The following is a 144179-nucleotide window of genomic DNA, read 5'->3' as shown; positions in this document are numbered from 1 at the left end:
TTTGATGATGTAGATATTTCTAATGATGCAATGCTAGATAAGTTAGTTAACCATGAAGGGGATGACCATTTGACCCAACAAATACTTGAACTACTTTTCAGTGGGTTTGTGACCGTATCTTATTGTAAAGGGTTAGGAAATTACCCTGTGACCTGTAGAGGGCGGAGTGCTAAGACAAGCCAGCACTCTTTGCTTGGCCCTCTCACAGGTGAGTTGACCAAACTTGAACCACTGATATGTTTAGTCAATATTAATATTGTTATGCTAGAGATTTGTTATGTACATATGTGTATTGTGTCAGAACGATTTCAGTAGTTATTTTGATGTATCATGTGGGTTGATATGATTATATTGGAAATGAGGATTTAATGTTAAACTGTGTGATGCTTAGCGCTTTGATTTGTTATATGCATTTACATTGTAGTACATGGCTATGTACACTAATAAGTTGAACGCGCGGTACCAAAATTGGGTGTAGTGCGTGCGCGCTAATGTTGTGCCTGGTCCCAGGGCCAGGACCAGGACCAGGGTACGCTCTAATTGATGTGATGAGTATAAGTCTTGGTTTAGGAATGAGGTCAGTAAGAACGGTAGGGAGCATAGAGAAGAAGTGCTTATAATAGAAGTTGAGTGTTTAAAAGTATTGCATGTTGTTTGTATTTTGGTTGCTAAGCTAGGGGATATTATTTATGGCACTTCAAACAGTGATGATCGAACTTTGTCTGACTATGTAGCCATTTGAGGGTTTCTAGCGCCCTCTATCATTGTAAACCTTATTTCTTATTTTGCAGATTGCTATAAAAGAATATTGTTACATGTTCAATTGAGATGGAATAATAGGAGTAAGAGCAATGTTTGGGGTTAGACCAGGAGATTATTGGAGTTTGTTTGGAAGTAAGAAAAGTATGGAAGATAAATATATGAATGTGTTGCTCTATATGAGGTTTATATTGACTGTTACTTCTAGTTGTTTAAGTATTTGGGTCAGGTATTTACCTGTGTTAATGTTGAGAGTTTCAGCTACATTGTACTGTGGCAATTGGTTTTTAAAGGGCAAATTTACTCGTTTAATATTTGATAACATGACATGTTTTGGGGAATGCATGATCTCCATGATTATCGGTATTAGTGATATGTAATGTCTCTGTTACTGGTTACTACTAATAAAGACTCTTTGCTTGGCCCTCTCACAGGATCTGTCTGTCATTGATTTCGAGTTCTCGACCACCTCACAACATAGACTACTACATGATCATCTACAAGATAAGTACAAAGACAAATTAGACAGGGAAGTAGAAAGCGTGCCAAAAACAAATGTATCTGTAGAAAGGAACTTTGGAATGCTCGACCAAGCAATATAATGCAAACCCAAACTGTTTGGAGAGCATTATCATGTATTCAAAGAACTAACAAGCAGTAACTCTACACTTTAACCGAAGATAAAATAAAACAATTCATGGAAGCAGCAAGAAAACAAAAACATGTTTAAAAACAGAAATATGCAATGAGTAATAAGAAAATATGGGAGGGTAAAGAAAAGCAGTTAGGGACAAAAGGGAGAAAAAATAACAGGAGGAGGAAAAGGACAACGTAAGGAAAGAAACAGCACACAATGAGGTTAAAGATATGTGCTGGGGATATAGACTAAGGCTAATGATTTCACGGTGTGACTTGCAAATCAAACACCAAGACAAAAACTAGAAATTTTAAAACTTCAATTAAAAGCTTGAAAACTTGTGTTTGGTGGAAAAAATGAAAACTGTATTTTTAATTTTTCGGAGAAAGGCAGAGTTAAAACATGGGTAGAACTCAATGATCAACTTCTAACGCTCATTACATAAAGTCAAGAACATGCAAGATTAGTGGAAGATGAAGATCGGGCTAGAAAGCGTCCAAAAATAAGAAGACCAGTGCAGTATGATGATCAGGTTGGGAAGATGCTTGAACACTTGATAAAGAAGGACAATGACATTGTATAGCGCGTTTGTTAGTTCTAAAACCAATCAGGGATTGAATCTGGTTTATCTTACTGATATCAACAATGTCTATATCTTTAGCCAGGAAGATGCGCCAGCTACTAGGCGAGCATTCGTTTGAAGTTGAGTTTTTAGTTGAGTCTCTACCTATACTGTGTATGATCCATATATTAAGATTGCTCTCTATTCACACACAGCTGAAAACCGCTCAACCAGAATTGAATCTGTTGAAAATATACCAACAGGACCCTGTAAATACATATACCGGGATAGGTCGGTGTGTCAAAGAATTAGTAGAGAGAAAGGAGAGGAAGTTGAATGCTGTCAAATTCAACGTTCAGGAAAGTGACAGCTAGTACCGATGTAGAAATCAAAACGAAAGAAGATGTTGAGCTTGTTCATGCTATAGGCTTGCTCAAGTCGAGGCCCCCTCACTCACTATCACAGACTGTAGATGTCTTGGCAAATATAGACGCGAGACAGCGGCTGCAAAGCCTAGGCCGAATAGGATCAGTACAGAGACTGTGGGGCAAAGAAATGCCATTCTCCATTTGTTTCTGCCTCTGGCTCCTATTTGAATGTACGTTTTTATCAATAAACCATATCAAATCAAATCAAATCAAATCAAAAAGGAATGTATATACAGGCAGCCCAAAATCAGGACAAAAAAAGAGAGATGGAAAAGAGAGGAAGGTCTAGAGAAAATTGCAGGTTCATGTTCAGGTTTCTCCAAACATGGATAGCAGAGAGGACTTTTCATGAATTAATGTTACCTTTACGTACTTGTGATATAGTGTGTGTATACAAATGCTGATTCATTGTTAAATAAGAGACATAAAATAGAAATCTTGTTTTTTTGTCATTGCACCATCATCACATTATTGGTTTAACGAAAGTAAAACCCCAAAATGCACGTTTTAATGTTGACCCAGCAGAAGTGAAGCTGGAAGGATTTGATGTTTTTCATAATCTCCATGATGTTAGACGTGGAATCTGTTTGTATATTCGAAAAGACTTCAAAGCATACATGTAGGCATGTTATGCAAGTTTTTCTGAACTTGGATTCAAGGAGGCAGTTTTTGCTTGTGTAGAGTTACAGGATGGTGGTAACCCATTAGTTGGTCTTGTTTATAAGAGCCCTAATGCAAGCGAGCAGATTAATGGTAAATAACGTTTGTTGTTTCAAGAAATTGGTCAGAGTAGATGTCCGGAAGTTTTGATATTTGGCGATCTTAATTACCCAGAAATTAATTGGGAATGGAAACTTGTTTGACAAGTGAGGACCATCCTGCTCATAAGTTCTTAGATTGTACTTAAAGATGCCTTTTCAATTCAGCACCAGGTTCAATCCTACACGACATCGTATCAGCCCAACGGTCAAATGTTTTTAGATCTTGTTTTCACAATGAGTGAGAGTGGTATCCAATTAAAGTAAAGTAAAGTACCGAATGGTATGATTGAATCTCTTTGGTAACTCCACCTTATTCGCCACCAATGGACATGTCGATCAAGGCCAAAGTCAAACACTCTCAAAAAGTATCACAGGAGCAGATAACAATTTGTCTTACAATGATACCCACCATAGAAATTAGGGGCATGTACACTAAAATATTGTGGCGAAGTAGGGGGGGGGGGGGGTAATCAAACAAAGAGGAAATAATACTTTGCAACAAAAATCAAGTAAACATTTTACCACATCCATTCTACATTGAAGAGATAAGAATGAGACGAAGACAGCCAGAAGAATCCTTGCAGGAACTTGGTCAAGCTGTTTGTGACATGTCTTGCCTGGCATATATCCAGTACTGAAGTAAGAGAACGCCTAGCTAAGAGACATTTTTCAGACGCCATAGATGATGCTGACATCAGGGCTTAAATCTGTTTTGCACATCCAGGTACTCTTAAAGATGCAATTCAAGCTGGCTTGATGTTCGAATGATGGCTGAACGAGCTTGTGAAGGCTCACGTCCCCCTTGTCATGTCGGCGCTGTAGAGAGCAGCAGTAATGCTGTACCTATGGACAATGAAACAAGGAAGAAGATTAATGAGACGAAAGCTAGTCCAGCTGGCACAGCTCATGGGAATGATGCGACATATGAATACGACTTGAAGGGAGAGGTCTAAGGATGTGACTTGCTACAACTGTCATGAGACGGGACATTACAGTCGAGAATGGCCCAACCCAGCTCAGGGAAACGGACAAAGGCCATCTTGATGGACCAAGAGACGGTCAGGAAATCGAATTCCAAGGGCTAACTCATTTGAATCAAGTTAATTTAATACGATCAAAACCGTCCAAACCCTGCGCATGTGCAATTAGTTAACTCTAGAACATAACCAACCCTGAAGAAGTGACCGAGGATTACAGGATCTACCTCTCCTCGTGGCACGATGACGATGATGATGATGATGAGTCTTCATCTAACACGCCACTACTTTGATGCAAGGCGAGGAATGTATGATCCAGTTAATATTGGACAACATCATATCTTTTGATTGATACATGAGCAAAGATCACCATTCTCTCTGATTCTCTGTATAATCAAATAGAAAGGACCAACCAACTCTCTCCCACCAACATTAGACTTAAACAAGCCGTCACTACCTACATGGATATGAAGCGCTGGTTAGGACCATGAAGCCTTGTCCAAGTGGCTAGATGGTTAGAGGTGATTAGTCAATATCGACTTACCTTAGAGCACAGGGCAGGTCGAGTTCATTCCAACGCAGATGAATCGTCTCGACGTCTGTGTTCGCAGTGTGGTAGACTGAACGACCTCTGCAATGATAAGCAGTAGATTAAGTAGATTAAGATGAATTAACTTAGTTGTTATGAAGTTTCAACACTATGGTTTATTTGTATATATATCTTCTGAATAATTCTTAACATAAAATTTGTGCAGTGGAGTTGAGCTTTCTCTATCAGTTGATATCTTGATAGAACCACATAAGAGAGAAAAGGAATGAAGGCACTAATTATGCAGAGCAACTCAGGGATCGGATTAACAATGTTCATGACAAGGATAGAAACAAACTCAAACTACCTTGGGCTAAGCAGACCAAAACGTATGATCGAAATGCAGTATTAAACAAATATAGTGTAGAAGATTGGGTCTAGTTGTCTGGAATACACAGAAAGAAAGAAATCTGCCCTTAGTTAGTGTACAAATGGGAAGGGCCGTACTTGATTACTCACCGACTATCTGATGTTGTCTACTAGCTGTGTTCAAAAGTCTGAGAAGTCGCGACGATCCCCAAGGTAGTTCACAATGATAGGTTGAAGAGGTATATAATGGAAAAGCACCGAGAAACTGGCTGCAAACTAGACGATTAAACCAGGCACGAACTAGGCGTACACCCCACAGATACCTGGAATGATGACGTTAGTTCTTAATATCTGTTTTCAAACGATGTTTCTCTTTATATAAATTTACAGAACGATGCATCTGAGCTAGTTCTGCCGATCCGGCTTTACCACCATGTCCAGTTTACACATCCATCTCGAAAATACACATCAACTAGGTGCCACTCACCTACAAGTGCGAATACTGTGTTTACGAGAGTGTTTCAGTAGGAGCATTAAATCAACATTATACAAGGAAGGAGAGGAGGTCAGCATTGGAAACCCGTTCATGCCTCCTTGGAGAAGCCAGCACCTCTCATGTGGATAGATCGAAGAGAGAAGAATTAGCATCTGTGCAAGTTTTACTATCCGGCTTTACTACCATGTCGAGTCTACACATTCATCTGGAAAACACTCATTAGGTGCTACTCACCTACAAATGTGACGTCTTTCCATTGGAGCAATGAAAAGACATTACACCAGGAAGGAGACGAGGGCGGCATCAGAAACCAGATCATGCTCCATGACGATAGTTTTAAACTCAAGTATGTCCTCTTTTGGAGACTTAGACAATATTGGTGTGGACAAAGATGTCCAAAGTCTAGTGGCATCCCTAAAGCGCAAGGTACATCTCTGATTCCCACCATGCCTACTCCATTGGGTTCCACTCCAATAACCCCACCAAGACAAGTTGTCCTACAAGAAGAAGAAGAAGAAGAGGTATTGATTAAAATATCCAAACCAAAATCATGGGCGGGAACACTTACAGTAAGATCTATCATTTTAATGACAGAGACCTTTTTCCACGTTCACTGTCAAAAAGAGAAGCCAAATCACAACTCATTTTGATTACGAGGAATAAATTTATAACAATGATATGTGATGTGCATATGTTTGTTATAAGTCAGAAATTGTACAAGTCAATTTACCGGTATGTCTTATTTAATTTGGGTTGGATTTCCGGGACAGCAAAACTTAGAATGGCAGGTGCACGTAGCAAGTTAGCCAAAATGTCTTTTCCCAATTCTGATCTAGTACTATTTTTGGGGGTGGGCCTTTTTTTCTCACATAAGAGTAAAAAGAGTTGATGTAACTATTTCAAATAGAATTTACTCTGTACATCATTCGACTTGAAAATAAAGGAAAGGAAAAGCATGCGCTTTGCAACACCACCCCATGGGCACAGCCCAAGCTATTTCATTTTCTCTTCTTCCAATCCAATGTTTCTGATCTAAATATTGATTTCACTTTCACAAACTTAAGCAGTTTTACTCTTTATTACAGTGCTATGTAAATCAGGCAACATATCTTTGCAATACAAGAAATGATCGTAAAATGATTGCGATGGTGCTTTCGCAATGAATAAACTTTTTCTTTTCACTTTCCCCTTGTTTAGGCCAAATAACAAATATAACGCGTTTCTCGTCCAGACTTTTTTTAAAAGGAGGCAAGGCATTACTACTTACTATTTTTTGCTATTTTTCCCCCAAGTTGGCTGCCATGCTAATTATAGCTGGCCAAGCCTTTTTTCACAGATATTGTGCTATGTGAGTATACTGATGCAATGTATGACAAAACAAATGAGTTGTATGACTTTAGAAGCTATTTAAACAAAATGTATATCACAGGCTTTTTTTTTTTTTTTGCTTTTTTTCTTCTGAATAGTAAATAGTAAAGAAAAAGGAGGCGGGCGGGGGCAAGAAACACTTTATTTTTGTCATTTAGCCTTAGCCCACTGTTCTCCTTTTTTACTACTTGTTTCTCATTTATTGTGTGCTCACAGATTACTGGGGTGGTACTCCATCAATTGCCCTGCTAGAGGCTCTTCGCCACCGTATCGACAACTCTGACAACATTTATAAAGATTGCTCCCAAACTGTTTTCAATGCACTGCATCTAAAACTTCCCAATTGTCCAGTCACCCTCCTCAAGACATTGAGAAAACATGTCATCAAAGCCAAAAACACTAGTAACATCTTGAGTCTGATGCAAGAATTCCCTGGTCTTCGGCCATCTGCTCCTACAAAAACAGAAAAGAATGTTAACTTGATGGTTGAATTCAATTCGCCTTGTTTGTTTTCATTTTTTAATTGTTTCATTGCATGATTTTGCGGCAGATTATTAAAGGGCCCATGACATCGAAATACAAGTGTATTCCTGTTGGTGTGCAGTCCTGCATACATCTCCTATTTTGATATGTAAACTTCTGAATTTATTTCATAGATTTTTAAATATTTTTTTAAATATTTGTTTTTCAAACTGTAAGCTCCACCCCAAAAACCTCCAGAGCTAACTTAAGAAAGTGGTATGTATCTTTGCTGAAGTCGCCACCTGTTACAATACGTAATACAATAGCAACATACAAGTTGCTATGTCAGACATGCTGTAGCATCACCAGGAAGACAAAGGCAATGATGATGTATTGTACATCTGTATGGAAGCATGCAATTATGAACATGTGCTAAGCTGGGGAAATTACATACCATCGTCTATAAGCCAGTTTACGGTTGCAGTCTGAGCATGAGCAGATAAAGGTCATTTGTACCAAAAAGGTAAAACCCACAGAGATGAATACTGGATATGCGCTCATGAAAGTTATGTAACATTATTCATGTATGCATCAACGGTACATTCTAAGATACGCAGGTGGAAGTATTCTTTTCAAGAGGGCAAACAAAAGGTATTCATGAAGCACATCTAGGACTTTGGCAGTTATTATTCTAAGATGCTCAAAGTGGAACTTCTCAATGTGTAAAAGATCTGTGGATATTTGGGGTCATTTGTACCATGTGCTATCTGTAAACTCCCTTATTCTAGAATATTAGTTTAGTCTGACATGTCTGACATAGCAACTTATATGTTGCTATTGTTTGTGGTATTGTAACAGGTGGTCAACTTTGGCAAAGTTACATGCCACTTTCTCAAGTTACACTATGAACATGAAAGACAAAGAAAGCGGACAAAATATACAGTTCTGTAGTATCTTGAACAACTGCACAATTAGCATTCCATACTTTCTGGTTGTCATTGGTTACTCGTACAAGAACAATGTATAGTGTATGGTAATATGACCTGTACAGAAGTTGAACAGAGAATACACACACGTTATCAACCATGTAATTGAAGGCTGTTGTGTCGTCCTTTCGGCTGTCTAAATAAGGACCAAAACATTACATTTGGCGACGAAGATGTGTGATTTCGTCATGAACCTGAACTTTCATGGACACAGTCCCTCGAGTCACTGCGTAAGTTACTTTGAGAACATTTCAACATGAATTTACCCCAGTTTGAGCGTTTTGAGTGCCATGATGATCTCGCGACCGTGGGTGTGAGATGGGGAAAATACGTGAAACGGCTAGAGAACTTTTTCACTGCATTTGCTGTAACAGACGATGCCCAGAAGCGAGCGTTGCTCCTGCACTATTCCGGTCCTGATGTGCAGGAAATCTTTGAAACACTTCCAGACACAGCCACATCTTACTCTGCTGCCATTAAAGCGCTAGAGAAACATTTTGTTCCGTCTGTTAATGTGGAATATGAACGTTATCTGTTTCGTCAGTGTAAACAATTGAACAATGAAACTGTTGCTCAGTATCATCTCCGTTTGCAGAAGTTAGCTTCATCATGTCAATTCTCGGACAAAACTGCGGAAATCAAATCCCAAATCGTGTTTGGGTGTACATCGCAAAATTTGAGGAGGTACGCACTTCGTGAAACTGTTACGCTCGAAAAACTTCTTCATACTGCCCGCACGCTCGAGCAATCTGATCAGTATGCAGCCGAGATGGAGAGTGCTACATCTCGAGAATCAACTGTCGCTGCTACGCGTCATGACAAGCACTCAAATCCGAACTCTGTCCAACGCCAATTTCGCACTCGTGGAAAACAGCAAGCGACCAGACAGAAAGTCACATGCAGGAATTGTGGTGGTCGGTTCCCACATCCCGCAGATAAACCCTGTCCGGCAAAAGGGGTTACGTGCCATTCTTGTGGAAAATTGAATCATTTCCAGAAGTACTGTTTATCTAGACCATTAAAGTCCAATTCTATCGCAATTCATACTGAACATACAGCAGCATGTCAATGCAGCTGTACTAGCTCTCCGCAGCCTGAGCTTCAGCGTGATCACCAACCTGCTCAGCATAGTAAGGAAGAGCAAGCTGGAACAAAGGACTATGTTTTCAATGTTAATTCTTCTTCAGCCAACGGACCGTTTGTTCAGATTGAGGTCAACGGGATCTCAATTTCAGCTTTAATCGATTCTGGTTCCTCAGTAACGATTGTGAGTCAGAACACGTATCGTTCGATTACACCAAGGCCTCATCTTGACGCGCCCTCCGTTCCTGTGTATGCGTATGGAAGCACAGTCCCGCTTGATGTTGTTGGAACATTCACCGCATCTGTCTCGTATAAATCGAAAACAGTGGAAACAAAGATATTTGTTGTCACGCACAGTGGTGATACACTGCTGGGTTGTAGCACTGCCACTGCACTTGGTCTCCTTCATATCACGTACAATCTTCAGCTAGAGCAGTCGTATAAGGATCGTTTCCTTGGTATTGGCAAACTGAAAGATCACCAATGCCATATTCATGTTGATGGATCCGTTCCTCCTGTAGCAGTTCCCTACCGAAGGATTCCCTTCCACATGAGAAAGCGAGTGGAGCAGGAACTTGACAGATTGCAGGAACTTGATATCATAGAACCGGTACATGATACACCTACTCCGTGGGTTTCTCCGATCACTGTTGTCCCGAAGCGTAACAGTGATAACATCCGCATTTGTGTTGACATGCGTCACGTCAACAAAGCTGTGAAGCGCGAACGTCACATCACGCCAACCGTTGATGATCTTGTGTCTGCTTTGAATGGTGCCACAACATTTAGCACTTTGGATCTCAACTCGGGCTACCACCAGCTAGAGCTTGATGAAGAGTCTCGTCCGTACACAGTGTTTTCAACTCATGTCGGACTTTTTCGGTACAAACGACTCAACTTCGGGCTCGCATCTGCATCTGAGATCTTTCAGCACACCATTCAAGCTGTTCTTCAAGACCTACCGGGTGTCTTGAATATAAGTGATGATATTCTTGTGTTCGCGAACAACAAAGCGGACCATGACATTCGCCTCAAAGCTGTACTCGAACGCCTTCGTGAGGTGAACCTGACCTTGAACAAGGACAAATGTGTCTTTGCTGCTGACCGTGTCACATATTTTGGTCACGTTTTCTCATCCAACGGCATTAGCGCTGATCCGGGAAAGATCGAAGCCATCCGAGCGGTACCTGAACCTCGCACCGTGTCCGAAGTCCGCAGTTTCTTAGGCATGGTTAATTACTGTGCCAGGTTCATCCCTGGTCTGGCCTCGATTTCAGCACCTCTTCGCCATCTCACTAAGTCGGATAGTGAATGGGAATGGGGTCTTGCCCAAGCCGACGCCTTCGCTCAGATCAAGCAAAGAGTTTCGCAACAATGCACCATGGCATACTTCAATACGGCCAGCACCACTGAACTTATCGTTGATGCCAGTCCTCATGGTCTGGGAGCACTTCTTGTTCAGCATAACAAGGAGAACACGGTTCCTGTCGCGTTGGCAAGCAGAGCCCTCACAGACGTTGAATCTCGATATTCGCAAACAGAGCGTGAAGCCCTAGCCATCACATGGGCTATTGTCCATTTTCATGTGTATTTGTATGGTGGATCGTTTGTAGTCACAACTGACCATAAGCCGCTAGTATCGCTCTTCAACAACTGTCATGCTAAGCCACCGCTCCGTCTTGAAAGATGGATCCTGAAGCTGCAAGCGTATGACTACACCGTCCAGTATCGTCCTGGTCAGCATAACCCCGCTGACTACCTCTCGCGACATCCTCAGTTATCGGTGATGAGCGTATCCGATGATCAATCCATGGCGGAAGCTCATGTTAGTTTTGTGGCATATCATGCAGTTCCGAAGTCAGTATCAATGTCCGAAATCGCTGAAGCCACAAAACAGGACCCAGTCCTACAGCACGTCATTCGCACCATCAAGAACAACAACTGGCATGACCTTCTTGCGACCTCTACTGAAAACCAATCAGAACTCCAGAGCTTGTTCATTATTCGAGAGGAATTGACAGTGGATGACAATTCTCTTCTCCTCCGCGGACATCGCATAGTAGTCCCGCAGTCTCTTCGTAAACGCATCATTGATATTGCACATGAGGGACATCAAGGCATCACAAAGACAAAGAGTCTTATCCGTGAAAAAGTGTGGTTTCCCTCTATTGACAAGATGACAGAGAAAATTGTTCGTGATTGTATCACATGCCAGTCTAACACAATCGAGCATGTCAAAGAGCCTCTGCGCATGTCCCCTCTGCCCCAAAAAGCGTGGTCAGAACTTAGCATTGATTTCGCTGATCTCCCGTCAGGTGACCACCTGCTTGTTGTTATGGATGACTATTCTCGTTTCCCCGAGGTTGAAATTGTCTCATCTACTTCAGCTCAGCAAGTCATCCCCAAGCTAGACCGAATTTTCTCAAGTTTCGGCGTTCCTGATATCGTCCGTACGGATAATGGGCCTCCTTTCAACAGTCGTGAATTCGCTGACTTTGCCGACTACCTGGGTTTCAAGCACAGAAGGGTAACCCCCAGGTGGCCCCAAGCGAACGGTGAAGTTGAAAGATTTATGAGAACACTGAAGAAAGCCTATCGCTCTGCCATCGCTCAAAACAAATCGTGGAAGCAAGAGCTCTACAGATTTCTTCGCAATTACCGCGCCACGCCGCATACCACGACTGGTGTCCCCCCTGCCACACTCCTGTTTGGCAGACCTGTCCGTACTCGCCTCCCTGAGCCTATAGTTCCCGTCTCCGACATTCAAGAACGAAATTCGGATAATCAACTCCGCTCTCGCGATCGTGGCAAGAAAGCGAAAATGAAAGCGTACGCGGATAGTCACGGTACAACACGCGAGAAGGATATCGATGTAGGAGACACAGTTCTTGTCCGCCGTGATGGTATAGTGTGCAAACATCAGTCCCCGTACCTTTCCACACCATACAAAGTAGTTAGGAAGAAAGGTTCACGAATCACTGTACGTCATGGTAATCACTACATCACGCGAAACGCATCACGTTTCAAGCGTTACACTGGTCCTATTCCCTGTGACCAATCTGCTAACAATGATCAAACTGAAATTGACCTTAGTGATGATAATGCACAAGGACAACAACTTGTTGTGCAACCGCGACGTAATCCTAGACGCAATCGACGACAACCAGCACGGTTGCGCGATTATGTTTAGTTCACAGTCTATTCATTACTCATAAACTAGTCAAAGACAAAGAAAACTGGAGAAATGCACAATATGACTAAATGATGAGACATTGACTCTTAATCTTGCATTTCTTAAAAAAAAAAAAAACTTTTGATGGCAAAATTTTTATTCAGGTTACTGTATGCATTTATGTGTATTTAAACAAATTATTGTTCTAACCTGTCACAATGGAAGTTTGCATAATGTTCATGTGAGTTTGCATTTCTGATCAAGATTAGATCTCAAGGGTGGATTTCATATTATCTTTTTATTCTTTGCTGTTAGTTTAATTATTGCATGTAACTTGATTAATGGCTCAGAGTGTCGTAACTATTGGTTTGAAATTATTTTCCGTGTATAACAGATTTGCATTTACTCAGTATGCTTTGTAAACACTTATAGCTTAATTGTTAAAAAAAAAAAAAAAACAATCAAACAAACAAACACAAACTAGAGCCTCCAGAAATCTGGTTCAGTTTTATAAATATTGCTCTTCAATATTAAGGAGTTGGAAGTAATTTATAAGGTTTTATAAAGAGCGAATTCCAATTGAATCAGTTTAATTTTTTACGTTCATGCAAAGAAAATATTTTGTACACTTGGCTATTTTTCAAAAGGGAAAGAAGAAAGGAAAATGTAAAAAGGTGTTATTTGTTGCCATTATATTGTGTTTATGAATGAATATCAGTTTTGCACAGTTTGAAGGTTTGTACATGTGTATTTGCTGTTTGCTATGTTTTATAATCTATGATATTTGATATTTGGGTTCATATTGTTCGATGCTATTGCCTCATGCCTACAATGTATGACAGAACAGTCAATTGCATTTTTTATGCTTTATTATACTGAAACAGACTTGAGTGCTAAGAACAAGATTTTTATGCTAGCAAACAGTTATTGACCTCTGCAGGTCATAGGTAATTTTGATCTGTTGATATGAAAATATATCACTACATAATCAGCTTATTTCAACCATGAATACTTCCTAAAAGCCTAATTTACAACTTTTAGAGTTCACATTTTATTAGATGGTATATTGCTATATGCATAAGCTCTGCATGATCTCACAAAGTGAATTATTTCTTGTTTGAAGTGTATATATGTAATACTGGCTATCCGTAGCAAGTTTTGTCTTATGCAAGTTAGTTATTTAACCATTACATGTGTACATGAGTTCTATACATGGCTTTGTGCAAATTAGCTGAGTTTGGTTAATGTTCAAGTTTGGTTTTATACTCTAAATGAGTTACAACTTGTTTTGATGTTTTTTCCAAAGTTTGTTCTTACATGGTCTAAAACACATTGATGAATGATTGTTACAGTTTGATGATGTCAAACAAGCCATAGAAATAACAACAGCTACACTGTGATTGACTTATCTCATTATAGAAAGGTTTTAATCCAGGTAGGGAGGATTGTAGTATCTTGAACAACTGCACAATTAGCATTCCATACTTTCTGGTTGTCATTGGTTACTCGTACAAGAACAATGTATAGTGTATGGTAATATGACCTGTACAGAAGTTGAACAGAGAATACACACACGTTATCAACCATGTAATTGAAGGCTGTTGTGTCGTCCTTTCGGCTGTCTAAATAAGGACCAAAACATTACAAGTTCCTCATTCTACCCTCAACAATTGCTATGGTAGATAAAGGAACATCCCTTCACTGCTATTATGTAAAAATCTGTGGAACAGGTGTCACATGCATATTCACCTGTTCTACACATTTTTACATAATAGCAGTGAAGGATGTTCCTCTGTCTACCATAGCAATTGTTGAGGGTAGAATGAGGAACTGTATATTTTGTCCGTTATGTTCATAGTGTTAGCTCACTGATGACTGACAGACGTCACAAGGGGAATGAGATCTGGAGGTTTTGGGGGCTGGAGCTTAGCAAGTTTGAAAAACAAATATTTCAAAAAATATTTTCCACATGATGAGATAAGAATTAAGAATTACTTAATTTGAAGTTTAAAAAATAGTGTGACCTGCCTAGTTATAGTATTTGCATTGCATCAAAATATAATATGAATTATATTTGGCACGACTTACATAATTAGGCCTAAAAAAAAGATGTTGTATTGCCCTTTAGGACTGCTAGAACCTGGGTCGGTCGATCAGATTATTTTTTTCTCCCTCAAAACAGCGACCGTCGCCAAAAAAAACCCAAAAAAAACAGGAATGTTGCACAAATTTCGCTGGTTTTTGACTGTTTTAACGGTATGTACACGTACACAAGGCTGGGGTCAACTTGTTTATGCTAGCAGGATTTTGAACTTATGGCAACAGACGAGTGAGAACTTGGAAATAATTTGATGATTTTATGCATTATATCCCATTTAAACAAACAAAATACATATTTTTTTTTATAAAAAACCTTTTTTTCAATATTTTATTAAAAAGCTGATCGAGATTTAAAGATTTTTGGGTCGGTCACAAAGGGTAAGGCAACATCTTCATTTGTCACCACAATGTATTGTAAGGCCAAATTTAAAAAAAAAGAAATGTTTCTTGTCCCCGCCTGCCTCCTTTTTTTTTTACCATTTCCTTTTCTTCAGATGAAAAAAAAGACACAAAAAAAAGGGCTGTGATATAATTAGTAAAGTCCACATTTTGATTAAATAGCTTCTAAAGTGATACAAATCATTTGTTTAGTCATACATTGCATCAGTAAACTCACATAGCACAATAACTGTGAATAAATAGGCTTGGCCAGCAATAATTAGCATGGCAGCCATCTTAGAAAACAATAGGCCTAGCAAAAAATTGCAAAATGGTATTTGTTGGTTGGTACTATTTTTACATCTTCTGTAGATAGCGTGATTGAACGAGTCTGAGAATTTAGAGAACGAATTAAATCACTGTCTGGTTTTTATTTCAGACACTTAATTTATCCAGACTTTAGATTACTTGCAACCCTATGGGAAGAATGTGATAAGGGACGTAAAAGAAATTGCCGTATAAGATACGAGTTCGAATATTGAGCATGTTTGACATCATGCACGCGTATCCCAATTGCCACAGTTTGCAGTAGGCCCTGTGCATGCAGTGTGTCGTGCAGATCGTTACTCCGTCAGACTTCGGCCCAGAGAATTTGAGCTGTAACTTTACAAGTTTGGTATGAATCCTAGAATTAAATAATGCTTACAGAGTATTGATAAAGAATAATTTAGATCTTATTCTTATGATGATGATAACTCACCTTATTGAGGAAATAGGGTCTACTAACTTTGTAGTGATGAACAGTGGAGATGAGCCGGGATGCTCGTTCCTCGTGGCATGGAATCATGGATCGAGAACGTGGATAGCTAGGGATCAAGATATATGATTCGAGAGCGCGATTTCCAATACTATGCATGCTATGCGATATGCACGTGCAGCTGGAGCTGGAGCTAGATCCTAGATCCCAGGGTTCAGGTCAAAGGTACCTGCATTGAGTGCGTTGTATCAAATTTTAAAAGAGGTATGTGCCTTATCCAATCAGAGGGCTGCGTATAGTCTCACATCCCTGGAAAAATTCACTCAGACCAAGTAAAAAATTAAAAAAAAGGTAACGAATTTCGCGTCCGGACTTCTTCAAAATAGGAGGCAGCATTTTACTATTTTTATTTTGTTTTTTGCTTTCTTTTCCCCAATTAAGATGACCGCCATGCTAAAAAGGGCTGGCAAAGGTATAGACCTATGTATCCAAAGAAATTGTGCTATTTGAGCAGGCAAATAGCCACGGGGGGCACGGGGGCACCTTTCTCTCCCCCCCCCCCCCCCCCCAAAAAAAAATCCAAGATCGGTTGAACTTTTTTATACCCCTTTTTTAGACCTCGATCGATAACATTTATGTGCCCCCCCCCCCCCAAAAAAAAAAAAACACAACAAACTCTGGCTACGGGCCTGTATTGCAATCAGTATGGCTATGACAAAACAAATGATTTGTATCATGTTGCTATGAAGCAAGCTTCAAAATTCAGAAAAAGTGAAAATGTTCATGTGTTCAACTTGAATCTAATTGCTTGTACATCACATCTTTCTTTTCTTTTCTTTTTTCTTTCTTGATAGTAAATAGTAAACAAAATGGAGGCGGCGGTCAAAAAGGAGGCGGACGGGCGGGGAAGAGAAACTCGTAAGTTTTGTTAGGCCATTAAAAAAAAAATGTTTAGTGTCCCCGCCCGCTTCCTTTTTTGGGGCCGCCTCCTTTTTTTTTTTTTTCTTTTTTATAGAAAAAAAAACATGAAAAATTATGTTAAAATGGATCTATTTCTGATTTTAAAAAAGGGCCTCCTCCTTAAAAAAAAAAAACGGACGCTAAACATGGTTGTTTGTTGTTTGGCCTTATATACTTGGCCTAACTTTCGATTGTTGTGTGATCCAACAGTTCTGGAATTTATCTCAGTCTCTATACAACTGGATGTTGTAAAGAGAGGAGAATCTAGCACTTCTAGATGGTGGCAGCCGTACCACCAGTGAGAATGTTCACTTGATTTAGGTGGCAAAGTGAAACTCCGATCACACCTTTCTCTTACTGAAATTTACTTCCTCCTATATCCTCTTTTTTCCCTCTTCGTTTGATCATGGACCTACTTAGAAGGTCCATTATGGTTTGATTAACCACCTTCCCCCTACTACCGCCACAATATGTTTTAAGGTTCATAAGATTCATATATAATTGAAATTCGTCGTATATTGCATGGTGTTTAGTAACTGAGATACACATAATAACATAAATAGTGCCTCATACAAAATTTCAATAAAATTATTTTTCGGTTGACAGAATAACACATAACACAATCAAACAAAGATATAATCGGGCAAACAATAAAGGAAATGAATTTTTCTGCATAATCATGCATTACTTGTGTAAAATAATCTCTGATATGTCTTCACAAAGGTTTATAGGAATACCCATCCCCTGTGCAATTTAGATTTATTGCACTGGTGCACCAAGTTCATAAATTAACTCATAATTCTTAGAGTAAGTGGGTTGTAAATAAGTGATAAAAAGTAGACATAAAACACTTTTCTGTATTAAAAGACTGGTGTAAAGATCGACATAATTATGAGCCAAAGTGCTGAAGTTGACTTTTTGAAGGGCAATGTCTACTTTCATTTTGCTGGATCCTGTGACCGTCCTTATCATGAATGATGTTCTTTACTCGTTTGCCCTGTGCACTCATGTCAAATTCAACCTTGCTCATAAATAGAACTATGAATTTTCCACTTGTATATTTTGTTTCATTTTTCAAATCATCATCAGAATATAACAACATTTTCCACAAATTTCATCACATTTTTCCAAGATAAGAAAAGTATTTCATGAATATATGGCACCTCCTCATTTAATGAAAACCACGAAAACTGATAAATGTGTATAGCCCATTCACTCATTTGGAAAATTGGTCCTAGTCATCACGTAATCACAAACTGAACCAGTCAAGCAGGATTGGAAATTTGGGGGTCTGCGGTTTGACTATTTTGAATGGTATCATAAAGCGCGCCGCGCCCTCCAATCGGTAATTATTATTGCCCATTCAACCAACTCGGAGTCAGCTAGCTCTTTATTTACCCACTTGCCCTCCTCTGCACGCACCGGTATTGTGAAACTGCGCTTGTGTGGATTTAACTGCAATCGCGCCGACATCATGAGGTGGTTTATTTATCTAGTTACACTTTTGCTGGTGATATTTCACCTCGTTTCTTCACAAGAATGTCCAAGTGGAACACCAGATGGATGTCGATGTCAAAATCGTGTTTTTAATTGCTCGGGACTGGGTCTAAACAACATGCCTACAAGTCTCTCTTCGCTATCAAACTTCGATGTCATGTAAGTATGGTTGGGCGTAATAGGGCCAGGGAGCGCGAGCCTCGCCGCGGCGTCGCGGAGCTCCCTGGAGTTAGGTTGGGCGATGGTATTCATATAGACGGGTGCTAGACCGAAAGCTTCATACTAAAATTCTTATGCTCTTGTTCCGTTACCATGGTTGGTAATAGTGGTCACACCCACTTCCATCTTTAAGGCAACCAATCACATTCTGATAGCTAACGGACCTAACTACCATTAGTAATATGAAAACTTCATTTAAGATTGTGTCCAAAGTCAAAAGGGGTGTTGCCAATACTAGTGGTATATACTGTGATAATTGATTGCCATATACGATAGATACAGTATAGGATTTTCCTCTCAAAATATGCTTCTGTAAGATGACATAAATTATTTGGGATGGCATAAATTACTTATCCAACACATTATCGAATCATTTCTTTCCTGTGCTGTGTGTTGCATGACAACATAATATGTTTTATCAAGAAAAAACTGGACAGCTTTCAATTCTTTATGCCTACATTTATCGAAGTACATTGTGCGGATTAGTGAGGGGAGGCAGGTTTTCAAAATCTATATTATAAGATATTTAAATTGTAACTTTGTTTCCATTGATTTATGCAAGCTAACTAATTAGTTTTTAATAATATATTAATGTATCAATGTTATTTTTTTATATCTTATTGTAAGCTTTATGTAATAATTTGTTTTATATTGCTATGTATTTCATGTGCTTTTATTGTGAACTGAATGTAATTCATCTCTCGGGCTGCTATTTTGAGTATTTTTAATAAACCATTCAATGATGATTAACATTAGTATAAGGTTACGCAATGCAACTTGTGTGTGATTGCAGATGTGTCGTAAGTGGAAAATGTTTGTTTAGCTTCATTGTTACTTTACTTACTTCTCTGGTTGTAAGTACATTTGCACTGATGTGTTTATAAAATGGATGTTAATTGAGCATACCTTTCACGTCAGGTCAAAATTGTTTTGGGTTTTTTCTGTCTGAAGCTAATCCTAATATCCCATTGTCTGTGGCTGATCACTGGACAGAGACTTGGGTGTGGCTATAATGATGTAATTGAGGGGAATTCCCTTCACATGGAAGTATGTTAATTGTCTCTGTCATTGTGTCAGAAGAAGTAAGTTATTGGTCATCTTGGAACTTTGTCAAAGAGTTGTATTCTATTAAACTCTTTGGATAAGAGGAAAATCAGTATACGCTCTGGTCAAAGAAAATTATTATAGATATTGACTGGTAGGGTGTGTAATATAGTAATAATAATAATATTCTGCTTTTACATGTATATATCGCTTAATACATCAATGATATATCTAAGTGCTTTACAGATATATTATTACCCCGGTCATCGGATTCAGGCTTATACCTGCATACAACATAAGCAAATTCTCCACTCCCTGGGGAGCATTCCAGCCTGGCGTCATTTTTGATATAACATTCTTTGGACTGCTGCAGGGAGATACATGTACATGTATATTTTCCTAAGGGGTTGTAAATATATAATTCCCTTGCGGTCCAAAAATATATATTACACCCATCCAGTTAATATAAAGATAGCCTTAATTGTTCACAAAAACAATTGAGGGAAATTGAAATCTCATGCCATTTTTTCTTTTTTTCAAGTCTAGACTAGGCTGTCCTCCTGTGTGGAAAGCACGAAGGCCAAGGATAAAACAATGTAAACAATATAAATATAAAGATAATATACAAGAGCTTTGATGTGTGCTACTGGAGCTGAAATTTAAAGATATCAAAAATGCATTACAGAAAATATGTTTTTAACAAATTGAAACGCATCGTTGGAATGACTTAATTACTTTCATGTAAGAAGTGAAATGGTGAGAGATGCAGACAAATAGAGAAATAGACTGTAAGATAAATAAAGGAAATAAAAGAAAGATTATAGAGGGGATGTAGCAAGTGGGAGAGAATGTAGAGAAATGGAGAGAGAGATGTAGCAAAGAGATGGAGGGCTGGATGACATATACAAATGAAAGAACAAGAATAAACTAGTGAATAAAGGTTCTATTTACGAATCAAAGTGGAATTCAAAAAGTGCTCGAGTCTGTTGGGGGGGGGGGGGGCAGACCTATTTAGTCATTCTAAATCTTGCCAGAAATGACTATAAATGAACTTGAGGAAACAGCCAACAACAATGACACAAGCAACTAACAAGAACAACACCATTGTGTGTAAGATCATCGGGAAGTATCATATTTGAACAATTTCCTTAACGAGTCTGGACCGGATCATGGATGTACTAACGACACCATGATTGATAGGATTATAACCCCAAATGCTCTAAGTCAGTTGCACGGTTAACCTCTTTCAACCCTTGTGAAATACGATGGAATAAGTTTTATTTAAATGCAAACATAATTTTCTGTGAAACATATATAGAGTTTTAAAATGTTGTGTTATTTTTTGTAGCTTTAAATGAAGATGTTGGTCTTGGAAATGCTACTCTTCCATCCATCCCTGTGCATTGCATTCTTTAAGAAAAATCACACACAAAATTAATGACACACAAAAGAAAAAGAAAAAAAATCAATCAAATTTTTAGGTACAGTAGGATCACCAAATTTAATCTCAGGTGCATCTCATGATTACGGAGGTAATATGAACGATAGTTATGCGTACTGCACATCTATCCATTTTACACATCTGGCGGGAAGTTTTTTCATAAACCGGGAGATTGCGGGAGAGCAGGAGGAAGGGCGTGGTGGCGGGAGTCTCCGGCTATGAGCTGGTGGGACGGCGGAGAATAAACGTGTTAGTGTGAGACTCCCTCCAAATGCGGGAGGGTTGACAGCCCTGCAAACATTAGCTGATGATTTTATTCAACATTGTCAGCCAGCTGAAAAAATCTTGAAAATCTCTATTTGATTACAAATAAACCAATCTCTCCAAAGTTTGCAGTTTCCTTTTTAACCACTCTCAAAATGGAGGTGCCATCTTGATTGAAATAGTGATGGCAGAGTAATCCATTGACATACATAGGATGGATGTACACGTATGGTGATGGTAATGACTGGGTATTGTGCTATTATCAGGGCCATTGGTGCAAACTGCAGCAATCTTGTTTACTCCAGCTCTTGAAACGATTTCTTTGAGCACTCCTATGTACATATGTACCATATGACTTTGTCACTCTTTTCAATAATGGGCAGAACTTTGGCTGACCAAGCAACTTCTTTTGCAAATTTGCATGCTTAACAAAAGAAACTTCTCAGCTGTTCCAAACAGCTGAACCAAATATCTTGTCACAGTGATGAAAGAATATCCATTCAACTGAATGCAATACCAAAATAGTCTATTCTATAAAGGAAACCATTGTTGTGGTTGTATTTCACAGGTGAGTGCCCTACATGTACATTGTAACTAGAAATAAAGGTTAGGGGGTATTTCACAAGCCACACACTGTACGTTCTACTCTGACATCACTATTTTAATAAAAATGGCAACTCCCATGGGAGAATGGCTAGCAAGGAAACTATGGAGATAACCTTTGTTCTTGATAAATAATATCAACAAAAAAGTTATCTCCATAGTTTTTTTTAGTTTCCTTGCTAGCCATTCTCCCTCTCCCAGGGAATAGTGATGTCAGAGTAGTACAGTAAATAATCAAATATAAAATATTTCACGCTTGAAAAAGATTATCAGCTAATTTTTGTTGGATTTCATTCTCCTTTAATTGGATAAGTAGAATATGGACCAATATTTCTAAATCTCTTGAATTCAGTAACAAGAAGAAACTTGGTGATATTTAGGAGGCATATGTAGTTGACACTATCTCTTTCTTCTTTGCAGTGATCTCTCCAACAATGATCTTGTCAACGTACCATTAGGAGCATTTCAGAACTTACCTGTGCAGAGAATGTAAGTAGCCTCTACCTTGAAGACCACTCTTCCACATAGCTCAAAATAACAACTTTTGATTAAAGGTACTACTTATAATGCTTTATATGCAGTGACAAGAAACTTAAAGGGTAATAATAAGCATCTAGTGAGTTGTTTTTCTTTGAAATGGTGTATATTAAGCATGGCAAACTTTTGTTGTTTTTACCAGTTGCCTCAGAGTCTATGACATACACTCTCAAAAAAAAATCAAAAGTAGAAAAGAGGACAATTGCTCACTCCTTTAACTTGGTAAAAATTAACATTTTGGGCTATGAATCTGTCTAAGTTTGTTTTAAACAAAAAAAGTTTCTTCATGTTTATAAGAATAAGTGTATAAGTCTATTAGAAAAGACATCACTTTGTCCTGGTGCCAATTTCAACACCCAACAACAATAGGACACTTTTTTGTCACTGCTGCAACTCCCTGCAAGTCAATAAATTCACAAAATATCGGATATATATTCGCATATATACAGGATATAAAAATGGCATGGAAGTGCCAAATCACATGAACTATTTAATGATCTTTTTGTTGTTTTATGCACTTAATATGTTTTATTGGTTGGATACATGCAATATATTGCTAAATAAATGAGAAAATCTAGAAATTGCCACTTTGAAGAAAAACACCTTTATACAAAGTTCTCTTATAAAATGCATTAGATTCATGATTTTATTAAGAAGTTGTATAATTTGTTTCTATCATAGAATTTTGAAGAACAATGCAATTACAGAGATTCGTCCAGGAGGCTTTGATAATCTCAATCTATTGACGTCTATGTGAGTATAGCAGTCACTTCTATCTCAAGTTTGCTATGAATGCATTATTTATGATCTGGAAAAATGTGATAATCATGATATAATGAACAATCCGGAAGACTTGCATAAAATATGATCCAGGAAATGTTACAAAATATCTATAGTGAATCCCTGGGTCAATCATTGTTCAATAGTGGGGTATTTCATCCCTGTTTAGTTTTGCCAAACCATTTTTTTCTGTCCTATATGAACAAGTGAACATATTTTCACCGCAATTATTTCTCGAGGAGTTCGACTGATTTTAAACATGAACATATTTCACATCATTTAAAAAAAATAAAGGAATGCTGATACCAATTATCATAATCTTATGCTTAGAAACATGCGGGGCAAGGGTTAATGATCAATCAAATAAACCACTGAAATATCAGCCCACTTTCGAATTGAAATGCCCGTCATGTAATAGAATGGACAGTGTTTGTTCCTGATTGAAACGCTGCACATACGCTGGTGCATGCAGCTGAATGTACAATCACATCTTTCTTACAAGCCACAGTGAAGCTACAACCGATTCCATTATTTTAGTTTTTTCATCAAAATAAAACCACTTCCAAAATTTATTGTGAGCCAACAGATCAAGTAGGATAAACACTGGTGAAGTAAGAGAAATAAGTGAAGAGGAGACAATGAAACAGGCACCAAAAAAATGTGTGCATTGTTATGGGACTTCGTCTGCTTACCTGTAAATGCTAATTTGGTCCCTGCGTCACGTCACAAATCTCAGCAGTGTTTGGAGCTAGCTCTTCAAGTGTGAATACTTTTGTACTGATGCAAACATCATGTTATGACAGTCGTACAAAGAAGAACTTCAGAAATGTGCATTTAATTATAATTACAAGATATGAATGACAATTTGTAGATATTGTGAGTTAAAAAAAGTTTTTATCACCATATCAAGCCTTTTGTTTTCTATATGAAGTTTGTCAATTTGGAAAAGAAATGCTAATTAATGCGCTATATTTTTTCTCCCATAGAAACCTAGAGATGAACGGTCTATCCATTCTAGAACAAACTGGTTTCAACTTGTTGACTAGTCTCACTGAACTGTAAGTACACTCCTCATGAATATTCATGATCATAGTCAGATATTATTCCATGAAATGTAAATTAAGAAATGAAATATTGGGGATGTCATAACTTTATATAATCTGCATGTACAGGTAATCATCATACAATCTTCACTAAAACCGGTTCTTGGTTGATAGATAAACCAGTAGAATGTAATCATTATCTTGAATACAGGTTCTTGGTTGATAGATAAACTGGTAGAATGTAATCATTATCTTGAATACAGGTTCTTGGTTGATAGATAAACTGGTAGAATGTAATCATCTTCTTGAATACAGGTCCTTGGTTGATAGATAAACCAGTAGAATGTAATCATTATCTTGAATACAGGTTCTTGGTTGATAGATAAACCAGTAGAATGTAATCATCTTCTTGAATACAGGTTCTCGGTTGATAGATAAACCAGTAAAATGTAATCATCTTCTTGAATACAGGCCCTTGGTTGATAAACCAGTAGAATGTAATCATCATCTTGAATACAGGTCCTTGGTTGATAAACCAGTAGAATGTAATCATCTTCTTGAATACAGGTCCTTGGTTGATAGATAAACCAGTAGAATATAATCATCTTCTTGAATACAGGCCCTTGGTTGATAGATAAACCAGTAGAATGTAATAATCTTCTTGAATACTATACAGGCCCTTGGTTGATAAACCAGTAGAATGTAATCATCTTCTTGAATAAAGGTCAGTGGTCGATAGATACACCATAGTAGCATAAATGGGTACCCAGTAGGATGCGACCGTCATTATTGGTCAAACAGTTTTTGGCGTCAAGTAACGCCTGGCTGGAATGCTCCCCAGGGAGTGGAGATTGTGCACACAGTGTATACAGGCAAGTATTGAATTCAAAGACCAGGGTAGTCTGTAAAGTGCTTAGAGACATTGTAGATGTATTAAGTGCTATTTAAAAGTGGAATATTTTTATTATTATACTAATCATTTCTTTGAATGCAGGTTGTTGGCTGGTAATCCAGTTGATTGTAGTAATGATGCAAATGCTTGGCTGAAAAGTTGGATGGTAACTGCCGATAGCTCTGTCCTCACTGGTGACTGTTCATCTACTGGAACCATCAGTGATGCACTGGGTGAGTATACACTCCATAACTCTATAGAATGATGCTTTCAGTTGAAAAAAAAAGATATTAGATAAACAGACGAGTTATATACCGGTAGCCTCATTAGCTTGAAGAAAATGGCATCCAAAGCAATGCACTTTTTCAATGTTATCATCTTCAAAATCATTAAATCAACAAAATTACTCAACCATACATGTATTATAGCATTACCCCTGGAATACATTTAAATACATTTTGACTCTTCTGAAACAAGATTGTTTTGATTGGAGAGATAAGCTTGTTAGAACAGTATTCCAGATTTGGAACAGTTTATAGGACCGTTATAACTGAATTGTGTGAAATTCACTTTCATATAATGTAGAAAATAATTGCATGAAGAACAAAGTTAAAATATCTGAATTGTTTCTTTATACAGATAGTGTAGCAGAGCCAAGTGCAGCTGTGTTTTCCTTTGAAAAAGCTGAATACAGTGCGTTAGAGAGCGCTGGTGTTGCCACAGTCACAGTCAGCAGAAGAGGCATAGTGGGTACCAGAGTAGATTTTGGTAAGAAGTTACTATACTACAATCTGAGAGATATATCACATCTCACATTTCATCTGTACCTCAGGGTCAATACCACATCCAGAGCATTAATAACGTTGACCATGTCTTTCAACTGCAAACAAAATCACTTAATTTAAGTTCCTTTCAATGCCACGTTGGGTATTTTTACCATGCACTCCATTCCTTTGAGTTGACCATGTCAATAGAATAATTTAATACAAATACATGTAACGGTATAAATATGACATTTTGGTTTCATAACTTGAAGATTTTTTTAATAATCGCTGAATTTATTATTCATATATGTGATCAGACTCAGTTTGTATTACTAAAGGGAGATAGCAATTTTTACATGCCCAGAGCAAAAATTTGTGGATACTACGCAGCAACCCATTGTCCGAAGTTTATGAAATTGATGTCAAAAGATGCACTAGACGCCAGTCTGCCCAGTCATTATAGCACAGGGCGAGACAATTGCAGTGAAGTCATTGCACAAGAACTACAGGGGGTGGAATCCTTTAGAGTTAACATGATACAACTTGTGAGATAATTGTATAATTTTAAAATGTTAAGATGTACTGCCAATGACATTACAGGCATCATGGATTTTGATATTTTTTTTAATTTTAATAGACGTTCCACATGAATGTTTTAATAACAATTAATGACTATCTTGTTTCAGGTGTTATGGTCTCTGATGGAGTGGCTGTAGTCAACTATGATTTCGTCGCACCCGTGGATCCTAGACATACCATGCTAACAGGCCAAACGAGGATGGACCTTGATATCTTACTCATAGATGATGCTGAGATGGAGATTGATGAAAGTTTCATGGTCACCATCGCTATAGAAGCACGAGGGGAAGCTAACATGGGTACCATAGGAACTTACGGTACCACTATTGTCATCATTCTGGATAGTGAGTATTAATGGCAGAGATTTTGTGTGGAAAATCCTTCTTTTTTTTTAAAGCCCGTCTGCACTACACTCTTATTTCCACGGAGTCAAATTTCACTCTGAATGGCGTCAGCTGGGAGTCAACTCTATTCCTAGTTAAAGTGACACGGAAAAGGAGTCATCTTGACTCTGAATTGAGTCAATTCTCAGCTGATGCCACACAATCCGAGTCAAATTGATTCGGAATCCGTGTCACTTTAACTAGGAATAGAGTTGACTCCCAGCTGACGCCATTTAGAGTGAAATTTGACTCCGTGGAAATAAGAGTGTAGTTTGGCCAGGGGGGATTAGACCTCCCTGCAAGGTCACTGACAGGTGGTTATCTTATCAAATAAGCTCTCAATTAACATAAGAAAAAGGGGATCATGGGGGACCAACAGGCACCAATAAGGCATTGTTTGCTATATAGAGGGCGCAAGTAGCTATAAGTAATACAGTGGGGCTTTAAAGATTGCCAGTCTGTTTGGGTCTTTTTTTGGTGTGTGTGTGCATAGAGGTTGGCGTCTCTGTAATGGTATAACTATAAATGTATGGTGTTTGTACCACTCCTATCTGCATACAGGCTAGGGATACTACCGTAGGAATGTACCACTACTATCATCATAGAGGATAACAAATATTAATGGTAAACATTAAATGTCAAGGACTAATGACAGTATGTTTCAAGTCAAGAGTCAATGTATTTATGATTATTCTTTTTACATTGTGCAATTGTGAACAATCGCCACTTCAGGTATCAACTTATAATTTTTGACAGCCGGTCATACCAGCAGTCCCCTGCAGGGAGAGTCACCCAAACTCCAGTCAAAATGGGTTAGGTGCTGCTCAGATGATGACATTTAACACTTTGAAATTTAAAAATAAAAATAACAAAGCAATTGAGTAGCATAGCTTCACCAAGAAGATCCTTGTAACTCTTATTCTTTGTTCATCAGATGATAGTCCAGTTCAGACCACATCATCACCCGTAGCAACGACCTCTAACCCAGAGTCATCTACCCAGGCTAAAGGTGAACCTACTGACCCAGGGATGATGATGACTACAGATGATTTGAATCAATCACCACAACCAAATACCAAGTCTGTCAGTAAGTAATCATTCGTGCTCTATTCCATATTATTTATCTTCTTAAAGCATTATTAATATTATTATTTGGCATCTGATTCTTCTTTTTAGGTGGGCTGTCATCATCAAGACATCATCTCTCGACTTTGTCAGAATTGTCTTTCTTTTATTTATTATTATTCTTTATTTGTGATCCCGCACCACAGCACCACCAAATAGTTGCATGGTGTGGTTTTAGTAATAGAGCTCAATAAAGGTGTATATGGTCAAGTTGATTGAATTGTAGTTTCAACATTTCCTGAAAGAACATACTTTCTTTAATCTAATTGTGAAAAATTTGAAGCACCAAACAATCTAGAAGTAAGATTTTGATAGTGTTTTGGAGGCCTGTGTTTGACTTTGAATACGTTGTACTACAGTGATGTAGTTGTAATTTTTTGAAACCCTGGCTACTTGTTTCATTTTAATCCCTCACAACTTTAAAACAGAGTGAGCTCTTACATTGATAACTATTAACTAGAGAAAATAAAAAACAGGATATGTATAACTGGCATGCCAACTTTTAGGAGAATCTAATGATCCCTTCACATGAATTTCTATAGATATTTAATCTCTCTTTTTGATTACCTTACACAATACTTTGGAGAGTTAGATTGCTACAGACTACAGGCTTTAAAACTTTCAAGAATGCATGCTAAGACAGTTAAAAAGCTAAATTAGTGTGCATTTGTCTACCATGTCATGATAAATGAAAATTTGAGTGAAAAATTGCACATAATCAGGAGTCAAGACAATGTTAAAAGGAGCATCTCGGCAGTGTATGTGTATGTGTGTTCGGTATGTGTAGATCTAAAAAAATGAATTATGTGCAATCTCATTTTCACTCTCTCTCCACCCTCTCTCCACCCTCTCTCTCTCTCTCTCTCTCTCTCTCTCTTTCTCTCCCTCTCCTTCTCTCTCTCTCTCTTTCCTTTTGTCTTTGTTTCTGTAAATCCAGATGTAGCAGCCATTGTAATACCCATCGTACTGATCATGGTGATAATAGCAGTCATAGCTGGGTATATCTGGTATCGACGTACGCGGACTATCAACAAAGAAACGACTGCAGGGGTACGTTATGCCGCTGTACAGAACAGAGGCAAAGTATATGCTGATGTTACCGCTAAAGCATGATGTAGCATGGCAAGTTGGCAACTACTGCTGGGGGACGTTATGCAGGGCTGTGCACAGGGATGAGATTCCTCTGCAAATTTTGAGATTTCAAGACGGGGGGAGGGGGGGGGGGGGTAATAAGAACAGAAATTAAGGGGATTTTAGGTGTAAATCCATGAAGTGTATCAGTATGAAATTTATAATTTGTAGGGTTTTAATTTTTTTTTTCTTGCGAAGAAAGTTGATGGGGTTAATTGACGGCCCCCTTTTACCCCCGGACCCCCATTTAATCATCCTTCTTTCAGGGAATTTCTGTCTCATCCGCATGTACAGAACAGAGGCTAAGTACATAGCGATGTCACAGCTTAAGCATGATGTACAGAGCATGACCAAGCATGCAAACTGCCTGCATTCAAAGCTGGCCAGATTCTTCACTTGTAATGATGCATTTAACAGAGGGACTTTTGGTTTAAAAAAAACATTCATATACTAGCTATATAATGTATTGGTACACTTTTCATTGTCATTATGCATTCAGTGAATGACGCCTGGCTGGAATGCTCCCCAGTGAGTGGAGAATGTGCATACATTGTGTGCGGGTAAGCCTGAATCCGATGACCGGGGTAATAATATGATTGCAGGGCCTTCAGGGAGAACAGTATGAATACTGATGAGGCTAGCCTTGGTAAACAAGACATATTATTATTATTATTATTATTATTATTATTATTATTATTATTATCATCTGTTCTAGTATCCATATTTTATATATTTTGGTGTAAAGACAAAAGCGTTGTTCATAGCTGTGTGTTTGATTGATTCAATACAAAGCAAACAGTATACTGGCATTTATGGATAAACCCACCTCATCCAAAATCTCTATTACAAGAGACATTAAAGGTAATACAAAGTTTTGGTATGAGGTCATGAATTTGGATCAAATTAACATATTGGAAGCATATGCGTTCCTACAATATTCATTGATCATTGTCCCGGTTGAAATCGAGTCTAAAGTTATGAAATTATAAATAATAAACTCTATATGTTGTATAGCTCCCTCTCAAGGTCAAGATATTAATTTAGCTATGAAACAATGTTTCTTGACTAAAATCGACCGATTAGCTATTCCCGTTTGGAAATTATATATCACAACTACATATTCTGAGATTTTCATGGTCGCAGCTACCATTGTACGGCTGTAGGCGCTATTTGAAATTTATCAAAATTTACAGGGAGCACCGGTAAATTTTTATATTCAATATTTCTCGAAAACAGAAGTGTTTTAGGGGTTAATTCTTATAGTGCTTATAATACATCCAAAGGGGCATCCAAATATATCAAAATTGTAAAGAATCACTATCCACCCAATTTTCAAATTTCCCAAAACTTTGTATTACCTTTAACTATTAAGATACACAAAGTTGCAAAAAGTGGATTTCATAGCAAAACAGTTTAGTTGCTTGCTTGTAATTCATGTACTGAAATCTTTAATTGGAAGAAAAAAAACATATATTGACATGTTTCTTTATAAATTATGATTCTTGTGATTATTTGTTGAGGTGCTAATTACTTGTACTGTCTGGAATTTTGACATTTATAATGGAGTAGAATGTAGATTGGTCACAGGTTTAAAACAAAAGAGGAATTGAATTCATGTTTATATTGGCCATGTAGTTCAATAAAGTTGAAAATTGTATTATAACAGAGGAGGAGGTAAATCAAAACTCCATGACTTTCACTGAAAGACTCTAAAATTTACAGTTAGATTTACCTGCAAATGTATCTATGATACTTTGTTCTTCATGTGTTTGGATAGCCTAGCTTTGATACGAGAGAAATATGATTTGAGAAATACAGCAAACAGATGATAGAAGCATGGTATGATACTTTCGTCTACTATGAATGTTTTGGGTTCTGCATGTTATTACAAGGCTTTGATGGTATGATGTAAGATTTTAAATTGTTTTACTATTTCAAAGAATGCATGCAACGTAAAGTTGAATGTGTAAATCTTATCTTTGCTAGGAGCAGAGTCCCTAGATTATTTGCAGTAATATTTCCCATAGACTGCATGTGTGTGTGACAAACATTTGCCAAAGGGGTCTGAAAGCTGATCGAAGCAGGAAAAAAAAGTTAATGCTCTTAAATTAGCATCAGTATTCATCGATCAATTTGTTGAAGATATAAAGTACTAATCAGTATTCCTGTATCACTTTGTTAGAGGTATGAGACAGATAGTCCTTAACTTTAAAGACAGTGGGACAAATTTCCATTAACAAGATGATGGTGAATCTAGTATGTACATGAGCTGTAGGAAAGAGAGTAAGAACCCTATCAATAGTTTGTCCAAGCACCCAAGTAAATGTGGCAATTAATTGATTTATATTTCACATCAACAATACACTTTATAGTGAATTTACCATGACGTAAGTACATCCACTTACTGGCTGGGTATCAGATGTGAATAATGTATGTTTGATATGTGCAGACATCATCTCACAAAGCCTTCGCCATTGGCTCTTATCGTGTATCGTGACAAAAATTTAATTCGTTACATCCGAGGCTGCACTACCTTGATAAGTATTCTATCACTTGTCATGTGACCTGATTTAGACCAATCACATTAATTCTTAGAATGTGGGATATAGCAAGTAGTTTTTAGTTTCATCTACTAGTATCATTTTGTTGAAAGATATTAGAAACATATATTTATCTATCATATTTTTTTAAAAAAGAAGTTATCATTAGTATAGTATAGAATTAGTATAGAGTATTTCATCTATCTCTTTGTTAAAGGGAAATCTAACCTAGGTAGTTAATTACTCTGAAAGCGCTAGCAAATCAGAGAGGCATATTGGAGAAAGTTTGAAGGAAATTGGATAATAAATGAGAAAGTTATGAATATTGGCTGAATTGATAGTGTAACAGTGACAAATTACTGGACAACTTTCCCATTTGTTCCGACACACAAAATAACTAATCTCATATTTCAAACAGTCATAACTTTCAAATTATGGGTCTGACCTATTTGAAACTTGGTATTAGAATGAATCACCACAATGGGACCAGGATCTGTTATAGGACAGGAAACTACAAATCAATTATTACAAGAGTTTGATCACCCTTTGAAAGGTATAAGGGATTTATTCTGTATTCATCTATCATTAATTTCAAGTACTAATCAAATTTTTTGATTTATGGTGTCTCTAGTGTTAGCTCTTGATAGTAGCAAAAACAAATTGGAATGTGAGAATCAAACATTTTAGCTATATTTTATTTACATTTCTATTACCAGGATAGCATCCTTCTTTAGCAGCTAATGAATAGGCCCTCCCATTCAATATGGTCTATAGCAACTCCACTTGAAATTCTACTTTAATCACGCTATGTTTCATTGTGACTGGGTCATGGAAAGTAATTTGAATGGTTGATTTGATCTGTGAAGTGAGAAAAAGAAATGCTGCCCCCAGTGTTCTTTGATCCATCCATTATACCTATTGTCGAGCCAGGTCTTGAGAATGTTGTTTCATCCATGTCTGTCGGAATGTATTCTGGAACCAACACCTTGCAGTTTTAAAAAGAAATATATAATATTATGTATTAAATGCTGCATCTTTCATTACATTAAAGACCATGTAGGTAGTGAAAAGTGAAATATATAGATGAATTATATATTAATGGAAAGGTTATGAGCCATAGATTACAATAATATCAATGTTTTTTAAAGTTCTGTCAGAGGGTTATCACCTCTCTGAAAACTCGAAATCAAAAGTTTTGAAAGTTGTAAGTCGTTGACCTATTAACTAGCTATAACATCATCTTCTATGGAGTCCGCATATTAACAATGAGTTTGCATTGATTAAGCTTGACTCATCGCCTCAGCTATATGAACGAGTTGATAGGGTGTTATGACGTCACTGGTAACTGCAGCAAATCTGACCCCTGTTGACCCGTAATTTGGAGGGTGCGGAAAATTAGGTTTTTGTTTGCTTGTGTGCAATACTGGTTCCTATATCTAGCTTTCCTTTGATGTAAAGTTATATTTTCATCTGATAAGGTCTTTTAATCAAAATATTAAGAATGGAATCTGTTAGTATACATGTCATCAGAAAACAAGACATGCCACTCATAGAAAGAGGTTTTTGTTTTATTTATAACTTGATTCTAGTGAAAACAGATGCACAATGAATTTAAATATATTCAGAGTGCTTCACTGTATCTTCAAGTTGTGATGTGATATGTTGATATATAATTCATATATAAGTGTTGTAATAATCATTGAAATAGTTTACTCAAACTCAATATTACATATGTGTGTTTTGGATAGTAATATTATATATGCTACATGTACTTTCATTTTTTTAATAATCTTTCTATGCAATTTTGGGTGAATATGTGTGTTTTTTATACTTGGAAATTTATAATATTTTTACATGGACAAAGTTGTACATCTGTATTACATATTTTACCAAAAATAAATCCTTAAAAGTCAAATGCATGCTTGCTTGTTTTTATTTGATTCGTATGCCTCCATCTACCAAGGTGTTGCTGTCTGTCTATCCATACCTCCCTCCAGACGCGTACGCAGGGGGTGTTTTGACCCCCCCCCCCCCCCCTCCCATGGGCGAAATATCGGTTGGCGCGATTTTTCAGGTTTATTTATTTTTTATTTTCCTCAAAATTTCCTCAAAACAACGTCGAATAATCAATCCATATAAGTTTTTGTTTGAGAAGTATGTCACTCTACATATATTTGTTATACCTCTACCACGAAAGGTGGGGCTGGAGGCATTATGTTTTAAGATTGTCCGTCCGCTTCCCGCATTTAACCATTTTGTTACCGCGATAACTAAAAAAAACATTAAGCGGATTTTAACCAAACTTGAATCAGGTATGTATGAGCATGCAAGGATGAACTGAAAGAAAATTCAGAAAACGTTAAAAACTCCTAGAAATTATCCCATATTTTGAGGAAGAAGAAGAATCAGAATTCAGAAGGCGAACGAAAACAAGGCATTGTCGGAGGACATCAATGCAAATAATTCGAGTCACGGTCTTAACTGACTTTAGTCTTGTCCTATATAATTCACGCATGCCATATGCATGTTTCTTTGTTTTTGCCTTGAGGCATGGAATGGCGCAAGAATTCTGAGCATGTTCATTATCAAATTTAGTAAAAAATTTTCACTAAATTGAAGTATGATAAATATCAAACTTACTTGTTACATCGGGTCATTCACGTTGGGTACAGTTGTCTGGTTACATAAACTTTTTATCGTGAAAACATATACCCCCATATTCACGAAAGGTTGGGTGCTTCAAGTTTTTGAGTTGCTCGATATTTTTGGGGAAAAGGCCCCATATTTACGGAAGGTCGGGTAAATTGAAGGCTAATAATCCATTTTTTCAGATTGTCTTTGAGCTGCATTAATGTAGAGTAGGAAGAAGAACAAATAAGTAAATTCCTCTCCAATTTCATTTGGAAAATTCAAACAACAACAACAACAACAAATTGCACAATTTACGTTGAATCACAGTTATAGTTGTTTTTGTTTGTCAAAGGAAATTATCTCTGTTTTCTTTTCCCACAGATCTACTCAGTACTCTAACAAAACTCGAAAAGGTAACAAATAACAAAAACATATTTTCGTTATAAAGAGTTATCATTCTTTGTTTTATAATTATTTTGTCATTTAGTTTTTCTACCTTTTCTCTTCATTCCACTTTTTTGCCTCTCCGTTTTCTTTGTTTTCGTTTCGATAACTTTTGGAATTTTGTCTCGCCGTATTATTTTGGAATTATTTCATTGAATAAAAAAAAAATCCCAATAATAGTAAAAAAAACAGTTTATAAATTCATTAAAAATCAAAAGTAACAGCCTTTACAAATGTTGTGGGAGACACTGCAAGTTAGTTTTTTCCGTCCATCGGTCCGTCTGCTTTAACCACATTAAAAAAAAAAATTATAAAAAATATTTAAAAAAAAAAAAAAAAAAAAAAAAAAAAAAAAAAAAAAAAAAAAAAAAAATCAATTTTATTACACAACTTGTAAGGAGTAAGAATGGGTCATAAGTCCATGAGACTTGGACTCGTGGGTCACTGACCTAATAGGGGGAGGGGCGCATGCATTTTAAACAAAAAACTAAACAAAAAATGGGGGGGGGGGTGGTCAAATCGCTCACCTATCACACGGCCCGTGTACGTAATGGGTTATTGGTCAAAATAATAGACATCAAGTTGCCTTTTGCCTTTAATAAATGATATATTTTACTGAGCTGGATTAGGTCGTGAGTCGTGACACACATATACAATCATGCCAAAAGTCATATTTGGTTCAATGAATATCATAATTATTTGGGATAAGATTAGTCGAGTATGGATGCTCTACCTTTTGGCATGAAGATTTAATGTAAGTACAATAGATCCCTTTCTCTACGGCCACACCTTATACTACCAGCTTCCCGCCCCCTCTCGCTCACTCTTTTATCTGTCGCGAAATACTCATCTCAATATCAAGTTGTACGTACATAACCTAACAAATAGTTATTTGCTTAATTTTGTATTTTGTTTTTGGTGTTTCTGTATTTTCTTCAGACATCTATCCATCGATTGAGGTACTCCTGTATACCGGAGAATGCGACATCATGATCAACACCGATGCCGACACAAAAGAAGAGCTTCATAATCTTTACAAACCATCATATTGGATTCATGTTCATCTCTCTCTCTCTCTCTCTCTCTCTCTCTCTCTCTCTCTCTCTCTCTCTCTCTCTCTCCTTCTTTCATTCTCTTTTCCTCTCTCTACCTCTCTCTCTCTCTCTCTCTTGACAGCAATTGCTAGAGTATAGGGACTTGTCAATACCATGTTTAAAACAAATGATTGAATGTAAGACAATAATTATACGAAGATGTCATTCATCTTTTGTTTTGCGACATTCTTTTTGCATTGATGAATACTGGTTTAATATCGGACTGCTTAGAAACTAAATACAAGATTTTGGATAAGCAACATGGAGTATTCGAGTTCTACCCGAGGGTCTTGGTAAATGAGCATTTAATTTAATGCTTTTTATTAAAGGGTTATAGAGCGCATCGACATCGAATACGGAAACTTTGTCCGTGAGAATTTCATAAAAATAAGTTGATTGTTGAGAATCAAAAGAGGTTCAGAATGCAAACAAAATATTTGACAGTCCTTTGATACGATTGATAAAATGACTTTGAATGAAAGAGCCGTTTTCCCCCTCAAATTATGAACTATAGTTCACGTGATGAAAACAGTGTCTATAATAATATTGAAGCAATTTTAAAACAACGTACCTTGCATAATAATTTAGAAATGGATAAAGAAATCAAAGAACGAATCGAGTTTACAGTGCTGCACTGTATACACAAAGAAAAGGGGGAAATGTGAAATAAAGTGCACTGATGAAGATGAGGAAGAATGATTTGCCTAAATCATTTCATCGTCACCTCTTTTGTTGGTTAATGTGAAATCCTTTTTCCATAATTGTAAATAAGCACATTGTATATATATATATATATATATATATTTGAGCTCCATGTGTGGTGGATATGTGCGCCATAACAGTATTCGATTTTGTTTTGGTTCTTATCACCGAGGTGAAGTGGGGTTTAACCTTAAAGACTGGGCTTCAAAGGCTGTGAAAGACAAAGGATGTGGATCTTTTATGATTAAGAAATACTAAACTTTTGTTGCTTATTGAATTAAAAAAGCTTCTTTTTTATCAATCATTTTAAACAATCAGGTTTGTTATATAATTTAGTTTCTATTTCGATTCATGTAGACTTAAACAAGTATGTTACTTGAGTATATTATTTTGTAAATGATGCATTTTGATTTTTTATAAATAAATCGAAATCGATTATGCTCGACGGTTTAAAAAAAAAATACTGTGTGTCCTTATTTTAATGCCACTGACAACAGGCCTCCACTATAGACATCGAAAGACATGGCAGGTGGTTGTATTCTGTTTGTACTTATTTCTAGCGTTAAAAAAAAGTGTTTTCAGACTTATGTCTGAGCTGATAGCCCACAAAATTTGACGGAGGGGGCGACATTTCAGGGTTTTTCCTGAGTGCCTTGATCTTGCACTGTGGAAGAGAGGGGGCGAAACATTCTGAAAGTTTGACGCTTTGTTCCCATGAAGTCTATGTTAGAGGTACACATTGTTTTTTATGCCTCCGCCACCGAAGGTGGTGCCGGAGGCATCATGTTTTCGGGTTGTCCGTCCGTACGTCCGTACGTCCGTACGTCCGTCCGTCCGTACGTCCGTCCGTCCGTACGTCCGTCCGTCCGTCCCGTTTGACCGTTATCACAATATCTCAAGAACCATTTAAGATTTAAACTTAAGACTCGGGAATAGTATTTATCACCATAGGAAGACGATCTGATTAGATTTTGGAGTACGTAGGTCAAAGGTCACAGGTCACAGAGGTCAACTTATGAAATTCCTTGTATTGAGTTTGTTAGCGCGATATCTCAAGAACCATTTGAGATTTAAACTTAAAACTTAAGGATAGTATGTATCACCATAGGAAGACGATCTGATTAGATTTTGGAGCACGTATGTCAAAGGTCAAGGGTCACAGAGGTCAACTTATGAAATTCCATACATTGAGATTGTTATCATGATATCTCAAGAACCACTGGAGATTTAAACTTCAAACTTAGTGATAGTGTGTATCACTATAGGAAAACAATCTGATTACATTTTGGAGCACGTAGGTCAAAGGTCAAAGGTCACAGGGCTCATTATGTATGCAAAAACAGCTTGTGATCGCGTTATCTGAACAACCGATTGATGGATTCCTGCCAAACTTTGGTCATGTATGTATCTTGCAGAGCTGATGAACTGATTAGATTTTGGGGTCACGAGGTCAAAGGTCAAAGGTCACAGGGCTCATTATGTATGCAAAAACAGCTTGTGATCGCGTTATCTGAAGAACAGATTGATGGATTCCTGCCAAACTTTGGTCATGTATGTATCTTGCAAAGCCAATGAACTGATTAGATTTTGGGGTCACGAGGTCAAAGGTCACAGCGCACATTATGTATGCAAAAACAGCTCGTGATCGCGTTATCTGAACAACCGATTGATGGATTCCTGCCAAACTTTGGTCATGTATGTTACTTGCAGAGCTGATGAACTGATTAGATTTTGGGGTCATGAGGTAAAGGTCAAGGTCATGCGGCTCATTATGTATGCAAAAATAGCTTGTGATCGTATTATCATTAGAACAGATTGATGGATTCCTGCCAAACTTAGATCATTTATGTATCTTGCAGAGCCAATGAATGGTTCATAAGATCAAAGGTCATGGGCTCATTATGTATGCAAAAATAGCTTGTGGACGCATTCTCATTAGAACTGACAGATGGATTACTATTTAACTCAGGAAATCTTGCAGAGCCAATGAACTGAGTAGATTTTAGGGTCATGAGGTCAAAGATCAAAGGGTCATATATGTTTATGAGAAATTGCTTGTAATCACGATATTCTGAGAACATGTTAATGGATTACAATTGAACTTGAATTTGAAAAATTTCTTCCGTTTCGGTTTGTAAAATTGCTCTATGACGGAGGCATCATTTTCGACTGCGCGCAGTCGAATTCCATCTAGTTTTAAATTAACACCGGCTCAGTTGTACACTGTTAGATGACAATCTTCGGTTCAGCTTTTTAAAAAGGCATTATTTTTGTCACTTAATCTGTCTATTTTGGCAAAATAATATAACCTTGATATGAATAAGAAAAATCGGCTCAAATGGGGAAAATTGTCAAGTACAAATAATATAATGGGTTCATTTAATTTGGAATAGGGTGCGAGTTATGAAATGAAATCATTAATTGAAATCCTCGGGAAGAAAGAAAGAGAAAGGGAGAAAGAAGGAGGAGAAGATCGAGAGAGAGAGAGAGAGGAGCAAACGAGATACTGAGAAGGAAAACATGAGAAAGGAAGAGAAAGGGGAGGAGGAGGAGGAGGAGGAGGGAGAGAAAGAGAGAGGGGGAGATAAAGAAGGAGAAAATGAGAAAGGAGAAGGTACAGAGAGAGAAAGGGAGAAATAAAGAAGAAGAAAATGAGAAAGGTGAAGGGAGAGAAAGAGAGGGAGAGAGAGAGGATGAATAAAAGGGCCGGCCTATACGTCCGGTTACATTTATTTCTTCTTTTCTTTAAATCTTTAAAGAAAGAAAAAATCAAACATTACAGAATCGAAACAAAATACAACTATTTACAGAATTATAAAGCAACATTGTAAATAAATGAGATAGAGTGGATGTGTATACTTTAAACACCAAGATAAATTCTCTACTACTTTTGAAAATGTAAAGGAAGATTTTTGTTCTTCTTCCTAGTTAGGAAAAATTCTAAATCCTCTTTGATTTTCAACTGAGCCTGTAAAGTTGTAAAATGTTTACATTAGGAAATATACCTGGGAATTTGAACATAAACATTGTGTTTATATGTAAATTAAACATTTATCATTATTTGTATGCCAAACGTTTCCTGATAAATCGAGATCGAGAGCAGGGGCGGATCCAGCCGAGGGCGGAAGCCCAAGGGCGGGGGGGGGGGGGGGTGAGCATTAATAATGAGCCCCCCGTGGCCCCACCCCTTGGATCCGCCACTGATCGAGAGTTTGCATTTTGCATTCTTTCCTATAATAATAATCTTAATGTTATCAATCCGAATAGGTTTATGTATGGGACATTCACAGAAATGGCATTGTTTTAGCGAACATGCAGATCTGTCCGTCTTTCATCGCTTGTTATGAATGACGCATTGTGAGCTAGATTAGTTATTTCCACCGTATTATTTAGGTCAGCCAGTCAGCTTGACATCGGTGCGATGATTGTTCAGGACAGAACACATTGCAACCCCTTAACAAACGTATAAACTAATTTCCTTTGTAATCGTAGATGGCAAGTTCTTTTGCACCCCCCCCCCCCTAACCTTGCGCTCTCGCTTGAAATCGAAACAACTCCTTGAACTCCTTTTACTATACAACGCACGCAGAGTACAGTACAGCTAGCTAGCATCTGTTGATCTCGTGTGCAAGTCAACGTGTTTGTGCAGTCTACAAGGCTAGGCCTGTCATTTAGCTGGACTATAAATGATTTACTGGACCTGATATCAAAGTTAACTGTGGAATAGAGGTAAGTGAGAGTTTCCCCATGTACCGGGGTAGACATTGCTTGGATGTTATTGTTTAGACAAGGCTTGAAAAGAAAGGCATTGTTGTCGACCGTCTTGGGTGTGTAAAATTAGATCTACGCGCTACGTGTACTGCATGCAAGCCGGGGGGTTTCCCGTTACCAGGATGCCCTCGCTTGAGTAGAGATCGAGATGTACCTAGCTACATGTAGCTAACTGTAAAGGGCGCCTTTTGTTTTGGTCGAATTGCAGATTGTGGTGGTTATTTTACCTGACGGCTAAGAAAGAATAAAAGCAACCAGACGGCCGACAGCTTTAGGTCCTCTCCGAGGGACCTGGTAATAAGGATTATATTACCAAAGGACACTAGCGCATCGACTTGGTTTCGAACCCGGGTCACCGGATTATGAGACCACTGCTCTACCGACTGAGCTATTGCGCCTGCACAGATCTGCAAAATGTCTGAATTATTGACATACCATAGTATAGATGAGTTCACAATTATGCAGTTTTAAAAGGGAAAACAAACTAGAAAAGTTTGTGTTACCTGGTATTATGATCTTGTTGTTCATTTAGAATCGTAATTAATGTCAAATATTATTTACCTTTATCTCAGTGTTCTAGTGCAGTTCATTGACAAATCAGTGTCCAGTATTAAAGAGAAGGTTAAGTTCTGGGAAGAGGTGACAAATAATTTGAGGACGTTATCATTTTTATTATTCAAGTGTGGAAAATGGAAACATCAGATAAAACATGTTCCTTGAAAACTGAGCATGGCTCTTCAAATGCCTTCATATTCTAAATATGGCATGTAACAGTATAAAAATTGGGACAGACTTTTATGCCACATGTTAGTGTAGTCCCATCTTTTTGTGTACAGTCAGTGCTTAACTTTACCAAGACTGGGCCAAATTTCTTATCATTTTGATGATTCCAGAACCTTGCAGTACACACCAAGTTTTATATGCTAAATGATCAACCTTTTCTGATCTATTCCACATTGTTTCTTTCACAATGCAATCGCATGACCAGAATTCAACTTTCATTTTTGCTTATACAAAATTTGAATGGTTCCATTGTGTTGACTTTTGACGAAGCTTGCTAAATGCTGCAGATTCACAGCTTCAGAGTTCAGAGCTTCAGAGGACTTCATTCATGGGTATTCATTCATACTGTGTACATATATCAAGTTTTGTCAGTCTTAGCATTCATTCATTAAAGATCTTTTTGAAACTATTCAAAGGAATTACTTCAACAATGAAAGTAAGTTACATTCTGGGAAAGAAATGCAAAATAATAAAATCAGATAAAGATCAATTTAGAACTGTATTTTTATGGCTTATATTTATAATCTCTATAAATGTTTAAAAAAACATACTTAAAATGATAAATAGAAAGAAAAGGACATTCAAAAGTTGATTTAAATAGGAGAACACACTAAGACAATAAAGAGAAGAGCCACCCTTTAATCAAAGAGCATTCTTTAATTGGAAAGAGCCATGGAGACGGAGTGATAATAAATATTTAAAAACCGGTAGATTTAAACTAAGTGCAATATAGTGTGCAATACATCAGATATCATACATTGATGGAAACACCAGGTTTAGATGCTTTTGCTCCTTTGTCATTGTAAATTTTGATGTAAGTTTCAAAAGTGTAATAACATATTAACATTAAGAAGATTTATGACTTTATTAAAGTTAACACAATTTTTAACTTCACTTTGCCATTGTAAATTTTAATTGAAGTTTCAAAAGTGTAATGACATTTACATTTTATAAGATTTATGACTTTATTAAAGTTAACCAAATTTTCAATTTCTCTTTGCCATTGTATATTTTTATTCTAGTTTCAAACTTTAAATCTCATTTTACATAAGATTTATGACTTTATTAAAGTTAACCAAATTTAAAAGTTCACTTTGCCATTGTAAATTTTAATTGAAGTTTCAAAAGTGTAATAACATTTACATTTTATAACATATATGTGATTTTATTAAAGTTAACCAAAATTTTAACTTCTCTTTGCCATTGTAAATTTTTATTTTAGTTTCAAACTTTGAATAACATTTTACATAAGATTTATGACTTTATTAAAGTTAATCAAATTGTAAACTTCACTTTGCCATTGTAAATTTTTATTGAAGTTTCAAAAGTGTAATGACATTTACATTTTATAAGATTTGTGACTTTATTCAAGTAAACCAAATTTTTAACTTCTCTTTGCCATTGTAAATTTGTATTGAAGTTTCAAAAGTGTAATGACATATTTACATTTAGATTTATGACTTTATCAAAGTTAACCAAACCTTAAACATCTCTTTAAAGAAGCATTTCTCGATACTTATTTAGAGTGTAAAATGTACATGTACGTGTACTGTTGGTTTATATTTTACGAGTATACTTCTAACAGTGTACGTGTAGCTCGTTAGTTTCACATGGTAATGTAGGAAGTGAGATAGCTAAACTGAAGAAGAAAAAACATCATGACTCAAGCCACCCACATCAGGATAACTTGTCAACATCTGTTTGAAATGGTGGAATTACTAGGTTTCCATGGCAACCGCCTTTACAAATAAACCCAACCAAGATGAGTGAGCTTGTGTCTAGGGATGTAAGGTTCAGAAGTTAGGCAAGATAGGAAGATAGACAGAACGATCTAAAGGAAAGATAGACAGAACGATGTAGAGGAAAGGTAGAATGGCAGAGGATGAAAATGATTTATGAGAATTAGACAGGAAAATAAAGAGATGGCCAAAGAGAATGAAATAGGGGGAAATAAAATAGAGCTTGAAATACATAGAGAGTAGGTGAGAGAGAGAGAGAGAGAGAGAGAGAGAGAGAGAGAGAGAGAGAGAGAAAGAAATATACATGATGTAAAAGTACATATTTTTGTTGTTATAATGAAAACTTTGAAGATCATCTAATGTAGGTGAATCAGTAACTTTGTCATGAGTTTGTTATCTTTAATAACCAAGTGGTGAACTGAATATCAGTTTCTTGTAAATAAAAGAGAACTTAACAGTTTAACATTTAATATGCCACACAAATAATCTTCCTGTTCCACACTGTATTCATCATCCCATTGTAGATATACCAAAGCTTTCAAGATTATTTAACTGTTTCCAGATTAATATAAACCGGTGTTAAAAGGATTATAGCTAATTAAGACTGGAAATGGGTAGTTTTGCAAAGCCATTGTGTTGCATATCAATCCTTCTGTCAATTGGTGCCTGCTGGTATTGTTTTGTGCAAAATTGCACATTTGGCAAATAAGCAACTGTGCAGAGAGACGAATAAAGCAAAGTAGTGTTAAATATGAAGAGTGATGAAATGATGTCAGATTATTATGACCAAGATGTAAATTTGTCTACAGATGAATTAAATTGAATTGAATTGATTTATTGTCCATAAAAAATGGAAATTTGTTGTTCACTGGTACAGGTGTGTTAGAAAAAATTGAGATTGCGAGTTACAAATCATTCATTTGAATTTTTATACCTATGGTATTAATCAATTGTCTAATTTTCCTCAAAGATTTTTGATCTGCTCAAAGCCCCTCTAAAGTGTTGGGAGCCCCAAAAATTTGATGGCAAAATGTCACTTGAATTGTATCATAATGTGAAAGAGGGTGTCATCTACATACAACAGAAATCCTAAATTATGTATTCTTTTATCAATTTTTGTCTTCAAACACATCTCGGGGGCAGGGGGGGGGGGAATCTTTGCAGAAGTGTGTCTTAAATGACATCCTCTTTCACATTATGATACAATTTAAGTGAAATTTTGCCATCAAATTTTTGGCTAATTTGGGACTCCCAACACTTTAGAGGGGTTTTAAGGTCTGATTCTCAATTGATATTGGAAGGAAGTTGTTCTCACACCGGCATTGGCCTCATATGGCAGTCCAAATATATTGTAATTTATGCTCTGTGTCCTGATTACATTTTCACCCCTTCCCCTCTTTTTCTATATGTTAAAGATTGTGATGAGAGACTCAGTGTAGTAACACAAAAAGAGAGAGGGGAGGAGGGGGGGGGGGGGAGAGAGAGAGAGAGAGAGAGAGAGAGAGAGAGAGAGAGAGCAAGAGAGAGAAAGAGAGAGAACAAGAAAATGTGAGAGAGGGAAAGCGGGTGGCTAGAACAAGTACAAAATATAGTAAAGATGTAGCCTACAATGTGATGTTTCTTGTACAACATCTGTAAATTAATTCATACATTTTTCTTTACAAGGGAAGTGAATATTCGTCTGATCGCCGTGATAGGACACACTGCGGCTACTGTGTGGCTTGGGAGTTGCCAATCGAGGGAGGTACCAGGTGATGAAAGGAGCAAGAAGGAAGCAAGCTGGAGTTTCAAGTATTTGTCTCGGTTTCTGTCAGAGGTAAGAGGCCCAAGTACATCCTAGAAATGTTTATATAAGAGTGATCAAAACTGGAATTTGTGTTGTTTATTACAGTATCGATGGATGATATTTTATCGTTATAATTTCCTACACTACCCAAATTCTTAAAGGGCAATCCAACCCATTGTAAATTGGTTCATTTGTATGGAAGCAGAAGAAAACAAAAACAAAACAGAATGACAACAGTTTGAAATACATAGAAGCAAAAATATGAAATCTGTGATTTTTTGACATATGAGATCACATAGGCTAGATGCGAATCTCAAATCAGAAGTTGGGTCAGGGGATTGCAACGTACAATGAAGTCACAGAGAACTCTCCCTTTTGTTGTGTACAAAAATATCATTAATTTCTAGTTTTTTCTATAGTATAGTGCCTTTCCCCACTACTCAAAATATATCATGGATAGCATATAGGTCCTCTAAAGAGAAAAGATCAAGAAAAGAATATATTCAATCATACAAACACTGTAAATATATATTGCAAAAGTGGATACCATCCATAGAGTGAAGTGATGCCCTGTATATTTCACAATCTCCAACACTTTTATATCTAAGCTTACCAAACTGGGTAAAAAAAATCTTTAGTTCGAAAGGGAAACTATATAGATACAGATTATACTATTTTCTATTTTTAACCAAAACAATTGCTTGCAAACTTCATGTACTTGGCTCTAGCATAAGAATTGAGCAGTTCAACATACTTTTTGACATTCTTAAAGACCTGTTTACCTTTTTTATTTAATGCATACTTTTTGAAAAAAAGTTTGTCTTGACAATTAAGGAGCTTGCCAGAGGCTTGCTTGAAATAGCAATAACTGTATGCAAAGTGGAGACGATCTGATTATATTTTGGGGAAAGTAGGTCAAAGGTGATAGAGGTAAATTAACATGAAATTTCAGTATTTTAGTCCCATTATCGCAATGTCTCAAGAACTATATGAACCATGAACTTCAAACTTAAAGGTATAGACCAGTTTGGGTCATGCGATTGCATTGTGAAAGAAACATTATGGAATCGATCAGAAAAGGTTGATAATCTAGCATATAAGTATTGGTGTGTACTGCAAGGTTCTGGAATCATCAAAATGATAAGAAATTTGGCCCAGTCTTGGTAAAGTTACAAGCACTGTACACAGAAAGATATGGGAATACGCCATATCTATCCAGCCCGGATAGATATAATAATTTACCAAATATATCAATTAGTAGGTGGTTTCCCAGCAAAATTTGTATCATCACGTACTAGTCAAAACATATTCTTTCACATGATTGGTAATAAGAGCTTCCATTTCATTTTTTGAGAGAGGGGCATTTACAAAACTGGTCTATACCTTAAAAAGGAAGATATACATTATAACATTGTGATCATGCACGCAAAGGTTTGCTGCTTTGCTGCTTTGGCTTTGTGATTTCCTTATTGAGCTAAACTCTTCATTCTTGATCTAAAATTAGCATTCTTAATGCCTATTCTTCTTCAAAGATTATTTTGCCCTACCTGCACCTCAGATATACATGTATCATTGGCCACATGTTCTTTTTTAAACACCCTCAACTTCAAGTTTACCTGTCAAGTTCAGCAAAACTTGAGAGGGATTTTTGAGATATTAAAGAATTAGGACAAAACAAAGGGACAGCTGCTTACTCAGCATATCATCAAGTTGCCAGGTTGTTTTGGATCAGTTACAAACTAAGGTGTTAGTCTCTATTTTCTCCTTTATGTCTTGTTAAAACAAAACATAGATGAACATACACATTATGTTTAATGAATTAAATTCAATTCAATCAGGTTTTCTCAAAGTGCACTAATGTTTTTTCTGTGTTTTTTTAATATCAAGTTGGACCTGCCCATTGGAATTTTTTAAAACACTGGCATCCCAACCCAGACCAATTACTCTAGAGCTTCTATATTTCTGATCACATTTCTGAAATGTATTTATAGCATGGATTCATGCCAAAAGTTGTATTAGGCCTCTTTAGAAACAGTGAATTTATGAGCCCCAAAGCCTTCCAACAATATCCCTGCATTTAGCTGACGGAGAGGAAATAAAAGTATGGATCTCTGTTAAGCTCATACTTCCTGCTTTCAATATTACAAAATGAGTCCAAACTATGATTAATGGTTCGCTAGAGCATTTAATGTGAAAACTATTCAGCCCTAAGTACAGAAGTGGATCGCTATTAAAGTATGAATCATATGAGGAGTGATTGGAAACTCCCCTTACAAACAGAAATGTCACATAGATCTGAACATATACACTGTAAGTGATCCACCAGTCAAATATAACTCATGATTATAGTTAAAGTTAATTAATTAAAGTTAAAGGGAAATCCAACTTGGGTAGCAAACAAATCTAAAACAAAGCAGAACAATTTGAAAGGCAGACTGGTGAAAGTTTGAACAAAATGTGACAAAAAATTAGAAAGTTATGTATTTTTTAAAGTAATATCACTATATTTATGGGAACTTCAAATATATAGGCTGAATCAGTCACTCTGATGTAGTGCCGGACAACTTTCCAATTTGTTACAACATACAAAATGGTAGAAATATAATTTTGTCTCAACATGTTTGACTTGGAATGGTCTTTTCTTTTTTAGAGGACCTTTGATAATTTACTCTCCATGATATATTTCAAGTAGTGCCTCAAGGGTGAAGGAACGTGAGAGAAAAACAGAAACAGGTGATATTTTTTTAAAATATGAATGGGAGAGTTATTCCTCGCTATGTCACAATCCACTCACAAAATTGCCATTTTGAGATTCACATATCTGTAGTGATCTCATATTTCAAACATTCATATTTAACTGTGTTATCATTGGTCTGATTATTTCAATTTCTTTTGGCCACTCTATTCCTCTCATTTTTCTGCTTTCATTCAAATAAACTAATTACCACGGTTAGATTGCCCTTTAACAGTGACCTGTGCATGATAGTACAGGTTTGCATGATAAATGACCATTAAGTGAACCTTTAGAGAGATTTTCTGGTTTCAAGATGCTCCAAGCAAACCGTTCTCAGTTTGATTATTTGAAGCAGTGCAACAGTCATCTTATTGATAAACAACAATTGTCATTGGTTGTAGAATCTCTGAGGAGATTCCCTGTAAGGTTGATAAGTGATTTGAGAAAGTACATGATGCCTTGTATATTTCACACCCTCCAGCTTTTGGATAGCTGTGAGCTTACCAAACTGGGGGAAAATCTTCTGTTTGGAATAGAAACTAGATCTACATTGTTCCATTTTCTATTTTTAACCAACTCAAGGGCTTGTAAAGTATTTGGTCTTGGCTCTAGCATAATAATTGCATGTTGGAGACGCAGCTGCTTTCACATTTGTCTTGTTTGAGATATGGAACTGTGCCTGAAATTCGGTCATGCACAAATTATGGTTACATGACCATATAGTTCATACATCGTAGTAGCAATACTACCTCTGGTATCATAATGCCAAGGTTTTGAACCAGTGAAACTATGGTGTGTCTGGTTAAACTGAAGAGACTGGACTGCAAATGCAACTGAGTGATAAATATAGGGCATCCCTTTAAATAGGTGATTTGAGAAAGGAAATGTTTGATGTCATCTGTAGTCTATGATTAGTGTTCCAATTGCTTGAATCCAAGGCTGAGTCATGGCTGTAGAGGGGGGTGTGCCAACAATCATGGTCAAGGGCTCATGCAGGGCTCACATCGAGTACAGGAGACTCATCAAGTGAAGAGACATTCATATCATCTATTGATTGGGATTAATTCAAACTTAAAGAGCAGGTTTTCATTCAGGATTTATTTGATCATGCCTCAGTTCTCCTCCAGTTTATATGTGAAGGTTTGGCACAGTGACGCACAAGTGATGGTTCTACATTCGCCTTCTTATCCTATTATCTCAGGTATGTCTTCATTTCTTACTGCATTTAGGGAAAAAAAAATATCAAAAAATTTCAGGGGCTACTTTTCAAGCTTGCTTGCATAAGAGTAACACTCTTCAATTTGTTTTGCATTGAACTCTATGCAAATTTTGGGGGTTTTTTTTAGTGACTTTCGGGGGCTCTTTTGGGCATTTAATTGTGTTCTTTTTTCCCTGCTGCATTATTCATGTACATGTATGTGATCGATTGATTGTGACTGATATCAATCACCTGCTAGTATGTACATCAGAGATAGGTAACTGCAAACTTGCGATTGATTAGAAGACTTTTTATTGATTTGGATCAATGGCGACACATTATAAGATGGTACCGCTGAGCTCTCTTATAGTTTCAGAGTTGTTTAGGAGCTTGGCAGAGCTAAATCGGTCAGTGCTCGTGCGTATTCATGTCTCTGTAGGGAAGTGCAATGCTGTTTTTATTGCAATTTGTGCTATTCCAGAACAGATTTCTTTTCCTTCCTCTCTGTATACTTACATGTAGGGAACATTGAGATTGAAAATGATGTTGGTCGAACTAGAAGCATGATGCTTATATGCAAATTCATATTTATTCAAAATATGAAATGGTGATTATTGGAATTATTGGAAGTTTAAATTATCATTATATGTTTGTAATGTTCATATATATCTATTTAAAGTTTTATTTAATCAGGGTTGCCTCTTCAGTTAATAAATTGCTATTCCTGAGAACCCTACACAATAACAAAAATACAAACAAACAATATTGAGGTTAATACAGAAAACTTTCATCAGTTGGGTATAATCATATAATCACATAATGTATTTTTTAAAGCTTCTACCAACCTTAAATTTTGTGGGCAAGCTTTTGTCCACTCCTGTGACTTTCTCAAGCCAAGTGATCAGTCACACGTTTTACCAGTATTTGAGGTTATTTGATAATAACGAATTACTTTCTTGCAATTTCTTTTCCAATCTTGAAGAACAATTAACAGACTATAAGATAAAAAGGGAAATTAATAAACACTTAAGCCCCAATATTTGTCAATAAATAGGTTTAAGGGGTCCCAGAGTGTAAAACTTTCAAAATGTGTTGAGCTGCTCTGGTTATAGTAACAATGTCAATTTCAATGTTTGTTTTTTATATAAATAATCTTGTTATTTACATGCTAAACAAGAGGAATATATATATTCATAAATTTAAAAAAACGGTTAGATTTATTAACACATTTACCGGAAACTACATGTATGTAAATGCAATGTACAGAGTTGGTCTTATTAAATTACTCAATCGTCTATCATTCAGTAACACCTTCTAAGCCCCTAATGATCCACTGATCACAGTAAGTGAGAACTAGACACAACAGGAAAGGGATTATAAAGTGAGATATAGTCATGAGTAGGAACAAAAAATACATGATTACAGAGTTTTACTGTGCTAAAATGAATATTTATAAATGCAAATATGGCACAAAATTGTAATAATGCTGTGCAAGTTCATTGCTACTTTCAAGTGTATACATGTTGTTGGTCTTCATGCAAGTCATACCTTTTTGACAATTTATTGGGACTTACACACCCTCACCCTCAAATCATGATTCTGAATATGATTACCAGTACCCGGTAGTTAAAGGGGAATTCTTAATGCTCTTTCTAGACGTTGCAATCGATGAAGAGAGGAATGATGTCTCAAACCCATTTTCATTTAGCAATCAGTGAATTTTTTAAACATGTATTTCATTAACCAAATCATAAATTTCTTATTAGTTGTCTGATTTTCCATAAAGTCTTTTATTTGTTTCTCTGATTTTTCTGGTTCTCTTTGAAAAGCAAGTATCTCTAACCAGAGGTAGCATATAAACATAATCACTCGGCTAAGTTCTTTTAAAGGGAAATCCAATCATGATGGCAAACTTTTCTAACAGAAAACCAGAGAATGAGAAACACACAGTGGTCATACATGGATTATAAAAAAGTTATAACTTTTAAAAAATTGTAATCATTATAGGTATGGGGATTTAAAATTGGCTGAATTGGTAATGTAGTGGTGGACAACTTTCCCGTTTGTTCCAACACACAAAATGACTAAAAGAGGACCTGCAATAATATACCATCCATGATGAATGTTGACTAGCGCTACAAGAATAAATTAAATTTATGATATTGTTGTACCCAACAAACGGGAGAGTCATCCGTTTGTTATCAATCCACTGACTAAATTGCCAATTTGAGATTCGCATAGATATATAGTGAACACCTATTTCAAACATTTAAAACTTTATTGGTCAGATTTATTAAAAACTTTCTCCATTCTGATTCTGTGATTTTGTTGCTTTCATACAAATAATCTTATTACGAAGGTTGGATTGCGTTTTCATACATGTAGCTCCATCTTTAGAGCTCGAGTTTAATATAGACTGTCAACATTAGTAATACCTGATGATAGTTGTAGGATATTACAGATGAAGGTCATCTTCATGACTAAAATCCCCCCTGCTGTCCCAAATGAACCAATCTTCTATGAATAGAACTCAATCTTAAATATATAATGTAAAGGGAGAATGAATACCTAGATCTATTTACAAGCTCAATCATAGCCCTTTATATCCCATTCATATTAGGGGTTGAAGAGTGCTAGATTCTGACTTAGTCTGGACCGGAAAGGATCAAACATTATCACTTCAATTCACGCTCGGCAGACTTCTCAACCTGTCTCAGTATGGTGGACTCACAATGAACAGCGCCCCCACTGGCAAGCCTCAACAGGCCAAATTTTCAACTTGTGGGTTGACATCTTTCACCAGTGCAGCGCACCAAAACGCTAGCCACCGATCAAAAGGACCAAAGTGGTCTGATATCAGCACACATATTTTATTTTATTTGGTTACATGTATGTCAAAACCACCCATCAATTGATTGCGACTGAAAATTAGCATGATTTGGATAAATATCATATTTTTGTTGGCCCAAAAGTGACCAATATTATCATATTGCTGTTGGTGGGCATCAATTCAACCACTTTTTCTAGCATCAGGATACATTTTTACACAGATTAGGCCCATCAAATCTACTTTGCTGATAACAAAGATTTGAAAGAGTGGCCAAGATGTCCAAAATGTCAAGACAAAATTTTACCCCAGATAAGCTATTCAAACCTTCCCCACCAAAAAACAGATTCAATCCCCTTATCACCTAGGGTATATTAACAGTGTCACAGCTGATATCTATGTCAAATTTTTCCCATAATGCATCACTTGAGATAGACCTAAAGGCCAAGTCCACTCCAAAAATAACTTACTTTCAATAGAAGCAGAAAAATCAAAAAAGTTTGAGCAAAATTGGATATCTAATAAGAAAGTTATGAATTTTGAAAAAGTGTGTAAAACTATGGAACAAGGAAAATCACAAGACAAATTGGAAATTCACTCTGATTTTTCTACTTTTATTAAAAGTAAATTATTTTTGGAGTGGACTTGTACTTAACACTGGTGTCGCTAGATCGGGCTGTGGATCGAGAATCCGCTGTATTGAGAGGCCGTTGAGTGCGGACGAAGTCAGGGGCAGTTCAGTAGATTCTCTATATTTTAATGGAATCTGCAGATTTGATGCAGATGTATTTTGGGGAGGCTAAATCAAGGCTAACAGATCCATGTGTATTAATGTGGAACACAAGTATACCAATATGCATTCCAACTGCAATTTCTATATATATATATATCTGAAAGGGAATACAATTTTCTGACATTTAAATTGGATGAAACAAAAAATAAAAATAAATATATTTATAAATCAGAGAAACAGGGTAGTGAAAATATGAACAAAAGTGAAAAATAGTTTTTAAAATCATGTTATATGAATATCTTGAAGTAATTTGATCAATACAGAGTGTATATAATTGGGAACAACTCACTCAAACACGGTGGATATCAATTTGTCATACACTAAAATGTAATGGATTTCCTGTTTCCTACTAAGCCCTGTTACCCTAGGGCTGTAATAAAATATATTATGGATGTTATGTTGTTAAAGGTCTTCCCTAAAAGTTTTCAAAATGATATGTTAGTCATTTTGGGTGTTGAGTGATTGGGAGACTTGACTGACAGCACATCACGGTGATATTACTGATTTGACCATTTTGAAATTCCCATATGAAAAGTGATTACATCTTTAAACAAATTTGTTTATGTATCCATCCTGAGTCATACTTTGTTTTAAATTGAAACTTTAGTCATATTGTTTGTTGGAACAGATTGGAAACTTTCACTAGCATGCTTCTATGATTTTTCTGCTTTCTTCTTGAGTTGTTTGCTATCGAGGTTGGATTTCCCTTTCATGATTAAGTTGTTATACCTTAGTGAGATCATATGAATAGCGCCATCTCATGCTCATAGATGCTCAAACTTTACATGAGCTCCATATCTGTAATCAATATTAAATTGTTTGTCATATAGTAGACTTTTATATAAATGGAAAATGAGAAAGTGAAAAATTGCTGGAAATGACATTGACTGAAGAACACATAGCACATGTCAAATCTATGTGTGGTTTGGTTTCTTACAAATTTGTTTTCATCGAATCAAACCAATGAGTGATTACTTACAACCCAGCTTTAGTCTGTTTATCCGCCTTCACAGTATTTACTGATTGCACCTTTAGAAATAATTAAATTGGCATTGCTAGATGCTGGGTAGTGCTTTGATGAGACTTTTGTTGGATGATAGAACTTTTCAAGTCTATACAGGAGGGGATGAGGGTGGGGTTTTAGTCATAGGGGAATTACTTCATCTCACCTTCTCTTTTTTTTTTGTCAGAGATATTTTGGAATTATTGGTCCCCTCCCCATCTTTATGTTGAAGCTTAATACCTTTTTTTGCTTGTCAGACATTTTTATGTAAATCAATAACTCTGTAATTTTGTTGTTGGGGGGGGGGGGCTCCATTCCACCAGAGCCCCCCCCCCCCCCTCTCCTCGCCCCACTCTGGACAGGCCCCTATACATGATGAGTTCTGATATGAATATATCTACTTGAAATGTTAGTTGCTAGGCAAGTACAGTATGAACAGTGCTCTCAGTGTGAAGCTAATGATAGTATGAACAGTGCTCACAGTGTGAAGCTAATGATAGTATGAACAGTGCTCCCAGTGTGAAGCCAATGATATCAGCTGTGTTTCAGAGAATTATTTGTTTGTGGTTACAAGAAGTGATGTGCTGGGACTAACACATGTCTTGTACATCACAATATCTGTCATGTATCAGCATGCCTGCTATTCATTCATATCAAATGATAGAAAAATGATCTGGAGCAGGAAAAAAGAATATGAAGTACAATGTATGTCTGGTTTGTGCATGGTCTATAAGTGCATTAATTATCATGAAGAGTTGTCTCCTACTAAAGTCCGCGGACTTCTGATTTTCATGAATGCTAAAAGGAGACATCCCAGGTATCTGTTTTGTTAAGATGGACTTCATTGAAATTTCTTTGAAGTTACTTTTATTCTACATAAGAATAAAAAAAAAAGTGAGAGTTATCTGGGAGGACAGATTTATTCTACTTTAAAATTCTCTCACACTATTTTGGCGGTCTTTTTTAGCAGTTGGGTGTGGGAGCAATGTGGTATAATGGTGAAGTTTCTTTACTCTTGCTATGAAAGCAGAACAATAATATAAACAGAATTGTGAAAGCTTGTATTTAAATAAATCGGATCAATAATAAGGAAGTTCTAAATGAATGTTTGACTTTGAATGTTTAGTATTACACTGTCAAATCAGAGTCTTTTGTTGCAGACTATGTTTATGAGAGTTCAAAATGGCCGACTGTACTCTACAACACCCTCTCTCACTTCGGTTTCTAGCTTCCCTTTTCTCACTCTAACTGTGAAAGAAAGTCCAACGAGGTGATTCATGGTAGAGGTATTGTTTGAATATGAAACCTGACCCAGAGCAACTTCACTTTCCTTTAACTCCCTCAGGTTTTTCATAGGTCTTTGTGCTCATTCACACCACTTTCAATATTTTTGTTTTGGGGCATTTAACAAAATATAAGAATGGATTAGCTTGAACTAATACAAAAAGTTGAGAGAGAAAGTGACCTTCAGTGAATTCCAAGAAAGTGTGAATAATTAACAGACGGGTTTGAAGAGAACTGGGAAATATGAGGTTCAATTCAAGAAAGGAAAGATGATTTTATTGCTGGAAATATGCAAAACGAAGGATTTAGATATGACAACCATTTTATATATAACTAACCAACTGGGCCTGTGAAAATCATAGGCCTACACAGTATGATAACTTTATATTCTTGATTTGGTGTTATATGACCAGGTGAAGCGGGGCATGTTTTGTTTACTCCTATACTATCCTCCCTCCATTGATTGAGTCTGAAAGTAAAGGCCAAGAAAATATCCATTCTTAACAAATGTTTAAATATCAATTCAGGCCTTTTTTTTCTCAACCCCACCTCCAAGACCACATGGGCTCATTCGTTAAAGGGCAATCAAACCTTTGTAATGAGCTCATTTGTATGAAAGCAGAAAAAATAAAAGAAACGGAATGGAGAAAGTTTGAAATAAATTAGACCAATAACAAGAAAGTTATTAATAGTTGAAATATGAGATCACTAAATCTGAATAGAATGTGATATATGCAGGGAAAAACTCTCCTGGTTGTCATATGAAAAATATCACTAAATTCTATTTTTTCTAAAGGGCTTTCTCCCTAGGGCCATTACTCAAAACATATTCTGGATAGCATATTATTACAAGTAATCTAAAAACAAAAGGCCCTCCTGAGTCATACTTTTTGAATCGCTAACATTTTAGTATCTTGGAACAAATGGGAAAGTAGTCCAGCACTTTGAGCATCGTTTCAGATGAAAACTCAATAGAGAATCAGGGTCCCGTTGTGGTCTGAATGAGCGACATATCTAACAAAAATTGTATGGCTTCGCGGAGCATATCGAGAAGTGAGGTAGGCGGAGAGAAAGACCGGCAGATAGAGAGACAGAGAGAGAGAGATAAGAGAGATAGAGGGAGGGAAAGTAAAGGGACAAAGAGGGAGAGAGAGAGAGAGAGAGAGAGAGAGAGGGAGGGAGGGTGTATAGGATGGGATGGAGGGAGAGGGTAAAGAATGGTAACTCACTTTGGTTGTTCGACAAGTGAAGTGAAGTAGACAGAGAGAGAGAGATTTGAAAGAGAGAGAGAGAGAGAGAGAGAGAGATTTGAAAGAGAGAGAGAGAGAGAGATAAGGAGAAAGAGAGAGGGGGTATAGAGAATGAGGGAGGGCGGGAGGGAGAGGGTAGAGAATGGTAACTCAATTTGGTTATTTGACAAGTGAAGTGTGGTAGACAGAGAGAGAGAGAGAGTGTGTGTGTGGGAGAGAGAGTGGAGAGTGAGTGGAGAGTAAGATAGAGGGGAAGAAAGAGAGAGAGAGAGAGATAAGGAGAGAGAGAGAGAGAGGTCGGGAGGGAGAGGGTAGAGACTGGTAACTCAATTTAGTCGTTTGACAAGGAAAGTGAGATAGATGATGAGAGAGAGAGGTGAAAAAAGAGAGAGAGAGAGAGAGAGAAGGAGAAAGAGAGAGGGGGGTAGAGAGTGAGGGAGGGCGGGAGGTAGAGGGTAGAGAATGGTAACTCAATTTGGTTGTATGACAGGTGAAGGAGATGGAGTGTAGGTCACTGTTGAAAGCAGCTTGTTATGCTCTGCTGCATGCGATCATTCTATTCTGTGCTATGTTTGGATGGGACGGATGGTATAAGGAGAACTGGTATAATATGAATTGGATGATGAGTTACAGATGAAGCAGATGATTCAGTCGTGTTTCATGTCACGTTCCGTTCTCTGGTGTTGTTTGGGAGCTGACTGACGTATTCTTTGATGTTAATTTTTTATATGAACTCAACTACTGTTTCATCTTGTGTGCCCCTTCCAGTTCTTGATTCCATTCTCTGGATAACACACTTGTGAGAGCTGAGCCTATGTTCATCAAAAGTTTGTGACTGACAGTTGGTAGCTGATGTATAGATATCATTGATAGACAGAGGCGGCAAGAGAAAAACCATTTCACTGATGTTGATAAAGGTCCTTGTTCTGTGAGAGATATTTATTCTACTTCTGATGTACTCTGTTAGAGAAATCCACAATCATCCACCCAGAACATTCCATCACATTCATTCATTCAGGAGAACTTCATACAGCCTCTTCTATTTAAAAACTATTGCTTTTTATTTTCGTCATCAAAGTTTCTACAACCGTTAATAAGTGACCCTTGGGAATAATCAAGCTTTCTTCGTTTCATACAGCTAGGAATTATTTCAACTTATGGACTTGTAGTTGATAACAAGTTTCTACATCTGACTCAATGAATTATTGTACTTGATCCATTTCAATCAGAAATGTGAAACATTTTGACTATTCTCACCAAGTGACGTAGATACAGATATTTGGAAAACAAGCTATCAACGAGCCATCTGATGATCGCTGCTAGGAAACATTCATCGTTAAACAGTCGTGATCGATTCCCGAACAGTACATTTCATTTTCCCTTGTTACATTCTAATAAGCATTGTCAAGATGTCTACTCGTAGACGTAAAATCCAAGTACGGCATCTATCTGTAATGAACCATGCTGCGACCTCTCACATCTCCCAACTCATGTTCTATTACCTAGGACGACTCCAGGACATGTCTGGGTCGCTGACGGGACGCAGAAGTCAAAGGTCGTCCATCCACTCTAGTCTACTTCGCAGCAATTCGTTTGCAGGTTTTCGCGATGATATTCCATCGGATCCATTCATGGCGGTAAGTTTTTATCAATCACTTTATTACTTAAAGACAAGTAGACTGCATGAACATTAATGTAGCTTAAAGTATAACAATCAACCGAAAAATTTATCTGTGTAAAGCTAAAAATATAAAACCCCTTAAAACCTCAAAAAACTTTTACCGGCTTTCTATGGGTTAACGGAAAAAGTATTATATATGACGAAAATAAATAATAACAGAAATCGATGCTCAAGGAACCCAATTCAGACGTGCCTTCCTACGAGCCCTATTAAGCAAGCATGTACGGGTGCGTTAGGTAGTCAACTCACAAGTCGCTTTTATATTTATAGAGTTTATTTTAACTTGCAAATTCTCTTTACAGAAGTAATATTGGAAAGCTCACAATTTGAATTTCAATATAGTATTACGACATAGAACTATTAGCATACATAACAAATTATTTTTGGTGATTGGTACACTTTAACAAAATTACTGCTGGTTTTACAAATTGATATATATGTATCTCCCGAACGGTGCTTATCAAGCGTTTACCACTGAAGTCTCTGAGTGCTCAACGTGCGTGCTCAACGTTTGTGTTTATGCATGCATGTTGGTTTGCACAACTGGCTACAATTAATGTCAATAAATGTTTTACCCCTTGGCTGAAGAAAGCGTGTCTTCATGTACTTTTGGAGGGTTTATATTATCTCTGTGTATTTTTACAGTTTGGGTTTTCGAATCAGCCAGAGTTGTCTTTAGTCGAGTTACAAGCTTTGAGCTGGGAATATGCCTAAATAACTAAGGGAACTCAATAAATGTCAATAAATGTCAATAAATGTTTTACCCCACGGCTGAAGAAAACATGTCTTCATGTACTTTGGGAGGGTTTATATCATCTCTGTGTATTTCTACAGTTTGAGTCTGTAAATCAGCCCGAGTTGTTTTTAGCCGAATTACCAGCTTTGAGCTGGGAATATGCCCAAATAAGGCAACTCAACCAGGAGGTTTTATATTTTGACACTGCTCTGAGCATTAAAATGGATTCCACAGACTGGTTCTCAAAATATGATATTTTGATTATTGTGGACTGAACACACAAATGATTAGGACTATGGGAGCCAAATGAGTTGTGTGTGCCCTGTATTGGTGTCGTGGTTCATTCACTTGAGTCTCAGTTCGAGGGTCAATGGTTTGAATCCCATCCCGCACTAACCTCTATTGGTAATACAGTAATCCACATTTGCCACTCTCTACCCAGGTGTAGATTGGTACCTGGCAGTGCTGGGGACCTAGGGTCATAATAAGTGCATGTTATGTTTCTGCTTTCATAGAAATGAACTCATGACAAAAGTTGGACTGCCCTTTGATTTAATTTTAGCCTTATCTCTGTTTTGAGAGAATGGTAGATGCATACAGGTATGTGTCTCACTGAGTACTATGCTCTCACAAAATACACTTGTCATCAGGCACGTATGCATGGGTTGGGGGGGGGGGTTAAATCACCCCCCCCCCTACATATTTTTTTAGGAAAACATTTTTTATACCCCCCCCCCTGCCCCACTGAGCAAAATATCAGCTAGTGCGATATTCCAAATTTTTAAACACCCTCCTTGAAAAAAATCCTGCGTATGCCACTGCTTGTCATTATATGACTATCTTGACAAATACACACACTTAATGTTATATTTATAAACGATATACAGAGCAACAATGTGTTATCTGTAGAATGATCCTTCTCTGTGTTTAAATGTGTGCATTCTTCTTTTCTATGATCATGATGATGATGATGTCATACAGTATCATATTATCAATGTGATAATAGATGGAACATACTTGTTATGTGGTTGTCATGGTAACTAGAAAGGCTCTGTTCCATCTTATCTTCTCCCATCAGAGGAACATAATCCTGTAGGGTTTGATCTTTCACTGTGGTTTAGCATGTAAAGGAACTCAGGACTTGGCCTGGATTCAGACAATTTTTTTTTCTGGGAATTTCGGAATAAAACTGATGTTATGTGAGGGGGATAGAACATGGCGACAGTGATCAATGCAAGAGAGAGGATTGCGGTATGTTGCTGGTGAAGATAGCCTTCCACTTCACTAGAATATATCTATAATGTAGATCTGAACAAGCTACATTCATTTGAGAGGGATTTTCTCGAATTTGATTATGATGTTTTTGAAAAAGGAGATGTTTTGGAGGAGGATTCAGTGTAAGCATCCATGGCATCCTGATCCTCGGCAGTAAACAAGAACTGTCCGGAGATCGAACGCCTCTGATTTGGGACTAACACTGTGGAAATAGTGGATTATTTGTGGTCATAGACATTGAGGTGACTTACTTGTAACTAGTGATACAGGTCTGGTTATGATTGAGCACTGAGGAATTGTGTTTTATTGAGTTATGGCGGAGAATTTTTGTATAAGCCCTGAATCCTGTTCAGTAGGAAATCTCAGATGAAAGGCTTTAAGAATTCAGAAGATTTCCTCTACTAGAGACCTACTAGCGGAATATGAGACTATCAAACAGTTTCTATAAGTCTGGGTAGATATCTCAGCCTTTTATTTGTTGTTTAAGCTTGACTATACTCGCATTGAATAAGACTTGATGAGAAGATTCATAGGATTACCACCAGGGAATGACATGTCTTATGTGCACCATCTCCAGCTTGTGATCGTGGACGGTGATTGGGAGTATGTATGTGAAATGACGACGGAACCAGCTCGCTACAAGAAACACAATGTAAGCATATTGTAATAACTTTTGGGAATTCTTTTATAAGAAAATGGGGAATTTAAAGACTGCAGGGTAGATGTTTAGTCTAGCCTAAATTAATGCTCACGCAAGGCCAGGGCCAAGTCATACGCACATACAATTACAGTCTCTGAGAGAAAGGAGTTATCGAACAATGATTTTTAAGTAACTGATGTTTATTCACAAGAAACATGGTAGTGATATCCAATATATTTACTTGCCACAACCTAATAACAGTTACACTTAACTCACATTTATACTGGTTCTTGCCCCAAGTTGGCTTTGATGATGCTCCCTAGCAACATCCTCCCAGCTCCTAACTCTAAGTTCTAACAAAATCTGTCTCCTCAAAACATACCTCGGCCTCGACCTCAGCTACAAACTTTTACACACTCCCAAAAACCTTGCCCAAATTAAAGCTAGTCTCCAATTCAGACCTCCCTTTTTAATCGTTCGAGCATCCAATTTCTGTAACACTGCCCCCTCCTTAACTTTGAACGTCTCGTTCAACACTAGGAAATTCAAAACAGGAACCTGTCGGTAAAACAACAATAAAGATAACAAGAAATGTAAAATACTAAATCTAAAAATAACAACATCATTAAAAATGTGAAGCATGGAAAACACAGAATAGGAAAACCTGAAAGAAATCATCATAATTTCTAAAGTAGCACATTAGCATGGCACAGTCATTTATAAACATACATAAATTACCTTTGTTTCAGCCTCACAAAACAATTCTTAGGTTGTGGCGAATGCATACATAAAAGCACTTGCAAAATGAGACAAAGCATGCAGCATATGCATCTTACCTGATATCATTGATCGTAAATTTCAAATATCAATACAATAAACTGGACTTCAACTCTCAGTATACCAGAACAAAATACATCATACGTGAATATAATTGTTGTTCCACATCAGTCTGGTGACTCTGGTCAACATGTTCAGCCTGTTGCACACTTAAGTAATAATCACTTTAGAACAAAAAAACTGGATATAAACAAAAACACTTTTTTTTTTTTTTCTTTTCAATATCACCTTTAAATATGGCAAAAGTTAAAGGTTATTCTGGTATAACCATCAAGTTTGGTATTCGTCCTCTTTGGTAACAACAAATGGGATATCTCGGTTCATTTTAAACTGGTTTGGTTAGCAAAATTAGAGTTGCCAACAACACATAAGTACAACCCTGGAAAAAAAAACATAACAATACTCTGAATTTATATGCCAAAGCGGAAACGCTCATTTCAACTGCCAATATAGAAGAATTTATACAAAACAAAATTGTTTTTACAAAATAACCTGATCTTGTAAAAACATGATCATGCATGATCTCAAATAGATTTCAAAATGACTTTAAGTCATTAGAAGAAAAAAAAGGCAAAGCGTCCATTTGCTATTATCTGTTATTACAGAACGGCACAAATCAATTTCCACATTTCGAGTTCAGATGAGTTAATCGCTCATCTGTGATTACACCTAATGCGAGAAAGCCACTTCAGTTTTCTCATTCTTTCTACTCTCTTTGATACATCATAGTAATGTGATTCCTACAAATCCTCCTGTATAAGAACACTTAACAATATTTGTGTTTCTCTTCACAAGTTCGATATCGAGGAATGCTAATAACACCAAAATGTTGGTCCCTCAGTTCTACATTCAACTGGTTCATTCGTAAAGTTCAGCAGCACAATGGAATAAGTGTTTGACTCCTTAAGTTCATTTGCGTCTCCAAAGTTGCTTCAGCTAAATGAAGTCCTGTCACCAATTATTTGTTCCTCTGATCAATGCAATAGATGAAATTCCACTTATAGTCCATGCAAGTGTTCACTATAAAAGTTTTCAAAGTTTGATGGATTTCGTAAGGCTGCATAAAATTGCATGGCATTATCAAAATTGTTCACCATTATAAACACGAACCGCGTTGCCATGGAGACCAGATACGCTCATCCGACACGTGTTGCCATGGAGACCAGATTTGCTCATCCGACACGTGTTGCCATAGAGACCAGATACGCTCATCCGACACGCGTTGCCATGGAGACCAGATTCGCTCATCCAACACGCGTGAAGATACTTTGGGACGGCATCCCGGCGTCTTGCGGTACTGGCATCTCGCGTCCTGGCTTGAAGCTTCCTCGGTAAGGTACCTCACTATCTGCTCGTCAGGCCTCAGCTACGTGATGGAGAAAATCTGCCATCCAATTCTGGCTTCCAAGTAGATATTTCTGCAACAAAATAACATCTTTTGCAGAAAAAGGTGTACCAGAGTGGTACAACCATATATGCGTATATTAGGTATACACATGCAGAAAATTGGCTTTCATATAAATAGCCGTAACAAGAGAAAATGCAACTAACTAGGTCGTAGCAATATTATTATAAAAACTTATTATAATCTCAATATACAAAAAAAATAATTCTGCCATATTTGTTTTATAAGCAGTTACACAGCAACTTCACTGAAAACTTCCCACACAGAACTGTGCTGTATCCCTGCTGGAAACAGGTACTGACTTTCAAGCACTCTAGCTCTGCTAATGTGAAAAGAACCAGCTAGTCGTAAGCATAACCATTAAAACCTAACAAACAAGGAATTTAATGAAAACCAAGTCCTTAACCATAACAATATCCTTGATTTAAAATAATAATCCATAACTATGTGTAAATGTAATCCACTACAATTATAGACAATGTGATACCGTGATACACAGCTGTCAAAGTTACCAGCTAATCCCAACCATATCTATTGGGAGACTTCCTTTGACGATGCTGATGCTCGTGACTGTTTTCTCTCGAAGGTTCTTCATCCAGAGCATCATCAGGTTGTCACACTTGATGTCTCTCGCTGAGCTTGGAATGCTCCTCAGTACTAATTTGTGTTGCTACGGTAATGAAAGAACAATTATCATCACTTACATGGAGCCAGGGCTCCTTCTGTCCCTTGTACTTGCAAAGACGTTCTCTGTGAACCACTCTTGGTTTACTCCTTTTCGTCAACTGGATCCTGTAGACTACATCGTTTATCTTCTTTAGAACAGAGTAAGGGTCTCACAAGTCTGACATCAATTTAGGTGATACACCTTTCTTCCATCGAGGATGCCAATATCCGGAATACAGGTCAAGGGCGCAAAACCACTGGGAGCCCGTCAATGCATCTAAGATGTCGTCAATACGAGGAAGCGGGTAAGAATCTTTCTTTGTCACCCGATTCAAACATCGATATTCCACGCAAAAACGCATATTGCCATCTTTCTTAACGAGTACAATCATTGAACCCCATTCTCCTGATGCTGGCTCTATCACTCCTTGTGACTTCATCTCATCATGAATAGCTCTGACAGCCTCCTCCCTCTTAGCTAGGGGTAAACTAGGTTCAGCATCACCCGTCTCTACCTTGTGTGCGACTATGCTTGTCTGTCCCAAGTCCATGGATCCCTTGGAGAACAGGTCTTGTCGTCTCAGTAACAACTCCCGCGTTTCTTCTGGTTGTCCCGTTGACAATCCTACGCTGCTTCTTTCAGGCAGCAACCTTAAACGCGGAGCGAACTCGCCTGTGACTTCTCCTGCCTCTCCAACATTTTCCTCTTGAGATTCAACATCAATGACAACATCAACTCGCTCACATTTACCTACACAATTACCTTCTTGTGAAGATTGGGTATGCTGATTCAAAAGTGTCCTGCCAACCATCACCCCTCTGAGGAAGAGTCCTTCTGCTTCTCCACCCAGGGATGTAATGACAGGAGCCTTGCCATTTCTAGCCGTGTTCTGCTCCTCGAACACGACTAGTTGCCGTTTCCCTCTGCCATCATTGAGGCCTCTACTTGCTTTCTCTGAACACTTGGTGATGTCACTGGGCTCTGGTCTCCAACTCTGGCTTCCAGCACCTGCAGACGCCTTTCAATACCCTGCTGTGCTGTGGAAGATCTGTCAAGGTGCGCTATAATTTCAGCCTGGTTACTGACGGCACTTTCCGCAAACTTCTCAAACGCTTGTAGGAGGGCGCCAACTCCTAGAGGACTCGAAAGGCGACCCCTCCCTCTTGTACGCGTACGTGACGAGATCCGTGAGCGATGCATGGTTGAGAGTCGATAGTCACTTCAACAACTGTGTATCACCCTAAACCCCTGTTACTTTCATGAGCCTACTCTTGCTTTATTTAGAAGTTTTATAAATGGAAACTATAAAGCTACTGTATTTAAAATCCCTATACAAATTTCACGTCAGGTTCAGTATAGTTTAAACTTTTCCCCAATAAAATCCAATGAAGAAGAATATAATCCTAAAGGGGATTAAAATTATTTAATTAGTTAAATGGCAAATAAAACAATCCCATCAAAATAAGTTACTTAAAGTGACTAAATTTACTACTAAGTTATATCTTAACTTCCCCAAACAAAAGTAGCTTATCGGGTCTGCAAAGCAAGACTAGCTGTATCTAGCCTGCGGGACTACCAACTTTCCCTTTGCTCAGCACATGCACTGAAACACCGATCCTAAAACATTACTACACACACACACACACACACCAATACAACTTGTCCCCGTATACACACAGAGCTTTTGCAGTGCAGTGGTGTACGATGCCGATGACAATGAACGTAGGCTACTGCCATTGACCTATCTTAACTTTATACTACTAGTTAGATCTACTACAATCAAAATATGACTTATTCCCTAACTAGACCTAACAATCTTCTAAAATTCCACCTTTCAAATCCCACTTCTGACACCAGTGTAATAACTTTTGGGAATTCTTTTATAAGAAAATGGGGAATTTAAAGACTGCAGGGTAGATGTTTAGTCTAGCCTAAATTAATGCTCACGCAAGGCCAGGGCCAAGTCATACGCACATACAATTACAGTCTCTGAGAGAAAGGAGTTATCGAACAATGATTTTTAAGTAACTGATGTTTATTCACAAGAAACATGGTAGTGATATCCAATATATTTACTTGCCACAACCTAATAACAGTTACACTTAACTCACATTTATACTGGTTCTTGCCCCAAGTTGGCTTTGATGATGCTCCCTAGCAACATCCTCCCAGCTCCTAACTCTAAGTTCTAACAAAATCTGTCTCCTCAAAACATACCTCGGCCTCGACCTCAGCTACAAACTTTTACACACTCCCAAAAACCTTGCCCAAATTAAAGCTAGTCTCCAATTCAGACCTCCCTTTTTAATCGTTCGAGCATCCAATTTCTGTAACAATATCATTCTTAGATTCATAGTGGGGTAATGCCGACACAGCTGGAAACTCAATTTGTTTTTACTCTTGAAACTTTCAAAACCAAATCTGAGAGAGAAATTATAATGATGATGATGATGATAGAGTGGTGAGATGTGTGACGTCATCAAAAATCTGTTTTTAGAATTTCTCCATTTTTTCTCCATTTTCCAAAAGAGCATCAAAAATAATGTCCAAATGTCGAAAACCAATTGAATATGTTAAGTATTGGCTGAGATATGACCATTTGAATGAATATATTTCCTATAGGAGCTCAGTGTGATATACTCTGGCTCCTAATGTGGTGGGTGATTATGATGGATTTTATTTTACTTGGGCCTAAATTCTATTAAAGATGAGGGTTTTTTATTTTTGGTTGGGGATTTTAATAAATGTTACCTTTGAAAAATATGTAGTAATTAATCATCTGGCCTAAAATGTATTGTTCTCTCCAGTTTCTTACTCATGTCGTACAAAAGTTTTGTTTTGTCTTCTTTTATGTGATTTCCAGTGAATGTAGCAGGGGTCTCATATTTAATGCTGTAAAGAACACAAGTTTTAGAGTGTTGAAGGAAGAGAAGAAGTTGTTTCTTTTTTAAATTGACATAATTTTGACATTTAATGAATATCAGAAATTTATTAAAATTTGTCGGAAGTACATTGTGTGGTTCCATTTTGATGATGGGGAAAATGAAAAATAAAAAAACTACATATAGCAAGCAGTTCTGTATGTGATGTAGCAAATGAGATTAAGTTCTGCCTCACTGGTTCACATTCTGCCTGTTAGTAATATAATATGAATCATAATAATTATTTTGCTTTATTGGTTTGATAGAATGTCATCCATTACACTGACATTGTACTGGCCCTGACCATGTTGGAAGCAGTAGAAGGTTAAGAAGCTTGTTTATAGCCTTCAAACGTCAACTCAGAATGAGAGGCTCATGTCTTGTACCATGCTCCCATGCTGATTCAGTTTAATTCAATTGATATGAGGTCATTACAGAGGTCATTACCAGAGGTCATACTCCATATATGGTATTATCTTGTAGTTCTGTTAGCCCAGTTCAGACTAGAGAATATCAGTACGAAAACTCACTATAGAGAAGCATGGTATAATTAGAATTAGCATAATATATATAACAAAAGGGGCATATGGCAGGGCTCAACAGTAACAGGCGCCCAGGACACATGCGTGCCTAAAATCTAAGTCTGGGCCCAAAAATTTTGAAGTTATTTACATAGGGCTCATGCATACAGAGGTGTTGTGGTCTAGTGGATAAGTCACCCGACTGCAGATCACAAGGTACGGGTTCGAGTCTCGCTGCAGCACTAATGTACTTTGGTAAGAGATTGATCTACATTTTCCACTCTCCACTTACGTGTGAAATGGGTACTCGGTAGGAGACAAAATTTAATGTAGTTTAATGAATAAGTGTGCGCTTGTAAAATGGTGACTGGCCAGAATGTTCCCCAGGGAGTGGAGAATGTGCATACATTGTGTTCGGGTTAGCCTGAATCCGATGACCGGGGTAATAATATATCTGTAAAGCGCTTAGACACATCGTTGATGTATTAGATGCTATATAAAAGCAGAATATTATTATTGTTACAGACTGTAAAAAGTTCAATGCGTAACCCCTTCCAAAAAACCTTAGTGTGGAGCCCTGCTTATATTCAGCGTAGATAGCAACATCATACAAAGAAAAAATGTATATAGAAACTATTATTGAATACGGCATGACACAGACCTGCCAACCAGTACGATTTAGTCGTATTTCGTACGATTTTTTAAAGCAAATACGAGAGTACGATTTTCCTGAATAAAATACAGTTTTCAAAACAAAACAAAAAAACGATTTTGTATTCTATGTATGTGTGTCCCATTTTCAATGGCAAAATGCCCATTCTGTCCTGTAAAGTATCCTACAACCATCTCACATCGGCAATTTGGGGATGTTCATTGGTTCATCGAACACACCAGACGTGACAAAATCATGCATATTCAACCAATGATACTTAAAAAATATTCTTCCTGTATGTACGAACTGTAAGAGACATGGATTCGCATAACAGTCCGTGTTTTTTTTAAGAATACAACTTTTGTCAGTAAAATACAACTTTTGTCAGTAAAATACAACTTTTGGGATTAAAGAATATAGTTTTTGAACTCCAGAGGTTGGTAGGTCTGATGACAGCGCTAGCCTATCATTATTACCTGCTTATGATAAGCCCCGGCTATCCATGATATTTGGACGATACGTCGTTCAGACTAGAATAGGATGTTGGTTCTTTATCAAGTTTTCATTCAAAACTAGGGATGGTCAAACAGACATTTCAATGTAAGATGTTTTGCTATAGCTGTATGATTGAAAATAATTTGTGCTGGATAATGAATTATATATGCAGAAGTGTTGCTAGACAATTTTGAATGGTGGATGTAGGACCAGATTTGCGGAAAGGGAAGCTGATAGTTCCCTCCCCTCCTTCCCCCCCCCCCCCCAAAAAAAAAATATTAATAATAACCTCCCCAACACAGGGTCATACATTTTTTATATCTCCGAAAGCTTATATATATATATATTCACAGTATAAATTTTTTAAAGGAGGGGGTATCACATCCCTTGCCCCTCTAGTGAAGGTCCTGTATTCATGTGTTGCAAGGAAACCAGGGTTACTCAACAAAGGTTGGCGGATTTGTCTTCATGAGGATTTGCAGAGTCACTGAATACATTTACAAACCCATTTCAATGCTTCAGTGAATTTCTAGAACACTCTAGGCTTGATCTCATGGACAGTTCACAGTCAAGAAGGGAATAGCTCCCTCTTCTGACAAAATACAGTAAAAGTGTCAGCCATTTGTGCTTTTGAGGATACAAGAAGAAGAAAAAAATGGAAATAGATTACATGAATTTTACTTTGTAATTTAGAGGTGGATGTACCAAATACAAACAAAATTACCTTGAAAAATACTTGTGCTAATTATCGTAATGAGTATACGAAAAGAAAAAAGAATGAAAAGAAAACAATGGAACTCATCTCAATAACAGTTAAAGGAAACCAAAACCTTCATACTAAGTTACTTTTATTGTAAAGTTTAAGATGTTTGAAAAATATTAGTGAAAAATTGGGCAAGGAATAAGGAGGTAAGAGCTTTTTGTAATTACTAGTCACTAGAGGGCGGTATTCAATTTGATGACATCATCTGTGGACAACTCTCCATGCCTTTTGTACATCAAATTTCATGTTTTTCCTTCTTTCTTGTGATTGAGATAATGCAATCCCCTGAAAGCAAGATATAAAATGCAAAATGATATTTTACTTCACATGTTATGAAGTCGGATCTAGAACACAAATAAATACGAAGAAAACAACAAAATTGTGAAATTCTATATACAAAAGGCATGGAGAGTTGTTCACAGATGATGTCATCAAATTGAATACCGCCCTCTAGTAACTAGTCATTTCAAAAAGCTCTAACTTTCTTATTCCTTGCCCGATTTTGTTCAAATTTTCACTGATTTTATTCAAATCATTTAAACTTTACAATAAAAGTAACTTAGTATGAAGGTTTTGGTTTCCTTTAACAAATAAATGTGAAAGAACGAATGGGATCGGTACGGTATAAAGGATCCCCATCAATATCTTGTCAAGCCTGTGATATCTTTGTTAATTGATCTAACCTCTTATGTTTCTTTGCTTTCTTCAAGTGATCTCACCTATTAAGCTATTAAGTTAATGTGTATACTTTGAAGGTGCTTGTTTCAATCAAGTCTTTGTAATCTGAAGTTGTTGTTCTGGCCATCAAGAAATACTTATGTGTTTCCTTTTCTTGTGGAACTCTGACACTGTCTGTTCTTTAGTTACTTTCAGTTATCACCCTTATAATTATCATAATTATGATCTGGTGACGATGGTGATAATGATGATGATGGTAATGATTGTGATCATCATTATCATTATCACCAGCATCATAATCATTACCATCAGTATCATGATCATCACAATCATTATCATCATTATCATCATCGCCATCACCATCACCATCATCATCATCATTGCCATCACCATCATCATCATTATCACCATCGTCACCAGATCATAGATAATTATGACGATGGTGACGATGGTGATAATGATGATGATGGTAATGATTGTGATAATCATTATCATTATCACCAGCATCATAATCATTACCATCAGTATCATGATCATCACAATCATTACCATCATCATCATCACCACCACCACCATCACCATCATCACCATCATCACCATCATCACCACCACCATCACCATCATCACCATCATCACCACCACCATCACCATCATCACCATCATCACCATCATCACCATCCTCACCACCACCATCACCATCATCACCATCATCACCATCATCACCACCACCATCACCATCATCACCATCATCACCATCATCACCACCACCATCACCATCATCACCATCATCATCATCATCACCATCATCACCACCACCATCACCATCATCACCATCATCACCATCATCACCACCACCATCACCATCATCACCATCATCATCATCATCACCATCATCACCATCATCATCATCATCACCATCATCACCATCATCACCACCACCATCACCATCATCACCATCCTCACCACCACCATCACCATCATCACCATCATCACCATCATCACCACCACCATCACCATCATCACCATCATCACCATCATCACCACCACCATCACCATCATCACCATCATCACCATCATCACCACCACCATCACCATCATCACCATCATCACCACCACCATCACCATCATCATCATCAGCATCATCATCAGCATTATCCCCATACTCCTCATCATTCTCATCATTATCATTATTATCATCATAATAGCCATTCTTGATATCATCAGTATTATTTTATTATTAACTTAGGTCTGCTTTTCTATACTCTACAGATATAAAATACTTGATGAGAGGAGGAATCTGTCAAGTTCCAGAATTTAAGAATATGATTCATCATTCACGTAACAATAAACTGCAGATAAGAACACATTGAACTTTTTCTGTTACTAAAAGCCTTTTCATATGAGAGAATAAATGAAAGTATAATGAACTTACTGGTACAGCAAAATATGCATACCGTACATACTTGTATGGGAAAATATCTGTGAATAAATGTCATAAAAAATAAATGAAACTTGTTTGAGAAGTGAAAGTAGAATAGCAGGGCCATGTACCACATTAGCATAACGAGCTGACCCTGAAATGTTACCAAAAACCTATACTTTACTACACAACATTTCATAAAACAGTCTACAACTTTAGCATCCACAGTGTTATTTAGTATCAAATAGTGTTTTCATATTAAAGAGATAGTTAGTTGAACTTTTTTTCCTTCAGTGTAGGATATTTTCAATAAAAAATGTTAGCTTTATTAAGGGAACAAGGCTCTGTTTTCATGAGAGATTGAAAATGAGGAATTGGCTAATGATACTCCCGAGATGTATATCCTGCAGATGTTATGAGCAATTCCCACCATGTGCAGTTAATTAATATCCTTTTATTTAATCTTTCATAATTTGTGTATGTTTTCATAAGAGGCATTATCGGCTTAGTAAAGGAAGCTCTCAATTGCTCCCTCGATCTGTCCAGAGGCCTTATCATTTTCGATCAACTGCAGACACACACAAATAATTTGTATGTCTTTAGAATGAATAGCATCACCCCATGGGAATCATTGCACAATAGGCCTTTTTCGGAATGTATCCAAATCGATGCATATGCCTTTGTGAAGCACCACAATACAAATTATTTTAATCACCTGTTATGAATAAATGTATCTCAATAGTCAGAATGTGAATTGCATAGAAATATACATTAGCTGTTGATAGGTGGTACAAACATTATGGCTTATCCTACCTAGCAACATGTATATGCAATTTGCATTCTGACTACCGGTATTGAAATACAATTATTCACATCGGGTGAATGAAATCATTTGTACATTATGAAAATGGCCTATCAACTTTTGTGTGTTTTGGGGTCCATACAACTACATCAACTAGTTTTACTAACTGTTTGATTTCACAGTTACCGGTATATTATTAAAGTATATACAGTCTATAATATCTGCATCTAAACTTAAAGCTTCTTCTTGATAAAGTATATTGATTCTGAACAGCAAAATTAGACAGTCCATGGTTTTCTATCATTGGACCCCTCTAACTTGATTTTTCTTGTATTTAATCTCTCATGTATAAAAAAAAAATGTTTCAGATCTTCACTTCAGTGATCTAGAAATTAACTGATTAAAGTTTTGATGGTTTGTTAAAAGTAGAAAGGAGTGAGATTGGTAACGGTAAACCAAATGATGACTGTGAGTGGCCCAAATTGCACCCCTCCCCACCCTTGAATGATACCATACAATAGGAATAGAGCATCTTATAGTCTACAATTAGCTACTAGTCTAAGATAAATGTAACGTATTTGTAAAATTTCAAAGGGGGTAAAATAAAAAGTCCATAATTTCCCAAATTTTCTTGCAAGAGATGAGGGTAAATTCTGGAGCTTTCGTAGTTTTCTTTCTTGACATTTCTTGTATATTTTTGTATTTTGTTAAATCTGTTTTTGTCCAGAAATCCAATTTCTGGCCTTATGATTAAGATTTGTCAATGTTTTCACTAATGTAATTGACCCATCATTGACTATAACAGAAAAGTTTCGCTACATTTAATGTTAACCTCATAATCTAAAAAGAAGCATGATTTTCTTAAGTTATAAATAATTTTACAAGTGAAAATCACAGGAAATAATTGTTTCTTGACTTTAGGGTGATTAAGTAGAGTCTGATTACAAAGACTATGTGTCCTCACATGGGGTGTCATGGATGGGTAGTATTGAATAGAAACATAATAGTTTGGTCAAACCATTGAAATGGAATTTCAAAGGTTTGGGAAACCAAGTGTTGCAGTTGAACGTGTTCACATGGTAGGGAACCAGTCACTCTTTTTCAAGATTAAAAATGTGTATTGCATTATTTGCAAGGTAATATATTTCATTATACATATAAATGTAAACCAATCATGAAATGCAAATGATAATGGAGATGGTAGACCTTGGTCTTGTGTTTAATAATATCCTAACACTTTTATATAGGAAGTTTTTTCTTATTATTCCTTATTTCCTTTGTATTCTTGTAAGACAGATATATCTTATTTATATTCTTTTGAAAGAAAAGGATTAATTAATAAACAAAAGTTTATCTTGAATGATGATCTGCAGTGAAATAGAAACTATACCTTACATAACAGACCAGTAGAATTAGCATGGCATCTTCTTTGAAATGACTAGTTCTTCCTTCTGCCTAGCTATAGTCATTTGTTTACTGATTAAATTGTACATGACTGTCTGTCATTGATATTCATCTATAGAAATGTATAAAGTTGATGTTGCTCTATTTCCCGATGATTATGCATGAGCCCTCTTCATACAGAGCCATTGACCTGCATTTGAATGAAAGTAGGTTACGCCGTGTGAACACACACTATGCCTTCTAAACAAGCACTCGTTAAGCTACCCCTCTATTGTGCTTGTGTGGGAGAGTGTATAATGCAAGCCTAAATACGCATAGTTCATCGGTAAGGAAGTGGCGTTCGTAGCGACGGTGGCTTTTGTACGTTGGTTCTTACGCAGCAGCACGCGAGCTAGGGAAGCGGTGACGAGGTTTGAATAGCCCTATGATGATTCAGTCTTCAGTGTGTGCTGTAAGATAGTTGACTACAAGCATAGTACCAAGCATGGAATCTTCTTAAATGGATTATATATATCATGGATAACCAGACTCCTATCACTGGTAAGTTATTATCATTCTATCTTACTAGTCCTGTGATCTTATATTCATTACTGATTTAACTTAGATTCATATATCACAATATTATTGTTAAGTGCAATTATATAAATATGTAATATATATGTAATTCATGTCATTTTTTTTCTTATTACTGCTGTAGATGTAAATAATTCACGATTTCTCATTTTCTGATGGAGCATATATTTATTTATTACAATGCATTTGATTTATGTATGATATAAATAGTGCTCATAGATAATGCATTAGCCAAGGTTATGAGATCTGTGAGTGAATGATAACCATCTTATTGATGTTTTTTATTGATTGGAGTAGTCATCACGTTCTACAGTCTATCATCCTATCATCCTATCACACTAGCTCTATATAGCAAAACCAATGATGGTAGACAATACTAGGCTCATATATGAGCTGTCAGGAATTATATGATTTGCACGTAGATAAGACATTGCACTAGATTTAACAACATTTTGTATCATTACAAAAAATTAATTTTACAGCGTTATTACTTGTAGATGAAGTGAGGAATGTTTTGATCATTCTCCATTAACAAGTATATCATAATTTGTATTGATAGCTATGAAACAAATAAATTATTTGTTAATGCAAATCTGTAGTATACATTTGTATTTAGTTTACCGGTACTATGTATTTACATCACATCAACCATTTCAATTTAAAAGAAACACACACAAAGAAGAAATCAATTTGACAACATTTTGTAATTGTATTGACAGTTCTTATTTATGTTCTGAACATCCCTCCTTAAAAGAAGAATTTTTTGTTTGAATTATTATTTTACAGCTGAATTCTTCTTCTTCTTCTTCTTCTTAACAACATCGTTAATTTGGATTAATCTAAATCTCAACTAAAATTATTATCACTTGAGCATTACCAAATATATTTTACTAATAAATATTCTATATGTTTTCAAATTCAACTTGTAGAAAGCGCTGCTTGGAATTAGATATAAACTCTCTTAACAAAAATGTTTATCTGGTGTACCTTCTTTATTTTCTATCACACTTTTTTAGAAATATATTATCATTAATGTAACATAACAAGCAATATATAACAGCAGCTATACATACTGAATGTATGGAACAGCTGATGCCTGTACAAAAGCTGCTCTAAAACAACAAGTAGAAATCTATAATGGATTGAACATTCAACAAATTAAAAAATTGGCAATCACTTTTGTTAATGAGATCTGGCAAAACAAATTTGTTTAGTATCCAGCAATAGTGGTCATAAACTGACTGACTGCCTGCCTTAATTAAACAACAACAACACAACATAGAAGATTGTCTGACAACCGAGTGCAGTGTATCCTAAAATAGATATAATGTTCTGGTCATTTAAAACTAACCAGTAGACCTTCTCTCATGATGATATATACTTCCTACAGAAAACATCTCACAGTTAGAAGGATGTATGGACTTAATGCCTTCTACGTCTTATATGACCACCGCTTCTTACAAACATTCTCAGCCTAATTAACTAGCCGGACATTTCATATCCATCTGTTCTATTAATGAGTTAATTTAAAGAGCTGTTGACAAAAGATAATTATGGGAAACAGTTTAAGAGAATTATTCCACTCAGGTCATGAGGTAGTGAAAGCTTTCATGTAGATGATCATTGTAGATTTTCATATGATTGACATAACTGATTGGTGACATTTGATGAACCCTATTAATTTTTGGAATACCCACACTTTTTAAACTCCTGAGTTTCAATATAAATCTTTGGAGTAGATTGTCATCATGTAGGCCTCCTATTATAAGATTGGCATTTACTTCTTGTATTTTCTTATAGTTATTATTTTGTATGTACCTTTCGATATCTTTAATAATGTTGGGTAAATTCTACTCAGTGTTTATTTTGCTTGTCACGTTGGACTAGTTTAGCCACTATTAAAGCAAGTGTAGCTGACTAGTTTGGAACCCAGTAGGTGCAGCGTTGGGTCATGGACCTACTACAAGCGTTAGGTAAAGACCTAATGTCTACAATCTTTGAGAGAGGAACAAATATAGAGATTGGATGATGTTCTTAGATTGAATGTGGCACCTTCCAAATAGAAAAGCTTGAAAGTCTAGAGCAAACAAGATGATCGTTTGATAGAACTAAATTTCTAAAGAATGGCAGACGCTATTGCAATCCGTAGCTTCTGTTTAACATTATTCTGTAGCATGCCATCCCATGCCGTCTCATTAACAATTTGAGTTTACCCCTTACCAATGTACAGTAAACAACTATATTTCTCATACCCTTACCAATTTTTGTAGTGTTTTAACCATGGGCCCTACAACAATATGTGCAAAATTTGCTTCTTCACGATTTATTTATGTTTCATGAGAATGTGATATATTAAACCTTACATCTAAAAGCATTCAACAAAGGCCCTCATTCAATCAGCAAGTCCACCTTTCATGCTTGAGTTACGAAAAATCCAATCAAATTTACAAGGGTTATGGATAATTCAGTTGATAACTGTAGTCTGTATATAGTAAAGACTATTCCTAAGGATATAAAAAGTTGTGAAGATATATCGTCCCTATTTTCACGAAGTGACGGTAGTGAGGAAAATCGTCACGCAAAGTGAACGCAATTTTTTTTCACTACCGTCACTTCGTGAAAACAGCGACGATATACTCCAGTACGTCCCATCCATGTTTATTTATATATTTTTTTAGGGGGTGGGGGCTGCCTTGAATACAAACTACATGAGTATGAGATCATGTACCTGACCTTGACCTAAAGCATGGTTTGTGTGTAAGCTAGCTTGCATTGATCTTGTCATGAACCAGCTAGTTTAGGGTGTTTCCCTTTTAACCCCTATCCCTTCACTCAGCAGGCCTCAATCTACATATCTTCCCTCGGATTATATTAGTACAAAGTTCTCCTCATGCAAGCTTAATAATGAAGCGGAAAAGTGTTTAAAAATAATTCTGAATAGTTAATGTTGAAGTGAAAAACAAGGATTTTGCTTAGACCAGCCACATGTTAACAAAATTATGAAAACACCAACACAGATATGAAATGGAAACAAATTTGTATATTTTCTCTTGTATATTAAACTGCATATATGATTATTAGTAGTATTATGAATTCAAAAAATATATATTATTGTTTTTATTTTAATCAGTATTAGTAGAAGATGAAGTAGTAGTAGTAGTAGTTAGTAGTGGTTAGTAGTAGTAGTAGTAGTAGTAGTAGTAGTAGTAGTAGTAATAGTAGTAGTAGTAGTAGTAGTAGTAGTAGTAGAAGTAGTAGTAGAAGTAGTAGAAGTAGTAGTAGAAGTAGTAGTAGTAGTTGTAGTAGTAGTAGTAGAAGTAGTAGTGATATTATTATTGTCATCATTATGGATATTAATGATGATATTATCTTCATTATAAAGTCATCAATTTACAGTAGATTTATCTAGGAGTCAATTAATGTGTGACCAATTTTAGATGGAAATGCCACCCTGATAATTTATGTTGTTTTCACAAAAGTAATAAAAATAATGAGAGAAAAGGATCAGGAAAATATGAAATAGATATGAAAGTTGCGAATTCTAAAATTATATTGAAAATTCTCATATCTCAATTTGTTGTGGTTCATAAATTTTCTTATAAAAGAGGGTTGTGTAAGTATATATGCCTGCAATTCACCTAGAGCATACAATGTAGGTGTAATAAAATACATGTCTTTTCTTTGTCTAGATAAGAATATAGAAAGACACAAGAATTTTAGTGCATAACATTACATTAAGTATATTGATAAATTGAAGATATAAGACTATTTTTATATTAAACTTTCTATGTTAATTAAGATATATTTTCTTTGATGTTCCTGGACAAAAAAAAAATCATATTCATTGTGATTTTTCACTGTTCGTCTTTAATATATAAACATTTCAGTGACATATTAACTATACATGCTTACATGTCCAATGTCAAGATAAAATGTCATTTATCAAATTACAATTGAAGAGTAATTTAATGTACCGTAATCGTATTTGGGACTGTAAAATTCAAAACTATTACTATAGTAACTTTACCAACCAGTGCCTCATATTTTTATGCTCTTGTTCAAATAAACTTCATGTTAGTATGGACTTTCCACATGCTTAACCAGACATCAAGTAGTGAAGATTTCTGTCAGAATTCTTAGAAAAATCTATATAATTTCAATTTAAGTACTTCATTTTATAGATAATATGGAATGATTGAAACTCTGCAGTTACATGTACATTGTAATATTGTTGAAAATTCATTAGGTTTGCATTTATAACCTGCCGTCCATAGTAAGCATGTGTGAGTCTATACACAGCTTTAAGAAGTGGGATTATCCCTCGCTGTGGAGGTGCCTCAAGCTACTAGCAGTAGTTTGTATCACTCAAAGTGATTGTAGGTAATGAGTCGAGACCTTCAACATGATCAATCATCATGTGCGCACATAGTCTTCCGTAAAGTTATCCTGTAACAATGTTGAGGGTTGATGAAAAAATGCCTAATGTTTGTATGAAATGTTACTTATTATATTCCTTCTACTGTACTTACCCCCTAACATGCAAAAAATCCTGTAAAAATTATCAAACCTCAAAGATATTTCTGGTTTTCTTTGAAGGCATCAATGTGTAATCCCCTCTAACAGTTAATTCTCAAACCAATTTTTGAATGTTCCCAACCATTTTCCCCTGAAAATAAGACGTAAAACAGGCTTTTTAAAATCCTTCAACACTTAAATGTTTGGAATGGTATATAGAGCTAATTCATTGCTATGTGACGAATGACATTCACCTAAAATTTAATTTAATTATAATAATATAGTTGGGAGAATTTTGGAATCGATCAGAACAGTTTTCCCCAATTTTTAATTTAATAATGGTCTGTTTTCGCCCGAACTTTCAGATTATCTTTAATTATACATCTAGCATTGAAGTTACTACCTTAGCACTTTCTTTCATCTGAACAATTTTACAAAGTCCCTTTTAATTAATTTATGAAGAGAAATTCAACCCTTGTAATAAGTTCATTAGTATGGAAGCAGAAAAATTAGAGAAACCGAAAGGCGAAAGTTTGAGTAAAATAAGACCGTTAAAATGAGAGAGTTATATGTCTGTTTGAAAGATGAAATCGCTATAACTATCCAAATCTCAAATTAGCAATTTTGTCAGTGGATTATGATGTAGTCACAGACAACTCTCCTGTTTGTTGTGGACATATATTTCATTAATTTTTGATTTCCTCCCATGTGCTTTCTCCCTTGGGACATATAACTCAAAATATATTAGGGATAGTATATTGATATAGGATCCTCTGAAAAGAAATGATCCTTTTGAGTCATACATTTTGAAAAACATACCGGTAATACATTTTAGTCATTTTGTGGGTTGCAACAAATGGGAAAGTTGCCCGACATTACACCACAGTGACATTACTGATTCAGCCTATTTGAAATTCCCATATGTATAATGATTAAAACTTTCTTTAAATATTTCTGTCCAATTTTGTTCAAACTTTCACCATTCACCTACTTCTCTGATTTTTCTGCTTTCTTTTAGAGTTGTTTGCTTTCAAGATTGGATTTCCCTTAAAGAAATATTGTACTGTTTAAAGAAAGGAAAAATTGAATTTATACAGGTTTAGCTTAAAGAGCCTATCCAATGATATGATTGGAAAACTGAATGAATGTAGAATACAAATAGAAAGGAATAAAAAGTATATACCCTTACATTATAGTGCACAAAAGCAAATTATGGGTCAACAGGGGTCAAATTTGCTGAAGTTACAGGGATGACATAACATGTGGTCCCAACCGGCATATAAAATATAGCTGAGGCGATGAGCCATGCTTAATTAATGCAAAGTCATTGTGAGTAACTGAGTGTTCATACTCCACATGAGATGATGTCATCAAGTCGATATCAAGTTTTTAGGTTGACAACTTCCAATTTCCAAAGCTTTAGAATTTGAGTTTTCAGAGAGCTAATACTCTTCTGACAGACACTATAATGGCATATAATTGATATTATTGTAATCTAGGGCTTATAAGCTTTCCGTTGATATATAATTTCATCCATTTCATTTTTCAGTTCAAATATGGTCTTTAAAGGGAAAATTATTGAATGTCATAAAAACAAGTTTGCCTCTTCTCTTTCACACTTAATTAGATGAAAGAGATTTATACCTAAATTGCAAAATCGATAGGGCTGAGGGTCACTATTTATGGTTAGAAACATTTACTGTTTCATATTCTATACAAATGCTTTGTTGCAGGTCAAAATATGATCATTCTGTGTAGATGTAATGAATCCCTGATTTTGCAATTAGATTACTGAATTCATGAAAGAAGATAATGGTCTAAAAATGACATAATGAGAATGAAAAATGATATATACGTGCTGTTCATTTAGTTATTGACTGATTTGAATATCCTGAGTTGTAGGTTGTTTTTTGTTCTGATATTATTGCTTTAAATATTCATTATCTTCTGTTCTAGATTGCTTTTCATCTTGTTCATGGGTTACTGATCCAATTTAAAAAAAAAAAAGGATGTCAACCTCTGAACTGAGGCAAAGGAGACTCTGAGTAGGACCTAAGAATAGATCTATTGTTTAGCCTTTATTGTTCATTACATCAGCAATTGTGATAATCAATCAATAATCTTATTCAAGTGAACTTGTTTTGTCAGTTCATTGAAGCTTGAAATCACACACCTGACTTTGCTTCTTCCATATCTAGCCAAGAGTGAAATAAGGTCCTAAAGAGAAGGTAGCTACACATTTATCTTCTACATGTATTTATAACTTTTTTTTATTTTTCCTGAATTATATTTTGAGTGTTACATTGGCAGATTGAATCATTACTTACAAAATTGTTCTGATATATTTTTACCAGGTTTTGTTATGTCATCTTGCTGTGTCATTATCAATCTTTAACATGTTTGTGTTTCTTGTCTTTCAGCTATGTATGGGATATGAGGTGAGTCATCATGGAGATACAACAGAGAAGGGGTCACCAGTCTGGTTACCAGCCAAGGACTGAGAATGGGACCGGCTACCAGTCTTCACAGAGCAAGGAGAGATCTGAAGGAGGAATGTCCAAACAGGACCTACTTCAGAGATTAAGAGCAAACAAGAACCGCCAGAATGATCAGCTTGTTTCCAGGACAACTAGACTATCCGACAGACCGCATAGTGGTCCAAGTCCTACAGGGAGACCACAGCCTGGTACTAGTCCTCCAGGAAGACCACAGTCTGGTACCACTCCTCCAGGAAGACCACAGTCTGGTACCACTCCTCCAGGAAGACCACAGTCTGGTACCACTCCTCCAGGGAGACCACAGCCTGGTAATAGTCCTCCAGGAAGACCACAGTCTGGTACCACTCCTCCAGGAAGACCACAGTCTGGTACCACTCCTCCAGGAAGACCACAGTCTGGTACCACTCCTCCAGGAAGACCACAGTCTGGTGCAAGTCCTGCAGGTAGACCACAGCCTGGTACTAGTCCTCCAGGAAGACCACAGTCTGGTACTAGTCCTCCAGGAAGACCACAGTCTAGTGCTAGTCCCACAGGGAGACCACTGGCAAGTCAAGACCGTGTGCGTGTTGAGGTCCAGGTCCATGCTAGGATGAATCCAGATCAAACTTTAGAAAGGACAGATATTCGTAGGAGAAGACGTTCAACTCAGCCACAAAGTGGCACAGAATCACACATTCTAGAACAACAGAAAAATGGCCCTGTTGCACCACCTAGAAAGAGATATTCCACTGATGATGTATTGCAAGAGAGTCCTGATAGCAAGCAACAGGATGTTCAAAAGGAAGAAAGCATTCCAAGACCAATGCCTCGACAACGACGTTCACAGAGCCACGATCGTGGATTGACACAGCAGAAAAGATCTGATGCTGAGAAACAGGTCTTATTAAAACAGTATGAGCTTTTACAACAGCAGAAAAATCAACAAATAGAGAAAGAAAGGCAACAGCGGAGTACAAGAGAAGTGCAGAAAGTGAAAGTCAAGCAGGAGTTGCAATTTTTAAGTGAGCAGGAGCAGAGAGTTGTCCATAAATTACAAAAGTTTGAAGATGGGTCTTCCACTGAGCACAATGTGAACTGGGTTCGAAAGCAACAAAAGATGTTTGACAGGCAGCATGATATAAAGATTCAAGGAGATAAGAAACATCAGTACCTTGAAGCAGCCAACAGAGCCATGCAAGAAGAACGACAACAGGTACAACACCAGCAACAGGTACAACACCAGCAACAGGTACAACACCAGCAACAGGTACAACGCCCGCAACAGGTACAACGCCAACGGAGGAGGCGCCCTCAACCTGAGTCCGCACCACAGGAACAGCAACAGTCAACTCAACAAGCGAAATACAGACCACCTCCAGTTATGCCAAAACCTCAAAGCCCAGAGCAGATGATGGCTCAATCAGTCACGAGACAGAAAACAAGAAGTCAAGATCAGTATTATCATTTGCAACAACAACAACAATTACATCACCAAAATGAAAAGATTAGATTGCAGCAAGAGAGATTAAAACACAACCAGGATCGGTCCAAACAAGAATCATCTTCTAGTCACCTTCTTAATCCGGGACACCAAGATCAAAGAAGCAGGAGACCATCAGCGAGAAACAGTGAAGCAAGCAATCACAGCCAGAGTTCTTCCGATTCCGGTGAAGTTCGTTTACTGAATTACAAACGTAGAGGTTCTCTTGTAGATGTCCAGCCTTCAAAAGAACACACTAAACCTCATATAAAAAATCCAGTTGCTAGACTCTCCCAAGCCTTTAGGAAAGGTACTTCACCCCCAGCTCCACAAAAACAAACTGAGAGCAATGTCTCAAGTAATCTCAGGAGTCTGGTAGAACAGTCTAAGTCATCTTCTTTAAAGAGAGAAGGAATATCCAGTCAACAAATGGAAGAGATTATTAAAAGAACAGCTGAACGCATGAAGCTAGAGCAAAAGCAAATGAAAGAGGCTGAAGCGAGGCTAAATAGTAGTCAGGAACGCCCAAGACGTAGAAGAAGAGAAAGCCAAGGGATTGAGGAGAGTAAGACGCAGCAGACGACGGGAAACGAGAATCGGGTTACGAACATCAAAGCAGGAAGTAGTTCATTGGATGTTTACAACGCTCCACATGCGGATATGACAAGGCCTCAGGATCAAGGGTTACACAGGGTTAATGATAGAAAAGATAATCTTGTGGCTGAATCGAAGACTAGTTCAGAGATCAATGCCAGCCCTGAGATCGTTTCAGGTGCAAGAAGTGGGGCAGATGAAAGTGATGGGTATAGAGGAGTAACCATGGTTACGGAGACTGCTCATCAAAAGTCGCATCATGACACAGAAATGAGAGGTAAACTAGGAGTTAGTAAAGAGCTTGAAGGTGATTGTAAGATAAGATCAGAGGATGACCAGATCAGTAAACTCAGTGCTATAGAAGAAGAGAACACGCCAAGAAGTGATAGTAGACATAACTCAATAGAGGGCGCTATTATATCTTCTGTAGCAAACGATATCCAATCAGATGGTGAGGATAAAGCTTTAGATGAAGCTCTTTGTTTACTTCATGAACTTGCCTCCACTCAGGTTACAACAGATACCAAATCAGTAGAATTCCCAAACAATATATCTCAGAGTAATATTAAATCTCATGAAAGTAAATCTCGAGATAATAGGCTCACGTCTTCACTGTGCGAAATAGAATCCACGTCTCCTGAAACTCAGGGTAAGAAATCTGAAAATAAATGTCTGGATATTAGAGAGTCTTCTTCCACTCCACAGGGAATAGAAACCAGATCTCTGGAGAATAAATCAACCTCACACAATAATGAGAGCAATGATGGACAGGTCTCCTCTCTCAATGGTAAACCCATTAGCGATAGTGTGAAAGTGAGCCCAAAGAGAGCATTAGCTACCAGTCTTCCTGACTCTGTGATAAGGAATGTGAGTGTCGAGGGCACACGTGTAGACAAGGCCCAAACAGAGGAAACAGCGCTCAGTAGAAATAAACATAGAGAGGAAATACAGCCTATAAGCAATGCTGCCATTGGAACGATAGAGAGGCGTCATGAAGAGCTAGCTCGTACAGTGACTCCTATACCAGAAGTGATAGACGGTGAACCGGGAGAAGACGGGATCGCTATCCGTCGTAAGCGCTTTGTCAAGCAAGTAAGTTTCCATGCTGAGTCTGGTAGACTACAGCAAGTGATAGGAGAAGCAGACAAAGAGAGCTCACCTCCTGAAACACCTCAAACTGAGACATCACCGGACTCACAGAAGAGAGGTATTCTAGCGAGAGGGCGCTTCTCAGGTAAACGTGATCATCCAAGCCTGTCCAAGAAGACCGGTGAGATGTATCGCAGACCGAAGAGTGCCATCTTTGACATTGTGATTCGCAAGCAAACGGATAGCAAAGAGAAGAGCGATGGAGGACGACAAAGGCCGATGAGCGCCCTCTATATTTCGGAAGGAGACGCTGATCCGACTGAACGGGGAAGGCCGCTACCCAAGCACTATCGGCCTCAGAGCGACTCTTTGATGCAGTTAGATAAGTTTGATAGCCTTCAAATCAAACCCAAACCAAGAAGAGAGCGATCCCCAAGTCCGGTAAGATTATGTTTCAACCGTATTATGTCTTTGTACTGTTACCAATGGAGTTACACCTTTATACAGATTTAATTGTGTTGGTGAGGGGGGGGGGGGGCACGGTCATTTTATGACTCCCATCCCCCTACCCCATTGGTGATACTAACATTACACATGAATTGGTCTAATCTGGTACTGGTTCTAATGACATACTCATCCTTACAGTTACATTCTTACCTAGGTCATGGGGGCCGTCCCTAATACGGAGGCCCACATTACGTCTGAAAAATGTGATTTGTTTTTTATTGGGCTCTTATCCTGAAAATATGATGGTTCTAATCAGGAGCAGAAAAATGAGAGAAACAGATCGGTGAAAGTTTGAGGAAATCTCATAAGAATAAGAAGCTTGTGAATTTATAGTTTCAATCAATAAAATTGCCAACCCTCTGGTGAACATATTGAGCATCTCTCCCATAGGTGAAAAATTGATCTTATTTATAGATGTGATAATTAAAAACTTGTATTCACTTGAATCAGGTATGTTGACATATTTTTTTGGAGTAATTTAACAACAAATTAGAGAGGTTTTCAAATGGCTCATTCAGGAGTTGCCAATTCACATTTAATTGATTACAACTTTAAAAAATCATAGCTTTCATATCCTTTATTGGATTTATGATGCAGCCCACGAAACCAACAGCCAACAGAACAACAATGTACTTGTTTCATTCTTAATTCTCCTCTGTTCATTTGTTTTGTCACTGTTGTGGTCTCTCTGTCTTGTGGAGTGTTAGTCAAGTGAACCTTTTTGTATACTCTTGGGCTTTTGATCTATGATGACCCTCTGATGTTCCTCAAACCATGGACCCTACCATAAATGGACATCCATGCTCAAACATTCACTGATCTCTTTCTCTCACTTTTCTGCTTATAATCAAACCAACTTATTTATTTTCAGGAAGGACTTCCTCTTTCATGATATTACAACTTCTTTCGAACTATATCATAGCGTGTGGTGGGCTTAAAACTGTCATCCACTTCTAAGAATCGGTGATGAGGTCTATCTTTTTTAAGTTTGGTTGACCCTTGCTTATATATAATAAAACCATTCATTAATTTTCAGGAATTACTTCCTCTTTCATGTTAGTACAACTTCATTCAAAGTGTATCATAGTGTGTGATGACTGATGAGCTTGAAACTGTCATCCACTTCTCAAATAATGATGAGGTCTATATTTTCTTAGTTTGGTTGACCCTGTAAACTGAGAAAGGAGAAAGAAAGTTGTAGTGGTGCTGTCTATTATATATAAACAGATATTTGACAAACGAGCTAGTGAAACTCAGAATATGAGGTATTGCAGGAAACCAGGATATCATTATGAGAACATCAATATTTTTCTTTCTCAGAGATGGATCAAGGATAGACTGCATGAGGATTAGAGTGTGTTGAGTCTCTCATGTGGTGATGATATAATGTTAGATAGACATGATCATTAATCACATGAGATGAGGCACTCAGAGGCAGACATTCCCTCTATCTATATTCCTTTACGCATGCCTTTCCAATTCCTTCTTCTCTATATAAGTCAGTTGACATATTGCATAGTCATGCTTGGTATTGAATACACAGAATACGTATATAATCTCTTTGGATTGTTTTAGCTGTTATTGTAGCCATGATGACTTTCCCCATACATACTTTAACTTGAACCTGAATTTGATATGTATTATCCAATAATAAACACATAACAATAGGCATAAACAGGTGTATATAAATAACATAACAGGAAACAGAAAATAGCATGGCAAACTTGGCACCTTCGAACGTACAAATCACGGATTCATTATAAATTGTATTCCCTTCCACTTCCTTATCGAGGAGATTTGTACTTTTTTACAGGAAGTACTATTAATAGATGGCTTTATGATACCCATTACCTTGTATGTATGTGTTTCATTGTATGTGGGTGTATGGTGGGTGTACGGTGGGTGTATGGTGGGAAAGAAAGCTATGCATTTTCATGCAAAAATAAATCCGATCAACGATAATGGACTTTCTAAAATAAGATGTGAAATGAACAACCAAAAACTGGAAAAAAAATCTGAGGATCTCCCAGTTGAAAAACAGATTGGAGCAGAGAGTATAAATTTATCCACATATATATTAAAGTAGAGAAACCTACAGATATTGCCCCTGTGGAAATTTATAATTTTGTGGAGAAAAAATATGAAGAAAGAAACTTTGTGAACAAAATGGTAATTCTTTGAAAAGGTTCTTGTTCATTGTGTGAATGAGAAATGCAACATGTTGAGCAGATCAAGCTAGGTCTTCTATAGAACAAGGCTTTCTTTGTTGTCTGTCCTCATCACATTCACGTTCAATGAGATGATGATGTACAGTACATGACCTAAAGAGTACCTGATTTATTCCGTATGTTAACAATTCAATGCCGCTATAAATATAGATATATTGCAAGTTTTAATACACTCTCAATTAATGAAGTAAGGCGTCTTAATTGAACACAACTCCAAAAATCACAGCCACAAAAAAGAAACCCTTTTGAGTATGAGAAGAATTCTTATTCACTTCAGTTTTCACTGATTAAAGCTTTTGTGATGCTATGTATTTAGCCTTACATTGAATGGATGTTGAATATTGTTATATCAAAAGAAATCATTTTTATGAAAGTAAAGTGATAAGAAAGAAGAGAAAATGGATGAGATAAAAGACAAAAAAATATAATAAAAAACATTTTAAGTGTATTACTCGCATGAACTGAAAATGAGTGAAAGGAATCTAATGAGCAAAGTTTGAATAGGTCTTCTGCTATCACAATGGAGTATAATTGAAAGAGATTCGGTTTGATAAAAGAAAAAGGAATTAAGCATTTGTATCATTTATAGGCAGTGAGCTTTCTTTGTAGTCAGAATATGGTACTGGTTTTTATTTGTAATCGTAAGTCTATGTAAAGGGATTATAACACACTAATGTGATTGCTTCAATGCCCTTTGGTTGTGGGCAGAGTTTGATAAATGTTTTACCACATGATTTTTCTGCTTGCATTCCTCTATCAGCTTGTAGTTTCTCCTGATACGGTGAGTGATGGGCTTGATGTGGTTTATAATGAATCAATTATATCACTTTCTATAGATCACTCTCTGAATTCATTGATATCACTTTCTAAAGATCACTCTTTAAATTCATTGATATTACCTTCTATAGATCACTCTTTAAAGGGAAATCTAACCTTGATAGCAACATATTACAGAGGAAAGCAGTAAAATCAGTGATGCAGACTGGTGAAAGTTTGAATGAAATTGGACAAAAGCTGAGAAAGTTATGACTTATTAGAAGTTGTGAAATTGTGATCACTATAGGTATGGGCTCTTCAAATTGGCTGGATCTGTAATGTCTCTGTGATGTAGTGGAAAACTTTCCCACCCGTTGCAACACACAAAATAACCATAAAATTTTAATTTTTCAAAAATGTTTGAGTCTAGATAGTCTTTTCTCTTTAGAGGACCTGTAATCGTATCCATTATATATTTTTAGTAGTGCCTCAAGAAAGAAGGCACTTACAAGTAAAACAGAAATGATATTTTTATACACGAAAAACGAGAGAGTTATCCCCGTCCTACGTCACATGACTTACCTAACTGCAAATTTGGAATTTGCGTAGACTTTAATAGTGATCTCATATTTCATTCATAACTTTCTTATTATTGGTCCGATAAATCTCAAACTTTCCCGTTCTGTTTATCTTATTTTCCTTCTTTCATTAAAATGAAAATATTACGAGGGTTGGATTGCCCTTTAAAGAGTGATTCCATTTAATGTGTTCCATATGACATTTATCTATGTATGTCATCCACACAATCTCATGATATAACCATTGACTAATGATTCTTTCTAGTATCACTAACATTAGTTGTTGCCAGGTAGGACAAACATGGCTTGTCCTTTCTAACAACAAGTTAAGCCTCAGTCACAAATGCCATTACGAACTGCTACGAACGCCGTACGAACGATTATCGGACAATGGAAAAACGGGGAGATTCGTACGAACGCATTGTTCGTATGTATCATTTGCGTATAATTTGGTTACATTACAAAAATGGTCTTTTCAGCAATTTCTCTCTTAATTATAGCAGTTTGTCCTGAGTGAAGTAGTTGTAGACTCGGATTTCTATCATCATAGCGTTTCCGGACATCATCATCAATGATCTGTCATTTCATGACAGGTTCAGTGACCCAATCAGAATTCTACATCAAGTGTCTCTCCAAGTACCTCGGTCTTGAGCCATCCGTTTCAGCATTTCATATCCTGTTGCTCCACATTCTGTGATTAAATCATTTAGAAAGCCTTTACGAGGTCTTCCCCTCTTCTTCTTTCCGGACATGCCCATTTTAAAATGGCCACCTCCTTCATTTCATCTTCATTAGTAATTGAAAGTGTGATAGAAACAACATACCTATTACAACAGAGGACAAGCATCAAATGGATAACTTCAGTGAAACCTGTCTATAAAGACCACCCAGGAGAGACAAGAAAAGTGGCCTTTATAGGCAGGTGGTCTTTATGTACAGGTTCCTGTAGTACATGTTTCGATGAGAAACCATTTCTAAGGGAAACAAACAAGTGGTCTCTGTAGACAGGTGGTCTTTCTATACAGGTGGTCACTAAAGCATGTTTGACTGTACATTGATACTAAACCATCCTTCAAGGAAACACTAATACCCTTTTCAGGCTATAGGGAATTTACATGGAACATATATGGAGAAACATTGTATAATTAATTCATTTCATCTTCATTTGTTATTGAAAATGTAGTAGGAACAATAACATAGCTATGAGAACAAATGACAATTATCACACGGATATGAACATCGATACCACAATGTCCTTGAATGAAATATTCATATCCTGTTCATGATATAGGAGATTTAGATGGAACGTGTTTGGAAAAACATTGTATAAAGAATCATTGTATAGCGAAAGGGGTGTACAACAACAATGTACAAAGAAACGTTGTATAAAGTACCGTAACTAGTTTTTAAGAAGTCAGTTGACATGACAGCTTGCCATCAGTATGCTCGCACAATAAGCCTTGCCCAATCATACAATTTTTGTATGATACAATGTTAAGACTTGAGCACGATGCTGATTCTTTATTGCCTTTTTTCGGTCGAAACGATGCTCAAATGAGCGTTTTACTATACAATGTTTCACAAAAGGACGTTTCACTCAACGATTTTCTTTATACCTAGCTATATGATTTTCACATAGCCATATAAATTTTTGCAATCTGAACGCAAGCTGGAAGCCCTTCAAATTTCAGCCTTATCTTTCTTGGAAGAATTCAATACAGTATTTACTTACAAGTCTTCTATAAGTATTTTCCAAAGGAGCTGTGTTATATTTAATGGTTCATAGTCATTTTTTATTATCCTACCATTCTAACTTACATGTCCCAATCATGTTTTCTACACAAATACACTCCAATAACCTAACAACTTTTAAAGATAACTTCTTTGCTGTTGTGATTGATGTGTTTTACATTCACTGTAGACTAGCCTATTTACTACATCTTGTGTGCTGTGCAACAATAACCACCCCCCCCCCCAATAATTATGTAGATATATATTTATTTACTTACCGGTACTTGCTAAGGAAGGGATATGCAGGAAGTGAAAGAGAGAGATAGAGGGAGACAGACAGACAGACAGAGGGAGAGAAAAAGAGAGGGCAAGGCAGAAGTGAGCTGGTAGCAAAATAACAACCTCACATAATAATCTTTGTGAAGAGTATGTTGTCTTTTGGAGGTTATGCTCTGACACACCCTTTTCTCGTTGATTCTCCAATGAGAAATATTTTATGAGTATACTCATCGCCAATCATATGTCATCCATTTGGAGGCAGCCCTTAAACCTGTAAGGAGTTGGATTGAATTGGATATTTTGTGTTTACCTGACTACTTAGAAAGCATGTGCATGCTTGTATTTAAGCAACCAGGGGACCAATGGCTTTCCGTCCTCTCCGAGGGACATGGTAATGAGGATTAATGCCTTATTAAAGGGCACTGGTGCATCGACTTGTTTTCGAACCCGGGATCTCCCGGTTACGAGACCACCGCTCCAGGCTTTTTTTTAATTATTGGCTTAGGATTAGGATTGCAATTAGGTTTTAGATGAGGTTTAGGTCTATGGTTAGGGTCGGTTCTAGTTTTTGGTCTAGGGTTGAATATGATTTGGTTAGTCACGTTAGGATAACTGCAGAGCGATTTTCATTAGAGCATGTGTCGTACCTTTTAGACCCAAATGATATAAATTATTGTGGATGAAATGAAGGAAAAACGTTAATCATAGGACCTTGTTTTTGTATTTTCATTTAGTTACATAAATATGGTGACTTCACAGGATGAAAATGTCAACATCCGGCACTCCATTGATAGGTGGACTGACACTTAACACGTAGACAGGGTTGAAACCTGACCAATTTGTAATGATGGGTAGTGTAAGTAGGGCGATCTATTCAAATTTGTCTTTTAACTTTGGTTATTGAGCTTTTATCTTTGATGATCTGATCAATAGGAAGCATTGGGGTGAAAAGGATCAATACATTCCAAGGAGCCTTTAACTTAAAGATTGATTGCTAGAGATAGTTTTACATCCAGACCTTGCTGAATAGTATTCACTGGTTTTGAAGAGGATCATTTATTATTAACTGTGGGTAACTGCTAGTCTTGTCAGTTATTTTGTTCAAGGTCAGAGTTTGGATGAAAATAAATGTTTACTGATCAGTGCACCAAGATGCCCTATTTAAAACAAATTTTAATTTTCTTTAAAAAATAGCACTAAAACTTTAAGAAGACAAATTGATACTGTGGTCTTGATAAACCTACTTTCCCCTGTAAATACATGCAGTATTAGTTTGGGAACCAGTCTCTTCAATATAATATTTGCCTTCTTATCTAAATTGTAAGCTCAGAATGAATTGCATCTGAGATATTCAGACATAAGCCTGGTGATGTTACTAAACAGACCCATTCAAACTGAAATATATTTTGAAGAATTATTTTCTTTTTGGAGAGGGGTGTCCACAGTACCGGTACTAATACCTGAAGCTAGGCATGCTACCCTTCCCAACACACAATGTTTCCTCAAGTAGTGTGCAATTTTACCTTCAGCTAACCATTTGCTTGAAGATTTTAGGACTTAAACCTACAGGAAGTGGTTCAGTTAATTCTGGTTTTATATTATTTCATAGAACTAATCAGAGCTTGTATTTTTGTGAGTTTCAAGTTTCAGCATACATGTGGCTACTAGGCAACTAGCATCATTATAATATTGATCAAGGAAGCTTATTTTTGTTCATTTTGCAAAGATCATTTCTCTTCCAGTTTCATTCTAGTAGACTGAGCACAACATTATCTCTTTGTGCAATAGCGCCATCTTGTGACTCTTGCCATATATTGTTATTGCTATTTAGATGTATTATTGATTAGCTGCGAATGAGCAAAATCAATCATTGATCAGGACATGTGTTTTTATTAGCTACCAGTCTCTCTAGTCTCTACTGCATAGTGCAAGGTATGCAATCAACACAGTATTATACGGCTCTACGGAAGCTGTGAAGAATGGGGCACCTGGGAGATCGGTCGTCTACAAAGATGACAGAGACAAATAAAGTGATGGAGAGAAAATGGGGAAGAAAGATAGGGGTGAGGGGGAGAGTTAAGAGAGGGGGAGAGAGAGAGAGTTAGACAAAGAAAGAGAGAGAGAGAGAGAGGGAGAGAGAGAGAGAGAGGAGAGGAAGAGAGGGAGAGAGAGAGAGAGAGAGAGAGAGAGAAGAGGTTACATATACCTGTACGGTATGTAAAAAGCAAAAAAAATAACCCAAGAAATTAGCAAATGTAATGGGACAATAGCCTAGTTTGATTGTTTTTTCTTTGTTTTTGAAACGATAGTTTCTGCAGCATCATGGGTCTCCCATATGATTAATTGGGTCATTTTTATAATGCATTCAAATTCATATATCCCTTTAACCATGGAATACAACAACTCGTAATGGATGCACTTTATCAAGTGTCGAACGTACTGCCTATAATGATTTATGAATAGTCAGAGGGAAAATTACACGCATTATAGGGTTGGATGTTTGTCACTTGTCAGACAAAACAACGCCTGAATATGCAATCCTTGCTCTGACGTCTGAAATACTGGTACATTAAATTTTGGCAGGTGCATTTAGTTCAGTTTTCACCTGCAGATTGTGATACATTGAATGCATCAGAAGTGGTGTGTTTTCACTTTCTCATATTTTTTTCTTGGCAATCAAATTTCTTCCTTGTTGAAAAGGACCGTAGTCAGAATGTTCATTCACCATTTGGTCTCGTGAGAATTTGAGGGAATTTTTTGTTTGTTTTATCATTATTTCTATTTTTATTTTGAAAATGCGAGACTTCCTTGGGTTGCTGAGTTTGAGCTCTCGAGATCATAGTTTATATTTACTAGTTAAAATCTTGGTTATTTATTTTCAAATCCCAATAAAGGGTCGATCATTAATCTGATGGGGCACTTAATATGGAAATCATAGGGCTACATCTCCTATGAGTAGAGGAGCAACAGGAAAAAAATGGATAGTACTCTTGAATCTAAACTTGTGGATGAAAATAGGCAATGACAATGACAATGACGTTGTATGCATGGGTAGTCCTGAGGGGCATTCACCCTCTACATGATACCCCCTCCGGTGTCTCAGACCCCATTCTCACTCACATCCTGGACTGGTCTGCGTTAGAGCGGTCTAATGGTGAGTGTGAAGACACAACCAGCCAGGAAGCATACCTCTGGACCGGACTAGAAGGTCACATCGGTCTTTTAAACCGGTTCGTTTCCGAGACCGCTCTAACGTGTAGTGTGAAGACAAAGCATACCAGGAAGAATATAAAGTAGATGATAGAAGGGCAAAGAAAAGAAAATGAGTAGCAAAGGGAGATATGGAAGAGAGGACGTAATAGAAGGAAAAGAATGATAAGAAGAGAAGATAGAAAGAATAATTTAAGGAAAGACAAGAAACAGAAAAAGAAAGAATAATATAGATGAAGAATAACATAATGAAAAGAAGAGAAGAGGAAAGAAGGCTAAAGAGAATGAATAGCAAAAGGAAGCATAGAAAGAGAAGATGATAGAACCCTTAAAAGAAAAAAAACAGCGATTAACATAAGAAAGATTTTTTAAAGACAAAGGGAGGGGAAAACAAAAAATTGTTATGAAAAGATGGCATTAGTAAAAGAGGAAAAAAGAATAGTAATGTTGTGAAGGAAACAAAACAAAAGCAAGAGTTGATGATCAGGCAGATAGTGTACACTTAATTGGATTCTGCATGAAGTAAATAATACCATGACCTGTGCAACTATAGCAACCGAAACGGTTCCTGTTGCCATAGCATAACGGATCTCATTGGGGTAAAAGCTGTGATAAGTGTGAACACAAATGAACTGTACCTCTGGAGTGGTCTAGCGGACCAGTCCAGTATAGACCGGTCCAGGAAGTGAGTGAGAATGGGGTCTCAGTAGATGAAATGATCTATTCAATCAAATATGTCTCCCATGAAGATATTGTATGAACTTGCAGGAGGGCGTGGACCTATTCAACCTTTGAACCTTTGTCTTCCATCACAAGCAAGGTTACCGTAATAGAATCAATAGAGGAGAGAGAGAGAGAGAGAGAGAGAGAGAGAGAGAGAGAGAGAGAGAGAGAGAGAGAGAGGGGGGGGGGATGGAGGGAGAGATAGGGAGGGGGGAATTTTAAAAAGTTATTCAACCTGTGTATAGTATTAGTTTTTTTCTTCTAATTTTTAATCTTTTTTTCTGAATATTGGATTTTGCTGCTATTATGATATACCATATCAAATTTGCAATGTCCAGTAGCCATGTGATTCCATATTGAATCAAGATGTTCAAATTTGATCATGGCTTTTTAGAAAACTCCCAATCAGGCAAGACAACGTTTCTGTTCTCTCCAAATGATTACCGGTATGTTTTTGTGAGATATATTTTATTCCTCTATTTCCATCTTATTGCTTCCCATATATTTATTTTTTAATCATTCTGATTCATAAATACTTTCCTAGTTTTAAATGATTTATATTCACCATGCTGAGTCACAACCAGATAGAAACTTAAAGATAAACTTGAGTACTGGTAATGCGATTGCATTGTGAAAGAAAAGGTGTGGAATGGATCAGAAAAGTTGATCATATAGCATGTAAGTAATGGTGTGTAATGCAAGGTTCTAGAGTCATCAAAATCATCATAAATTTGGCAGAGTCTTGGTAAAGTAACAATCACTTACACAGATAGATGTATATGGGACAACACACATGGTGTCGGGGCTAGTACTACCCTGATTTCCTTATCTTTCTATGATCATTACTCAGCCAGTATACATTTTCTTCCAAAATTGTTTGGCACATGACATTTATTTGTAATCTTGAACATTCAGTGTAAGTTTCGTTAGATTCTGTGAGAATTCATTTTTTTTTTTACCAGAACTCAAGTTTATCTTTAAGCATCAGTTACACTGTGAGCAAATACATCAATTTTTCTCACATTCCGGTGCCTCATCGGAAGTTGCTTAGCAACTACAGGTAAACACGACGATAAACCCTAAAGGAAAACCCACCTCTGGAGTGTGGTTTTTTAAACGCCTGCAGAAATTTCACCGGTTTTGCAGTGTAAGTGTCCCCTCTCACAACATTGGTGAAGATTCTAGTTTTTGGTCATGTGACACTCCACGCTTCTGTGCCAATGCATACAGGGCAGCGACAATCGTACATGCGCACAACTCACCCTAAAAACAGAATTATCAAGTAACCATGGTTTTTTATGGGTTTTTCCAGTAGTGTAAAATGGCAGTCCAAAAAACAAAGTTTTGGGGTGGTGTAAATGGGCCAATTTTTAAGGAGATGGTGATTCTAGAATCTTTCATCATCTCCTCTCAAAGTTCAGCATACTTACCAAAGACTGAGTCATCATACAAACTCTGTTTAGCCTGTAGAAGAGCAGAAGTGACCAATGAGAGAACAGCCCTTGAGGCTATCACGATCTGATTGGCTGTGTGCTTTATGCATGTAGGCGGAGCTCAAATAGATGCTATTGTAAACCAGCATCAAGGGAGATGACTCATTCATGAATATTCATGATAGGGTTACCCAAGGTTGACAGGTTGGATGATAGTCTAAAATCAGACCCAATGTAAGAAAATAGTGAAGGATGATCTAGTCATGTGGTTTTCTACACTTGTTGGTCAGTATTTAGTATTTGGACTTGAGTGCTGATCAAATTGTTTTATAGGGGCCAATTAATCAACCAAAAGGAAAGGAAAAAGTCACAAAACTCTCAGGAAATGATGGATGAACATACTTTGATAACCATAAAGCATGCAATCACTGTATTCGATACCAGCTTGTGCTATAATCAATCCATTAATGAAGTTTCAATTGGCCTAACAGCTCTCTAAACATTAAGAAATATGACGAGAATGATGGATTTATTTCTTGAAGTGCACCATGTTGGAGCTAAAGTTACGATAACGATATCCAAACTTCTTTGAGAGTGAATAGAGATGTTAATCCTATTGCCACATGGGAGAATGGTACATAATTATAATCATGATGTTTCAAAGTTGGCAAAATCAGGCTTCAAATCTTGTGACTTTTTGAAATGACAATGCAATGTATGAGAGAGTCTGTGCAGAGCCTTCCCAAAACTTGTTTAGCGCCATGTTCTGATCAATTTGACTTGCCTCAACACACCACTTTAACCCTTTTGCGACAACCGTTCCACATATTCTGGTTTAGCTTTAGAACTTTAGAACTTTAGATTCTAGGGCCCTAAAATATGCCAGAAGCATGAGAAGAAAGGGAAAACATTACTGCATCCATCTTTGTTACCTGACTATTTTGCGTTTGATGCGAGGAATTTTTTTAAGGAAATTAGCTTTGAATTCCTTAAATTGGCAACATGAGATTCAAAATCTTTCTTTCAGCTTTTCAACAACTTTTTTTGCCGAAGTTTATTTTTTCAGAGACATAACATTTTATTTTAACAATATAGCAATTAAAAAAAACTAATATTGTAGCCAATTTGAAGAACAACATGTGATCATCTAAGCCCTAAAAATAAATCCTGACCTGAAAGGGTTGATATGTATTATGTTTGGGTTCTAATAATGTGTAGGCATTCAGTAGTATACAGATATTGACTGGCAGGGGGTGTAATATAACATTCGTTGGACCGCCGGAGTTATATTTTCCCAAGGGGTTATATTTTCCCGAAGCGCGCAGCGCTGAGGGAAAATATGATCACGAGGGAAAATATAACTCCTTTGGGCGGCCCAACGAATGTTGTATTACACACCCTGCCAGTCAATATCTGTTATATTAGATAGCCTTGATTAAGACTAAATTCTAAATAGGCTAGATCTAGATCTAACGTTAGGTTTCATACTAACGAAATAAAGTTGTCTACTCACCCAATTTTATATCCATTTCTTGTAGAACTTGTCACCGTCACTGTTTCCCAAAATTCCATAATGTCATGCAAATAACTTTAAAGTTTAAAACTTCCAACAATCAGCTGTTCAACTAACACGAACGCAACATATTTACACAAGCTTAGTAGCAGTTTTTGTCTACTTGTTAATGATCTTCACAGTACACTGATGAAAGTGATACTGCACAACCTTTTTCTGGTCAAAATCAAGTTTGTTTGACACAAAGTTCATGGTTTGACTTTGAGGCGAAGACTGTGAATTTGGTCCTGTGAGTGTGACTTGTTGGGGGTTCTGGACTTCGAGCTCACCGCTAGTCTCTGACTCTGGTCCTACTCCTAGTCCTAGTCCTACTCCTACGAGTTGACGTTGAGGCTGAGGCTGAGCTGAAACGTCAGGCGTATGAGATAGAAGAGGGCTCAATGGTGGCCTACTTATTGTACATGGTGGTCCTGTTGGTGTCGAACTAGGTCCAGGACTAAATCTAGAACTAGGTCTTGGACTAGCAACCCTTACTTTAGCTCCAGAATCTGTGAATTGGTGGCATTTCTCTGACAAGCACAAGCTCATTTGCCTTTTGTGTCCCTCTGCAACTCGCGAGTAATGTTTAAGACTGTTCTCACTTTTATGTCCAGAAACGCTCATGATATGCCTTGCTTCAAAACCGTGCTCATCTAATGTAGTGATAGTTGTAGCTCGAAGGCAGTGGTTCGTGTAGATTCTAGACGTGTTAGCTGCAATGCTAATGGTCTTCAATTTGGATCCCAAAGTGTTTTTGCCAACAACCTGATGATCATACCACGGCACACTTTGTTGTTGTGACCCGTCTCCAGCATTGACGACATCTTCAGGAGCTATTGATTTTGGCCGTTGCCAAAAAAAGGGAAAGCCAGGGTTCAAATGTGAAATGTAATCGCAAAACGACTTCACAGGGCAATTTACATCCTTTGTCTCATACATGCGACCACACTGGCTCCTTGTGTCATCGTTATTGTCTCCTCTGTGATTTTTAGTCAACTTGTCCTTTGCAAGATAAACGTACCTCCTGTCACTGGAATCTGTAGCAATGTCAAAATCATCTACCTTTAGATCTTTAACATTTTCTCTACCTCTGTTACACAGATGTAACATTAAGTTTATGAATACAGCGTTCTGGAGACCTTTAGGAGTAGAACGGTCCAACGCTGGAGAAGACAAAATTTTGCCAAAGTCTTCCTTGCTTATAGGTTCCTTGTGTGTTATTGCACCCTTTCCCTCAGCTTTCAGCTTATGAAGGACTGCAACAAACATGTCATTCGCACGCCTAAATGCACCACTATTTACGATGTCCATTGACTTTGTTTTTAGAAAGTGTTTCTGGAGGCCATAGCGTATTGTGATCATGGATCTCTTGGCGTAAAGTTCGCCATTTCCTCGCCGCACCTCTGCGTAGAATGCTCGAAGACAATCGCATAACTCTTGCTCGGAGTATTCCTTCTCCACTTTTTCGAAGTCAAGAGACTTTGCCCTACAGTAGCAGTTGAATGTTTCCAACGCTTGTTTTAACACATTTTTTGTAGATTTAGAATCCTTATCGTCCAAAAGCTGTTCTAGTTCCTCTTCGGTCATTAACACAAATCGGGGCTCCATTTCGAAGTGTTGTTGAGGTATTCTACTGAGACGCTCGCGACTTGTAAGATGTAGGCTAGATCTAGAACTTAAAATTCGCGGGTCGAATTTATATCCAATCGAGACTTTATATCGTTGATCGATCACAAACGATTGTCTGCTTTAGTCCCATCTAAATCATATCCGTGTCATTGGTGACATACAGTCCTCAAGAGGGCGACATACACTGATTAAAAATATATTCATTTCACCGGCCGGTAAAATATAACACTGAAAAGTGACCGGCCAGGAAAATATAACAATTTGGATCCTCGCAATTGATATCACGTGACGAGCTCTGGACCAATCACATCTCGGTATCTGTCTAAGCTATCTAATATTGCTTGGTATTATATGTATGGAAGATTTTTATGATGACCCAGCAGAAAAAGCAGTGTTTCTTGTGAGGAAGTATCGGGATGACTGTGCAATATTTTTCCATACATGTGTATCTCATGGTTTTCCATACATGTGTATCTCGTGGTTTTGGGTGCATGGACGCTTGAAAACTGAATATGCATTTAAATATGATGTATCTAGGCTAAAGCCCACAGCACACTATATGATCTGGCTACGATCTGATTTTGGAAGAACTTGCAATATTTTGTATACAAACATTCAAACATGTAAAATCTAAGTGACCAAGTATCTGAATACTGGTAGTCATATGATTATAAAGAAAATCTAAATTCCCAGAGATCTCATGCTTCCTTTGGAAGAGGAAAAGCTAAATCGGTTGAGAATCGTAGTGACGTCAGAGCAGTGGTGCAATTGTCTACAATTTGAAGTTGATTAGGCCTTTGTTCTGACTAGAAGAGTTCAAGCAGGCACTAACATTCTGGTTGTTGGTGTATTTATCATTAGTTAGAAGCTAAATCAGGAAGATAATGTTTGTTTAGATTTCCTATCTAAGTATCTCTTACAATTGCCATTTCCACGAAAAATAGGATCACATGTAAATCGTTGGACTTACAGATAAAGATGAGTTCGGGTCAAGCGATTGCATAATTGTGAAAGAACTCTGTGGAATCAATCAGAAAAGGTTGATCATCTAACATAATTGGTGTGTACTGCAAGGTTCCGGAATCATCATTTGGGCCAGTCTTGTTACAAGCACTGTACACATAAAGATCTATATGGGACTACACAAACGTGGCATAAAAATCTGTCCCGATTTTAAAGATGTTTCATTCCATATTTAGAATATTAAGGCATTTAAAGAGCCATGCCTAAATACAGTCAAACCTGCTTTAGTGACCACCTGTCTACAAAGACCACATTTTTGGTTTCCCTTGAAAAAGGTTTCTTATTGAAACATGTACTGAAGAAACCTGTCTACAAAGTCCACCTGTCTTCAAAGAGACCACTTTTTGTGTTTCCCTTGGGCGGTCGCTATAGACAGGTTTGACTGTAATACAATGAAAACTCTCACAAATTATTTTTCCCCCTCGGAACTCACCCTTCTCTTCAAAGATGAAGTTGAGTTCTGGTCATGTGATTGCATTGTGAAGGAAACTGTGTGAAATCGACCAGAAAAGGTTGATCATCTAGCATATAAGAATTTGTGTGTATTGCAAGGTTCAGGAATCATCAAAATGATAAGAAATTTGGCCAAGTCTTGGTAAAGTTACAAACACTGTACACAGAAAGATGTATATGGAACTACACGAACACGTGGCGTAAAAAACCTACACCCCCCCCCTGAGTTTTACGAGTTACTTGACATATTTAGAATATAAAGGCATTTGAAGAGCCATGCTTTTCAGGGAACATGTCTTATCTGATGTTCTTCCACACTTGCATAATAAGAATGATAACGCTCACAAATTATTTTTCACCTCTTCCCAGAACTCAACCTTCTCTTTAAGACAATAGATGTATGCGTCAAGATGACTATAGACCTCATATATATAACATGCATTCAGAGGATATGAATCTTTTTTTATATGAAAAGGGTATAACTTGTCTGCATGATGTAAAAATGGCAAGATTATTCATTATAAAGCTCCTAGCAATCAGAAATGGCATATGTTATTGATGTCTGACATTATGATGTAAAATAGCAATGAGATATGTATAACTTATATGTAATTTTTAAGAGCAAACATCAATGAATTCAGAGAGAAATGAACAGGGCTTACATTAAGTGGTACCCCATTTCAGAACTTCATTATTGCTAGAAAAGATATTAAAAAGACGATTGTCATCTATTGTGTTAACTTAACCATTGGAACCTGCGCAGTATTCATTGGGAGATTTATGATTAGGAGGGGGGGGGGGGGGGGGGGGGGGGGTGGGGGGCTTATAATATAAATGGAGTTTTTGACAGATGAATTTCATTCAAACTTTTACCAAACCCTTTCTCTATTATACAAAATTTAGACTCGGAAAAAGCCTTCAGATTAATTATAGGCATTTCTATAGCGCCGTCTATCTAGAAATTCTAGTCTATATGACATGCGATAGTTATTAAAGTAGCTTTAGGTCAATGCATTCAGGATCAGAGATCCCTTTGATACATGTACATCATAATGCATAGGGTATAGAGAGCTCTACAACACATTTCAGATCTGAGGATTTAGAGGTCTGGATAATAGACTAGAGATCAATTGTAAACAGGATCTTCCATGAAATGGAGAATCAAAAGTGTCTGCAAAGCTAGACTATTATTGACCATTCTTTGTGTTGCTGGTATATAGAGTGCACACAGACACAGTGCTAGTGTTTGTTGCTTCGTGTTGTATACTTAGTGCCTGTATTGTAGGAACCAACTCTCGCATAGTGTCTTTCTACATGACTACACATAGATTAGATGGAATAATACTCATCGTTACCGAGTATTCATCATTTGTAACAACTGGACCAGTGAAAGAGAAGACCATACTACCAGACAGTGACTGGGAACCATACTGGATTTTAATGGAGTTATCGTAATGTAATTCAAGCAGCAGTCTACTGAACCACAGTAAGTGAAAGCATAGTGAGTTGTGTAGCCGGGTGAAAGTGTGGTTTCAATTAGGAGCCGATCGAGTGCAGTGTTGTGTGGTGGTGTACTTACAGGTTGTTCTCTATGCATGCATGTGTTTTAAGAAATGAATGAATTTAACCACTGGTCATTGATGTCAGTATATATATTAAAGCTGTATTGGTCATGTACTATTTGATAGCATCACCATGGACACACACAGGCACACTGACAATATAACACTCAAAGTTTGTCCAATTTCATCTTTTTCTGCTTCTTTCTTCTATGAAGATAATAAGGATATCGCATACATGCATGTAGATCGATCTATGTGAATGAAATTGTTGTTCTTCCTTCCAAGTGGTCTCTTTTCATTGGCATGTATAGTCATTTTCAAAATAATGAAATAGAAAGAAGGGTTCGCCCGACATTGTACAACTGTCATGTACTTCCTAATTTAAACCAAAATGTGTATTAAGCCAAAAGCAGTTAGTGACTACATTACTGACAAGGCCAAATTATTGAAGTATAAGGCCAAAATATCATGAGCATGAAAATATGAATGCATATTTCATGTTGAAATATTGTCAACAAGAAGAATGAGTATTTTTGTGATGTGTATTATTCTTTTTCATAAATAAAACCTCTCAAATCAAAGCTATTCTACATTGCCAAACAGAATATTGTCTTGCATTTTTCCAAAAAAGGGGGAGAAATAAAAACAACAAATCTTGGTCATGTCAGTATGGAAAAAGGGATAGTGATCCAAATATTATACCTTTATTTCTAGGCCTACGTGCAAGTGATGATACATATAGGAAAAAGAAATATAAACAATAGTTATTCTTTAGAATTAATCCAAGTGGAATTCAAATTAAATCAAAAAAGTTATTACAATGTAGAGAGATACAGTATAACAGTATACATGTAGTTGTATACAAGCCAATGTAGCCATAATACAGAGGAATATAGTACCGTATACAAATATTGACCATTTAGAGGGTCATGGTTAAAGCTACTGCCCAAGCCTGCCAAGGTGATCTTGAAACTGTAGTGACATTGTGCAGTCTTCAGATCACAGACGAGTTATACATGTAGTTGTAACCTCCAGATTTCTGATAAGTCATGCCAAATTTGATTTTCTAAGAAAAGTATTTAGATAATCTTTTCATTTGTGGTACAATATATACGGTAGAGAGTTTAATGAATTAATTTGTTTTATATCTGTGTTCTAAATGAAAAGATAATACCAAGCTTTGAAAACAGGACGATAGGCACAGAGAACATAAAGATAGAAAGAGAAAATAAAACTACCGGTATACAAATATAGGATGACATTATAGCAAATACCCCCAAAAAGATGATGGAAGAGTCAAAACAAAAAATAACACATGTAGATACAGAAAGAGAAAATGAAAGAAAGATCAGAACTGAATAACATTAGGAGAGATATCGAAGATTGCTAATCACATACATGTACAGCCATGTCAACACATTAAGTTTTCATACTTTCATATATTACAAAGTATATTACAGAAGTACATTATGTAAAATTATGGAGTATATTAAAAATATGGCAAGATAACGCAGGGTTACGTCTCTTGGTCAGCATCAAGTAGTGTGTATATCATAACTTGATAATACACAGATTCCACTTCCAGGCCAGACTAAATACAGACTTAAAGTTAGTCTCAAAGATATATCGAGAAGGAAGTCTGCATCCAGTGCGGATCGAGAGATACTGATTTCATCCAAATTAGCTTAAAGGGTCCTGACTAAGTCTGGATTTACTCCTCTGTTCTGTTACCCCTGATATTATAAGGGTTTTTGTGGCAAGCAGTTACATGTATTTCACGACATCAAGAGCCCGCCATGCATGCATTTTCATGCTATGTTGACACCAATGGCATTGCAGTCGCACGATTTATCATTGAATAATGTATAGTTGCACCAGGGTTGTGCAGGGTTGCGCATATAACTTGTTCAGGAAAGTGGCCTGCAACTTAAATTTTTTATAATTTTTTGTCTTCTTAAAAATTCTGATACACACTTATAAGTTATTCATCTTCTGGGCATCCGGAACCGCAAACACTTCCCTCACTTTCCAACGTTGTCATGGCTCAGTGCATGCCAATGCATAAACACTTACAAGTGTCGAGTGGGCTTATGGTACAGTAGCTACTGTAGGCCTATCTATAAGCTATACATGTAGTGTAAAGGTATTTGAAGACACCATAGAGTGGTATGATACTCTCTCTCTCTCATCAAGGCTAGCTGCTTGTAATAAGAGACAGGAAACCTGGCGACCATGCTGACAGCTTTATTAGTTCAGTGTGTCAGCTACACCTCAGTCTCAATCTATCCACATCTCATTAAGACCCCCCCCCCATCTCCCCCCACCCTCAAATCTAACTTGCACCTCTCTGAATCTACCAGTAGTCGAATCAATGCACCCCCTAGATAAACTCTTAGTCTTACCTAAAATTATTGACCCCCCTGGGTATTCTATTTAAAGCTTCTTATTTTAAACTCTTACCTAAAATCATTGAACCCCCTCCCGGTGAATAATTATAGTTATGCCTACCGGTACATGTACTAGTTATTAACTCTCACCTCCAATTATTTGTTATATAACCTTTCATCTCTTAAATCATATTGACACCCCCCCCCCCTCACCTTCTCTTCAACACATCAGTACTACTGTTAATTTGAAGAAGAAGAAAAGATATTCAATGATTTCATGAGTTGTTAAGATTCACTAAAGTCTTTGTAATTGAATCACAATCAACACTGAATTAAATTTTATGAAATTAACTTCATGAAAGTTTCTTGCCATGACAGTCACTGTTGTTAATAGCATCTGCAGAAATTTAATGTGACATAGCTCATGACTGGTAAACTCCCAGTCTTCAACCTCTTGGATCTAATAAAGACCCTCCTTTTAACTCCATCTACATCTAATATAATAAAGATATCCATCCTATTAGAAATACCTAGGGAAAGGTTTGCTATCAATTTGTCTGTGTTGTATTGATGGTTTTCAATGTATGCAAATGCAATTTTCAGTAGTTTTATAGTTATGTTCATTAGTATATTATTTAATTTATGTCATGCTTTTCTAAGAAGAAGGAAATTGCAGAAAATACCCTAAAGTAGGTAGTTCCTGTGAAAATGAAAGTATTCAGTAGTCAATGGTGTAAATTGTCATATTACCTCCGGTTTTAATAGCAGAAGTATATATGCAGCACTCAAATAAATATCAATGTGTGAGTGGCTTACTCAGCATGGCTTTGTAACCTCAATCGGTCAACTTTGAAGATCAACTGAATAAACCACTATACCAAGATTTTGGCTGCAATTCTATAAAGTGCCCTTCAAAATCTACACTCAATGTTGTATCCATTCTTTTGCTATTTTGAAATAGAAACTGATTGAAATATCATATTGTACTTGTATAGTTCTATGTAGGTTGTAGGGCCCTTAAAGGGGAAGTCCACCCTGATATTACATGTGTACGTTGGTTTTTAATAAAAGCAGAAAAGTGAGTGAAACAAATTAGTGAAAGATAAATCAATATCTAATTAAAAATAAGAGACTTATGAATTTTAGAAGTTGTCAACAGCGAAACACAAATTTGCAACACTGACGTATCTTGCAAGCTCCTCTCCATTTCGCTCTATACAGAAGATTTCATAAACTTTCGTTTTCTTAGTTATTGATGATGAAATAGATTTGTTTAATACAAGGTTGTATAAAAACACATTTGCAATAACCATATTTAGAGTGACAGTCAGCGTAAATATGTATATTTTGTTCTCTAATTAATCCTTCATTGTTATTGTGAGTGAGATCAAATGCCTTTGAGTCTACCATCCTTGGTGGGTATTGACTTTAAATAATCAGGCATGAGTCACGCTATCTACAAATCAATATTGATTTGCTGCAAGTAAATGGAACTTCCGCTTTACATCAAAACAACCGTTGTTTGGGTTTCTACTTTCTCTTCATCAAAAACACGATGAACATTTGTATGTGATATATTCTTTCTGTATTCTAAATAGAGCGGAAAATAAAGATTATAGACTTATATATATGCAGTGAATCTTTTGATTGCAAACTTTCACATTTTCCTGAGCCTCCTGCATTTAACAAAAATTGTTTTTGAAATAGTTTATAAGCACGACCAAGCTGGGATTATGTCAAATCCTTCAATATGGAGCTCTAATGAATGCATACATACATGTATTAAAGTAGACGTCCATTGATTTTAGATATTGATGTACACTATAATTTGTATCGTTGTGTAAGGGAAGGTTAGACGGAACAAGTTAATGAAAATTCACTGCTTGGAAACATTCAAAGTAATGATTATTATCAGTCTTAAAATGGTAAATACTGCCCCCTTTCGCTCTTAAAGAGCTCGCCAGATTTGTAACGTCACTCAAGGGACCGATTAGTGTAAGCAGACGATGTCCCAGAACAATGCATATGTTTGGTCGTCTCCTCTTCACTATGATTATTTCTCTTACTTTATTACCAGCCTCATTGTAACTGTTTGATCTATTGCCTCACTCTATTGCCTTGATGAGTAAATGCAGCATCATTTAAAAAATCTAAAAAATCAATTGTAGCTTCATTATGCCTTATAAGAAAGAAACCATTTTTAATCGGTCATTTATCCTTGCCCTTAATATTTATATGCAAAGGATTACAATTGTCAGCATATTCCCTTTTAAAATAGTGTGGAATACGTTCATGTTTAAAATCAATAAAACTCTCATTATTGAGAAATAATTGCACTGAAAATATATTCATTAGTTGAAGGACGGCGTCTGCTTATGCATGATTGGTCCCTGATGTGACGCCATCAGAACATCACTAAATCTTATGCAAAGCGCTCGTATTTCCCAGATCCTGAGAAGTGCTTTTATTTGTGATAATTTTGTCATCGACTGACAGGCAGTTGACGTAAAACTTATTTGATTGCCATCTGTAAGCTTCCATGTTTTTTAGTGCCATATTGTGACTTTTACTAATTCTCTACTTTTAAATTCTAAGGTAACAAACCAAGTTGAAGAGAGAGTGTGATGTCTGATGAGAACCAGAAAGATATTACATATAAAATCATGAAGTAACATCCTTCTTTTTTTCTTTTTTTTCTTCATTTCAATTCAATTCAAAACTTTATTTTAAATTCATTTAAAACAGCAAAATCATGTCATATATATTATGATATACATACAATATAACAAGATGATATACGGAGAAACATTTGTAGAAACAAATCCTGAAAACAGAGTATTAAAAGAAAAGACTACATGTAAATATACTAAACCAAGTAGGTGACTCAGAGTCAGGTACAAACATGACAAATGCACAACAAAATTTGAAGAAATGAAGAAAAAAGGGTTTGCATGTAAATAGCCAAATTAGGCTTGTGAAAATTGCACATGCGCATGTTAATTTCAATAACAATAACAATGTGATATGAATAATAGAATACCAGGCTAATAATATAGTTCTTTGCCCAAGCAGTGAATAAGATCCTTGGTCTGACCATTCAATAGGGGATGGTTAGACCAAACCAAACATTGAGATGGTGTACTCAGTAAACATCACCATGTTTGATGAGCCAACCATTAGGGTCAACCAATAGCAGGGTCAGGTTCCTTTGGTATACAGGTCTATAGGTAGTCGGATTACTCTGGTATACAGGTCTATAGTCAGCCTGTGATGATCAGTCATTTGTTATCAAAATAGAGCGCTGACACATTTTGAAAGTCAGTGAAACATGAAGTATTTGTGGATAACAACCACATTTTACAATGATACAGTGCTTACATGTAGATTTATTATGAAATGCTGTGCTTACAGATTACAGATTTCTATAGATGAATTCTTATGAAATAAAATAAAAGATAAGATAATGTCCTATAATAAATTTATAAAATCAAGTCAAACATTAGTATGACATTATTCCTCAACTAAACAGTAGAGGTGTCAGTGTCTAGTGGATACTTGGCTAGACTGTGGTTCAAGTCCCACTGCATCACCAATGTCCTTTGGCAAGACACCAATTCATATATACATTTGCCACTCTCCACCCGGGTGTGGTAAATAGGTACCTGGTAGGAAAAAATTCCTTGAATGCTTGAGTACCCTATCATGGTAGCTTGGCTAAAGCTGGGTATAATATGATTGTAGGACCCTCTGGCACCTACATGTAAGCAGAATTTGGGATTGATATATATCATTTTGCAGTATTAAAGCAGAAGTCTTTATAGAAATATGTTGATACATGTATATCAATAATATACCGTGAACTAATTTATATTGTGGTAAAATGATACAACTTAATGGTATTTCTATTCTCTATAAAGGGTCTATTGAACTATGTTGATTTTACTAAAGAAGCATGAAATCTAACCATGCATGTAACCAAGCAGAACATATATTGAACAAATAGCTGACTGATCATTGATCATGGTTTCTTGTCCTGTAGTCTAATTATCAGTCGTGACCTGTATTTTCAATTGTATGATCATTGACTTTTAGAAACCCAATTATTTTCGTTTCATTTCTGCAATGCTTTCGATACAATTCACATCAATGAAATTACAGTACGATACCATATTCAAGAAACTTCAGGGTTCCCAATGCACATTTTGATAAAGTATAATAGATCATGAGATGTTACCCAAACTTGACTTGGTTCATATGCTAAGTAATTTCATGCATTTCTTATTACCGGTAGATACATGTACATGTACACTGTTAAAACAAGTATTACAAAACTGCGGGTTAAAAAATTGTTGATTAAAAAACGCTCAACCTTGGTTAAAAATGTAGTGTTGATTAAAATTTACTTTTAATCTTGCGTTGGTTAAAAACAGTGTTGATCAAAATTATTCCTTTTAACCTATGTTGGTTAAGTCTAAGTCGTTGGCAAAAATTGTAACCTAGCATGGATTAAAAAAAAAATTCCGACAGTAATGATAGCCCCCTTCTGGTTAAAGTTTAATCAATGTTGATTAAAGTACTGGTCACGTGACCCAACGGAACGATATCGAAGCGCGTAGCTAGCGATCGCTCGACATACAAATAAAGTACATGCAAAGTACATGCAGTTTACGCGTGCGACAAAATTAACAATGGAGGTTGTCGCGAGGACCTGAGAAATGGGGGTTCGGACGGTCTTATCTCCGTGTTTTCAGGTAAGAAATTATTTTAATATTATCATCATCAATTCTAAGATTGTAAGGAAGAAGTGAAATAAGGTTCTTGCTCAAATCAAAAACGATTTGTGTCCCCTAGGCTGTACGTAGCTCAACCAATAAGTAACATTTCACTTGCACCGTGCACCTGGCTCTCTCGTAAGCACAGTACACACACACTCATCAGTCTGCAAGAATCTTCAACCGTGAAGGAGGCAGACCAAATTACAAAAGGAGAAGTGTAGGCCTATTACGGATCACCTACCCAAATTGCATGCATGAATAATAATCTTATTTTTTAAATCTAATTGTATCTAATTGTTTAAAACAATTAAATATAAAATAAGATGTCATCATAAAGTGAAACGTCTTTATGCATGCAATTTGGGTAGGTCATCCGTTACATTTACTGGCTGAGCTGAGCTACAACCTACGGGCCGGGACAAAAAGCGTTTTTAATTTGAGCAAGAACCTTATTTCACTTCTTCCTTACAATCTTAGCATTGATGATAATCATATTAAACAATTTCTTACCTGCAAACACGAGGATAAGACCTCCAAATCCCCGTAAGTTTAACCAACAGTGGTTATAACTGTAACCAAGTTTAACCAACATCGTGTGAATCAAAAAAGAATTAACCTACAATGGTTACAATTTTAACCAACGGCCCATGTAAGTTTAACCAACATAATGTGAATCAGCCCCGAACAAAGCATAAATAACCAACAAAAGATTAAATTTTTAATCAACAAATGGTTAAAGTTTAATCAACACCATTTTAACCAACATTGAGCAAATTTTTTTAACCAATAATTGATTAAAATTTTTAATCAACCACAGGTTAAATTTTAATCAACAGGCTGTTGGTTAAAGTTTAACCAACGATTGTGTGATTCACCTGGTAATCCGTGGTTGATTAAAATTTTAACCAACTTGATTAAAAATTGTAATACTTGTTCTAACAGTGTATATGTTTTCCATGAGGGATTTGTTGAAATATTTTTCCTTTCTGTTTAGAGACACTGGATAAAATCATCCTTATACTTTACTAACATCGACAGGACCAAAACCAGGGCTCCGTCTAATTAAGACTAAAGAGTTGATATTAAAGATAAACTCCAGTATTTTGCAACTATATACATAAGAGGTAGGGGAATGTAAACTTGCGATTGAAGACAGGGCCCAGACCAACAACAGACCGATGAAAATATTATATTACATCTATGGCAAATAATCAATCGATTTGAAGTCGGTCTAAAGTCGATCTGGCGGTGTGACTAAAGTATTAGCCAAAAGTACATGTATTTTCCTCACAGCTCGTCCAAATCCACTCATGGGTTACTGTAAATGATATTTTCTGTGCAAAGGAAATTCCAGACATGAAACATATCATGCTGTTGTCATGGTAACTCTCCCATGACACTGTATGATTCACCACCATTTTTTCAGAGTCATTTATGTGACAGTCTTTCCCAAGTCATGAAATGGAGACGATCAGATATGAATCAGGCTTAGTATATGAGGTGAGAGACAGAAGCCATGGGATATCTATCGGCTCTGTGGTATCAGGAAGCTAGAAATCAGACCACTTTCTTATCGCATAGGAATACCATTACAGTGCATTCATACAGGTTATAGCCATTGCGAAAGAGGTTCAACATGGAGATAAATTTGTTCACTTAAATTACAAAACCAAATACATGGAGAGCTTATTTGCACTTTATTCAAGTTACATGTACTTTTATTTGAGCAGATTTGTCTTGTTAATTCCTTTGCGAGTAATATACATTGTACATGTACTGTTTCGTCGCTGTTTTCACGAAGTGACGGTAGTGAAAAAAAATTGCATTCACTTTGCGTTACGATTTTCCTCACCACCGTCACTTCGTGAAAACAAGGACGGTCTGTTTATAATGTTACCGGTTTAATGTGTGGCATTCTGTACATGATTGTGATATAGACAATGATGTGGCCTCATATTATGTCTGTGATCTCCAGTCAAGCTACATGTAGCTGAGTGATAGACATCTATTTAGTAATGAATGATCTACACATGCTCAGCTGGCTTCTGTGAGCCCCATATCAATTACATTTGTCTTGATCTGTAATGTATAGTGTGGTGCTTTGAGGTCATCTAAAAACCTACTGTACTCCAAAGATGGATTTGAGAGGCAAGTCGTTATCATCAGTTGTTCTTCCACCAGTCGTCAGGAGTTTTGTCCTGTTATGAATTACATGTAGTATATGAACAATACTCGCTCTTGTTGATAGGCCAGCATTGCTATACACCACCTTCCCCTGGTGCAAAATGAAATGGAACAAAATGTTGTTTAAATGTCAGTCGCTTTCTGTTTTTGGACATACTTGGTTCAAACCTATGCAGAGCCTGTCTCTGCTGACTCTGAACCAAAATCTGTTTAGGTTTTCCAGAGGTCAGTCAGAGCTTTCTGGTTTCTTTCATTGTTACATGAAAACCAATACACATCACAGTATATACTAATTAGTAAAATCAGGTTAAAGGCAAGAGTAAGTTTGTTTTGTTTGGCAAAAATCCTTAATTGATAAAAATTATTTGTGTTTTTACAGGGCCTTCGTGGGTTTAGCAGCCCGGTAACGCAGCGCAAGCTGCGCGATCGTCGTCGCACTCAGCAAAGGATGCTACCACCCCCTAGCAACACACTGAGAATGCCTCGACAACCAAGACCAGGCCGTATGGCCGTCATCGTTGATTCCTTGAAGACTGGACTCCGGTAAATATATAGAAATAAAAAAATTCTTAACAATTTTTTTTTTCTTTACTTATTTTATAGTATATAGTAAAAGTGAGATATGTCAGTGTAGTTTCTTTTGTATTGATTTGGTTATTTATCACAGCAGTTTAAGCTTTCCACAGTCAACCTCCCCTCAGCTCTTGTCTGTTCCCCCACACATTAACACCTACACCAGACCATATGGCTGACATTGTAGAGATCAGACATGTATTGGTAGTGAGACTAATGATTTTTCACACATATTATTTGATTTTCCTACCTCTTTATCATGTAACACCTCGTGAAACCAATTGGGTGAGATCGCTACGGTATATAAATAAACATGTTATTATCATTATTATTATTAGCAATGAGAGTAATAATTTTTCCTTTGATGTAAAAGAGATTCAATACATATCAAATGATTCTTCAACCTTCACACCATGTAACGCCCCGTGAAACCAACTGTGTGAGAGCGCTATAGGAATTATGAACATATTATTATCATTATCATTATTAGCAATGAGAGTTTAATGATTTCTCTTTCGATTTTTTCAGAGATTCAATACGTATTAACTGATTTTCCCACCTCATCATGTAAAGCACTGTGAAACCAATTGTGTGTGAGCGCTATAGAAATGAACATATTATTATTATTATTATTATTATTATGATTAGCAATGAGAGTAATGATTTCTCTTTTGATTTGACAGAGATTCAATCCGTGCTAGCAATGAGAAGCTAGAGGTGATGAAGGAACATCAAGAAGAGACCAAGGCTACAGATAAATCAAGACAAGGATTTCATTACAATCTAGACAAGGTTAGTCCCATCTCTCTCCCTAGGCCTGTCTTCATCAGCTCAAGTTTGCCAAATAACCCACTGTCCCGATTGCAAATTTGAATAATTTATTAGATAATTTGCGCCTTCATCGGCCCGCAGTTGCAATTAGCTGGATATTTGGTCGAGAAAATATCCCAAGAAATCTTGGTCTTCTTTCCAAAATATCCAGCTATTTAGGAAATTTAGGGCTAATTTGCACTTGTCCGAGCTATTTTGTGATAAGCATATTGGTCTGGTGAGGACACAATTTCGAGCTTCCGGATAATATGCAGAGTCTGAAAGTAGGGTTATTTGGCAAACTCAAGCTGATGAAAACAGGCCTTCTCTCTCTCTCTCTCTCTCTCTCTCTCTCAAATCATATGATTATTGGTCCTTTCCTACCATTTATCATTATGCACTATTTATCGTACTTACAGTATATCTATTGGGCCTTGATGAAAGCTTCAGGGCTTCTGAGACCCCTATAGGTGCCCCAAATGATATACTATTGGTTGAATGAACAAGTACCTGTAGTATTACACACTTAAAAATATCTTTAGAGAGGAAATATATTATTTATCTACAGTTTTATGCTGACAGATGTTACATTTGGGCCCTTAAAATCAGACTTTGGGTACCTGATACATATTAGGCTATCAAAGCCCCGTACCCACAATGTATCATTGTATTTTGATACCGAAATAAAGATTTACTATGGTCCTATTACCCCGGATAATAGTTTAAAGCAGTCATCTAGACTGTCTAGAGTAGCTGATCCCTTTGGCCCTTTTGGAGCAACTTTACGGCTTTTCTGGTTTTCTGTGGGTTTTCTACACCAAACGAACATTTTTAGCCCGAATAGTTGCTCTGAAATGCATAATAATAATGATGGCCCCCAAACATAAACTTTGGACACATTTTATCAAAACTCAGTTGGTGGTAAGGTTTTCAGCTTCAAATTTTACGTAGGAATCAACATTAAAATAAGGTGAACACCACTTCCCTGTTGGAGTCGTTGGTGTACCCTAACTACATGTGGAAACAGGAATTCCTCTTCCTGATGTCAGTGATTGTACGTCGTAGGACTTAGTTCCTTTCAAAAGATATAGTGCCTTTGTTTCAGATACATATCCGTAGAGCCATTGTGTATCACTACGTGGTTTGAAATTAATGACCATATAACGAAACCTCAATCTAATGTGGGTTATGAATGTAATGCACAGGAAAATAGTAATGAAATTAGTTTCCTTGATTGGACTGGAGTTAACCTCAAATTCATTAAAAATGTCAGTGTAAACAAATATATTATGTCTACAACATACTAGCTGTTAAGTCATTGTTGTTTTAGACTTTGTACTACCCGGTACGTCAGTGTTTAATTTATTGCAGTGTTTCCAAAGATTTGACCTCTTGACTTTTCTTGTTAAAACGTCTATGCTATCTGTTATGAGGCAACTACTGTGTATAATCTCCTAAGTAGTTTTAGTAATATTTGTGCTTAAAGTTGTCAAGAAATACTGTGTTATTCTAGACATTTTCATAGAGTTATATATTCTGCTGCTAGTCTTGTCTTGGTATTGGTTGGGTTATGTATGCACATTTTAAAACACTCTTTCAGTGTTTTATTACAGAGGTTTCAACCACTTAGACTTCTCTTTATTACCCATTATTTTGGATACACAACGGCCTGTCTTTCTTCTAGAGATTCATACCTGGTTTATGTCGCTTTATGAATTGCATTGTAACATAACATAGAAGAATGGTTGAATCAAGTAAACCGTTCTGAAGAGAAATATAATTGAAATTTTCTCTCATAAATTTGAATTTTCATAACTGTTTGAAAACCTGGTAATTTTACAAGGGTTTTATGACAAAAATTGATATTTTTTTTTTCTCTCTCTCTCTCTCTCTCTCTCTCTCTTTACACTGCAGCAAACTAAAGCAGCTGAAAGATATATAAGGTAAGCTTAATTTTTCAAATAAGTTTATTCTTTGCATTTAATTTAGTTTGATTTTAGTGACTTGTTCCAGATAATGACCTTTGTAGCAGCTCATTTGCATATATGGTAAACTGTCTTATAATGTAGTCTACAAACTACAGTGTACAATGTCACGAGTAATATCCTTTCACTTTCAATGGTTTTAAAGTCTACCATGATATAAAGTTGGTTTTAAAGAAAGGAGGAAATTAATAAAAGGATCAGTGAGAATTTAAATTGTACCAATCACCAAAACATGTTTTGTTCTAGGTGTATAAAAAGGTATCATTCTATTCTTCTACTATAAAAGACATCTTTTCATTACTATCATTACTTAAATAAAAGATATAGTTTCACTATTATAATTACTGAAATAAAAGAAATAATTTCATTATTGTAATTATGTTAGAGGTTCTTTCCATTGGTTCTATTATGAGTTTACAAATGTTTATGTGTTTTATTTTCTGTTTGATAGGAAACTTCAGTTTCATCTTGCCAAGGTAGAGGAACTCCAGGAGTTATATGAGAAAGAACTAAAAGTCAGGGAAGGTAAACATGAGAAAACATTTACACTTTATTAAAATATCTTATTATTTCAGGTATCATCATGTTTTAATATGTGCAACAGCAATTGATAAAATAATTATCATTGTTTTACAAAATATAAGTATAATAGCAAACCTGAAACATGTGAAAGATACATGGAAACAAAATAAGCAATTGAATAAAAAATGCTTTATATTTATTGAATGGAAATGTTCAGAAAACGGCTAACAGTAATTTATATAAAATCAGTTGTTTTGGTGCATTATTTACATGTACTTAAGTTCAGCAAAATATTTGGCAAATCCTATTGATAAATCTGATAGTAATAAAATAATGTATAAAACAGAACTTACAGTCTTGCAATGTAACATATTTTTTGGTAAGGTTTCAATGGTCAGGGCCTCATATTACACAAAGCTTTAATAGCAAGTTTTAAGTATGATTGCATTTTGCGATTGATTGCGCAAAGTCTATCAAAGCAAGTCAGTCACAAATATCAATCGTACGATCAATTGCTCAGCATTATATTACAGGGCCGAGAATGGCAATCATCGATTGTGTTACTATAATTAGTTTTATGTCACTGATTCATGTAGTAACATTAAATTCTTTCTACATTTCTTTCTACATTCACAGGTGCAGTCAACATGGTGAAGGCATACCACGATGCTAATTCACCTAAAGCTAAGGAGCCTGTGAGCGAGGCTAAGGTTGGAGTGCGAGACTGCACACAAGCTTTATGTCATATGGAGGCTGAATTGGAGGCTAATCTTGGTGCCTTTGTACTGAAGATTGAAGGTGAGATTGGATGTCATCAAAGATGGGAGAAGGAATCTGATTTTGCTTTCATTGCTATTTCGAATGAGGAGCTAAGGTGTTTGTTGATGAGTTGATAAATCCTCCTTATCCTGAGTCATTATGAGTTCCTGGATTGGAAAGCTCAGAGAACATCACCATGCCCGATCTCAAACAGAAATAATTGATTACCATACATCTTTCTAAGAGTTTTGAGAATCTCATAATAAACATTAATCCTTTTTTCAATGGTTATCTTTTCTTTACAATTCTGATAAAGTAAATTTGTATATAATGCTTCTTAAATGTGTAGGAAATGCTTGCTCTGTAGTTGAGACCTCAGGGGGGCCATTATGCCCCCCCCCCCATAAATTTGTAAAACCTAAAAAATGCCCAGTCTTTTTATGTATAAACCACAAGAATCATCTAGTATATATGCGTGTGTAGAAATACAAGACCAGGCCTTAAATTAATCGACGGCCATCGACGGCCAGGCCGTCGATGCCCCTATGACTGGCCGCGGTGCCCTTCCAAAAAAAGATAAATTCACGGCCAAAAAGGCCGTGCCCTTTTTTTCAAACTGGCCGACGTGCCTTTTTTCCAACTGGACGTGCCCTTTTTTTTTTTAATTTGCGCACATAAAACCACCAATTGCGCTTAAAACTAGACGGCAAGGCGCAAGTGTTTTCCGTGAAAATGCGCCCATAAATTATTAGAACAGAAAAAATACACGAATCACGAACAGTTTGCCGCCCACGAGCTCTCTTCTAGCTTCGTATTTAGCGCAAGTGCCGTGAAAATGCGCCCTTTGTTATTATATAGGCAATGCGCTAGCGCACGTACGTTCATGTGATCGCATGATATGCATATGGTGCATGTTGTTAACGCACGCACGTACGTACAAATCAAAGGCCAGGATCAAGAAAACAAATCGTCAAATGGAGAAATAAACAAGCATTCAAATAGTCATTAGAGATCTGTCGAGGTTTGTTTGTAGGTCTAGTTTATTATTTTATCTCAAATAGAATTTAGAATTATCTTATTAATAAGTTAAGAACACCTACGATGTTCTCGATCGTAATTACTCTCATTTTGCCACCAGCCGACCTCGCTTCAAAAAGCTACCCCGCCAGCCTCCCAAGACGAACGTTTCGAGTCCCGGTAAAATTACGCGCTGCGAGTCTCCGAGGGTGCATCGGTTTCGCTGGCAAACTTCCAGCCCGACAGCTTCCCACCAAAAGTGGCGAGAGTGTGTGTGCGAGGAACGATTTTGGTTTCGTGAATGCACGTTACGCAACTGAGCTGAGCGTGTCACTTTCAGCTGTCGAATGTCTATAAGGACATTTTTACATCTTATTTCATTAGTTAGGCCTATCTAGACCTTTCTATACAACAGTTAAAAAGACAATTTCTTCAAATTTGCTCCTACTACCGAGAGAGTGGCGGAAGGTTTGTGTGTGAGGTGCGATTTTGATTTGGGATACCGGCCCGGCCCGGTAAACTTGCCAAGTCCTTCTGACTTTCGATGTTTGTGAAATTGACAATTTATTTATTCATTTGCTCATCAATATTTTTAGTTACTTTAGAATACTGTTTAATGTGCAAGTTTAATGTTCTTAATCAATCTTTCCTGTTCATATTGTTAAGATTAAAAAGTTATTAAATTGATCGTTCGATCTATTCACATTATGAAATTAACAACTCTCTTTGAACTTATGATTAGATAAGGGGCCTATCTGTTTTTGGAAAATTGCCCCTTGCTCTGGTAAATTCCTGTGGCAAAGGGCGACTTAAAAAAAAAATTGCCCCTTGCTCCTGGCTGCTAAATCTAAGGCTTGCGGGCCGCCGCCTTGTTTGTATGTACCGTAGACCTCTATACATTCTGTGAAGAAGCTGGTGCTAAAAGTCGTGGGAAATTGATCCCACACAAGTTTCATAAAATACACATGACATCTAACAAAAGTAGAATCAATTTTTTTGGCCTCATACTCGATGCCCTTTTTGTAAAATATTTTGGCCTCGATGCCCTTTTTGTAAAAATATTTTGGCCTTGGTGCCCTTAAAAATATGAGGTACTCGAGGCCAAACTGGCCTTGCCCTAAAAATGACGAAATTTAAGGCCTGCAAGACATAATTTAAAGTAAAATAGTTTATCCTGAAAGTTGTAAAATGAATGTATGTGAAAGTCTTGTTGTGTTTTGATTGTAGGTATCGCTGGGTTTGCTCGAGTCACAAGAGGAGATGTCTTTGAGGTGAGTTTATTATCATCTTTGGTAGCTTGACAAAGAAAAAATATCAGTTAGTGCTGTAGCCAAACCGCCGAACGGAACAGAGTTTCCCCGAACACGGCACTCCCAAACCGAAAGGATCATAATTGTTAAGTTTGGCAATTTAGTAAAATGATTAGACGTGTTATGTGATGTACAGTTTGATCATTGGATACTAAAAAGAACTTGTAGACAAAGTGTAACATCAATATTGATTGTTGTTAGATCAAGAAGTAATTTGTTATGAACCAGCAACACCTTTGTTTCATTTTTGTTTCAAATTTCTTCAGGACATCCAGACATAGTTACAATTGTTGTTTGATAAAGAAAGGTTTTGTCATGTAAATTGACTCTTCCACGTTTCATTTTCAATTTCCAATTATTCAGGACGTTAATTTCAGAAAGCTATCACCACATATGGTGACACCCCTCTTCATTTGCATTCTAAAATTTTGCAAGACGAACCGATGTAGTTAGAAAAAGAATAGTTTCATCATGAAAATCGGCTCATCTTTGATTCATCTGCATTTCGAAATTCATCAAGACAGCCCGATGAAGATATATGCTTGTATTTGGATAAGGAAACATTTTCTTATGAAAATTAGCTCACCTCTTATTTATTTGCGTTTCTAAATGTAGACCTAGTAAAAATTATCGTTAGTAAAACAAGGGTTATAATTTTGTCATGTTCATTCATTAAAATCTTAATTTCATTGAAATGATAATCTAATCATCTTTTTTTAATATGATGTGCTTATTCCCTTAGATAACTTTCAAGTATGGCTTTCAGAAGTTCAAGACGAAGTGTAAGGTTGAGAAGGATCTAAGTCAGACGTGGGAAGGTGATGAGATTGTTCTTTATCCCATGGTGGGAGACTTCCTCACAATCAAGGTAATTAGCACTCTTCAATTACATTCTCATCTCATTCAAGGGATAAACAGTAATTGAAATTATTTAGCCGCTAGAGGGCGTTATAGAGGGCGACATATAAAGTTATAAGCAGAGCCATCTATACTCAGAGTTTGGCCGAACCGGTTCGAGTTGGACACAATATGGCGACTACTGCTTTGTTAGGCAAGCACAAAACAAAAAAATATACGTAAATATATAAGTAAAACCAAGTTGGCCAAACTCTGTGTATAGATGGCTCTGGTTATCAGATGCTTTCTTTTGATTGGTTGTCATGCGCTATGGATTCACTGGTAATATCATGTGGTTTTGTTGTGCGCCACCATTTTTTCCCCATTTGATATCTCTAGCTGTTCACAGTTATCAATATTTTGATAGATTTCTCCTCTTTTTCTCCTCCGACCACCACATCGCTGCAACAAAACTTCAAGAAAACACCTTTGTACGATTCAAATCAACCGTTACGTCACCTTTAGTTTTAGACCCATTCAATTTTAGTAAGGCAAATCAACTTATTATTAGGGAATACCATACAGAAGCATTACACTGGAAGTCGACGTCACTACCGAATATATTACAGCTATTGTCGATCATTGGAATTAAGTCTTTAAAAAGATTTTGGTTGTGTGTCTGTAAAGTAACACTAGAAGGAGATTTTGGTAGAGTAAGTTTGTATAGTAGCTGCACTATATCATTTAATCTTTTCATCGTTATCTTATCATAATTAGATATATTTAGCAATTCAAAGATTTTACATTTTACAGTGGAATGATTACTGAATAATGCAAAGGAAGTTAATGAAATAAAATATGGACCATAAACATCCTGAAGTAATGAGTAGGAGGAAACTCCTGTGTAGTGATCCACCTGCACACCTAGAATAAGGTATACCGGGAGGAGAGACCTGAGGGTTATAGTGATTTAGCTCACTTTTTGCCTCCCAGGCACAGGTGTTGCCAAATATTAATAATAATAATAAATCAAGTCATAACAAAAGGTCCACGAAGTGTGTATCAAAGAAAGCATGATATCATTGTGTTGTACGACCTTTAACCCACAGGTCACAGAGATCAGAGGTATTGCTAGATCCAACGTTACCATCGGCAACCTGGAGTTTGATACGTCAGATTTCTACGGAGCTGAACCGCAGAACTTGACGATTGATGTGAATGAGACCGGTACAATCAAACTGAACATCATTGTAACATGGAGTCCATTCCACGTAGATGAAGATGACCTCAAACAGCTCAATAAGAACTCATATCATCGGAGAGAAAGAACCCTCACTGATTCCATGATCAATGTACATGTAAGGATCATTATTCATTGTCTATGACAACCCCATTACTCTAGCAAAATATCAAAGGGGAAATCAACCCTGATAATTAGCTGGTATTGATTTAGCAAAAAAAACAGAGAAACACATAAGTGAAAGTTTGAGCAATATCTGATTGAAAGTAGGAAAGTTATTACATTTCATAGTTGTCATCGGTGAAACACAAATTGGCAACACTGTATACAAGTATATTGCAAGGTCCTCTCCAATTTTCTCTGCACTGGAATTTCATGAACTTTCATTTTTTTTTTACTATGGGTCTTTTGTTGAAGTGTTTGTATTGATTACAAATTGATGGTTATTGCGACAATGATGTAGACGATATTAATGGATTGAAATGAGGATGCATGGATCAATTTCGTCTTGTTTATTTTTTTCTTTAGCAAAAGAGATTAAGTACAGCATCTACATCCTCCTCATCTGACACCCCTCACTCACCGATGCGTCCTAAACCCAAGCCTGCAGAGTTCTCGTCGTCACCTACCCTAACACTAGAGGAAGCGTTACACAACGTGGTGCGCTTACTAGAGATCTTAACGGGGCAGTATAGTGAACTGAGACCGTTAGAACAACAGATCACACATCTAGACTCATTCCTCAGGGTAAGCACATCCACAGAATAAATGTAGGGCTGTCATAGTCGAGTGGTTTGAACACTTGCCCGAGGATGTGAAGGTCATGGGTTCAATCCCGTTGCTGGATAAGTCTCCTTTGGCAAAACATTTGTCTACATTTGCCACTCTCCACCCAAGTGTGAAATGGGTACCCGATAGGATGAGAATGTTAATATGGTTAGATTGGCAAGTGTGCGCTTGGGAAATGATGCCTGGCCGGAATACTCTCCAGGAAGCGGAGCATTTGTACTATCAAGTGCAGATTAGCAATTGAATCCAATGACTTGGGTAATAATAATTCAAATGCAAAGCACTTAAAAACATAATATTAAGTGCTATACAAAAGTGAATTTTATCATAATTTTAAAATATTTGATCTTGCTGTCTGTTACCCCTCGAGGAGCATTGTTATATCATCGTCACTCAATTTTGGGGAGGGCAATATAATCCCCCCCCCCCCCCTAAGTAGGATAGATAAAGCAACTGAATATGACGTTACCTTTTGAAAATTATATGAACATTTCTTGAACTGTTTATGGAATTGTTTCCATTGTTTTTTCATCAATTGCGCATTGTGTACAGTACATGCATGCTTGATGTAAACAACCTATTCAGTGGGTTCGAGAGTATGCAAATCTAAACTTTTAAATACACAACATATCAATTTTGTAAATAAATTTTTATGAAACTTAAAGCTGTAGCTCCTAGGAAGAAAAACATAATTTTCCTTCAGATATCTCAAATTTCAAAGGTCAGAGTAGGGTTATTAGAGGTATTGAGGCATATTGAGTTGATAATACCAACCTTTTATGAACAATAAAAATATATTTTTCATCCTAAAACACAAACTCTGGGCACATGTTAGAAAATGCATGCTCTTTAACTTGTGATTGTATTATACTATTTTCCCTTTGTTTCACCTGTTATCTTTTGTCTGCTACTGTTTATTCACCAAGAGACATAACACCTGTATGTTCGTATGGTTTGTTTGTAGAAGAATCTTGATAAGAAGCGTCGTGAGTCAACCATCAGTCTTTCAGTCAAGAATGCTTTGGATAGTTTTGACTTTCTGAACGAGATAGACGAAGGTCTAAGTGAAACAACTGATTCCGCTAGTATGGAAGAGTGAGTATAGATGTATATAATGTCATTTTAGGCCATTGCCCTTCTGCCCGGGTTTGCATTTTATTGCAGGTACTTGAAAACTGAATTTCACACCGATATATTGCCATTCAGAACTGTTAAGGCTATTGTTTCTATAGTATTACTTCATGTCATTTATTTCCTGTATTTTTATTCAAAATCTATACATTTGACCTGAAATTGAAGGAAATCATTTAGAATGACAGCGACGTGTCTTTTCATCACTCTTAATTTTTGAGGCTTTAGAAGAGAAAGCAAGCTTTGCATTAGTCGAGTGTGTAACTAGACACAAGTCCTAAATACAAGTCTCTATTAAAAGGTACAGTACAATTATGTGATGCTACCTCTCACCAGACAAAATGGCTGTTAGTAGATCTAATATGTAAGAGATAGTAACTGATGTTCATAAATCCACAAAATGATGCCTTTGGGAAAAATTTAAAAAATCATGTGGAGCATCCCCGCCCCTTTTTTTTTTTTAGGCCGCTTGTTGTTGTTTTTTTCTTCTTCAGAGTTTAAAAAAAAAAAAATAATAATCATTTTGGCCTCATTTTCTATTGCATCTTTCCCAAACGAACCCCATATGTCAATTCCTGAGTCCAAGTGGTGGCCATTTTGAACAAGAAAAAAAAGAAGAAAAGAAGGGCCTCCCCCTTCCTTTATTTCCCAAAATGGCAGGATGCTAAACATGTTTTGTTTTTTATTTGGCCTTATGTAGCTAAGCAAAATGAAATGGCTAGAAAAGACGCGTACAGAATGTATTTCTAACACCTCTATGTTGATTGCATTTCTCCTACTTCCAGGACGAATCATAAGAATGCTTATGACAGTGTGGATAGTGTAGGGGTATCTTCAGATCGTCTGAGTGATTCTACATGTATAGAAGAGGACCTCTCTCCTCAGGTGGAGCTACGTAGCATCAGATCATCACCATCCAACAACACATCCGTCAAGAGAAGTAGTCGGTTTCTGGATCTTAGCGAGAAGCGGGAGAGTCGTATGCTGGAGCTGAATGAACAGCGAGGGAACCGTCTTCTTGAGTCTCCTGCCGATAGTTCGTTTGGGAGTATGAAACGTCTTCCTGGGTCGGAAGAGAATCTGACTACCGGAAGTGAATCCATTGATGTGACGCTAACTCATCATCTCATGTTTACAGAATACCTGCTCAGTGTAAGTAGCTCACATAAATACTGGGCATGCGTCAAAACGGTTCCCCGACCGATCTCCTCTCTGCTGCCATCTGCGGTCTACTGCAGGACAATTTTTATATAAAAATAATGCTCATCGGAACTTGATTTGTAACCCCTCAAATATCGTTAATTCTGAAAGATATTATGAATATCTACCATATCTACTCAGAAGATATAATGCAGACTGTGCCTGAAAGTTAAAAGGACTTTCGTTATCCATATAATAATAATAAATTTCTTTTCTCTTTGCAGCATCTTGGTGCGTTTGGACCCCTCAAACTGAAGGAGACAATAGCTCTGAACAAGCTCCAGCAGCAAGCAGTCATCATTGAGCAGTTGATTGTGCTAGCCGTTAGTGGTATCCATGTCAGCTCAGCCGATGAAGGTAGTACACATCGGTTACTAGGGCCGGGTGAGCAAGGAACTAAACATGGTCATTCACATATCAACTCATCGATTGCATTTTTTGTTCCCATACTTAAAAACTCAAAACGATCCATTGCAATTATTTACTGGTATTAATTCTGATCTACTATGCTTATTCACCTTGATCACAATGCCCTCCAAATGCTCTCCAAATTGAAATAAGACCTATCATATGTAGGTCTTGTACGTTTTGTCATATTATATTCATCCCCATGTATAACATGACAAGAAAGGCTTTTGATCTCAGACATTTTTTAATTAATATGTGTTACTTTATTTTACTGCTGTCGCATTCTATATGCATGTATATTTCTATGAACTGTGCTTCACCTGCTATCATTGAACCACACTGCTATCCCTCTCTCTTTCTCTCTCTCCTTCGCCTATCTATATCTCCCTCACCCCTCTCTCCCCCTCTCTCTCTCTCTCTCTCTCTCTCTCTCTCTCTTTCTCTATCTCTCTCTCTCTCTCTCTCTTTCTTTCTCTCTCTACTTCTCTCTCTCTTTCTTTCTCTCTCTACTTCTCTCTCTCTCTCTCTTTCTCTCTCTTTGTTGCTATGTAAGTGTGTCTGCTCTCTCTCTCTCTCTCTCTATCTTCAGGTGATTAATATCTTAATTCTCTGTCAAACATATCTTTACCAATCTGTCTGTTACAAACTCTGTATATGTCTGTTCATTTACAGTGCGTTCCCTAAAAGACAGAAACACCAAAACACTTTTATTGTGAACAAACTATGATCAGTATGAATCTAATTTTTATATGCTTTCAAATGAGACATTGATCACCGAGCAACATTTTTTTGAAAATGGCATGTCAAAATCCATTTGTGCCAGATTTTGGTATAAGTGGAAAACTAGTTATCTAATAGTTTGTTCACAATAATCGTTTGTTTTCAAACAAAATTATGGGAAGCATTGTATGTCTGTCTGTCTGTCTGTTTGTCTGTTTTCTGTATGTGTGATCCTGCTTTCTTTTCATGTTCTATACCTCAGCTTTAGAGATACCATACTGAACTAACTTGAGAGAAATGATGAAGTGAATGACCTTGTGAATGACCTTGTAAAGCTTGATCTCACCCAGCTCATTGACCTACACTTAGCTCTTAAGTTAAACTTTTAAAACACCATATACATTTCGCTTGTTTATCTCACTGTAATAACACCTTATAACTTCAAATCTATATATTTATCTGTTAAATCATAAGTTAAACAAGAAATTACTTGATAATGTGATGCAGGAAAAAGACACTAAACACAGGCTGAGTCTATATTTTGATCTTTTTCATTTTCCAACATCATAATATATGCGAATGAAAACCCTGGCCAGACAGTCTCTTGGACGAGCTGAAACAATACAAAACACTATCTGTTGAGCTGTTAATCACTCTTAATATTCATGAATCAAAAGATGACATGTAGTCTGCAAGAACATGTAAGAGTGATGGCTATGCAGAGCATACAATACTAGCAAAATAGGCTGGACAGTCCCATTTCACTGGGGGTGTGGTTTTGGGATTTACCATGAGGTAACAAAGCTACTGCCCTGTTAGGAAGCATCAAGATGTATTTTGTTCTGATACTAATGAGATGAACTTGAATACTGGGTAACCTTTCTTGGAGAGTCTTCCAGGTATTCTAAAGGGGCAAAGTCAAATATTAAAAAATGAAACTTCATCTTAAAGGATTCATTTAGATTTTGTTGATTCATGTTTTTGCATTGTTTAAAAAGCAGATTTTAGAAGTTTTAATGTTCTAATCATTGCTACTTTAGTTCTTCCGGAATTGAAGCTGAATCTGCCGCTCTTGGAATTCTGGGAGCAGTGCAGAGAGAAGGAGGCCCTCTATGTCAATGCTGATTCATTCCTTCTTCAGCTTGATGTGAAGTTTGGAGCCAAACTACGCACAAATCATCCAGAGATAGCTGATGATGGTAAGCCCGCTCGTTATGTAGCATGAAAAATTAGCTGATCACAGTTATCTAATGTCTGTGCCACCTTGTTAATGAAAGTGGTGTAGCCGAAATGAACATGGCATTCACGAATCGATTGGATATAATTGTCTAATTAGGCACTTTGGCAATGAAAAGACCTGTGCGCTTTGTAGAGTTTTGTTACTTGGTTCTAAAAATGTGTATAAGACTAGCGTTTGTCATACAAATTGGCAAAACCTGTTTCATTTTTATTTAAAAATTCTTCAGGGACAGCTAGACAGATTTATGATTTTCTTTAGATGAAGAATGTTTTGTCATGTAAAATGACTGAATCCTGTTTCATTTCCAGTTTCAAATTATTGTGACGCCCTTCCGTTTCATTTGCGTTTTAAAGTTTTACATAACAGCCTGATGTGGTTATAATGATCTTTTGATAAAGGAAGGGTTTTTAAAAATTCTGTTTCTAAAGTCCTCAAGACTGCCTGCTGTAATCATTGTTTAGATATCATGAGATACTCACCAATTAAAAACTTCTCATTCCCCTGTCTTGATTATGGTTGTCTTGGAAACACCAACGCTTCATTGATGGTTGAACAGATCCTGCTATTGAGCATTGTGCGTAGATTGCTTATCAAACATTGTGCTATCTATAATGATGATATGTTTTTGTTTCAGTCTTCCATAGTGTGTGCAATCGGATCATAGAGCGTCCCGCAGACCTGATGAGTCCTAAGACTATTATAACACTATTCCAATATGTCTCCTACTTCACGCAAGAAAACAGACGACATCCAGAGAAATGTCTGAATGACATCACTAATGAATGTAAGTACACCCTGTATGTTACATTGTACCATTCTGATTGAAAAAATATTTGTGTACAGCTAGAATGTTTAAAAATCAACTTTAAAAAACTGTACCTGGCTTTCTATTAGCTAGCAGAGTAGGAGTGTGAAGAGAATAAAGAATGACATATAATCGTGCACACGGAACCAAAGTCGGACTTGTGAGGGGGCACCATTCTATACAAGTGCTTCCAGACTAATACTATTTATGTCAGAGATATACAGTCACACCTGCTTTAGTGACCACCTGTCTACAAAGACCACTGTCATGATGTTCGATTAGACATGATATTGATATCGATGTAAACAATGTGATCGAGAGATAATGTAATGCATTGCATGTTGCAAGGTCAAGAGGTCAAATACGGCATGTTACATGTTCGTCAAGCCGGAGCGGAAAGGATACATTAAAGACTATGAGACTCGTAATACTTGTGTTGAATTCCATTTATTCTATATCCTGGTTAGGATATGACATTGGCGACGAGGATGGAAGTCATATAGGACAATTGTAGATCTGTTTGAGAAGGAAAATGGCGTTTGGAGGTGCAGATATCAAGGGACTTGGTCAGTTTGATCCGACCGGAGACGCCAGTGTTGTGAGTGAAAGATGGCAGCGCTGGTATGAGGAGTTTGATGCGTACGCAGATAGCCTCGGTGTGTTTGTCGACGGGGCAGAGCCGGCGCAGTTGACTCGACGTAGAGCCTTGATGATGTACTCGGCTGGAGCGGCTGTGCGGGAAGTTTTCAAGACCCTTGAGGATACTGGCACCAAGGCAGATTATGACAAGGCTGTGAACGCTTTGGAGAAGCATTTTGTTGTGCAGTCAAATTCTACCTTTCAGCGTCATGTTTTCAGACAGATTACTCAGCAGGCGGATGAGACTGTGTCGCAGATGGTGACACGGCTTAAGAAGGCAGCAGAAGGCTGTGCTTTCAGAGATGATTTGGAGAACCAGATTCGTGATCAGGTCGTTCAAGGGTTGCGGTCATCTAGACTGCGAAGGAAACTTTTGGAAAAGGGTACTGCACTCACCCTAACTGCAACCTTGGCGATAGCAGCGTCACTTGAGGCCGTGGAGGCCATGGATTCTCAATTCAGAAAACTGTCATCGGTGGAAGAGTTTCCTAGCTCTAGTTCCCAGGTCCGTCAGGTCAGTAATGAAACCCGTGAATGCTTTAATTGTGGGAGAACTGGGCACAGTTATAAGGACTCGACATGTCCAGCCAAGGGACGGATATGCCACACATGTGGGAAAAAGGGACACTTCGCCACAAAGTGCAGAGATGGTTCAGGGAAGAAGGAGCAGACAAGTGGACCAAGCTTTAAACCTAGAGGAAAATGGGGACAGAAAAGGCAAGGTCACAAAGTGCGACAAGTGGATGAATGCACATGTCACTGTCAGAATAAGCAAGGTGATGAACAGAACCATAGTGATGATAGTGAGAGAGGATATGCATTCGCTATTGATACTGACAAGTGTGAAAAGGTGCCTGTTGTGATTGGAGGAGTACCAGTTGATATCATAGTAGATTCTGGAAGCACTGCGAATATCATTGACAGAGCATTATGGGAGTTCCTGAAGACAGAGAAAATTACATGCTCATCCCGAAGGTGTAACAAAAAGCTCTATCCGTATACTTCTGTAGAGCCACTTCAGACCATTGGATGTTTTAAAGCTGTGGTCAAGGCAGGTGAGAGAAGTGTAGAAGCTGAATTTGTTGTCATTGCAGAGAAAGGCGAACCACTGATGAGTAGAAAAACGGCATTAGCCCTTGGTGTGCTACGGATCGGGATTGATGTGAACTCTGTGAAATCATATGTAGATATGAGAGAAGAATTCAAGCCAGTATTCCAAGGCGTTGGAATACTGCGTGATCGACAAATCAAGCTGAAAGTTGATCCCGAGATTAGACCTGTAGCCCAGCCAGTTCGAAGAACACCATTCGGTTTGAGAGACAGAGTGAAGGAGAAGATCCAGGAACTAGTCGAGCAAGACATTATAGAGCCTGTGGAAGAACCTACACCGTGGGTTAGTCCTGTAGTCATAGTACCCAAGCCTAATGGAGATATCCGGATATGCATTGACATGAGGCGGGTCAATGAAGCCATTGTGAGGGAGAGACATCCGATACCGACAGTGGATGAAATACTCCAAGAGTTGTCAACAAGCAAGGTGTTCTCAAAAATTGATCTAAAATGGGGATATCATCAGTTGGAGTTAGATCCTGAATCCCGAAAGTTGACCACGTTTGTAACACATTGCGGACTATACCGTTACAAGAGATTGTTATTCGGTGTGAATGCAGCACCTGAGATCTATCAGCACGAGATCCACAAAGTGCTTCAAGGACTACCTGGTGTTGCAAACATTTCTGATGACATCATCATTCATGGTGCCACGCAGGAAGAGCATGATGAGAGGCTTCGACAGACCTTGACACGATTGAAAGATGCAGGATTAACGGCCAATGCAGAAAAGTGCCTGTTTGGTGTGTCCGAGTTAGTATTCATGGGACACAAGTTGACAAAGGACGGCATCAACCCCACCAAGGCCAAGATTGAGGCTGTAGCAAACGCATGTGAGCCAAAGAATGCAAGTGAAGTACGAAGTTTCCTGGGCCTAGTGAACTTTTGTGCAAGGTTCATCCCAAACTTGGCAACGGTGGCGGAACCTCTTCGGAGGCTGACTAAGAAGGATCAGAAATTTGAGTTTGGCATGGAACAGAAGCAGGCTTTTCAAACACTGAAGGACAGTTTGAGTAGTGCCCATACTTTGGGTTACTTTGATCTAAAGGCCCCCACGCAAGTTATTGCAGATGCCAGTCCTGTGGGACTTGGAGCTGTGTTAGTGCAGAAGCAAGATGGTGAATACAGAATTATAGCCTATGCAAGCCGTTCTTTGACAGCAGTTGAGCAAAGGTATTCACAAACAGAGAGGGAGGCGTTGGGACTCGTATGGGCGTGTGAACACTTTCACGCGTATTTGTACTGGAACGAGTTTGAATTATTGACGGATCATAAGCCACTAGAAGCAATCTACTCACCCAGATCCAAACCATGTGCACGTATTGAACGATGGATGCTTCGACTTCAGCAGTACAGATACAGAGTAGTGTACATAGCTGGGAAGACGAACATCGCGGATTCGCTATCTAGGATGCTGGATGTGGATAAACTGAGAAGCTCTACATTGGAGGATGAAGCAGAGTCATTTGTTAGATTTGTTGCCACACACTCTACCCCGAGGGCAATGAGGACAAGAGAGATTGAGGAAGAATCTGACAAAGATCCAGAGTTGTTAGATTTGAGGGAAAGAATCCAGAAGGGCGATTGGAATACATGTCCATACAAGGTGTATTCAGCCATCAGGGACGAGCTGTGCATCATTGGGAGATGCGTACTGAGAGGGAGTCGACTTGTAATACCAACTCAGTTGAGACCAAGGATGATAGCGTTGGCTCATGAAGGTCATTTGGGAATTGTTGGCACGAAGCAAAATCTCCGATCGAAAGTGTGGTGGCCCGGCATGGAGAAGGAAGTTGAACGCTATGTAAAATCTTGTCATGGGTGCCAGATTGTAAGCAGACCCAGTCCACCTGAGCCAATACGAAGTACGCTCTTACCAGCTGGTCCATGGGAGGATGTCGCAGTAGATTTTTTGGGACCACTACCATCTGGTGAATCAATTCTAGTGATCATTGACTATTACAGTAGATATTACGAATATATTGTGATGCGATCTACAACAGCAGAGAAGACGGTGGCAGCTCTAGCAGGGATCTTTGCAAGACATGGTTTGCCACTAACGCTGTATTCTGACAATGGGCCTCAATTTATCTCGCAAGTCTTTGCAGACTATATGAGGCTGACAGGTGTACACCACCATAGGGTTACACCTAAGTGGCCTCAGGCAAATGGTGAGGTTGAGCGACAGAACCAATCCCTCGAGAAGAGAATGAGAATTGCTCATTCAGAAGGCAAAGACTGGAAGGAGGCGCTGTTGTCATATGTTGCAGCATACAGAGCTACACCACATAGCACAACAGGTAAAAGCCCAGCTGAGCTACTCTTCGGACGGAAGATCAGGACAAAGTTACCTGTTATCAGTGAATCTCTAAATGACCAAGAGATCAGAGACCAGGACGCTGAGAGCAAAGGTGCATCAAAACTGTATGCAGACTCTAAGAGGGGTGCCAAACCATCTGATGTGGTGCCAGGAGATGAAGTTCTGGTGAGGAGGGAAGTGTCTAGCAAAATGGACACACCATTTCTACCACAACCATACACAGTTGTATCCAGAGAGGGCAACAAGCTGACCATTTGCTCACCAGAAGGTGTGATGTATGCTAGGAACACATCACATGTGAAGAAGTATCATCGACAGGGTATTCCGTCTGACATAGGAATACTGCAGCCGGAAGCTGAGACTACAGAGGCCCAGGTTCCACTCTACCATGGTGTTGGTGCTGAATTGATAACACCGCAGTCTGATGTCGAGACTACTAGTGATCAGAGCCAACATGAGGGGACTGAGCGTCAGATGGGAGTTCCGAAGACCGTACCATCACCGACCCGGACATCAATTTGGAGCAGACCAAAACGCCATCGTTTGAGGCCCAAGCGATTTTCTGATTATTTGTTGGAATGACGATTCCGTGGAAACAGCCATCTAGTATTGTGACGCGACGTGTTCAACCAGTAAAAGTGACACAACAAAGTTTTTCAGTCATTTTAATGTTTGAGTGTTAAAATGTTTCACAAAGAGTTCAAGTGCTATTTTAGCAAGTACATAGGGTGTATGCCTGTACGCTGCCCTATATTTAATGGAATGTTCACTACATTAGGGTGTATGCCTGTACGCTGCCCTATAGTCAATGAAAAGTTCAGTAACCGGGTGTATGCTTGTACGCTGCCCTATTTGAAGAAGAAAAAAAAGTTTTGGGTGAATGCTTGTACGCTGCCCTATTTGAAGAAAAAAAAAGTAGTTTTGGGTGAATGCTTGTACGCTGCCCTGAGTTAAAGTGATTAATTAGTGAAATTTAAACCAAAAAAAATGAGAGAAGAAAAGGGTGCAAGCTAGTGCCAAGAGAAACGTGGGGATTCATCTCAAAGCAAACTCTCAAGTTGTTAGCTGACTTTGAAGCTCAAGTGAAAGACTAGCAGCTGAAGAAAGAACATTATAAGATTAATTATAATGAGAACTCTAAAATGTCTCATGACAGATCTGATCAACATCCAACCCAGAGATGAATATTGAGAACTCTAATGCATGCGTCTTATGAAAGACTCATATTATAAACAAACAGAGACTTTATAGTTAAAGCAGTTTGATATGTCAGTCAAGTAGTTAAATGAAGTGAGTTGATCATACACTGCATATATTGTAATGTCAAGTTGTTTGAAGATTCATTTCACGATGTGTATGATGAGAAATGTATAAGTTCTGAATTGGGAGTTCATTGTTTTAAAAACAAAAAACAATGTGTGTTTGGTTGAAGTTCAAGTTCAATAGTTCGAAGTCAAGTAATACACGAGTCGTTATTAGTATGAAAACAAACAAACGATATTTGGATATCGATTTGGTCAATGGAAAAGTCACATACATGTATTATATTGATACAAACAGTTCAAAACTTATTGCATATGCTAAAACAAGTTTTGAAATCAGGGTTCATGTTTATTCATTGAAGTAAAATGGAAAAGATGTCTTTTAATCTGATAAGGGAGGGATGTCATGATGTTCGATTAGACATGATATTGATATCGATGTAAACAATGTGATCGAGAGATAATGTAATGCATTGCATGTTGCAAGGTCAAGAGGTCAAATACGGCATGTTACATGTTCGTCAAGCCGGAGCGGAAAGGATACATTAAAGACTATGAGACTCGTAATACTTGTGTTGAATTCCATTTATTCTATATCCTGGTTAGGATATGACAACCACATTTTGTGTTTCCCTTGAAAATGGTTTCCCATTGAAACATGTACTAAAGGAACCTGTCTGCAAAGACCACTTTTTTATTTCCCTTGGGAGGTTGCTATAGACAGGTTAGACTGTAGTATAATATAAACTTCTTTTTTTTCCCCATTTGAGCATCATGTAATACTACTCTTTACATGTTGTTACTTAATGTGCATATTAGGATGTGACTTTCCTATACAAATGACCTCCATTTTAATGTCCTATCTGGATGTTAGCCAACACTCATCCTAACTCTATGATTGATCTTACAGTTGAGTTAACAGCAAGCTTAGAGCCTGGTAGACCTGAGCTTCTTAGGACCCTCAAGAGGATACCTAAAGGCTTTCTATTACCGGCTGGTAACCTCAGAGCGCTTGGTTTGTTACTACTCGAGGACAGCGCTACCGTGCAGGCAGCAGTACGCATGTATCTAGAGTCCATCGCTAAGGAGGATGACATCAGACAAAAGGTATTTATTTCATTTATTATCTCAAATACCTGGATTCACAAAAGTGGTCTGACCTAAAAAAAAAAACATGGTTTTAAAAAACAATTGACTATGGGTATCCGAATGGGGAAATTAAAAAATAACATAAAGTCAACGATGGGCAAACCATTGAATACAACTTTTATATTTGCCTTTATTGTTAACAACAAGGAACATTATATGTATATATATTTTAAAGCCTTTTTATGCCTAGGCCACCAGGGCTCTTCAAGCTGAATTTGATGTTTAGTCAGTTTTGTGTGTATATGCAGGGTAATTTGTTTTGGTTATCATGAACTAACACTATCAAGTTGACTCTGTATTGTTTGACAGGCTGTGACAGTGTACCTAGAATGCCTAGAGGAAAGAGATCTATCGCTACGTCAGGCAGGGTGTGCAGCTCTAGCCGCTATGCAGGTGAGCTCTTTTCCCATCTCTCTAACTTCCCCCCCCCCCCTGCATTCCCCTCCCACTCTGTCTTTCCCCTCTCACTTTCCCTCTCACTTTCCCTATATCTCTCTCTCTCTCCTCTTCCCAGGATCCCCATCTCTCTCCTCCTTCCTGTCCGCCTTTTTCTCCCTCTCCTCCTTTCTTCCCAACTCTATCTCACCCTCTGCCCCCTTATTTCCCCTCTCTCCCCTCTCTGCCCCTCCCCTCTCTTATCCCCTTTCTTCCTTTCTGTGTAATCTTTTTGATAAATTTATTTTATTTTTGTAGAATATAATATTATGCAGCTCAAGAACTGACATTGGTATTTTACTAAGTAAAACCTTATTAAAAGAGAGAAATGTTTTTATCTCTCTATTTCTGTCATCATAAAAGAGACATACTGGCCGTTAGGTGATTTAACATACAATGTTGGTATTTGTGTCATTTATTTTGGCTAAAATCCTGACCTATCACCGAACATGAAATTACAACTAATTCATTTGTTGCTATAGGGTTGTGCTAAAAAAAAATTGTTTTTATAAATAAGTTCTGGTTTGCTGTGATACTTTCTATCAAATGTTGTGTGCTAATTGAAGTTCAACGGTCAAACATGACAAAGTTTTACATTCGTGACTACAATACAGTGTATACCCCTAGAGATGAAGAAATATTGATATCATCTTTGGTATTGGTGTTGGTTGGTGATAATCTTGTTAACTTTTAAACAATTTTTAATATTTTCTTGGCAGGCATCGGAGTCATTTGAACAGCTGGTGTATTTAGTACGATGTGATATAGATGATGTGAAGACAACAGCCAAAGAAGCTCTAATGGCATTTGGTGAGTCATTTCTTGAATTATTCAATTGACTTATAGCTTGGTTAGACCAATTTAAACTTGTATTAGAAACTTGTATAAGAAACTTGGTATAAAGAATCATTGTACAGCGAAGGGAGTGTACCGACTAGAAAACAACATCATGTTTACGAACTAATTTTGAAGAGATCAGTTGACAGCTGGCACATCATCAGAGTGTACTCACGATGAGCCCCACCCAGTGACTTATCTTGAGGGGTCCCCTCCCATTTGATCTTTATTTTTAAAATTCTGAATTTTCATTTTCCCTAAAGAAAATGTTCAATCATTCATGCATCCCTTTATGAAACAAATCTATTCCGTCATCAATAAATAAGAAAAATGAAGTTTATGAATTTTCTGTACAGAACAAATTGGAGAGGACCTCGCAAGATATGTCACAGTACTGTCAATTTGTGTTTCACTGATGGCAACTTCAAAAATTCATAACTTGCCTACACTATGAACATGACTGACAAAGAAAGCGGACAAAATATACAGTTCCTCAGGTAGACAAAGGAACATCCCTTCGCTGCTATTATGTAAAAATGTGTAGAACAGGTGTCACATGCATATTCACCTTTTTACATAATAGCAGTGAAGGGATGTTCCTTTGTCTACCTGAGGAACTGTATATTTTGTCCGCTTTCTTTGTCCGCCATGTTCATAGTGCTACCGGTACTTTTAATATGATACTGCTCAAACTGCACTAATATGTTTCTCCCGTTTCTCTGCTTTTATTAATACCAGTTAGTTATCAGGGTGGTCTTTCATTCAATTAGTTTAGCCATTACAAAATTCCTGTTCTGAAAAGGGATAAACGAACCACATGGGACTGGTTCAATCAGTTTTGATAGGATCTAAGAGTGTGTAATAAAGGTAAGGGATCATTATCAACTCTCCATACTTATTTATTTTTTGTAGGTGAGGAAGGGAGGCTGGCTTATGAACAAGTTTCTTACTCTCCATACGTAGCCTATGAACAGCAGTATACACCCAATGGTGCTCCACTGATGACAACTGAATTATAGCACCGGTATACACTCAACAGTGCTCTGCTAGAGACTACAGCATTGTAGCACTGGTGTACTCTCAACACTGCTCTGCAAAAGACTACAGCATTACAGCGCCAGTTAACACTCACTCAACAGTGTCATGCTAAAGAGTACACCATTGTAACACGGCTATACACCCAACAGTGCTTTGCTAAAGACTACAGCATTATCACACCAGTAACAGTGCTTCACAAATGACTATGGCGTTAAAGCACTGGTAAACACTCAAACAGTGCACCTCAAATGTCTGTGGCATTATAGCACCAGTATTCACTCAGCAGTGAACCAGAATTAACAGTATTATTTTAGCGCTTAGCTTAAAGTCTTCATGCTGAGTGTTTAACAGATGTCTTTATGTATACAATGACTTCAAAAGGCTTTTATTCCTGATTGTTCAAGGCGACCAGTCAGTGAAAAAGAGTTTTGTTTCATTTGTTTAGGGTTTCATACTGGTATAGAATATCAAATGGAAATATTACTTCTCTGTTGAAACATCACTATACGTATGGGAACTTCAAATTGGATGAAAGGGTTATGTCACTGTGGTGTAGTGCCAGACAACTTTCTCTTTCAGTCCAACATACAAAATGATTCAAATGTCAATTATACAACATATATGGCTTATGAGGGTTGTCTGTCTTTAGATGACTTATAATATTATGCAATCCATACTATGTTTTAAGTAGTGCTACAAGGGAGAAGGCACTTAAAAGAAAAACAGAAATTAATGCTAATTTTGGACAAGACAAACGGGAGAGTTGTCCTTGTCTACATCACAATCCACTTACCAAATTGCCAGTTTGTAGATGCAATATGCACATGGGCGGATATAGGTCATTTATATCAAAATTGTAAAGCCCACAGAGATGAATACTGGGTATGTGATCATGAAAATAAATTACTTATGTACATTTATGCTCTGACGATTCATCTTATGAAACTCACGGTGAAAGTATTCTTCTCAAGAGGGCAAACAAAAGGGGCCTATGAAGCACATCCATCACTTTGGCAGTGATGGTTCTAAAATGCTCAAAGTGGAACTACTCCATGTGTAAAAGATCTGTGGATATTTAGGGTCATTTGTACCACGTGCTAAACAAGAAAGGGTCTAATTCTCTCAATAAATGATGTAGACAGTTTACAGGAGAATAAATGTTTTATTAATAGCCTGTTACGTGATCATGCACTGGTGATGAAAAGAAGAAGTACGCGAGTATGTGTAATACTAAAAGAAATCATGCTTGTTGTAAGAAATGCAATGTGCACAAATCATGTGTTTTGATCAATGTATGTGTACACAATCACAGTTTTTTTTCTACATGTCGTTCAAATGTGGTGCTAACAATCTACTATCCAAATAATCTCATGACATTAAAACTCTGTGACAGTGGATGTGATGTTAAGCAAGGTTGTGAAGTGGCAACAGCCTAGATTTTATATGTGAGACGGGTATGAAGAAAAAAATGTTCCGTAGAGTCATATTACTGTATAGAAATAATGTGGAAGGCATATAAACATACTGCAATCATTGCAATGTGTATGTTTCCAGCTCGTCTTCAACACCTGGGGGGTGTTTCACAAAGCCTTTTTTCAATGACAAATGAAAAAAATCAGTGACAAATCTGCTGATAACCAATCAGAAGCAAGGATTTCAGTTATAACACAAAGTGTCATTTGTCACTGATGACAAGTTTTGTGAAACGCTCCCTGGGGTGGTATTCTGAGATTCTTTTTATCTCAGTGAAATACGGCCTCTGGAATTGCATTTCAAGAGAAACGGGTGTAATAAAATTTTGGATTGTTTATTACTTTAAAACAAGTTTGGGTCAGCAAAATATAAGCAAACAGGGTGATCAGCTTGATTTTCCATATCTTTCTTTGCTATTCAATTACTTGTCTGTTTTTTTCAATTTATAGTTTTACAATTTTACAAGTCATTGAGCAGATAAGATATGATTGTGATATTGAGCAGGCAATGTAAGTGTGGTTTTCAACCTTACACTGTCACAATGTGGTTTGAATCTTATTGGTTGAGAACTCAAGGTGACCTTCAAGTAAACTCAAGGTGACTTTCGAATAACCACCATGTTATGCAGTCTTCTGAATCACCAATTAGGTGAATGCAATGTAATGTAGTGAAGAAAAACAACATGAATTGTAAATATGAATGTTCTTCTTATCAAACTATTATCAAGCTCTCGTAGCTTTAAAGAATCCTTGCCATCGAGTTGTTCCTGTTATCTTTATGGCAATGTACACACAGCATATACATTGTATGTTTATTTATTAAGTTGTTTCCTTGTGTACCTAATAAGATGCTATATAATGATGCATATGATGTATCTTTGGACAAGTTGAATTATTTTTATGAAAGAAATGATTTGTGAATATTGATCAATGATTCAGAAATTAAGAAGATATTTTATGATGATGAAAAGATTGGCACTCTGTGTAATTTGTATATAGGCAATGCAAAATGGATTCCAAACGTCATGCATCACTAGTCAATGAGCAATCCTATGTGGTGTGTATAACATTAAGCAAGTACCATCCTATCATTGGAGTACCGTTGTAGTTAAAATAAATTGCAATTTTCACCTTCTAGTTACAGAACACCCCTTTTTATTAGTAACTGAACTGCCCCAAGCCATCTCTAAATTGTCATATACATTAGCAACAAAAGTAGAGGGTTTATATGGCTTTGAAATGTCTTTCGGAATTCCCCATTCTTGTACAATATTAAATATACTTCTTACTTTAGAAAGTCTCTGAGCAATTAATCAGGTTGAACTTGAAATATTAATGAGTTTCACATAGCTTTACATGTAACAGGAAATATCTTGGATCTGAATGAGATAATGCTGTGAGAAAGATGTTCATCTCTCTCTCTCTCTCTCTCTCTCTCTCTTTCTTCAGAAATTGCAAAATATCAAATCTTTCTATAATCTTAAATGTATCATAATAAACTCAAGCCAAGTGATTTCATTGAATTGTTTCATCTTTGAAACCCTGGACTTTCTATCTGATAAACAATACTTTCTCCTGTATAGGCATACATTGTCTTTTTTCAATGAAATCAAACATTAATTACTTTGTATAGAGCCCAATGGGCCATGATAAATACATTCCCACTTTGTTTTTCTTGCTTGCTCAATGAAGTAATGGCTATTTGATACGTTCTGTTAAATTCCTGATTAGACGTGCTGATTTTTACAAAGACTGAAGAAAGGTATGCGTTGGGGCAGTCGGATAGCCAATGATCATGTTTGTATTTTAGAGTTTTACAGGATCTGTCATTCAATTTTAAATATTGATATTTATCCCAAGTCATTGAAAGGTAGTGTTGGCTGTTTACTCATATCACATTTTACAATAACTGTTGTCAACGACAACGGTATCCAAGAGCAAAACAATCTGTTAAAGAATAAGTCTCCAAATGTAAAAGGGGAAATTTTTAACTGAACACATGTAAACTATTCTTACTGCGGATAGATAATCCAGGAGCTATTCTTGTTTTGAATTCTTTAAGAAACAGGGATTATATTATGAAACATAAATATCCTTAATGCTAAATATATTACTCATTGCGGATGTAGTATCAAAAATAATATCGCTAGTGATATTCGTTTGTCTCGCAATGTGGTCAATAAGGAATCTAAAAGATCATGATGTTTCGTGCACTATCTGCAACACTTCGTCATGTGATAAAAACTAATGTAAGCAAGGGTCTTTTATACTTTACGGGAGGACCAGCGGAGCGGTCTATAATTCGAGTTTTTATCACATGACGAAGTGTTGCAGATAGTGCACGAAACATCATGACCTTTTAGATTCCTTATTGACCACATTGCGAGACAAACGAATATCACTAGCGATATTATTTTTGATAAATATCCTTTATCTGATGAACATGATGGTAGCTTGTGTGCTATTGATATCAATATATTTTGTTTGTAAATGATTGGTTCTTTCGTCTTGGGTAATGGGTAGCCCATTTATTCCATTGTGTAATGTTTCAAGCTAGTCTACTCCCCAAATTCACATGGAAGTAAGCTGTAAATCTAAAGATTATTATTGAAATGTATAAAGCTCATTTACACACAAAGTCACAGATAGCTTTATATCTTGGAGAAGTTCTATAATTGATCTTTCTATAGTGTCCCATCCCAAACTGTGATGTTAGCAAATATTGCATTTGTTTTCCATGCAATGTAAAATAGACTTCCCTATTAGATATCCAATAGCTATCACTTCAGATTAAATGACAGACATGTTCTTACAATTATAAACTTGCCCAGCATAGCACCAAAATAATGTATGCTACCTGCATTTATGCTTTGAATTACAAGATGGTAATAATATTGTAGTAATGAAAATTCAAATTAAGATAGTTACCCTGCTTAATTTGTGAATTGGTCAGACTTTGGTCTATTTGATTTTCCCTTTTAAAAGATTGAAAACAATCTTTTTATCTATATCGTATGTGCTTGTCTCTTAACTGATATCACATGAAATTTGATATCATGATTAAACCAAGTGGAAATTTGTTGACATTGTTGCCATGACAATAAGCTATTGTGTATAAAGTTGTTACATGTCAAGGTAGATATAGATCTTGTACATTTGTAAGAAAAAATATAAATTATATTTCAGAAAAAAAATAAGTGACCATTGTAAATGCAAATTGTTGGACCTTTAACTATCATGGTTGAAGAAGAGCTTTTTTAGCCTTAATGCTATGCACTCTTCTTGTTTTGTTTTTCTTTGAGATAATATAATGCAAATAAATGAAGAAATAAAGACATATGTGACATGACATGTTTTGAGTTGTGTAAACTTTGTTCAAAATCACAGTATATTACTTATATGTATATATTAAAGCCCCTCTAAAGTGTTGGGAACCCCGACAAATTGATGGCAAAATTTCACTTGAATTGTATCAAAATGTGAAAGAGGATGTCATTTAAGACACATTTCTGCAAGGATTTTCAAAACAAATGAAGTTGAATATGGATGAAAGAATACAAAGTTTTAGTTCTGCGTACAACATAATCCCAAATTATGTATTCTTTTATCAATATTTGTCTTTTTTTGTTATTTTGGGGGGAAAATATTTGCAGAAGTGTGTTTTTAATGACATCCTCTTTTACATTATGATACAATTTAAGTGAAATTTTGCCATCAAGTTTTTAGCAAATTTGGGGCTCCCAACTCTTTGGAGGGGCTTTAATTGGAAGGAAGAGCGAGAATCATAAAGTTCTGACTAACTTATTGAAGAATGAAAACATTTACCGAGGTAATCACCATCTTGGCAATCTTTTTGCCCTGATACACACCCTCTTCTTCTTTACTGCGCTATACAGTGTTTCAATAAAAAGTTTAAAGAAATTGTTTAACAATGCCAAATCTGAGATGCATGGCCCTACAAGTTATCAGTGTCTGTGAGTATGATATGGTGTAATATTGAAGCCCTGAACAAATTGCGCTTCAAAATGCCTCAAAAAAAGTAAAAATCTTTGAGTGACCGGTTTTGCCAACTCATTTTTTCCAATAGACTGTAGTGTAACGGTTTTTGAACTTTCAAATTCCGATCATAAATATCTTGATAATCAGACATGCGATCGGCTTGTAAACGTCATGGGATTCCTGACTGACCTAAAGGTTTATAATTATGATTGCAGCATTAGCTTAATCCATGATTTTGTTTAGAATCTGAGACAAAGATACCCAATCCCTTTAAGTTAATAATGACATTCATAGCCATATTCACATTCATATTTGTATTCACAATAACTTTTCATATGGATATGAATAAGATTCACTTTTCAATGTGAATTTAAAAATACGGATATAAATATGAATAAGAATAAGAAAATGAACATATATGTACGTGTCTCTCTCTCTCTCTCTCTCTCTCTCTCTCTCTAAGTGCCATATCGTTTGACTTTGGCGATCATGCAGTTCCACAACCCTCGGCTCCTAGCCTTCTGTATTAGTACCACTCCCTGTTCTTTCACTACTCTCTCTCTCTTCCAACAATTTCTGCAGACTGTCCATCCAAAGTATTCTCCTTCTTCCCCTACTCCTTCTTCCCACAATTTTCCCCTTCAAAGCAAGATTCTCTAGGCCTTCTTTACGTGTAATGTGACCCATGAACTTCAACTGCCTAATCAACATCTCACGTATCATTTTCCTTTGTACTCCAGCTCGTGTAAAAACTTCCTCGTTACTAACTTTGTCAGTCAAGGGGATTTTTATCATTCTTCTTAAAAAACACATTTCGCAACTTTCCAAATGCTTTTTAGTATCAGAGACTAAAGTCCATGTTTCACTACCATACATAAGTACTGGGTAGATGTAACAATTCAATACTCTTATTCTGGTCCTCATACTCATTGTTCAATTCGTCATGTACGCGGCGTATTCATGTGAATGTGAATGTGATTTAAATATGAATATGATGTGAAAATGGATATAATTCAAGATTTATTCATTCCATTCAATAAAAAACATATATGTATATAAAAGATAACACAAGTGTAAAAAAAAAAAAAAAAAAAAAAATACAAGTTATACAAACATCGGAAGGTCACTGATCAGTACATTTAAAGGTAAAGAAATCAAATGGAATTTGGGTCACTGCAAAAGTTCAAATAAATATGAACTTGTCGAGGCTGTGCCAAAGGTTTGAATTAAAATATTTTTGCAATAGATAACTATGTACATAAATAATTTACTGGACAATAACAAAACAATACAAAACGAAACAATATTCATTCCATTCAATTAAAAACATATATGTATAGAAGGAACAAAAAAACAAAAAATGAAATTCCTTTTATCACATAAAATAGTATACAGGGGTTATGTACTCGCTAATAAATAAGATTTGAGTTTCCTTTTAAATCCATTAAAATTTCTAGTTTGACATATTTCCTGAGGGAGTGCATTCCAGACAAGAGGTGCAGTATGTTTAAAAGAAAAGGACACAAAGTTTGTTGTACATTTGAATATATGAAATTTCTCTCTATGACGAGTGTTATAGCTATGGATTTCATTGTTAAAAGTTAATAGCACTTGCAGATTTTCAGGCAGTGATGTGTAAACATATCTAAAGAGCATTAATCCTACTAAATACTTATTAAGCTGATATATATCAAGTGCTAACCTTTCAGTTTGAGAAATAAAGGTTTAGAATGTGCATGGAAATCAGATAAAATACAGCATCTAACTACTCTCTTTTGTAATTTTAAAAGTTTATCTAACTTTGATGGATATGTAATTCCCCAAACAATATTTCCATAACTAAGATGAGGCAAAACTAATGTATTATATAGTAGAATAAGAATTTCTTTAGGTAAGAGATAACGTAGTTTGCTAATGATACCAACACCTTTTGAAGTCGTATTAGTTACCGCAAGAATTTGGCTATTCCAAGATAAGTCTTCATCAATTACAATACCTACAAATTTGGTAAAAATGACTCGTTTTATATCGAGTTTGTTGATTTTAACTACCAGATCATGTGCATTGTTTCTGTTACTTTTTAAATTATAGAAGTACATATATACAGTTTTTCTACATTAATAGATAGCTTATTTAAATTGAACCATGTAGATACATTTTGTAGATCAGTATTAAGCATAATTTGTAACTTTGTAATATCATTATGACTAATCAAAATGTTGGTATCATCAGCAAAAAGTACAAGTTTAAGAACAGATGAGCAATTGGAAAGATCATTAATATAGAGTAAAAAAAGCAACGGACCCAGGATTGAACCCTGTGGTACACCACACACAATTTGTAAATTATTTGAAGTAACATCGTTGAAATGTACCACTTGACTTCTATTTGTTAAATAATTCTCAAACCAAGTTAAAACAAGCCCGCGAAATCCATAATTTCTTAACTTATATAGCATTATATTATGATCAATTGTGTCGAAAGCTTTGCTTAAATCTAAAAATATTCCGATAGTGTGACATTTTTTTGCAATACGTGAAATCAAATAATTATGCAAATCAATCAATGCCATTTCAGTCGATCTATTTTTCCTAAAACCATATTGGCATGAATTCAATATTACATTATCACTAAGGAAACTATGAACACGTGTAAATACAATTTTTTCTAATACCTTTGAGAAAAAAGGTAATATAGAAATTGGTCTGTAATTTAATATATTGCGGTTATCCCCCTTTTTGTACACTGGGATTACCTTTGCAATTTTTAGATTTGTAGGAACTATTCCAGTTGATAGTGAAAGATTGAAGATATAAAGTAACGGTTTGGTTATGTAAAATATAACTTTCTTTACAACAATGGAACTTATGTTATCAATACTTGTGCTTTTACTCTTCTTTAGTCCGCTGACAATATTGATTAATTCGTTTTCAGCAACAGGTTTAAAATATAATGACTTTTCGCAGGGAGGTGGTAAAAAGATTGATAAGATATGTCACTATCAACTGGAATAGTACTTGACATAGATGGACCAATGTTGATAAAAAAGTTATTAAATATATCAGAAATATCTTTACTATCATATATGTCACGACCATCTACATTGAAGCTAGCAGGTGTTTTATTTAAAGATTTACCTAGAATATCTCGAATAACATCCCAAGTTTTTTTTCATATTACCTTTATGTTTTTTAAATTCTTTGAAATAATGTAATCTTTTAACTTCTTTTAGACATTTATTTACACTATTTCGACGTTTTATATCTCATCTTGTTATTGTTTGATGGATGTTTACAATATAATTTATACATTATGTTCTTTTTATTTACCATCTTTAACAATTTTTTTGTCATCCAAGGTTTTTTACAAATTGCATGTTTTTTTAGAGAAATATTTTTTACTAAGAAGTTTTTCTCATATTTGGACAGAAATTGTTTCAAAAAGTGTTGATAAGCTATATCGGCATTTGAACAATTATACACATCTTCCCAGACTGTGTTATCTAGATCTTGCATGAAACAATTAATGTTTTTTTTTATTAATAACTTATCTATGAATATTATTATTATTTGTATTATGATGAGGGTTTTGGTTAGCCGTTATCTGAAATACTGGTAAATGGTCGGTCACATCAGTGTAAAATATACCCGATGAAATATTAGAAGATAAATTATTTGTAAAAATATTATCTATAAGAGTAGCGCTAGTTTCTGTTATGCGTGTGGGTTTATCGATATATGGTAAGAACGATGATGCATATAATACATTCAAAAATTCATTAACATATTGTTGACTATACATTAATAAATTTATACTGTAATCACCCATTATATACACCAGTTTATTTTCATTGCTTAAACTTTTCAAATAATTATCAAATGTTTCTATAAAATTCTAATACTTGATTGGGGCTTTCTATATACAATACCTACAACAATATGTTTACCTCTTGGTACATGTATTTCTATAAAAAGTGACTCATAGTCATCAGAATCAGTTAGTACATGTTTTCTTATATCAAAATTTACTGTATTAGAAATTAAGAGTCCAACACCGCCTACTCTCCCTACTCTCCTATCTGTATGAACAAATGAGTAACCATTAATACAAAAGGTACTCAGATTATCACTATTAATCCAAGTCTCGGAAAAACCATAAACTGTAAAGTTTCGAGATAGAGAATGTATAAACTCTGATAAAGAACTGAAGTTCCTGTTGAGACTGCGAGAATTGAAGTGCAATAGACTAAAACTATTTTCAAATGTTTGAAAC

General features: G+C 36.7%; 3 protein-coding genes and 1 long non-coding RNA gene across 8 annotated transcripts; all 4 read left to right on the top strand.

Annotated features, from left to right (window-relative positions):
• The first annotated feature begins 8590 nt into the window (after positions 1-8590).
• LOC105440930 (uncharacterized protein K02A2.6-like) lies at positions 8591-16746 on the top strand. The gene is made up of 2 exons (XM_030976165.1): positions 8591-12320; positions 16679-16746. The coding sequence occupies exons 1-2, from the start codon at positions 8591-8593 to the stop codon at positions 16744-16746; spliced, it is 3798 nt and encodes a 1265-aa protein (XP_030832025.1).
• A 1435-nt stretch (positions 16747-18181) lies between these two features.
• On the top strand, positions 18182-34670 carry LOC100887883 (peroxidasin). Of its 3 annotated transcripts, XM_011674829.2 has the most exons (10): positions 18182-18440; positions 22273-22341; positions 23071-23142; positions 24156-24227; positions 25207-25337; positions 25744-25872; positions 26555-26791; positions 27765-27917; positions 28893-29005; positions 34639-34670. In XM_011674829.2, exons 1-10 carry the CDS (start codon positions 18259-18261, stop codon positions 34654-34656), a joined length of 1176 nt encoding a protein of 391 aa, XP_011673131.2. In that variant the 5' UTR covers positions 18182-18258; the 3' UTR covers positions 34657-34670. The 3 variants fall into 3 exon arrangements, with proteins under 3 accessions (XP_011673131.2, XP_011673133.2, XP_011673130.2); XM_011674831.2 differs by lacking the exon at positions 34639-34670 and having other exon boundaries at positions 26612-26791; positions 28893-29275; XM_011674828.2 differs by lacking the exon at positions 34639-34670 and having other exon boundaries at positions 28893-29275.
• A 5384-nt stretch (positions 34671-40054) lies between these two features.
• On the top strand, positions 40055-57394 carry LOC115920150. The gene is made up of 3 exons (XR_004062202.1): positions 40055-40226; positions 44456-44606; positions 57172-57394. It is a non-coding gene; the product is annotated as an uncharacterized LOC115920150 (long non-coding RNA).
• Positions 57395-72714: 15320 nt separating this feature from the next.
• LOC100887952 (serine/arginine repetitive matrix protein 2) lies at positions 72715-137418 on the top strand. Of its 3 annotated transcripts, none has more exons than XM_030975386.1 (21): positions 72715-73102; positions 80071-83731; positions 86786-86806; positions 110680-110843; positions 111557-111665; positions 113598-113626; positions 114120-114193; positions 114827-114988; positions 117194-117237; positions 118019-118144; positions 119223-119471; positions 119882-120100; positions 121107-121237; positions 122059-122425; positions 122698-122857; positions 124642-124800; positions 125476-125625; positions 131888-132084; positions 132436-132519; positions 133281-133371; positions 134311-137418. In XM_030975386.1, the coding sequence occupies exons 2-21, from the start codon at positions 80099-80101 to the stop codon at positions 134415-134417; spliced, it is 6276 nt and encodes a 2091-aa protein (XP_030831246.1). In that variant the 5' UTR covers positions 72715-73102; positions 80071-80098; the 3' UTR covers positions 134418-137418. The 3 variants fall into 3 exon arrangements, with proteins under 3 accessions (XP_030831246.1, XP_030831247.1, XP_030831248.1); XM_030975388.1 differs by having other exon boundaries at positions 72717-73102; positions 122698-122830; XM_030975387.1 differs by lacking the exon at positions 86786-86806 and having other exon boundaries at positions 72716-73102.
• The last annotated feature ends 6761 nt before the right edge of the window (positions 137419-144179 follow it).

This window comes from Strongylocentrotus purpuratus, unplaced genomic scaffold (genome assembly GCF_000002235.5).
Source record: "Strongylocentrotus purpuratus isolate Spur 01 unplaced genomic scaffold, Spur_5.0 spur5_scaffold_8, whole genome shotgun sequence".
Lineage (NCBI taxonomy): Eukaryota > Metazoa > Echinodermata > Echinoidea > Camarodonta > Strongylocentrotidae > Strongylocentrotus > Strongylocentrotus purpuratus.
The sequence above is the reverse complement of the archived record's forward strand: the minus strand, read 5'-3'. Positions and strand labels throughout refer to the sequence as shown.

Bases quoted from the DNA above. Each gene is read 5' to 3' on its own strand.
- LOC105440930 (XM_030976165.1), top strand. From the start codon at position 8,591: ATGAATTTACCCCAGTTTGAGCGTTTTGAGTGCCATGATGATCTCGCG. The intron at 12,321-16,678 runs GTATAGTGTGCA...CTTTCTTGATAG, and splicing joins AGTTCTTGTCCGCCGTGATG to TAAATAGTAAACAAAATGGA.
- LOC100887883 (XM_011674828.2), top strand. From the start codon at position 18,259: ATGAGGTGGTTTATTTATCTAGTTACACTTTTGCTGGTGATATTTCAC. The intron at 23,143-24,155 runs GTGAGTATAGCA...TTTCTCCCATAG, and splicing joins CTCAATCTATTGACGTCTAT to AAACCTAGAGATGAACGGTC. The intron at 24,228-25,206 runs GTAAGTACACTC...CTTTGAATGCAG, and splicing joins TTGACTAGTCTCACTGAACT to GTTGTTGGCTGGTAATCCAG.
- LOC100887952 (XM_030975386.1), top strand. From the start codon at position 80,099: ATGGAGATACAACAGAGAAGGGGTCACCAGTCTGGTTACCAGCCAAGG. The intron at 113,627-114,119 runs GTAAGCTTAATT...TCTGTTTGATAG, and splicing joins GCAGCTGAAAGATATATAAG to GAAACTTCAGTTTCATCTTG. The intron at 119,472-119,881 runs GTAAGGATCATT...TTTTTTCTTTAG, and splicing joins ATTCCATGATCAATGTACAT to CAAAAGAGATTAAGTACAGC.